General features: G+C 39.8%; 1 protein-coding gene and 2 long non-coding RNA genes across 8 annotated transcripts; 1 reads left to right on the forward strand and 2 right to left on the reverse strand.

Moving 5' to 3' along the window:
• Positions 1-17,585: 17,585 nt before the first annotated feature.
• Positions 17,586-114,850, forward strand: LOC101162182 (chloride channel protein 2). Of its 3 annotated transcripts, XM_023961537.1 has the most exons (25): positions 17,586-17,698; positions 26,472-26,619; positions 49,937-50,068; positions 51,551-51,679; positions 52,439-52,572; positions 53,057-53,134; positions 57,482-57,560; positions 57,913-58,038; positions 58,367-58,451; positions 60,234-60,335; positions 60,727-60,811; positions 63,339-63,494; positions 68,861-68,930; positions 75,396-75,506; positions 77,929-78,142; positions 87,205-87,338; positions 90,929-91,119; positions 91,820-91,931; positions 92,879-92,949; positions 93,346-93,420; positions 94,852-94,881; positions 107,386-107,424; positions 109,019-109,123; positions 111,801-111,887; positions 113,703-114,850. In XM_023961537.1, the coding sequence occupies exons 1-25, from the start codon at positions 17,648-17,650 to the stop codon at positions 113,895-113,897; spliced, it is 2,739 nt and encodes a 912-aa protein (XP_023817305.1). In that variant the 5' UTR covers positions 17,586-17,647; the 3' UTR covers positions 113,898-114,850. The 3 variants fall into 3 exon arrangements, with proteins under 3 accessions (XP_023817305.1, XP_023817306.1, XP_023817307.1); XM_023961538.1 differs by lacking the exon at positions 94,852-94,881; XM_023961539.1 differs by lacking the exons at positions 93,346-93,420; positions 94,852-94,881.
• A 348-nt stretch (positions 114,851-115,198) lies between these two features.
• Positions 115,199-117,238, reverse strand: LOC110014005. 4 transcript variants are annotated; one of them, XR_002874435.1, is made up of 4 exons: positions 117,025-117,238; positions 116,044-116,118; positions 115,675-115,728; positions 115,199-115,597 (listed from the first exon to the last, which is right to left on the reverse strand). It is a non-coding gene; the product is annotated as an uncharacterized LOC110014005 (long non-coding RNA). The 4 variants fall into 4 exon arrangements; XR_002874436.1 differs by having other exon boundaries at positions 117,016-117,238; XR_002874437.1 differs by having other exon boundaries at positions 117,035-117,140.
• Positions 117,239-124,724: 7,486 nt separating this feature from the next.
• LOC110014006 lies at positions 124,725-126,744 on the reverse strand. Its single transcript, XR_002874440.1, has 3 exons — positions 126,614-126,744; positions 126,290-126,358; positions 124,725-124,816 (listed from the first exon to the last, which is right to left on the reverse strand). It is a non-coding gene; the product is annotated as an uncharacterized LOC110014006 (long non-coding RNA).
• Between the last annotated feature and the right edge of the window lie 4,795 nt (positions 126,745-131,539).

Here is a 131,539-nt window from a genome sequence, read left to right on the forward strand (position 1 = left end):
AACGGTCAGGAACTGGAGCACGGATGAGCCAACTGGAGTCTGGAAGCACTCCCACTCCCCAGGAGGGGAGAGGAAAAGAGGGACAATACATGAATCGCACTGCACCAAACAGAGGCATGGAGAACTAAATGATAAATTATGATCAAGAATAGAGGAGAGGAAGGGTAGAAGTAAAAAAGGAAAGAGGACAGAACCCCAGTGCACCATAGTTACCCCAGCTTCAACTTCTAGCAGCCTTTTAAAAGAAATAGTTATTATTAAGTTTAATTTAAACAAACTAACATTAAGTTAAATAATCTCTGAATACTAGCTAGTCTGACAATAAGCCTGTCCAAAGAGTACTATGTAGTCCCCCTTGATTTTAAAAGCAATTTGGATACCATGCTCACTACTTTTTTCCCCCATTTAAACAGCAAATATGACGTCAGCGAAAAGTAACATTTAATAGCATTTTAAAACGATTATTTATAAATCCATTGTGTTCTGAAGATGAAAATTTTAATGGTTGGTTATTAAAAATGACATGTAAACACTTTTTTTGTTGCTAAAATTGTCCAAACGCAGACCATTGTGGTCTACATTTACCAATCCAGTGAGCATCGTTACACAATGGTTCTTCGCAGAGACTTCTGGGAAATTTCTAGGGCACTCGATTTTGGATTTTGATTGATTTGATTTATTTAAGTGTCATGCACTAATGTGCCCAGCCCACACGGGCTCATATGACACTGAAAAAACAAAATACACAATACATAAAGATACATCCCCATCACAAAAAAAAAAAAGAATCCAATAACCAATAACCCCCCTAATCAGAGTCTAACATAATAAATAGTGTCCATTCTTATTGTCCATGCCTTTGACACAAAATTTGACAAACAAAAGATTTCATTTTCAAAGAGCCAACGTAAAATTTTGTTTTCAGATAACCAAAACAAATCAGGACATTTCTTTTCTATAACGTCATACATACAAAGTCTCTGTTTCTCATACAAAGGACAATAAAACAAAAAATGAAATTCATCCTCCACCACTTGCAGCTCACAGACCTCACAGTCTTTCCTCCTCAGGAATGCCTTTAAAACGCCCTACTTCCACCTGTAGGGGGAGCACTCCTGCTCTCAGTTGAGCACATAAGGATCTTTGTCCTCTTTTTAAGTTATATATAACATATGGCTCAGCAGAAAATGTGTCCTTAATTTGCAAATAAGTTCGTAATTTTGGTTTTTGAAGCAGTTTCATTTTCCAGTCTTTTTCATAATAACCAACTAAAGTTTCCTTAACATTATCTCTCTTACGTTTCAAACAATTAAAAAATAATGATTGTAGATTTACAGAGGACAGAATGTTAAATACATCATTACACCAGGGATAAATATGAGCTCTATCCCAATCAAATATTTTACGTGCAAATCTCTCTGCAGGTAAAGTCACCAGCCGGTTCCATAATCTGAGAACTTCTGCTCTTTGTTTGATCACACAAGGTTCCCACCCCATGTCCCCCTCAATGGCGGCTTTAGTGGTGAACCTGTGTACACCCAGAAAATATCTCATTGCCCTGTATTGAACCTTATCACACTCAGGAGTGTCTTCATAACCCCAGACTCCTGCAGAATAAAATAACACAGATCCCACCATGGCATCCTACAATTTACTAAACGTGTCAAAACTCAACTCAGGACAGACCTTCATCTTATTTATCACTGCGCCAAGTGCCCTCCCAGCAGAATCTGATAACAACTGCTTCCCTTCTGAGAACATCATATTTTTATGAAAAACAAAACCAAGATATTTATAGGTATCAGTAAACATGAGAGTAGTTTTACTAAAATAAAACAGAAAATGACTTTGAGGTACTAAAGGCTTTCTAAAATGAACGATATGTGTTTTATCACTTTTGATAGTGAGTCTCCATTTGTTACACCAGTCATTCATTGTATTTAACATTCCTTGTAATTTTATTTCCTCATCCGCTATCAAAATAATATCATCAGCATAAAGTAATATGCTCAAGTTCCAATTATTGATATCAAGACCCAAGTTAGTTTTCTTAATTTCTTGAGCTAAATCATTGACGTAGATAGAAAAAAGAGTTGGTGAAAGAACATCTCCTTGTTTAATTCGAAATGGTGTGGAAAACCATCCTGTTTTTAGGTCATTCACCTGTACACAGGCTAATGGAGCCTTATATAGAGCTTTAATTGCTTTATAAAATTGACCATTAATACCATACATAAGTAATTTATATTCAAGAAGATCTCTGTCTATCGAGTCAAATGCTTTTTTTAAATCCACAAAACAAACAAAGGTACTTTTACTTTCTTGCAGTCTAGCTCTCACCACCGAGGACAGAACATAAATATTGTCAATACATGCTCTATTTCTCCTGAATCCATTCTGCTCCTCTACAAGGACTTTGTTTGTTTCTAGGTATTCAGATAACCGATTATTTAGAATACTAGAAAACACTTTATACACGGTACTCAGAAGGCTAATGCCTCTATAATTCAGAGGGACTCTTGGGTCTGCTTGAGGGGATTTTGGAATCAGCTTGATGATCGATTTATACCAAATAGATGGTATAAAGCCATTCTTAAAACAGAATCTAAAGAGACAATGTAAAGTAGTTAACAATTTGGGACACTTAAGAACCACGTTTGATAGTTCATCCACACCAGCAGCTTTATGAAGTTTAGTTTTCTCAATGACTTTTAGAACTTCCTCAATTGTAATATCTTGATTTATTTTGTCAGAGTAGTTCAGAGAAATTTTAAAACTATTGTCTTCAAGCAGTGTTTTGGATTTGCACATATTCAGAAAAAACTGGTCATCAAACAAGTGGGAACTACTATTACAGGTAAACAAGTTCTTATAATCTGACTCCCACTTGTTTAACACTTGCTCTGTTAGAAAAACAGATTCTCCAGAGTCTGTTAGAATCTCATGTGGAACCGTTCTTCTACTTTTAGGTCCAAGTTTATTTATTTCCCTCCAAAATAACTGTGATTTATTATTTTGCAAATGCAGTTGTAGTTGAAGAGCTTTACCCCTCCTGAAACGTCTTTTAAATAATTTTAACTTCTTATCAAAATGACTCTGACAGTTTTTAAACACAGAAAGAAGCTCTCTTTTCAGAACCATTTCTTTGCATTTTAAATACTTTTTCTCTGATAAACACAGTTTTTCCCATAGACTCTGCAGTTCATTGTTCCTGTAAGGTTGATTTCTTTTACATATTCCTTTATTGCTTTTATATTTCTGTTTTGGTCTATTTTTATCCAATTCTTTATACAAAACATTACAAAACCAGCCATAGCAATGGTTCAGATTTTCCTGTGTTTGTCTACCTTCCCTCAGCTGAAGACCAATTTCACATAGAGACAACAGACTTCTGACTCCAGAAAGTGAACACGCAGTTCTCTGATTGGCTTTTTATTTTGTAAACCAACTTGCATATTATTTGAAAAATTTGTTTCAATAGTTTTAAGACGCAAATAGAGCACTGAATGATCAGGGAGTTTACTTCTGTCATCAATGAGGTTCATCAGATCAGACTCGTTGCTTTTTATCAGCTCCAGAGGGGTGAGAACTTTAAATTCAACACACTCGCTTAAACCAGTGTGCGGAGTGACAATGTAATCCACCACAGCTTTACCCTTAAAAGACACAGAGGTGAAGCAATCATTCTCTGGATTTACCCTCCTATTCAAAAGACAACATTTGGAATTGTATATTCGGACAGCACTACAAAATGGCAAACGTACTATATAGTGCTATATGTAGTGAGTAGAGAAGGAATTCAGACATACCCTTGAGATATTTTTCTTATTTTCATAGAAACAATGATTAAAAAAAAGGCCCCCTAATTTTTTCTATTTTCCCCTTACAGCTTAACGCGGAACAGTGAGCCTTCAAACTGAGACAGAAACACAGCGGAGGCGGCCGTCGTGCAGAGACGGCTCTCGGTGCGGGAGTGAACCTCCCGGTACCGGGAGAATCTTTGAATGATCTCAAACCCAAATGTCGAGACAGGATTTCCAATTTTTTTGTATTCAATTCAATTCAATTCAATTTTATTTGTATAGCCCAAAATCACAACAACAGTCGTCTCGATGGGCTTCGAAGTAAAACATGAAATCAAAAGGATCACGAATACAAAGAGTTCAATAGAAAAATACTAAAATGAACTAACAAACTGACTAAGCTATACTGGCATCCCTGCCCTTAGACCCCCCTTCGCGGTAAGGAAAAACTCCCAAAAAAACCGGATTCCGGAAAAAACGAAGAAACCTCAGGGGTGCCCACATGAAGGAGGGATCCTCCCCCAGGACGGACAGGCGATTTACCAGAAATCTTAGAGAAGAATTAACTTATCTAAATCTACAACTACATATATAAAAGTCCAGCAGACGAGCTTCATCCAGCCGTGGTTGTGGGGACAGTCAAAGGCGCGAGTCGAGCCGGAGACAGGATCCACAGCCAGGTGTAGGAGCAGGAGCAGAGACGAGGTACTCGGTCAGGTACAGAGCAGAGACGAGCCAGAGATGAGCCAGAGGCAGGATCCACAGCCAGGTGTAGGAGCAGGAGCAAAGGCGAGGTAAACGGTCAGGAACTGGAGCACGGATGAGCCAACTGGAGTCTGGAAGCACTCCCACTCCCCAGGAGGGGAGAGGAAAAGAGGGACAATACATGAATCGCACTGCACCAAACAGAGGCATGGAAAACTAAATGATAAATTATGATCAAGAATAGAGGAGAGGAAGGGTAGAAGTAAAAAAGGAAAGAGGACAGAACCCCAGTGCACCATAGTTACCCCAGCTTCAACTTCTAGCAGCCTTTTAAAAGAAATAGTTATTATTAAGTTTAATTTAAACAAACTAACATTAAGTTAAATAATCTCTGAATACTAGCTAGTCTGACAATAAGCCTGTCCAAAGAGGAATGTTTTCAGTCTAGCTTTGAATGTAGAAACTGAGTCGGCCTCTCTTACATGAGCTGGGAGTTTATTCCATAAGACAGGGGCTTGGTGGCTAAACGCTCTACCTCCAACCGTACTTTTACTAATTCTAGGAACCACAAGCAGTCCTGCATTTTGCGAGCGAAGTGTTCTGATTGGTTGGTAAGGGACTATGAGGTCCTTAATATAGGACGGGGCCATTCCATGTAAGGCCTTATAGGTTAACAGGAGGATCTTGAACTTAATTCTAGAATCAACTGGGAGCCAATGGAGCGAAACTAACACAGGAGTGATGTGATCTCTTCTGCTGGTTCCAGCTAACAATCTAGCAGCTGCGTTCTGAACAAGCTGGAGACTTCTTAAGGAACTCTTAGGACACGCTGCTAACAAGGAGTTACAGTAATCCAGCCTCGACGTAACAAATGCATGGATGAGTTTTTCAGCATCACTCTTAGAAAGTATATTTCTGATCTTAGCAATATTTCGCAGGTGAAAAAAGGCAGTTCTACATGCCTGAGATATGTGAGCCTTAAATGATAAATCCTGGTCAAGTAAAACCCCAAGGTTTCTAACTGTGGAATTGGGGGCTATACTTATACCATCCAGGGAGACTATCTGAGCAGACAGAGCATCTCTGAGGTTTTTAGGACCAAGTATAATGACCTCAGTTTTTTCTGGGTTCAAGAGGAGGTAATTAATTGTCATCCAGGTCTTGATGTCACTGATGCAGGCGTTCTGTTTCTCTATCTGGTCATTCTGGTCAGGCTTCATGGATAAATACAACTGCGTATCGTCGGCATAACAATGAAAATTAATGCTGTGTTTCCTGATTATGTTTCCTAGGGGTAACATATAAAGCGTAAACAGGATCGGTCCCAAGACTGAGCCCTGTGGGACTCCATAGTTGACTCGAGTGCACTGAGAGGAATGGCCATTTACATTAACGAACTGATACCTATCAGACAGATAGGATTTAAACCACTGGAGAGCAGATCCTCTGATCCCTATGTCCTGCTCTAATCTATGGAGTAAAATACCGTGGTCGATAGTGTCAAAGGCAGCACTGAGGTCCAACAGGACCAGAATAGAAAGTAGTCCCTTTTCTGAGGCCAATAACAAGTCATTAGAGACTTTAACTAGTGCAGTTTCCGTACTGTGGTGAGGTCTAAACCCCGACTGAAAGTCTTCAAAGTGGCTGTTGTCCTGTAGGTGGCAGTAAAGCTGCTTAACTACAACTCTTTCTAGGATTTTAGAAATAAAGGGCAGGTTTGATATCGGTCTATAGTTGGCCAAGATGCTAGGATCCAAACTGGGCTTTTTCAGAAGAGGTTTAACAACTGCATATTTAAAAGACTGTGGCACGTAACCCGTTTCCAGAGAGGTATTTATCATTGTTAATATGGGATCATTAATTAGGGGAAAAGTTTCTTTAAAAAGTCTAGTGGGAATTGGGTCTAACAGACACGTTGAGGATTTGGAGGACGTAATAATTGATGTTATTTCCGCTTGATCCACAGCAGTGAAGCAGTCTAATGTTACAGAGGTTTCTATGGATGCCTCCATTTCTATCGCTTCAGCCTGTTCTGGGCTGATAATAGGAATAACTTGATTTAACTTATGTCTAATATTTGAGATTTTACTATCGAAAAATGTAAGAAAATCATCAGAGCTGAGAGAAACAGGAACATGTGGTTCTACTGAGCTCTGACTGCGAGTTAATTTAGCTATAGTGCTAAAAAGAAATCTTGGATTGTTTCCATTCTCTGATATTAAGGTTGAATAGTACTGGCTTCTAGCTCTACGCAGAGCTTTTTTATAATTTAATAGGCTATGTTTCCAGATATCCAGAGACTGCTCTGAACCGGAGCGGCGCCATTCTCTTTCCAACTTACGGGTTTCTCGTTTAAGAGAACGAGTTTCAGCGTTAAACCACGGTGCTACTCGGTTTTGTCTGACGAACTTAGGTTTCAAGGGGGCAACAACATCGAGTGTACTCCTGAGGGCTTGTAAGGCATCATTAACAAAGTGGTCATTTATACTAGGACTGATACTATGGGAGCTGGTCTCAGAGTATTTTCTCAGAATATCACTAAGTACTGGCTGAACTGTGTGTTTAAACTCAGACACAGAACGGTCAGTTAAGGTTCTTCTAAGTTGTTTCTTATTCACTGGGGCAGAAGGATGTTCCAGTGTAAACTGGAAGGTAATCAGAAAGTGATCAGAAATGATGGGGTTAAGAGGAAGGACACTCAGCTGGCTGATCTCTATCCCATGGGTTAGAACAAGGTCCAGGGTGTGCTTATGACAGTGAGTGGGTTCATTCACACTTTGGGTGAAACCAACATCATCTAATAAAGCTGCAAAAGCCTTTCCTAGGCAGTCACTGGGGTCATCAACATGAATATTAAAATCCCCTAATATTATAATTTGATCAGAATCTAAGACAATAGTCGATAGGAAGTCGGAAAACTCAGTTAAAAATTCTGAATATGGGCCGGGGGGGCGATAAATAATTATGAGTAAAACAGGTTTTCGAGTTTTCCTGTTTGGGTGACTTAAAGACAATATGATGCTTTCAAATGAATTATAAGCATTTTTAACTTTAGGGCTGAGAAGTGAGCTAGACTGTGATATTACTGCCAAACCACCTCCTTTCCCTGAAATCCTGGATTTCTGATAGTTAGCATAAGTGGGGGGGGGTTGCTTCATTCAATCTAACATAGTCATCCTGATGGAGCCAAGTTTCTGTTAAGGCTAAAAGACTAAGATTGTTATCAGTAATTAACTCGTTGACTAAGAGGGACTTGGAGGAAATGGATCTAATGTTTAATAAACCGCATTTAATGTCATAATTCTGCTTGTGAGAACTGCTGTCTGTCACTTTAAGGTTTCTATGACGCGCTCCTTTCATTTGTCTTTCAGCACATAAGCTAAAGCTCGGATCTGCTTGACTTTCCCTGCATGGGTTTTGCACCGGCACTAACCCTAAGGGAGGCTCAGAGGAGCGTTTTACACTGCTGCTCTGCGCCCGGGTTTCGTCTCTGGATTGTCAGGTTAACAGACTAAGCCTAGCAGAAATGTTTCTAGAAAGAAGAGCGGCACCGTCCCGGGTGGGATGGACGCCGTCTCTCCGCATGAGACCGGGCTTCCCCCAAAACGCGCTCCAGTTATCCACAAAACCAACGCCGTTTTCTGGGCACCATCTAGAAAGCCAGCGGTTAAATGATGAAAAGCGGCTGTACATTTCATCATTGACTAAGTTCGGCAGGGGACCAGAGAAAATTACAGTGTCGGACATCGTCTTAGCCAGTTTACACACCGAAGTTACGTTTAACTTAACCACCTCTGACTGTCTCCGTCGGGCATCATTACCGCCTGCGTGAATCACGACTCGACGGAACCTGGACTTACTCTGAGCTAACATCCTAAGGTTCCCCTCGATGTCACCAACTCTGGCCCCCGGATAACACCTGACTGTAGCCGCTGGGAGCTCCACGTTTCTAACTTCAGAAGAGCCTATAACCAGAGTTGAGTGTTCAGCGGGTGTGTCGCTGAGGGGGGAGAACCTATTACTAACGTGGAGTCTCGGGTGCTCTAAGTTTTTGCGTTTAGCACTATGTTTCTTCCCAACCGGTACAAACCCCTGACTGTCTCCCGGCTGTTGGGAGGGCGCTGGGGTGCTAGCTAAGTTAGCCCTGGTAGCGCGGCCCGCGCTACGAGTAACGACCTGGCTAGCCGGCTTAGCTTCCACTGTGCGGAGCCGCGCTTCTAACTGCTCCAGCCTGGCCTCCAAGTCTAACACAAGACTACACTTAACACACCTACCGCTATCTTCACTAAAGGAGGCAGGATCATCACTAAACATATGGCACATGGGGCAGGAGAGAGGAGGAGAGGCGGAAGGAGTGGTGGTGGCCATACTAGGTTCTAAGCTAAGGCTAGCGGTGTTTAAGTAAAGAGAAGTGGTTTATTTAGCAAAATGAGAAAAGTGAACAGAAAGCGGTTTAACAGTGGTGAATTAGCTAATAAAAGGTACTAGATGTGAATATTAACCCAGATAACCCTTAGAGTAAGCAATAGTAGTAAGGCTAATGCCAAACAAGAGGACAGCAGTTACACAACTAGCACTGGGAATAGCTCACCCGGAAATGACGTCAGCTTGTAGAACCCTTCATAATAAATAATTATCATAATAAATAAACCTGATCTCTCAACATTATCTGTGTCTTCAAGATAAAACCTCAATTCTTGTTTCCGTATTTTCCATCCATCCATTTTCTTAACCGTTTTATTCCCTTTCGGGGTCACGGGAGCTTATCCCGGCCACTCACTCTCACCACTCACACCTATGGACAATTTAGAGTTACCAATCAACCTATGTCGCATGTTTTTGGATGGTGGGAGGAAGCTGGAGATCCCGGAGAAAACCCACGCATGCACGGGGAGAACATGCAAACTCCACACAGAAAGGTCCCCCATTGATGTTGTGTTTTTCATGTCCCCCAGCCGGGACTTGAACCGGGGGCCTTCTTGCTGTGAGGCAAGAGCGCTAACCACTGCGCCACCGTGCAGCCATGTTTTAGTTTCCGTATTTTGTTAAATAAATTCCTCCAAAAGGTGCGATTTATCTATGATTTTTTATTCTGTATTATGCAACTTATATTCCAACTTGTATTGCGGAGCGACTTACGGTCCAAAAAATATGGTAGTTAGTTAGCAAGCTAAAACTTTCTCAGAGGTTACCAGTGTATGATTCCTCTTTCTCTACAGGAGGTTTGGGATAAAACTTGTTTTGAATCCAAATCCCTCCATCTGAGGAACAGGATCTGAAAGGATGTGGTTTCTCAGGTTTTGCTCACACACTGACATTCAAAAATATTATTATCTCAGACACATTTGACGTATTGCAAGAAGACTTGACCCTCTGCAGAGGCTCCACATGAAGAAGAGGAAGTTTTCCTGTAAGGATTGGATCTTTTCCAATTGGAAAGGGTCAGACCTGGGTTTTCACTGCATCCAAACCATCAAATATCTATACACCAGGTAAGCTAAGGAGTCGTTTTGCTGAATGATTGTTGTAACGAGAGCTCGCTGGTCACATGAAGTCTCCATGATCACAGCATTGGGCTGTGTGGTGGCTCAGTGCCTCACACCTTCACATCACAGCAAGAAGGCCCTGGTTTGAATCCCAGCTGGGACCCAACTGTGTGGAGTTTGCATGTGCAAGTGGGGGTTTTCTCTGGGCACCCTAGCTTCTTCCCATTGTCCAAAAACATGCTTCATAGGTTAGTTGGTTAGTCTAAAGTGTCCCTAGGTGGACAGTAATTACTATGAGTAATTGTGTGCCCTGCGACAGACTGGCCATCAATCCAGGGTGTACTCTGCTTTTGCCCAACAGCAGCCAGGACAGGCTCCAGCAACCCCTTGACCCAAAAGGGATATAGTGGGTTAGGAACATGGATGGATCGATGGATCACAGCACTGCTTTTGTTGTGCTGAGGCAGCCAGTGGAGGGCAACAGGATACATGTAAGGTAGCAAAAACACCAGAAGGAAAAGAAAACAGGAAGAAGCAACATTGACAGACTGTAGCAGGGACATGTTAAAGTAAAAGACACAATAAATTAAGATAGTTCAGAAATCACACTAAAGTCTGTGCTGACTTTTAGGTCTCAAAAAGGAAGGAGTCACTTTAACCATACTAAGAGACTCACCTCTACAAACTAATGTATTGACTTTGTTTGCTTGCATGTTGTAATATTACATGCAATGAAGGAAAAGCCCCTAGAAACTCTGAGGCCATAACAGGACTCTCTGATATTTATGCATTTTATTTATGCATTATGCATTCTTCACCCAGAAATGAAAGGGTTCTTCTGTATTTTGCACCTTCTGTTTTCATGGCCAGATGTAACTGTTTCCATCTTTTCTGCAAATGAAATGCACCTTCATGAAACCAAACGGTGGATGTCTGTCAGTCATTCAAATTGGTGGTATTTTCAGAAACACATTCTGACTTTAAAAAGTATTTTAAAAGTATTTTTGACTACAGGCGTGACTTCAGACAGGTGGAAATTGTGAATGTGAGGGTTTTTTCCAGGTCCTCTGCAAACTTCAGTTCAAAAGCATGAAAGTTTGATTGAAGGATTAGTAAACTGAGTGAGGAGAGGTGTGGCGCCTAGTGAGCTTTGGATTGAGACATTCAGATTTTGAATGAACTCCAGAGATATGATCATGAGAACAGAAAGTCTGTTTGCAGCAGAAATCCATGCATCTTCAGAAGGATTTTAAAAATGCAGGAACTACCAACAACAGAATGTCTTCTGTTTTAACCACAATGAAACAGAAACAAACCACTATGTCCAGTGTTGTTAAAGTTAAAACCCATTGGCTGTCGAACAACTAGGTGTGTGAAATTTGGTCTCCACATTTGACCCATCCCCTGGGAGAGCCATTAGCTTTACGGCCTCTCTCCCCAATCCAACCCCTTAATGTTGAGTGTCAAACAGGGACACATTAGACCCCATTTTTAGAGTCTTTGGTATGACTCAACCCTGACTTTGAACTCATGCCCTTCCAGTCTCAGGGCAGACATTTTACCACAAGGCCAATGAGCTTGTGCTGGAATGTGAACAGATGCTACTACAAGCTGTTTGTAGACTTATCTGTTCAAATCCCTGCTGGTTTGTCTGACCAACTGTGTAATCACGGACCGATGATGAGAAGCTGTGCTATAAAACAATTGTCAAGTTCTGTCCAGTTAGTAATAATTCATGCGAAAGCATCATGAGATGTTATAGATCATATCTTGTGAATGAGCGTCTCAATACTCGATTTGAAGGCTAAAGAAACATGGATAAGTGTTAATCTGATATCTGGACTACATGCCGCTATTTCTGTCTCACAGCAGTCCTGGACTCGTCTTCTTTTTTACTGTGCCTTTGAGTGGAAATTTTACACCCGCCACACTCAAAAACTAAAATTCACCAAATGTTTGCAAACACCTTGTACCTGCTGAAAAGGAATTTTTGACGTAATGAATGACATACCTACAAATGAGAACAAATAAATCACCAGCCGGTTCCATAATCTGAGAACTTCTGCTCTTTGTTTGATCACACAAGGTTCCCACCCCATGTCCTCCTCAATGGCGGCTTTAGTGGTGAACCTGTGTACACCCAGAAAATATCTCATTGCCCTGTATTGAACCTTATCACACTCAGGAGTGTCTTCATAACCCCATAAAAATAACACAGATCCCACCATGGCATCCTACAATTTACCAAACGTGTCAAAACTCAACTCAGGACAGACCTTCATCTTATTTATCACTGCACCAAGCGCCCTCCCAGCAGAATCTGATAACAGCTGCCCTTCTGAGAACATCATATTTTTATGAAAAACAAAACCAAGATATTTATAGGTATCAGTAAACATGAGAGTAGTTTTACCAAAATAAAACAGAAAATGACTTTGAGGTACTAAAGGCTTTCTAAAATGAACGATATGTGTTTTATCACTTTTGATAGTGAGTCTCCATTTGTTACACCAGTCATTCATTGTATTTAACATTCCTTGTAATTTTATTTCCTCATCCGCTATCAAAATAATATCATCAGCATAAAGTAATATGCTCAAGTTCCAATTATTGATATCAAGACCCAAGTTAGTTTTCTTAATTTCTTGAGCTAAATCATTGACGTAGATAGAAAAAAGAGTTGGTGAAAGAACATCTCCTTGTTTAACTCGAAATGGTGTGGAAAACCATCCTGTTTTTAGGTCATTCACCTGTACACAGGCTAATGGAGCCTTATACAGAGCTTTAATTGCTTTATAAAATTGACCATTAATACCATACATAAGTAATTTATATTCAAGAAGATCTCTGTCTATCGAGTCAAATGCTTTTTTTAAATCCACAAAACAAACAAAGGTACTTTTACTTTCTTGCAGTCTAGCTCTCACCACCGAGGACAGAACATAAATATTGTCAATACATGCTCTATTTCTCCTGAATCCATTCTGCTCCTCTACAAGGACTTTGTTTGTTTCTAGGTATTCAGATAACCGATTATTTAGAATACTAGAAAACACTTTATACACGGTACTCAGAAGGCTAATGCCTCTATAATTCAGAGGGACTCTTGGGTCTGCTTGAGGGGATTTTGGAATCGGCAGGATGATCGATTTCTTCTTGTAGGTAATGAATGACCTACCTACAAATGAAAACAAATAAATAAAGGGACATCACTGCGAGAGAAACCGTCAAAGAATGAACCTCTTGTTGGGCTAATAAAAAGTGTCAGGGATATCCAAAAGAAGCTTTGAAATTATTATGGGCTGGCAGGACCTATGGCTTGTCAGCCATTTTGTGGGATAATGTGTAATTTTTCTTTTCATACAAAATGGTAAAAGAAAACTTTTGTTCGAGCAATCATCACAGAATGTCCCACACACCACAATCAAAGTTTTGATAAGCCTTGACCTCTGGAAGAGGCTGCCATCTTGAATTTAAAAAACAAACCTTTACAACCTTCTACAAAGTTAAACTCCTCTTAGTTGTTTGAACTATTGTCTTCTGACTCCTGAAGCATCACTGAGAAGCTACTTCTGAAAAAATGTTGGAACTAGAAGTTTGCAGATTTTTAACGACTAGTTTTAGATTTTGAATTTTACGAATGTGGAGTTTCTGTGTTGCTTCCACATTTTTTGCCAGAATATAGCGAAAATTGAACATGTGAATCGTTGGCTCAAGTTGAATGAAACAATATGACACAGGATATGAACATATTAGGAATGTGGGCGTGGTTAACAAAGAACTTCTGCTGCCAATTGAAATCTGGGATCTTTTATCGATTCTTCTAAAAATCACACAGACCTGTTCATCACCCTCAGATGACCAAATCATTATATGGTTGCTATGGTGTTAAAAATGTTGTTGTTTTTTTATGAATGTGTCACATGCAGCTCTGACAAGGCTGGCAGGATCAGAAGGCTAAAGTAAGGGGCATGTAGGAGACGGTAAGGGTCGGTCAAAGAGGGGCTGCAAGGGTGGGGAGGTGTAGCGACTGCAGGCCACACAAGTACGCTCGCGGCTTTGATTATGTATTACTCTGCATTCTCAATCTCCTCATCTGCCAAGTCTTTTCACCAACACAAACAGACATCTTATGATCTCAGTTGAAATTCTGTGTTGAAGCTATGGGACGGATAACACAGGAAGTCCCTCTATTGTCCACACACAGTCAGCCTTTTTTCTTAAAGCCTTCATCACCCCGATTTGGGTTAGTCAAGGAAAACTGAGTTGTTGCTGCTGATTGGTCTTTCTGTTTGTCTCACACCTCTAGTCCCTTTCCACAGGAAGTCAGAAGTTTCTCAGAATCCTGGTTGGAAACAGCAGTGCTGCATGCAAGAGGCAGGTTTAGCCACCCTGTCACTGACAGCACTGAGCTGTTTGGTTCTACTCTCATTTCCTTAGCATCAACTTTCAATCTCAAACGCTACATCAGGTTTTACAAGTGAAGTATCTGCAAATATTTAAACTACAACCTGACACTATTTGGAATTGAAACCACAAAAACATTCAGGCAGTTCCACAATAATGATTAACCCCCTCTGTACCCCCACCCAAAACACGGGCTTTGTTTCAGTGTAGACACGAGTCTGTTTTTATAGAGCTGCGCCTCAGGTTGAAGTCTCCACTGACAGCTATAATTAAGTTCCAGGTATTTGTCTCACATCACAGCAAAAGAACATCAAACACGTGACTTTCTCTGTATTACGTTCCTAAAGACGAATCATTGTAATTCAGCTTTAGAAGGAGAAATCCTCCGTGTAATAATTACCCAGCGTGTAACATCTGGTTAACTTAGAAAATCAAGTTTGACCTCCATTCAGATTCATGATCAAGATGTGTTTGATTTTAACCTGTTTATCTTTCACATGCTTTCTGTACTCTTTTTTTTTGGGGGGGGGTGTCTTGCCAAAAATGATAAAAGCACAAAACTCTTCGCCATCATTTATTGATTAAACCAGATTATTAATCAGATTTGGATAAACCCTTCTGAGCGCGGCTCCACAAACGCTCCGACTCCCTAAGGAATGAGGCCTTGTGACTTCTGTGCAAATCCATCCAGCAGATCATTAGAGTCAGCGGGTGACTTCTTTGGGACAATAGATGTTTTATGCATAAAGCTATGAAAATAAATCTGGCTAAAGTCACATTTGCGAAAAGTGAAAATTGATGGTTTCTTAAGAAACTTGTGTTTTCCTGCAGGTGCAGATGGTAAAAAAAAGTATTTTCGGGACATGGAGGCATCTGAGAGAGCTTTTAAAGCTCCAAATGCGATAAATAAATAAGACTCAGAATAAAGATGAAGGATTCAGGATCCTGGCCATGAGTAAAATTGAGAGAAAACAACAGAAATTGTATTTCTTTATTTTTTCTGGGTATATTCAGACTCCCAGGAACAAATAAGATGGAACGTTTTGGACAGATGGTGAGAACACAGCTGGTATTTATAGACTGATGCAGAGTTTTCTGACATTACCAGAGGAAAGTTTTCAAAACCTCTTCCACTCAAACATAAGACTGCATGCACAGCCAGAGGCTGCAGGGTGACGGACTGCAGAGCTTGTTTAAAGATCATCTTCAGTGTGTTACTATCTGCAATTCTAATCGAAATGCTAAACTTCCAGTTTTTTGGTTTGGGGGTCCATAATAAACTAAGTGTCATCAACTTGGTAGAATTGTGTAAATATAAATGTCTAATTTCCAATGCAGACTTTTTCCTGCTCTTTTCTTAGCAGAATTCTGCAGCAACTTGACTTAAATTTGTGTGCTAACACTAATGTATTCAGTTTGTTGTGTTCATTTAATTCTTCACAGGTCATCTTGTTTTACATTTTTTAAATAGACGAAAGGAACGACTTATAAAATAAAGTTAAAGAAACTTTTTGTTCCCTACCATCCCTTTCTTTAGGTTCTGCTCAGATATATTTTTATACACAATGTCAAAGAGAAACTGAAGGTCAAATGGATCAGGTTACTGATTGCATGGCAGTTTAATTGAAGATTAGAAGAAATTGTGTCATAATTAAAGCTTGTGTACTACTTTTGGCACGAAGCATTGAGGTGTAGCAGACAGTTCACTCTTTTTCCCAGAATAAAATCAACCATATTGATATAAACACCTGTTAGTTCTATTATTTTTTCATATGTTGCTTTTGAAATATTTTTTTTCCTGCATGACCTAAATTCCCCCTTAGATGAGCAGACTGCAGGACTGAACTGAAAAAAAGTAAATAAGGAACCAATGTTTGAAGAAACAATCAAGTTTTACTGAAAGCCCTAAGAACCAATGTTGTAATTTATATAGACCATGTACATGTTGTTTAGGAAGTACACTACCTGAATACTTCTTCCGACTAAATTGGAACATTTCAGGTTTACATTTTACAATATATGGATTCTACATAAAAAAGTAAGCTTCCAAGACTACTGCCTCACTTTATAGACTGAGTTTACTTGTAGTAAATAGACTACTTCTTGCTAAGGGAATACTATTTTAAAACTTCCATGAGTAAAAATAGACCTGACATTGAAAGAACTTTCCATCATTTTTGTAAAGTGAAGAGAAGAGGAGCCTCAAGTCATTGTCAAATAAAAGGTTCTTCAAAATTATTCAAGTAGAAGTAAAAATATTCATCCAAACTAAAAAATGCCCGAGCAGCGTGATAGTGAAATAAATTACTAGTATCATGAAACAGTTTAGCTTAAAAGTTCTTAGATTACAAATGTGGAATGAAAGTATTTCTGACTAGTACTGAGCAAAGGTTTAACCACTTTTTACTGACAGCTTTTCTGAGGAAGCTCAGTGACACTAAAAGGGTTTTTTAAGGAAGTCTTGTGCTCCATGAATCCCAGTCACAAAAGATTTCCTTCCAAACCTGATCACATTTGCTTCTGTTTCAGGTAATTGATCTCTGTCTTTAAAGTTCCACACTGGTCATCTTTTGTTCTATTTTCAAAGCATTCTCAGTGGTGTTTTTTCGATTCAGTTTCATTTAAATAGTCCCAATATTAAAACAATAATTGTCTCAATGGGCTTCATACCAGTAATTGTATAGTGAAGATTAAATCATAGAGAACATAAGGTCACAAATTTCAATTGAGAATGTCTAAACTAACTAGACAAAGCTAAACTGGGCATCCCTGCCCTTAGACCCTCTTTTTGGTAAAAAATAAAACACTCCTAAAAAGAGATTCTGATTATGATAGTTAAAATAATGTCATGTTTGGGAAATGTTTGTCATGTTTCTACCTCACTAATATGCGTTTTTTCGACTGCCCCTGTTTCACGACAATTTGAAGAAAGAAAAATAGTAAGAAGTGCAAGTTTGAGATTAATTTTCTTTATATATGTCCTCAATCGTGAGAAAATTGCTACAAGTATATGTTAAAAACACCCAAAACGCAATTGTCATCGGAGTGGAAGTCCTGAGAAGAAGCAGAACTGGATGGGAACCTGAAGTTCCTGCACTGATGGGAGGGTCCATCCACGCAACGCGCCGCCAAGTCCCGCCTCGCTCCCGCCGTGTCTTTCTGGGACATGAAGGCTATAAAATGACGGCTGTGTGTATCAGCGCGGCCACAGTTCCCGGTTCCAGCCCGCCGCTCTAGCCGACAGCCATGGCCAGGGAGGGCGCGGAGCAGCCCGCGCTGCAGTATGAACAAACTCTGGTGAGTCCCGCACACTTGTTGCTGAGATTCCATCTGAACTTTGCGGGACTTTCTCTGATCTGCGTGGAGCAGACTCAGAAGGCGTCTCGTCCTCGCGCCGGTGTGTGTACCGGATGTTCTCGGGTTGCCGGATGTTCTCGGGGTCCTTTGGGGTCCTTCGACCAATGATGACGTCACACTATTTGATTGGCTGTAAGTTGCCACGACCAATGAGTTAACGTCGCTAAGTTTTTTTAAAAAACTTTATTGACAATTGTGGTATCATACATTAACAAAGACAGTATCATTAACAACGAACAATAACAATGTAATCGATATTGCCTCGAAGATCAGTCACCATTGCCAAACATAACATATTAACATAGAAAGTAAAGAATAGAGGGGAAAAAAGAAACCATGAACATAACACACAAATTAATAAAAACATAAATAAAATAAAGGAACATAGAAAATAGTCTAATACTAGTAAGGGGTACTCGTGAAGTTTGTATTTCTGAACAAAACTAAACAATTTCAAGCCATTCTTCTTTTTTCATATAATGAAGTGATTGAAAGTAAAAACAGAGCTCTTTATTAAATGTTATAAAAAGTGGTTTGGTCTTCAAAATTTTATTTTTGTGCATATAAAACTTTCCTTGCAATATCAGGATATTAAGAACTGTATTTTCTGGTCTATATGATACCACACCGAATAGAACATTTTTTGAGTGTAAATGAAATGGCATTGCAATTTTGGAAGAATACCAGAAGCAGAACTCATCCCAGATTTTTTTTTTATAATTCCACAATTAAAGAATTTGCACTGCAGTTGTAACTTGACCTCACCAAGATGGCGGTGCTCTTCTCCCACGAAGAACCACGTGATGTCTCCTCCAGTTTATTTTTTTTTAATTGAACTTTAAACATACACATAATAACCACACACAAAAAAGAGAGAGAAAAAGAAAAGAAAAAATAAATAAATAAAACAAAATATATAGAATTGTAGTTTACAATACTAGGGATTGTGATACAGCATGTGATCTTCAATGAAAATACACAGTTTTATTGCATTTTTGTTTTTCATCAATGTCAGAGATTTAAAATATAAACTGATTTCTTTAAGAAATGTATTGAATAATGGTTTGGTTTTTAAGAATCTGCACTTGTAAATAAAAAATTTACCAGATATTAACAAGGTATTGAATGTCAAATCAAATAGATTATCACCGGAAACTACTCCAAATAATATAATGTGCTTTTGTAATTGAATAGAAATAGGAAAGGGAAACTTTGAAGAGCACCAAAAAAAAAAAAAAAAAGAAATCCTCCCAAAAACTGTAAACATACATACATTCAAAAAACAAATGATCAAGTGTTTCAATATTTATATCACAAAAAGAACAGTTATTTTCTGGAAAACCAAAACGGATGTGTAACAGTTCTTTGCACGGATAGACTGCATTTATTATTTTAAAATGGATTCCTTTGTATTTTGGGAAAATTGGATATTTAATGAACTGAGACCTGAACTTGCTTATTTCCTCTCTTGTGACATAAAATGATTTTTGTCAAATGTTGGAAACAGTTCTCTAACAAAAAAAAAGATCGTATAAATGAGTTTGGAAGTTTTGAATTAACCGGTCGACCATCAAACAACAGAGATGGAAGCTGAACTTGAACATTTTGAACCAAACTGGAGGACATTTGGATCAAAGTCTGAGGGATTGCTTTGATCACATTGTTATATTGTTTTCTATCATTTAATTTAAATTTAATGGAAAAAGTTTCAAAAGAGATAATGTTTCCATTGTCATTCATAATATGTAGTAATGACCAAATGCCGTTATCAATCCAATTTTTGTAAAATAAAGATTTGTTTCTACATAAAACATACCGACAGTTCCATATGGGAGTATTGTGTGGACTAAAGTTATGTTTGTTTATGAGTTTCCAGTACAGTAACACCTGCTGATGAGAAGTAGAAAGTTTAATAGGAAGTTTTCTGTAATCAAAGTCACATTTTAGAAGCAAATCAATGCCCCCTAGATGAGAGAAAATGTTTGAAGGAATATGAAACCAAATATTTCTTTCATTTTGCAGAAAAGACCTAAGCCAATTTATTTTAATCATACCATCCAAACTTTCAAAGTCAATGGCTTTAAGTCCACCTGCACTGTAATCCTGAATTATTGTTCCTTTTTTAATATAATGGGTTTTGTTTTTTCAGATGAAGTTGAAATTGGCCTGGTTTATTGCTTTCCTTGCAGATTTAGGAATTGGGAGTGAATATGCTGGATAAATGAATCTGGATAAACATTCTAATTTAGTTAAAAACACTCTGCCCAGAATAGAAATGTCTCGCTGTGACCACATGTTTAAATTGGCTTTACATTTTTCTAAAGTTTTCCATAAGTTTATTTCCTCCATTGTTTTACTGTCTTTGGTGATATGAACACCAAGATATTTCACACCAGTCCTAACAGCTGTGTTATGAAGAACTGACTGATCAGCATGGTCAACTGGCAATAATTCACATTTGCTGAGATTTAGTTTTAACCCAGATGCTTTAGAGAAGAAATCCACGGTCTGAATGATCTCTGGTATTTGATGACTGTCCTTCATGAATATAGCAGTGTCGTCTGCCAGCTGAGTGATGGCTAACTGTTCTCCCAGAACATTGAGTTTACCGAAACCAGAGTTTTTAATAAGTATTGATAACATTTCTGTTGCTGTTATAAAAAGTAACGGTGAAATTGGACAACCTTGTTTAATTCCTTTGTTAATTAAAAACCTGGGAGAAATGCCATTTGGTAAAATAACTACACTGTTTGTATCATTATAGATTGTTTGAACAAAACTTATGAAATTAGGTCCAAATCCAAATATTTCTAAAGTCTGAAACATAAATTTCTGTTCAACCGTGTCAAAGGCTTTGAAGAAATCCAAAAATAAAATGAAGCCATCATCTTCAATTAACTGATTATAGTCAATCAGATCAAGAACTAACCGGATATTATTGTGAATTGAACGTCCTTTTAAGAATCCTGATTGTGTGTCCGAGATGATCCGATTCAGTCCTGTTTTTAATCTAGATGCATAAATGTTGGTTAAAATTTTATAATCACTATTAAGGAGGGATATTGGCCTCAAATTATCAATTAGTCTGGCGTCTTTCCCAGGTTTAGGAATCAGGGTGATGACGCCCTGCTTCATGGTAGTTGGAAGGATGTTCAACTCAGAAATTTCCTTTATGACCAACAGAAACTGCTCCTTCAAGTGTTCCCAGAAATGTCTGTAAAAGTTAATAGTAAGCCCATCAGATCCTGGAGATTTATCTAAAGCTAAACTTCTCATGGCTTTTTCTGCTTCTTCCATAGTGATTTCTGCTTCACAAACTTGTTTAAAGTTTTTATCTACTTTAGGAGCCAAATCCTTGATGTGATTAAAGAAGCGATCAGCATCCTGAGATGAATAAGAGGAAGAGTACAACCCGCTGTAAAACTGGAAAATTTCTCTCCTAATTTCCTCCATATTTGTACTTTCCCTGCCATTAATTACTAATTTGTTAACAGCATTTTTCTCTTGTCGCCTTTTTTCTAGTCTACAGAAGTAAGCCGAACTTTTCTCTCCCTCTTCAACCCATTTAGCTCTGGATCTAATGAAAGCACCTTTGGCTTTAGAGACGTACATGTTATCCAGCAAGGTTTGCAATAATGAGAGTCTCTGTTTCTCACCTTCACTCAATAGAGATTTACAACAAATAGAGTTAATTTCTCTAATAATTTCCATTTCTTTTTGTTAACCATCTCTACTCAATCTTTTGCTGGGAGTTATGGAAATCTGTCTTGCTTTGAATTTTAAAAATTCCCATTTCTCCCTCTGAGTGGTAAACTGTCTGTCTTTAGTTATCTTTTGGATTTCATTTATAATCGCTTGAGAATAAACTTCAGTCTCCAATAGAGTTGAACTTCCAGTAACCTTTGTTTTTAGGATTATTGCGAGGTTGAATAATAAGTTTAATCATAGAATGATCTGTTAATGGTGCAGCAGAAATATTGGCTATTTATGTAAAATTCTGTTGATTTTCACTTGTTAACCAAAATTCCAACCTAGATTTAGCAGATCCGTCCGGTTTAAACCAGGTGAACGCTCGAACATCAGGATTATCACGGCGCCAGACATCAGAAACATTTAAATCTCTACATAAATGAAGAAGAACTGGATTATAATGATGATTTTGAAATGCTGAGGGAAATCTGTCAAGGTATTCATCTTCCACCATATTAAAATCACCTCCAATGATTAAATTACTGCTAGGATATATTTGGTTTAGCTCTTTAACAGAATTTGTAAAATCTGAAAACATGATTTTGTTTTGCGCTGCAGAGTTATATACATATACATTTCCCAGAATAACAAATTTATCATCTTTCATAAAAACACAAATCAACCAGTTACCAGAACCATCTCTTTTTGTAACTAAAAGCTTGCCAGAAAAACTATTCAGTAATATAGCGCCCCCTGCTGACCGATTGGTGCCATGAGAGAAAAGGATTTTATCTCCCTACTGATTGGCCAAAAACTTTTCATCAGTCTCGTTGGAGTGAGTTTCTTGTAGACAACAACATTGAACTTTTTGGTTTTTGCAAAAAATAAAAAAAGTGATTTTCTTTCAACAGAATCCCTAATACCCCTAGTATTTAGCGAAATGAAAGACCACACAGAAGTTAAAGACATAAAATAAAACACAGAATGATGTAAAAAACAAAAAAAGAGAAAATTTAAGATAAAAGAAGCTGGTGTCTTAAATTAAGGGTTAGCTGCGCCCTAACTATTTACTAAATATGAAACTGAGAATTTTACCATTATATGATGATTTTCATGAAAATGTTTCACTGGAAAACAATATAAATTGTTATAACAAATTATATAACCATATTAATTAAAACCTTTCGCATCTTAGAAAAAATACTTTTAAGAAAAAGGTAAAATGTAAAAATAAAGGATAAAATACTTAACTTAGATTTACTCTATTATGTAAACAAAATGACTTAAATGTTAAAACTTAGAATAACTAGAATAAAAAACAATTTAAACAAAATGATATGAACTCTTTAATGCAAAATAGGTAGGTCACCTCCTTGTTAATATTTCACTCCATAGTGACTCTAGTCCCGTTGATGTATCCCACATGGCCCCTGTAATAGACGTTCTTCCCTTCTGCTCGGGCCCGCTCCATCATAGGCCAGACGGCCGCTCGAGCTTCTCGGTCTGCTTTACTGAAGTCCTCCTTGAAGCGGATCCCCAGGTCTTTGCAAGTCTGGCAGTTCTTGGTGATAAAGTCAGCGTTGACACATCAGTGGATGTTCAGTCTCTTATCAGCTGTGTGTCTCAGCTGTCAGATTGTCCACATTTCAAGCTGCTTTTACTTTAAACATCTGTTTGATAAACGGAAACTTGTTTTTATCAGGAATACCTGGACTGCAGTCATTCACACCAAGGCTGAGTCAGATCCTTTCACCTTGAGTGCCCCCTGGTTCTGGTGAGGCATCAGGTGTTTGGTAGAGAAAATCTAAAGCTTCCTAAAACTCCACTTCCTGTTTGCTAACAATGCATGGAAATTGCAAATGTTTTGTCAATGTTTTGGTCACTCTGGTCATTCTGAAGGCTTGCATATAGAGTCACACAACTATGCACACTCAGTCCTGCTAATTAACATTCATTGTGGTTGGAAGCCACATGAAGACCAAACTCTAAACTAACAAGCAGGTTTAAATCTGGAGCATTCTTGCATTGTGAGGTATCACAACAAGCTGCACCACCACATATATTCATGTACCCCATCTGTGGTGTACCGCTCTCTAAAACTGTTAAAATAATGTGTACATCTGATATTTAGTCTCATCTGAACTTCAGGTTTTTCATAGACTTATATTAACTGGACCGATGGGCCGAATCCGAATTTTTCCCCTACCCCTACAGCTTCTCCCTACCCCTCCAATTGTAGGGGCATTTGGAGGGGTAGGATTGTCCAAAATCGTTTTTTTCCAAGGGCTAACCATGTTAGCGGGGGTTCAGCGCTGTGCCGCAGAGAAGCGCTTTTCTTCACGTGGTTGTGCTCTGAAGCACAGAAGTTTACATTGAAATGTAAGCACTGATTTTTGTTTTGCATGACCTTTTTAAAGTTATAAAACCAATGTTGTCTATTTTCCAAGATTAAGCAGCTCCACTACTGATGACATCATCGAGTAGTAGTGATGCCTATTTTAAAAGACACTGTTTTTCCATAACTCTTCGTTTGCTTAATGTAGGGGTGGGGAGAAGAATTAGGGTAAAGGAAGAATTCTCATTCTGCCATGATCTCTGACGGCACAGGTGGGATTATAGTGGACGAAGATGAACCAATAAATTCCATGGCCACAATAAATAGAACTGTACCAACCAAGAAACTAGGTTTTAAATATATTTATTTCTGGTTTAAAGTTGTTCTTTTCAACAGTTGGAATTGATGCAAGTTCCTTTAGTCTTTTTTTTAATTTTTTTTATACACTGTATTTATCCCACGAAGGGAAATTCTTCCTCCGCATTTGACCCATCCCTTTGGGGAGTGATGAGCTGCAGCCGAAAGCGCGCGGGAGGCGGTAGCGTTAAGGGCCTTGCCTAAGGACCTTCACTGGGTGATGTTAATTGCTCGGCCATTGATATGGTGGTTGCCCCCAGTACTATTGCTCACTCCTCTCTGGGAATCGAACCCTGGTTTCCTTCATGGTAGCTTCCCACCTTACCAACCGAGCTACCCAGCCGCCATTCTGAAGCCAGCCTGCTGTGGTCATTTGAAAAACTGCATCATTTAGTAGTTTTAATTTGTTTTACATTTGGAACCAGACATTTGGTCTTTGCTTTATGTTACTTGTTGATTAAAGCTGCAATACCCGTAATCTATTAAAATTAGACTTTTGCCAAATATAAGGTTTCTGTAGATCAAGTCCATTTTAAGCCAAGGTCATCAAGTTTAAGGTTAAACATACTTTAGTCCGTTCTACAAAAAACAGCACAATGCTAGGATGAAAAATGTTTTAAATTTCATATCATGAACTTTTCTTTTGAATAATCTGAAAATATTGTTAATAAATATCCTTATATTTGTGTTTTTTTCCCCCAGCTAAAGAACTTTTAATTAAAGACTAAATAATTATAATGTCTCTTTTTATCTGGCATTTTGCCGATTGAATGTGGCAGCTCTACTCTTAGTCTGATAAATGAAAACATGAAAACAAACAACACCAGGTATCAGACTGGGAACAATGAAACTCTTCAGGAGATGACGAGTTGTAGCTTTTTAGGCAAATCTGACCACCATTTAATTACAAAGACAGATGTAAGGATGTTAAAAAAAAACAATTTCTCAACAAAATAAACTCTGCCTGCTTGGTAAAGTGTGACCCAATGGTGATGAAACCAAGGTGTATTATTCTGCAGAAAACTTTAAAATTCTGTCTCACCTGGAGACACAGGATCAAAAGTTTCATTGGTTGCGACCCAACAAGTTGTAATCTCTTGTGAGTTAATTCGTGTCTTCACCAATTGTTAGTCGCACTTTTAATTGCCAAATTAAATAAAATTGTCTTTTCAATAATGAAACATTAAATGTAATGAAATTATAAAAAAATAAGATCTGTTTTGGGTCGTGTTTGTTTATTTTGGTTCATGTATTATTAAATGAGTTTCAGATGCTAGAAAAAAATATTTTCTGCAACAAAAATGGCTTGGCGGACTATAGTAATTTGGTTTTGATACTAGTAATTCAGCACGAGATTAGTCGGATTACTATTTATTTAAGTTTTAAAGAAATGCAATAAAGTCAGAATTTAAAACAAAAATGAATCTTCATTTTAAGATGAGTTAGGTTATCTCTGTTCATTTTGACCAACAAATAAACAGCTATTTGCTTTTTTCTGTTTAATCCTTAAACTTGCTGCTGTTACACAGGTTTTCTTCAGGTTCAGGATTATCAGCATAGCTTGTGTGATAAGGTCTCAGCCCCCCACAGATGTGCTCATATAACATAAGGAGAATTTTGTCCATCAGTGTTGAGCTCCACAGGGTTTGAAGGTGGAATATTTTTGTTTTGCTGAAGATGTATGGTTTAGAACAATGTTGTTGTGAAGGATTGATTAGATGTCAGTTGCGCTGTCATGGTACCTGGGATTGAATGTAGTTTTTACCAGCTTTCTTTTAGTGTTTGGTATAATTTCATAAATGTTTGATGTCCATTTACTTTTGGGATGTTTAAATGTATAGATTTCTATATTAGGTGTCTCTTTGTGTACGTGCGCGTTGAATTGTTGTCAGGTTTTTTGGAAAGCTTGAATTGTTGTGATGACCAGCTAAAAATACTGAGATGTTAAGCTGGTTGCTCAACAAAACTTCCTGTCAGTCATTCTGCTGACTCTGCATTATCTAAAGGGTTCCTTTAGAAATGGATGGTAGCTTTGTTGAGTGTCAACTTTGTACTGTTCTGTGAAGGTGTAGCAGAGGTCTGGAAAACACTAAGGGCTTCATTTACCTCCTGAAGGGGACCGGTGGTGCACCGACAACACCGTGGGTCTCAGCAGGCGCACTGTGTGCGATTATTGTCCTTAAAACACAAACTCATTGACCTCCCTCTCTTTCTGGATTATTTTCACTCTGAAAAGATGGAAAGGTGAAGCCACGAACAAAAGCTTCGCTATGAGCTGCTGCATTTCTCCAAATGTCAAATCTAAATTTGGGTTTTTCTCTTTATTTTCAGATGTATGGGCGTTACACCCAGGACCTCGGTGTGCACGCCAAAGAAGAAGCTGCTCGGCTAAGGGAGAGCGGCCAGAGACGATCCCTCAGTGACCGCAGCAGAAGTCTCGACCTGCTTGAGTTCAAGGGACGCTGTGCAAAGTGTCAGAGTAAGTGTGGAAGCCAACAGCTGCTTTCAAACCTTTGCTTTGGGTGGAATTCAGGATTATTGTTAGTGAGGTTTATTTTGTTTTCAAGTAGCAAATAGAACACAAATCAAGTTGACGTCAGTTATTCAAATACCTGTCCACATGTTCCAAACGAACACCCTTGTTTCGTCATTAGACATGATCAAAGCTGTCATTTGAAATGAGAAAAGGCACCAAATGAACTGTGGTTTCCTGAAAATAACATTTTAATTATGCATCAATCCTTCTCCGATGTTAATGTCTGCCAGTCTATAGCTTTAAATGAAGCTAGCATCGATTTTTATAAGTTTTCTCACACTTTTGCTTGTTTTATGTACCTGGTTTGGACATGTGAGTTTTCGATAATGAGGTCTGTGCTGTTGATGAGTGTGCTGCCATTCATTGAACTTCATGTTTTACTTAATACAAACTGTGAGTCAATTTGAAACGACAGACCTTAGAAAAAGCTTCTGGAAAGAGTCTTCAAACAACCAGGAAGCTCTTAGATCTCCAGTGTCACAGCAGTTGTAATAATATAAGAGTTTTCCACTAATGTTGAGACTTTTTTAAAGGTTGTTTTCTTGATTAGATTAGTGAAAGTCTGAGAAGAAGAGTACAATCAAACATTTCTTCAGATATTCTGATACTCGTATCATAGAAACATCATCTGCACCTTGACAAAGACAATCACTTCAGCACAGCCTTTATATGAACATCATTGACTTTTCAGTTGGGTCACCCAGGTGAGGGTTTCTGGAAATCAAAGATCCAAAACTCCCTATGACCCTGGGTTCTTCTCTGAGAATGGATCAAAGCTGCATCTTGAAGGACCTCTCTCTGAAATCTGGATCTCCAGCGGCCCTGTTCTCCCAGTCAGGGAGTTATTGCAGTAACTGTCCTCTTCTAAAACCTGTGGACAGCATGTGTAGATCCAAAGCCCTTCAGTACACATTTCCTTTGTCCTCCTGTAAAGTCATTCATGGTTTGTAAGACAATAAATACGACTGTATACCAGACAGCAGGAACAGACGGTCTGTAAATACAGGTGAAGAAATTAACCTTCATCTATTCTTTGTAATAAATTAGGTGACGGATGCACACACACAAATATACACACACACGCACACACATGGGTGCAGTCAGTCCAAACGTTTTAATGCAGAAAAAAGATAATTTTTTATGAATATCATTTTAAATTCATTTTTTTTCATTTGAAAGTGTTCAAAATTTGTTCAAAATGAATCTATAAAGACTTTTAAAATGTATGACATAAACAGAGAAAAACATTAATGTCAAATGTAGAAAATGAGTGACTGACTCTTGGATCTTTAGAGCTTTTTAAAAATCATATGAATAAATAAAGAACACAGAGTTTTACATCTTGTAAACTACATTCAGTCTCATGAGAGTCCTGACAAAGTAGAAAATAAATGAAATCCTGTTACTATTTGTTCTAGTAATAGTACTAGAACTCCTTATCCTTTCATTGTTGTCATCATTCCAACATTTTTATCATAAACTCTTTTTCTAGTGGAACATGCTGTGGCATTCATAATAAGTTTGCCTGTTTTATTGTTCTCTTCATCTATGCAGAAGTGTAAAATATAATCTAACAAAGCAAACATCAGTCGTCCATTCGGAGCTGTGGAATCAGTTGCTCCTCTGTGTTGGACATTTCTGTGGATGAGCAGGAGGCTGAAGTTTTACAGACTTCCTCCAAACTTCCCTCTGCTCTTTTTAGAAAAAGGTTTGTGTTTTTGGATAAGGATCCCATTGAGCTAATTCTGTTATTAATATGATTCTGAGCCAGAACTGTTGTTCAAAAACAAACAAGACTCACTCAAATACCTTAAAAACCACAGGAACAAAAAAATACCCAAAACCAACTGACAAAAACTTGACATTATTTTAAAACAGGGGTGTCCAAAGTATTTTTGGTGAGGGCCAAATACGGAAAAATGAGCAAAGGTCCGGGCCGCACACAAGAGGGGACATATTGACAAATGATTACTGTGTATTTTTAACTCACCTATAATGTGAAGAACATTGCTCTCAGTGGGAGCAGTGATGCTGATCTGTGCCACATAAAACAAGCGCACGTCAAAATGGAACATTCACTCAGACAATGAAACCTCATTCCAACCAGGCAGTTCAGAACGGGTTTATTGAATAATAATAATGGATTTGATTTATCTGCGCTTTTCCAGACGCTCAAAGTGCTTACATTGTGTCCATTATTCATTCACACTTGGTGATGGTAAACTACGGTTGTAGCCATAGCTGGCCTGGGGTAGACTGACAGAGGCGTGGCTGCCATTTTGCGCCTACCTGGTCTGACCATCACCGGGATCATTCATACACACGCACACGCCAGGGGAGCCACAATGGAGGCAATGAGGGTGAAGTGTCTTGCCCAAGGACACAACGACAGTTGGCTGGTGGGAGCGGGGATCGAACCGCCGACCCTTGGATCATTGGACGCCCCTTCTCAACTGCCTGAGCCACTGCAACCCCTAGCTTGAGCAGCTGAAGCCAGCAGATCTTTACACACATAGCTGTTAGTGTGGTTGACTGGCAGAGTGCACGATTTTGTAGATTATAAAGAGTCGACTGTTTTAGTAGTCGACTCTACTAAAAAAAGGGCTTATCGGTGACCAACGAGGACAATTTTAACATTAAACGCACACAATTTAAAAAGCTTCATTTTACAATTACACTCTGTGACAAAATATGCAGCTATGAACAAAAAAAAATTCCAAAAACAAAACAACAAGTTCTTTTTTACATAAAGGAAATACTTTTTCACAGTTCAGAATGCATTTATTAATGCTCCGTCCTCTGAACACAGAACATATCGACCCCCCCCCCCCCCACACACACACACACACCTCCGCTCTATGGAAGCGATTCTGTAGCATAAATAAAAAGCAAAGTCAAAACCAGAAATGCTTTTTCATTTTCAAAATGAAGCTGCATTTTTTGACTCAAAAATAAAATGAAAAAGCAATCCACCAAAATGCTTTTTCATTTCCTTCCTCAACACAGCTTATTCTGTCACTTAATTAAAATTAAAATGGTATTTAACATTTCATTTTCAAGACGTTCCCTGGTAAATGTGTAGCATAATTCATTTAGAAATGTTTAATTTGACATTTAAAATGGATTAATAGAAATGCTTTTTAATTTTCAAAATGTAGCTGCATTTTTTGACTCAAAATTAAAAAGAAAAAGCAATACTTCAAAATGCTTTTTCTTTTCCTTCCTCAACACAGCTTATTCTGTCACTTAATTAAAATGATAAAGAAAATGGTATTTGACATTTCATTTAAAAAAAAAAGAAAAAAGAAAAAAGCAGGCTGCACGGTGGCACAGTGGTTAGCGCTCTTGCCTCACAGCAAGAAGGCCCCTGGTTCAAGTCCCAGCTGGGGGACATGAAAAACACACTTTTCTGTGTGGAGTTTGCATGTTCTCCCCGTGCATGCGTTCCTCCCACCGTCCAAAAACATGCTTCATAGGTTGATTGGCAACTCTAAATTGTCCATAGGTGTGAGTGTGATTGTCCATAGGTGTGAGAGTGAATGGATGTGTGATTGAGGATATTCTACCCTGCGACAGACTGGGGACCAGTCCAGGGCATCCCTTGCCTACGCCCAAGTGGCCGGGATAGGCTCCGGCAACCCCGTGACCCCGAAAGGGAAAAAACGGTAAAGATGAATGAATGAATGAATGAATGATTTTAAAAAAGGTCCACGGTAAATGTGTAGCAAAATTCATTTAGAAATGTCTAATTTGACAATTAAAATGGATTAACAGAAATGCTTTTTAATTTTCAAAATGTAGCTGCATCAAATGCCTCAAAATTCAAATGAAAAAGCAATATTTCAAAATGCTTCTTCTGTGAAGGTTCTCCTTGATCTGTTTCAAGGAAGATTTAAAGTCCAGTTGTCATGCATCAACTTCAAGACAATGTACAAATAAAATGCAATAAAATTGATGAATAAATACAAGGCAGGTCGCTGCAGAGTTAACAAAGGCCGCATTTACACTGCAGGTCTTGAAGCTCATATCCGATTTTCTGACTCTATCCGATTTTCTTGATGACCCGCTTACATCATCTTTTAAAAGTGACCCGTATCTGATTTTTGCATTTACACTATACAATGCTGAAACTATCAAACGTAGACGTTCTGAGGACTACGTAGCAGTATTTCCGCATTCCGCGGACCTCTTCCGGACTTTTGTGATTGCGGTTGTCATGGAGGCAAAGCTGCGACGGAATGAGGCGTTGCCTTGGGCGCTCCAGAGGGGATGCACGGGAGAGGAAAAAGGAGGGCTGCTCGGCTCTCTCTGAGTTTTGAATGAGGAAGTGTTTGCAGACGTGCTGTACTAACAATTTGATCCAAGTGTTGAACCTTTCCTGCGCGATGACTTCTCTTTTCCGACCGTAGTCAGAAACACACGGGAGATTTCCTCTTGGTTCACTTTTCCGTTCTGAACCCTCAGCCTGCAGAGTGGGTTAAGTCAGAAAGGGCTAACCCTAACTTTTGGGCAAGACACCTTATTTTTAATTACGGTGTCCGACAGTCCCCCGCTCCGCGCTCACACCCCCCCTGTCTCCTTACACACACACACACGCAAGCACGCTCACACACACGGTCCCCATCATACACGCCCCCCAAAGAAATAGACAGCTTCTAGTCTGTTCTAGCAACGGTGTCCCGCTTCATTAGTTACCGTTTGCGTCCGGACCGGACATGACAGCAGTTTCCGACTACGGGCTGAAGCCTGAGGCTGAAAGGTAACACGCTGACAGCAACATCAGCGCACAAAAGCACCTTAATAAGTCATGTGATCTCAGTTGATGGTCTCCTGAATTGACGTCACTGACGGACGACTCGCATTTACTGGGGAATAACCGATTTGTCTGCTTACATGGCACACGCAAATGCACGTATCCGATTCTTTTCCGATTTATTTCCACATATGAGAGAGGCGTGTATCCGATCTGAGAAAAACGGAATCCATGCTTACACATTCACCGATCATATCCAATCTGTGCCAGATGAGAGGAAAAAATCGGAATTGGGTCACTTGTACCATGCAGTTTAAAGGCGGCCTAAAGGCTTGTCTGAATCAAAGGAATCGGGAACGCGGAGGGTCAAAAGAATTCCAGAGTCTGTGGGCTGCTGCTTTGTACAGGTCTCCACCAGGTTTAAACCGGGCTCTTTGGATGTTAAAGAAGTTCTGGCCCAAGGACTGTAGGGAGTGTCTACAGTAGGGAGTCTGCAAGAAATCTATTTGGAGACCGGTTTTTATTTAAAGTTCTATAAGTTCAAACTAAAATCTTAAAATCAATTCTAAATTTAGGGTGCATGGTGGGGCAGTGGTTAGCACCTTGCCTCGCAGCAAGAAGGCCCTCGGTTCAAGGCCCTGAAACAGAACATTGATGGGGACCTTTCTGTGTAGAGTTTGCATGTTCTCCCCGTGCATGCATTTGTTTTCTCAGGGCACTTCGGCTTCCTCCTAGATGTGAATGTGAGTGTGATTTGTGGCCCTGGAACAGACTGGCGATCTGTCCAGGAGGTCCCCTGCCCTCGCCCATGAGTGGCTGGGATAGGCTCCGGCAGCCCCATGAACCCGGGACAAAATGGGTTTAAAAAATGAATGAATAAATTCTAAATTTTACTAGTAGCAAATGTAAAGACAAGAGAATCAGTGCGTTCTTCTGGTAAATTCTACTAAAAACCTTTCTGCTTTGTTCTGGACAAACTGGAGTTGAGTGTCTGTAGATCTAAAGAAGAGGAGATAAAAGCATGGATGACCATCTCCAGGTAAGACTTTGGTAGCATAACTATCAGTTTAGAAATGATGATAGATCGCTGTCCCTGTCAACAGATCGCTGTTGATGGCAGCTTGGTCACGTCAAACCGAAACTTAACTCAGCAGAGATAGGAAAAAAGTGAGATGACACACAACGCATGCGAATTTCTTTTTGGCGATGTCAGTGGCAGTCATATCACGCTAAGTCGCGCTCAAAGTAGTCAGCAAAATCAAAGATAGGACAAAAGCGAGATTTGACACAACGCACTCAAAAAATGTGTTTTGCAAACGCAAAAAACGTTACAAAAGAACAACAAAACTACAAAAGAAGTGCAGCGATGCAGAAATCCTGAGCCCAACCCACTTTCAATCCCATCACCTCTGAAATTGCAGACTTTAATCATTTAAGGCTGGACCACCTCTGCCCCTCTGGATGTACTCCGCATCCATCACTCCCTTTTTAGACCTGCTCCGTTTTGCAGCAGAAACGGGTCATTGCTGTTTTCAGGGTCAGAGTTTTGGTCTAATCACACCCTTGCTTCTTGTTCCACTAACCTGCTCTGAAAGAGCTTTTGTTTTCCTGTTTCCTTCAGAAGATTCTGAAATGTAAACCTCGCTGTTGACAATGTTCTGTTTTGAGAAGAAAGGAAGTAGAAGCATTTCGAGCAGCACAAATCTGAAATAAAACTCTAAAAATTATAATGTCTTAGTTTATGACAATGAAAATCTTAAACTTGCAATAATAAATTACCACATTTGACCGAATGAAGCTTCAGATGCCTACAGAACGAAGAAGGCAGAAGCAAAAATGAAAATACACTGAGTAATTAAATATATATATATGTGAAGCCATCTGAATGTTGGTGTTCATACATTTATGTTCCAGGGTGAGAAGAGAACATTTAAGGTAATGAAAGTAAAGAAACCTCAGTGAGACCAACTCTGAAGAAAATTAATCTAAAAGCAAAAAAAAGAATTGTACTGTGTTGAAGAACAGCAGTAAAATAAGGGAATAATGATGAAAAGGAGAAAAAAGAATCACTCTTTTAGAATGTCAGTCCATGCAGGCCAGCAGGGGGCAGCATTGAACTTTGATGTGGAGAATTGGAACAGAAACTAAAATTGAAAAGTTCTGACTGTGAGTGCAATCCTGTCTTAGTTTTCTTTTCTTTTTTTGTTTTGATGTTTAAAAAAAAAAAAAAAAACAAGGATAGTTTTTTACACCTTTGATGTCATTGTCTGTAACATCTTGAGTTGAGGGGGGGGGGGCACTCTCCATCATGCGCCAATTTAGTCAAACTTTATCCACAGAAGTACGGACAAACAAAGCTTCTTATTTTCCTTTTGTTTTGGAAGAACAACAAGCATTTTGAAGCAGAGGAGGACACTTCTCTGTCCTGCTCTGCTGCGCTTTATGGCGGCTGCGATCTTTACAGATGATGATGCCCCACCGACTCTGTCATGTGCAAGATGAAACACACACACACACACACATCGCTATGCTAACAGCTGCTTATGACATAATAAAACGACCTCTTTCTTTTTCCCTCCTGTCAGTCCACCTGCTCAGTTTGGATGTTTAATTGGTCCTGAGGCAACACATGTGCAAACACACATTTATTTCAACAGGTGTGATGTCAGCAGGAGCACAGCGTGGCGCCACAGGTTGCCATGGTGACTGGCAGGCACCTAGCGACCAGCAGTTTTCCATCTTTTCTACTGTCTTTTGCGGCATCGTCTCAGCTTTTCGTCTGCCATCAGTCCCATCACGTCTGTCTTTCTCCTCTTCTTCCTCCCGGCTGTAAATCAGTCATTTCTTCTGATCTTTGTTCAACAAGATGGAGGGAAAATTTCGGTCCTGATTCGGACTAAATGAGACACGTAAAGTTTGGATATTATAAACCGGGAGTTTATATGAACACTACATATTTTAATTTTTTCACTTTTTTCTCCTTTTCTTTAAAATGTTTTCTTTGAGCATCATCACATTCACAAAGAGCGCAGCTAAAGACATTGGATAATGTTGTCCAGCGGAAACAGACTGTTTATGATTCTGCAGGAAATGCATTTATCTGTATTTATCAATTGGTACAGTGACATTCATTCATTCATTGATTTTGTTATCTCAGGATGGACAGGTTGAGTCAAGATGGCTCCTGCAGAACGGCTAACCAGGAGCGGCACGACTGACGTAATGTTTAATATTCACGTGGCTCCCCAGCAGGGTTGGTTTTGGGGGAACAGCTGCAGCAGGTACCATGCCAAGAGAGGAGCTTTGATTTCATTAAAAGGAGGAGAAACAAAAAAAACGTTAAATTTATCGTCACTGGAGCTGTAAAGACTTTGTTAAACCTCATCTGCAATGTCAATAAATATGCTGAATCTCTGTCTGTCTGCTTCACAACCACTGCAGTTACACTCTTGTGCTGTGTAACGTCAAGGCAAACACAACTTTTATATAAGCAGTGTAAATGAAAAGTAAAGAAATGAACTGGACAGAAGTTGATCAGAACTACGAGCTTAAAACAAAGAAATAAAAAATAAGCCAACAGAAACATTTTGACTGTTTTGGACTGGGAAATCAAATATTGTTTTTACTTGGTTGAATTTTAAGCAGAAAATAGATTTTTTTAATTGCTCTGTTGTCTAAAAATAGGTTAAAAGTTTCATATTTTCAGAGAGAAATTTCTCAAAAAGATGCTGAACATCTTTATTTTTTTAATGCAGGCATCTCCCTTTACCAAGTCACCAGGGGAGTTCATGGCTCTTTGTAACATCAAATCAAATTTGGATGAAGCTCCCTTTCAACTTAGCATTTTAAATGAGTTCACTTAAATTGTTAAATGAGGCTCATTTTCATTGTCTCTGAAAAGTACAGGTGAGTCAGCAGGCCTCCTGGCATCACAGAGGCTTTTAGGCAGACACGTGCTCTGCGTCTCTGCTGAAGTTTAAATCAACAATTAATAAGCAGTGGGTTTCAAACGGGCAACCTGAACTAAGAGGACACAATTGCTTGTGACACAATCAGGACGCACTCCTCGGAGTTTCATTTTACTAAACATGAGGCTGTTACCAAAGCCAATCAGGGAAAAAACTGTTGTTGATTCAAACTTTATTCACATTTGTCCTTCCGGGTGGATGTGAGCTGTCTGTGAGTGAAAAATGGTCATACCTGTACAGGAGCATGTAGGTGGCCCGCAGGAAATGTGGTAAAATGGCGTATGCTTATATAGCGCTTTTCTACCTACAAGGCCCAAAGCGCTTTACAGTCACAGTCCCATTCACCCAGTCGCACACACATTCACACACTGGTGGCAGCTCCGCTGCCGAACACAGGCGCCCCCCTACCACCAGAGGCAAGGTGGGGTTCAGTGTCTTCCCCAAGGACGCATCGTTCATGGGCGTGCAAGGCGGGAATTGAACCTGCAATCATACGATCATGGGTCGACCGCCCTACCGCTGGGCGTGGTGCAAGGTTGTTGAGCGCTTGGTGAGCATGTCGAGAGATGCAGGAATGTTGGAAGATTTTTCTGATTTAAGTGCGCTCCTTGCGTGCAGCCTGACTGTTAGAAATAAGGATGGAGTGTAGTTTGTGTGGACTTTCTACAGACACCCAATCCGTGAAGCATTAGCGTGCAGCCAATAAGGTACCAGTACTCGCACCTTAATAATGACCAGTACGTCAGTAGTGTGAACAATTTCTATTATTCTTACAAATACTTCATGAAACACTTCCTTGAATTTTAAGTTGTCTGTTAAAGTTCCACTCCGAGAATATTTTGATCATTTTTTAAAGTGCCCCAATGTTTTTTTAAATTATGATTATGCAACAAAAAAAAAAAAAACTGTCATTTTCTAGGACATGGTTTTGGTGAAGCATACAGTAGTTCATTAGAAACTCTCCTCTGAGTTGTGGGCGGGACTGTTGGCAGGGAGTAAGCTAGCACTGGTTTCCCAGCATCCCTTTATTTACACTCTTCCACTAGCTTACAGCCCCTCACATCCCCAAGCCAACACTAGTGATGCAACCACAATGGCGAGCAAAGATCAGGTGAGGAAAACAAAGACGTACTGTGACAATGTCACATTATGCTGATGTGTGCAAAACATAGTAAAGAAAATTATTTTGACATGGTACCGTCAGGAATTTATGTTTTGTATATAAAAAAATTTATATATGTATTCCTGCTGTGGGGACAAGGGATGCCTGTTTTTTTTTTAATGTAAATTACTCTGTAAACAGAAAAGAATCAAAACTAAATAATTGGTGAACTTCGTGAAAAAACTATATAAGGGGGTGATGACGAGACAGCGGGGCCAGCTGACTTCCTCGTAAACGCCGGTGAGGGGTGTGGTGCGAGGATTCCGCCTGTCACCTGCAGGCCGCGAATGACAGCTCCACAGGTGGATGTTGGGAGTCAATTCTCTGACTTTTTCGGACGCTGGAAGCTTTAACGGAAAAAGAAAGAAACCCACCGGAGCCGGATCGTTGGATTAACGGAGGAAGCTTTACCGGGAGGCGCGATTCCCACAGCAGATGTGCTTCGTGATCGGGAGCAGGAGAGTTTGCTGCGAGAGGCCACGTCAGTGATCCCGGAGTAACGCTGGTGAGATCGAACCGTATTTTTTTAGTTACTGGTATACCAGAAAATAGCGATCGCTTTAGGGCTATTTTTTTTCTTTCTTTATTGACTCTCCTCATTTTTTGGAATTATTGACTTTCCGGAAGAAATGAACTCTATGAATGACTAAGGCTGAGCACGCCTAATCACCTGAATGTTTGTTTTTGAATGGAACAATGATCATATTGGTTGAACTGACTATACCTTAATTTTGGCTGTTGATTTATGCACGGGTTGTGTCTGAAATTTTCTGTTATCTGCAAATTATTTCTACGCATTAAGACGCTCTTTTGTGTTTGACCCCTTTTCGTGTATTTATTTTTTTAGTAACAGGACTAGCTATCCTAGTGAATTGTTACAGTACATTTGTCTGCAAGTGGAAGCATCAGAGTGGAGCAGAGCTTGTGGCTCGCCCAGCAGATTTTCTACGTCACAACAGTCTTTATTCAATGATTTTAATAAAAAAATACTCATTTTCACAATACACAGTTTTCTTTATATATGTTTTTTATCATTGGAAAAATGTCCCAAGAACATGTTAACAACACCAATTACAAAATGTTCATCTGAGTGGGCCTTTAAATTATTTTTTTATCTCCTCTACAACCTCTTCTTAGATCAATGATCAAAACAAATTCTGTTCTTGTTTTTCTCTAAACATTTTTTGCTAAAAATGTTAACAGTTTTCTTTATGGGTCAACAGAAGAGCCAGTTTTCACTTGTGTTCCTGATGCCGTCTGCTCCGCTTCTTCTTTTACTTCATTAAAAATGAAGACCTTTGATAGTTTTTGCTCCACAGTGACCACTCTTTTATCAAAATGCACAACCATTTCTGACTGGGGAAAAAGGTGCACTTTAAAGTTTCATTTTATTCTTCTTCATGCACCTGCTGGAGTTAATGCTCATAAATGTGAGTTTTGGAAGAAAAAGAGCTGCACAGACGTTTGAAACATTTTAAGAGGTTTCACTAAATGATCGAGAAAACAAGAAAACTGGTTGAAGGTGAAGCTAAAATTGATCCATGAAAATATTCGTGTGTGTAATTCCTTTCCTTTTTTTAGCCATCGAAGTGTCTTTGTAGCAAAATATTCAATACTTGTTTAAAGGGTTTCTTTTCGCAAAAAATCCATAATCTAAGAAGTGCAGCATTTAGCATATGCAAGTGTGGATTCTGTATAAACATAAAGGAACTGCATAAAGGAATGCAGGTTCTGCATAAACGAGTGCAGATTATGTGTAAAAAAGTGAGAATTATGCGTAAACGAGTGTTAGGTTTTGCCTACAGGAGTGCAGGTTCTGCATAAACGAGTGCAGATTCTTTGTAAGTGATTGTTTAGTGCAGGGGTCGGCAACCCATCGTTTCGGAGCCACATGTGGCTCTTTCATCCATCTGTTGTGGCTCCCTGTGACTTTGGAAAATAATGAGTATTTTATAATAATTAAATTTAATTTTAGTTTGTTCATTTTTCATGGCATTTCAAAGGCGCTGCTGGCTCCGCACGAAGCGCGAGCCACGTAAAAAACAGCTTCGTAATGAGCTCGTATTTATCGGGCGAGACCTGCAGAGCTGATAGCAGGGAGAGGCACGCGTATGGCAGGCCATTTTAACATTAAAAGGCTAAGTTTGACTATCCGGAATGAACATTGTAGATATCAGCAACGTATTTCTCACTAGTCGTAATTACATTTTGGATAGTTGGAATTGTAATTCAAGATATCTGCAACTGAATTGTAGATATCTGTAATTGTAAATCCCATACAAATGAATGGTGAAAGTGATGTCATTTGTCCTAGGAATAATATCTTTGAGGATATCTAAAATTACGATTACGGATAGGAAGAATGTAGTTGCGGATATCTGAAATGTTCTTTTTGACTAGGCAAAACTCAAATAAAGATATCTGCAACACACGTCCAGTCTAGCCTTTTAATGTTAAAATGGCCTGCCATACACGCGGGGCGGCTTCAATAAACACTCCGATCTTCTGCCGGGAACTTGACGTACCGTGGGGCAGAGACCAACTCGCTGATGACAGACTGAGAGTTCGCGCCAGTGTTGCCAGATAGAGTCACAGTTTTCCAGCCCAAAAGTCATCTGAAAACCGCCAGACCCAGCCAAAAACCGCCCAGCACAAGTTTTGATTATGTTTTTTTCCCGTACTGGACTGATAAAATAAAAAAAATTCCTAAATAAAAGATAGTTCAGACTAATAATAAAATGTGTACAATATTGAATATTTCTTCAGCGGAGCGCCTTCTTCCATTCATTTGCTTAACCCGCTCTATCCCCGCTATAACCTGCGTCCGGCTCTTTCATCCTTGTGCTGCGCAGGAGCGACCCGACTACTACCGTATTTTGCGCTCTCTGTGTAGGACACACCGGGAGCGCGGGGGAAACAAATCTCAGCTGCAGAGGATGTGAACAGGTGAACAGGTAGAGAGGAAAAGCAGGTAAAGAGGCGGAGGAGGGGCTTTGGCTTCAAACTCTGTCAGAGAGATGAAAACACGGGCGTCAGATTGAGACGCAGCTTTCACTGCGGGAGTTGAAGCAGAGACTTTCTCTGTGATGATTTTATGAACTCAAACAGAGACTTTCCCTGGGATGATTTTATGAACTCAAACATGGAAACATGATTACCAAGTAGAACTCTTCAAAATAATAATCCTGATCTCTCCACATTCTCCGTGTCTACCATGCATTGATAAACACATCGCTCCATGCAGCGATCAGACCAGAACCAGTAGCTCCTCCCAACGCGGCCGCAGTATCATCTTTTAAAGAACACAATGTGCATTTGCAGCGACGTATGCTTCAGACGATGTCCGATTGGCCAATCTACATGTCAATCAAGTCCCGTACTTCTCAGTGAGGATTTTGATTGGCTGGTGGATTTTAAAGAAGTACTTTTTTTTTTAAATCTTTTCTGGCCCGCGATCTACACTCATGTCATTGAAGGTCGACCGGTAGATCGCGATCGACGTAATGAGCACCTTTGAATAATATATACATGCATAATATATATAATGATGTCAAAACGGGTTGTGGCTCCGGGTGCTTTCTTTTTTATTAGGGGCGGTCCCAAATGGCTCTTAGAGTAAAAAAGGTTGCCGACCCCTGGTTCAGTGAGTAGGTGCTGCTAGATGTGGATGGGAATGCTGTGATCTTGGTGACAGCGGAGTTTTAAGTGTAAACCGGCACAGGGGTATGTCTGCAGAGGACTGCAGAACAGGAGTGCTGACTCTGCAACTGCAGAGCCCCATTTTTGTGTGTGCATGTGTGTGAGTCCTTCCGTTTGTTGGTGGGCGGGGCCACACAGCAGAAAGCCATTGCCAAAAAGCAGAGAACACAAATGAAGGTGTAGAGTAAAAATAAAAGAATATTTAGTGCTGGAGAAGTGGCAAGTTCAGAAAAGAGAGATTAGAACAAAGGTCTGGAGACGGATGGATGAAGGAAGTTTATAAAATCTGACAGACAAATAGCAATTTGGAACGAGAGGGAAGGAAGGGAATCAGTGGGAGGAGGGCAGTACTTTAGTATCAGCACAAACACACTCACACCGTCCTGTGCAGATCTGCTGCTGCGATCATCAGTGCTGCGTTTGGCTCCATCTCTTGCAGCCTCTTCCCTTCATCCCAAACACAGCGCTGATGCAGATGTTTCCACATCCGTCTTTCAACTTTGGAACTGGACAGAAATGCTGGCTGAAGTGGATTCCAGTCACACGACTTAAAAACTGTAAACTGAAATTAGGTCAGCTGAAGCCACGGCTAAAAAATTTTTTAACTAAAGTTTAACTAAAACTTTGGTCCCGTTTGCTGCAAACGAGCTCCAGTGCGATTGCTTCACCATTCTGCTCCATCTGAAGTTAGAGAATGAATGTGCTCAGGAGGATGTCCTGGTGTTTGTGTGTCTGAGCACAGTTCCAAATGTTGATGATCTGTCTTTATTCAGCTGGCACCCTAATCAGAACAAGACTAATAGCTTTTGAATTTTTTTGGTTTGTTCAGATCCAGCAAACTAAAAATTAATGTAAGAGCACATTTTTAATTTGTTCAATTTTTATTTTTTATTTTTAATAAGGCGCACTAAAATTTCAATTATTTGAAAAACCAAGTTGTTTAATATCTATCAGCTTTGTGACAACATGGACATTTTTTTAAATGTAATAATTTTGAAGAAATGTTGTGACTTAACTCAGAGCCATAGAACTGCGTGTAAGCTTAGTTTAGAAAAACATTTGACATGAAATAGCATTTTAACATTTTAAAAGCTTTGAAGACATTTGGCTGACAGTAAAAGATCTTTTAATTGCTGTGGCTACCGGGCATTTTTGATCTTCACTTTGTGTCTTAGTATTGATTCCTGCAGAAATCAGGAGGTCAGGGTGATGCTGGCTGACTCAGTAGGTTCCACAGGCCGTCAGAAGACGGAAGAATGCAGTGACTTCATGGAAAGAGCCAGAGATGGGGATAGAATCATTTGGCCTGAGACCTTAATGCATCCATTAAGATGTGTGTTAGAGCCATGGTATCGATCTTCTGAGTGTGTGAGGCTGAAGATGAAAAATGTTACTGATCTGCGACTCTGAAGTTACAGGAAAGAGTTCAGAAGTTGAAATGCAGTCGAAATAGACATTTAAAAGTTCAAACCGAACAGCCTGATCAGAACTTCTGCAACAAAGCGACTCACAGTTGACCCACACGGCCTTAAGAAAGATGGGATATTTTTGTTTGGCTTTCAGAAACCTGATGAAAGAGTTCATTCAGTGAGACTTGATCTGATCTGTTATTGCTCACCACAAAGAGATGGCTGTTCTGTAAGTTTTTGATCTGAGGAACAGAGGCCACACTGTCAGGTGTTTCCTTTTTGTGCATTTTTTTTTAGTGCTGCTGATCTGGATGTTTGTACACAACTGCTTCAGGATTTTTATTTGCTTGTGAAAAAAATGCTTGTCTTGATTCTGAAATATGTTTCAGAACAGTTTCAGGCCTTTCATCCATCCATTTACATGAGAAACAACGATCCATAAACGCTCATGGTTCTGAAGAATCATATCAATTTCATTAAAAGGAAAACAATCGAATAGAAGTGGAGAAGTGACATAGTTTAAAACTATTTGTACAGCTGATTTAAGCTTTAGTTTTTGCCAAAGTTGTTCTGAATTGTGAGGTTATTCAGCCTTACCTACAGGGATCCAGATTACATCCTGCAGATTACACACAAAACACAACAGAATAAAATTGATTTGAAGAGATCGACTCTGAATCTTTAGTAAAAGGTTTTAAGGAATTACATATTTACAAAGAGCATTAAATGAATAAAACTCCAAACTACGGATGATTAGATTTGGTGACAGTGGATACGAGCTTTCTGGGGGGGGGGGGGGGGGGGGGAAACGGTCAAACTTGTACCCAGGTGGCCTGCACGAAATATCAAGGTCGTAAACCGCTCAATGAACCCGTAGAGAAAAAATAATAATGCACTTTTTCTGCTGTGGGCGACTGGTCATACTGAGCGATTGGCTGAAAAAACAATGGACGTCTCATGCCCTCCCTTCTCCTTTTCCCAAATAGGAAGTACCATTGCTTTACAGATACGGACGCCGCCATGTTGAAACCAGTCGACAGTGATCTATGGCAACCACATAAATCCGATGACTCAAACCCACTCGGACCAACGACTGTTGAATGGTTTCAACATGGTGGCGTCCATATCTGAAAGCAATGTTTTAGGGATTTTGCCTAATTTCGCAAGAGCCGGAGGTAAGGCATTTTCATGGTGACGTCACACCTCGATTCGTCCATTGTTATTGCAGTCTATGTAGCGAACATTTATGGAAAATCTAAGGGTAAGTAAAGGTGACAGAAGTGAAACGCAGACGTGTCATACAGATTTCTTCAACCTCTCCAAATTTTGCAGACTGAGGAAGGAGCAAGGTGTGTAGTTTGTGTAGACATCCTAGGAACAACTTGTGTAGCATATACAATGGTATGAGAAATTTTGGGCACCCCTGATATTTTCAAGAATTTTCTTCATAAATCATTGGTTGTTCGGATCATCAATTTCAGTTAAATTTATCATATAGCAGATTCACAGTTTCTTTAAATCTAATAAACTTCTTTCACTTCTCAAATATCACTGTGTACATCGCACCTCACTAAGGAGTGTAGCGTAAGGACGCCGTATAGCATCACTCATACTTCATAAGTGTGTGCAACTTCCATTAGCCTGACGAATACTTCATGATACACTTACCACACGTACGAAGATGGTACGTTCCATGGTCATGTCCCTAAAGGTTGATGTTCAAGCCTCAAGGGAACTGTGAGACACACCTGCACTCGCCTTAAGATGCAGCTGCTCCTTTTTACAACCCTCCACGGGCCCTGACAACCCAAAAAACAACAGTGCCCTTATGGATCAACGCCCCCATACGGGTGCATATGACAAAGGCTTTAAGTATGTCTGCAGGAATTCCAACTTAGAGCAGGGACATCATTGTTTCATCATTTGTTTTAAATATTCAACATGTTCTAACATTAATGTGTCATGTGGGTTTGACTTGTTGACTAAAGAAATGTCTCCAGAGCTTGTCTCTGTTTGGGGGTGCTGTTCTTCTGTTTGTGAGTGCAGATGTTACCCTTTATGAGGCAGACATTGGCTGCCACCACAGGATTCCTGTTGCAACAGTCGCTTCCCGATGAGTGACTGTCTGCTTGTCTGCTCACTGGGGACCCGAGGAGCGACTGTTGTTCATTAACATAGGGAACAGATCTAGTTGAAGGAGGAAGAAGAGATAAATGATCATTAAGGAGCAAGAAGGAGGCGTAACGGAGTTAAGTGCTCACAGCAAACATTTACAGATGTATGGTTTTTATTTCTCGAACATTTCTTTTCTGTCTTAAGGGAGTCGTTTGTATCCGGCCCGCGGATGGTTCAATCAGGCCCAGTCATGAATAGTAAAAATTATAAGGATGTGTTAAAAAGCATGTTTCTAGTCCATTCCTGTGGCGAGTTATGATTTTCTAAAGAAATAATGCACAATTCTGCCACTAGGGAGAGCAAAGGAAAAACAGAACAGGTGAAACAGCACATTTATGCATGTTCCAAAAGCGAAACCTAACAGCTCTGCCTCTGGGTAAGATGCAGTTTGGTTCCCCACGAGTCTCACCACTGTTGCTTGGTTGAAGTGGTGGGCTGAGCTTTCCAGGAAAAATTGTTCACAGAGCTAAATGTAAAACCTGCATGCTTGGTATGTTATCAACAGGTCGCAGTGCTCAAGGAATATAACATTCAGCACCACTATGAGACTCACCATTAAGAAAAGTTTCACCATTTGCAGTTAAGAAAACAGAAGATTTATTGTATTTTTGACTGAAAATACAATAAATGACTGGATTCCTTCATATGCCTGCCCATGTTTGCTCAGAGATGTTGGATCTGGAGTCGTAATTCTTGACAGACTCATGTTGGCAAAGGTCGACTGCTTTTTGGGAACAAGACTACTGCAGCCTTCAGCATTTTTCAATAAGTTCACCATCAGAAAATGGATTGGATGTTTGCTCCAACTTGTCTGCAATAAGGTAGCTAGGTGTCACTGCTCCATCACTGACGTCACGGCTGCAGTAAATCCAGATGGTTGTTTATCGGTCCAGCTATTAGTTGCTAAATATTTTTTTTATTAACTGCAATGGTGAAACTTTTCTTTGTGGAGAGTCTCATAGTGGTGCTAAATGTTATATTCTTGGAGAACCTGTTGATGACATACCAAGCATGGAGGTTTGCATTCAGCTCTGTGAACAAATAAAACGCTTTCCATTTTTCCTGGAAAGCTCAGGACTTCACTTCAACCTTTTTTTTCTTTTTGACAACATTTTGGTCATTATTGTGTCACTACTGATCATCCTTCAGTGGTGAGGTTCACAAGGAACCAAACTACTGCCTACCCAGACACTGAGCTGTTAGGTTTCGTTTTTGGCATATGCAGAGTTATGTTGTTTCAACTGTTAAGCTTTTCCTTTGCTCCCCCTGGTGGCGGGATTGCACATTTCGGTTATTTCTTTAAAAAAATCATAACTCGCCACAGGAATGGACTAGAAACTTGCTTTCTTTTTTAAACATCCTTATGATTTTTACTCATCATGTGTGGGCCGGACTAAACCACCTGTTTGACACCCCTGATCTAAACCATTTCAGATGGTGAAGCTATGGAAAAATGCTGAAGGTTGCAGATGAAGACATATGCCCCAAAAAGTAGTCGACCTTTGCCAACATGAGTCTGTCAAGGATTACAATTACAGGTACAATATCTCTGAGGAGACTTGTGCGGCAAATGAAGGAATCCAGTCATTTATTGTATTTTCGGTCGCTGTTGATGAAAGCACCGACATCACAGATATATACAGCTGTGCATATTTATTAGAGGTGTTGAGGAGAGGTTATTATTACTACTATTCCCCGAACCAAAATGAGTTCGACACCCCTGGTTTACAGGAAGTTTTAGGTTGCAGTTTAGAAATAACTCCACCACCCCCTCTGAGATGCTGCTGGGGGCTTTAAATGTGTTACATCTAAAATGCTAAGTTCCCCCCCCCCCATTCCAGACAATGTATAGATATTTAGGCTGGAGTGTTTATTTTTCATAATCCTAGTTGTTGCAGCAGAATATCAGAGTTTTTACAACATGAAAGCAAAAAGGGAAGACCATACAGGTTTTTTTGATGCTGCTCTCTTTCAATTATGTTTTTTTTGAGTTAAAGCAGTTTTTTTACTTCATATTTTTCCCTTTTATTTATTTTTTTAGTAAATAAAGATGAGTTTGATAACTCTAAAGAAACGTCACTATTGTTGTTAGTCGTTGATCAGGAATACATTCAGTCTTTTTGTTGGTCGCCAGTGAAAACATCAAGTTTTATGTATCACAGTTAAAAAAAAAAGAAAAATTAATTATTTTAATATTTTAACACAGAAACTTTCTGGTAAAATAACATTTCCTTTATTACATAAACCTGCAGTTCAACCGTTTACAGAAAATGGTAAAATTACTGAACGTGGACAAAGGTTCATTTCCTGATGGGTCACTGAAAGAACTCCTGACGGTTGGAACAGATCCCTTCAAACTTTAGCGACCAGCTTTACAAAATGTTGTGGTTTTTTAAAATGGATGAAAAAACTCTAGTTTAACCAGTAAAACTGTTTGGAAAGATTACATATGTTAAATTTCCTCTTCCTTCTTTTCTCAGTAAAGACCCATCATATTTAGATTATTTCAGTAATGCTGTAATCTTTTATACTTTTTAGTTTTTATTTTCCCTTCCCCTAAAATTCTGGACAATGATCAGGCTATGAATGTCTTCTTCCAGACATTTTTCTTATATTTTGACTTTACTGCAGGAACCTCCATCCAGCCATGAGCTGAGGTGATGTACCTCAACACCTGACCACTGTGTAAGTCCCTATAGCAGAAATCCTAAATGCTAAAAGATCTTAATGCAGAGCATCAGTTTCCTTCACCATCCTCCTCTATGTTAGAAGACATTCAATGGTCATCTTTATTGTAATGTTACTAAGCTGGTGGTCCTAGTCACAGTGAAGCCTTTCTAATTGAATGTGTCCCCTCTGCATTAAACTGCATAATGAATGTAGAGGTGCACACACACACACACACCTTACAGAGCAGGTCCTCACCTCACCATGACGGTACAAAGCTGATGTAATAAAGGTGGGCTCCTCTCCCCTTCACGCCCTGACGTGGCTGCAACCTTGAGTAGGGCATTTAAATAATTGGGTTTCATGTAGTGACGGTTGGAGGTAAATGTGGAGGGTCACTATAACCTCAAAGGGTGACAAAGAAAATGTGTATTTTGCTTGAATTTCACGATGAAGCTCTTTGTGTAGATGGTGTTTGGCCTTAAAGTTTTGTTTATGTATCTCGTCCAAAACCTTTTGCCTTTGTAACATGCATCCGTATGGGGGGTGTGACCCGTCTAGGGCCTGCAGATTTTGGGTTGCCCGGCTCTTGGAGGGTCAAAGAGAGGCGTGGCCGCATCTTAACCCTAATGTAATGACAGACTACTGTACCTTTTCCGTCGTTTATTCAATTTGCGAAATATTCCACCAGATTGTAAATGAGCTTTACGGGGTTATAAAACACTACTGCACAGTAGTAAAGTGCTTACAATCAAAGTAAATCAGCTAATGCTGATGTTTAAGAAAGTGGCTTTTCATATCAGCATTGGGCCATTATGAAAAGCTGCTTTTCTCCATGTTAAAATCAGCTGATTCACGGTGATCCTTTAAACAGCCGAAGATTTATAGAATGTCACTGAGAACGTGTTATTTAGGTGAAGTTGGTGACATCTCTGGTGGTAACAGGTTAGGGGGAGCGCAGTTGTGTCTTTCAGTTCCCTCGAGGCTTGTACGATCGCCTCAAGGGCGTCATGAAAATGAAACAAATCATCGTTGTACATGTGGCAAATGTATTTTTAAGACTGATGGAAGTTGCATGTATGTCATTTACCGATGAGGCTGTCGAACATTGTCGTAATAACACACTTTGGTCGTTAACAAAAGGTGAGTACTTGTCCCACGCAAATTATGAATGCACAGGGCCTGCACATGATACGCAAGTGCCTGTTAGACATTCACACAAACTATACTGTTTAATTTTCTCATTTCTAGCAGTAGGCTGCACACAAGGAGCACACAATTGTCATGTGAACAGCACTAACAGACTCCTTGTAGAGTCTGCAGGATTTGGGGGGATTAAAAACAGAAAAATCTGTATAACACTCCTGTGTCTCACCTACTTCTCCCCGCACTTACCATTGCGTGTTGCATAAGATTTCACTACAACCTGTCGCCTGCTGGGTTCACTGTGCGGTCTAGGATGTTGATATTTTGCACGGACCACATAAATGTTTTCCCAGATTTTACCAGCAGACTGCCTCTATCCACCTGTAAGGCCAGTTAGGACTAAGACCCTTGTTACATCTGAATTGTAGCAGCAACAAAGCCTCCTTTACACATGGGTCACATTCGTATCGTCGTACACATTTTCTGCAGTGTTCCTTCAGTGTGGAGGAACACGGTCAACGTTGAAGACATGCTGTAGCCCTCATTATGCTCTGCTTAAACCGAAATCTACTTAAACACACGCATGCTCACCCTCACACTCTAATTGTCAGACCAAGGAGCTAGATGCCGCATGTCTCCAAGGCAACCTAAATTAGTCTCAGCAGGTGTGTGGACATCATGGCTTTGGGTGAGAAGAGGGGCAGAAAGCAGGCATAAACAGATGAGCTGGAGAAAAGTGGGATGCAATGAAAGTTGTGATGGAAAGGAGGAGTGGAGGGGTGCAAATAAGGCCTGTGAGGCAGAGGGGGAGATTAGAGGTGAAGTCAGAGGTTGAATGTGATTAGAGAGGGAGACTGAGGCTGGGGGGAGGAGGGGGGTGAAAGGGTGAGTCAGACGGCAACAACAGTGACTAGGAACTTCGCATGCTGCTTATTGTATGCCAGGTAGAATAAAGGCTGCAACCATTCTGCTGTTAAGCAATACCAGCACAGAACCAGTTACACCTTCAGAGAGACAAGATTACACTTTCTCACACACACACACACGCACACATGCACATGAAATCATTCATTCACAGTGACTTGATGACAGAAGGGTCCAACAACACAGACGGCCCGTGGGTGAGATGACGCACAGAGTCTCAGAAATGCGCGTGCACCTGCTCACATAACAGAACACAGATCTAAAAATACACTCAGAGAAAGAAGCCAGTTCTTGTTACAAGTGTCTGGACGAAAGAAGGAAAATAGTACTTTGTCTGTGTGTGTGTGTGTGCGTGGGTGTGTATGCACACGTTGCATTTGGTGTGGCAGCTCCTGTAGGTGTTGCTTGCAGAACGTGAAAATTCATTTGCATTCTTGTTTATCTGACAACCTCTCCTGCTGTCCACGTCTTCTGTCACCTAAAGTGAGATGTTTCTGCAGTTTTGATAGGAGTGCTGTGGCAGTTTGTATTTTTCATGCATTTAGCAAATCTAACAAATGTTACTTTTAATCCATATTAGAAATATTTCTAAGGATTGTAAGGTTCTCTGGTCCTGCCTAAAATGCATGCAAAGAAGACAAATGAAAGGAGGTGGTGATGGTGATTTAAAGACTATATCAGAACAAACCTAGAGAGTTTCAGTTTAGGGGTGCTTTTATTCCCATGTTCATCTTGTTGAGGTTATTTAAGAAAAAAAGGCTCTTTTTGTGTTGGAAGATATCATTTCTTCTGATGATGGACATCCCTATGTGCTTCATATATGCTGGGTATCATCAGTGTGAAGGGCAGCAGCGTGTATTATTTCATATCAGAGGAGAAGGAAAATGTTTGCATACGGTAAACTTTAAGCATTTAACCCCTTCAGTCCATGTCACCAATTTGCAATATACCAGTTAATCAGGTCTCCATTTAATTCAGCATCACTGTGGACAGAAAAAACACAGAGGAATATTTCTTTTTAAATTGTCGGAAATAAATGCAGGCATGAAGGGGTTAAAAAGGTTTTTGTATCACAGCTACAGCTGGTCAGTTTATGGACAATAATGGTGCTTGGTTAGTGATGTTCATTGTTGTTGGAATTAGTAAAACATTAACCTTCAAAAAAGATTTAACTAATTGTAACTTCATTTAACCCTTTCTCTTACAGCTGTGTTTGTCAAAAGTCATCTGTCACATTTATCTGTTTGGTCAAAACCCAACAAGAACTGAACTCATTGTCATTTCTCAGTGGTTCATAGACTGGATGGCATAGATAGAACGTCTGTCAAACTAACATGTCTCCTTGTCATCCATGCAGTCTGCACAGTCCGCTGTCAGAAGTTCCTGATCTCCCGCGTCGGGGAGGACTGGATCTTTCTCAGCCTGTTGGGACTCGTCACGGCCCTGCTCAGTTGGGGAATGGATTACTGCATCGCCATCTGCGAGGACGGTAGGGTGCAAATTTCTGCATGTGCTGCTAAAAGCCACAGAAAAGTTGAAGAAAAGAAAATTAACTGAAGGACATGAAAGACCTTATCTTAAACTAAACTGAAGTGTTTCTCATTTGTTAGTTTATTTCCTCAGCCTAGAAGAAAGACTGACTTCTACATGTGTGTCCGTGAAGCCTTAGTCACATGCACTCATATGGGGGGGTTGTGCCGTTTGGGTCAACTCCCCATACGAGGGCTGTTCAGGCCTATGGAGGGTCGTAGAGAGGAGCGGCTGAATCTTAAGGGGAGCACAGCTGTGTTTTGCAATTCCCTTAAGACTGTATTGATACCTTAAGGGACGTCATGAAAATGGAACATACCATTGTCATGTTTGTTAAGTGTGTAGTGAAGTAAGGTTTGTAAGGCTAATGGAAGTTGCATACATTTATGATGTACAGGTGATGTTGTTGTACAGTCCCTTACGCCATGTTCTAGTCATTGTCAAGCTGCGACTACTGATCCCCTAGGCCTTAGTCCCAACTGCCCTTATAGGTAAAAATGGTCAAACTTGTATGCCCACACAAAATAGATCGTTGACTACTCGGTGAACCCATAGAGAGAAAATGCTCATACATATTTTTTTTTTCTGTGGGATTGCTGCGGGTTGTAGTGAACACTTATACTAAACGTAAGCAAAAGTAAGGGTGAAATATGTTAGACACAGGCTTGTCGTAGAGATTTTTTTATGTTTTCAGCCCCCCCCTGTGAACTGCACAAGCAGCCTGTTAGTGTTGTTCACATAAGTGCGAAATTAGGAAATTAGTCGGTCAGTGTAAAGTTTGTGTGGGCGTCCTGTGGGCTCACTTATGTATCACCTGCACAACCTGTGTGTGAAGCATTTTCACGCAGCAAGTAGACAGTACTGACCCTTTAGTAAAGACTATAGTGTAGTCAGTAGGACGATGACAATAAACCCCTTCCAACATAAGTACTTGCAGTTCCCATTAGCATTAGAAATACTTCACGATAGACTTCCCATATGCACAACAATGGTTTGTTCCATTTTCATGATGTCCCTTGAGGTGGCTGTACCTTGAGGTCTATGATCTTTAAATTCAGTCAGTCTGCCCCAGGGCAGCTGTGGATAGATTAGTGGTTACCATCACCAAGTATGAATGACGAGTGCATGAACAATGGACAAATTGTAAGCGCTTTGAGCACCAAGAAAAAACACAGATAAATCCTAATCCATTGTTATTATTATTATTTCCTACAGGCCACCTGTGTGCCCCGTACAGATTTGACAAATTATCACACAAATGGTTTTGACAAACCGTATCCACCACATGGATACCCAACAAGAACTGAACTCATTCCCACAGACAGCCCCTATCCAGTCCTGAGCTTTCATCAGTCATTTCTGACATTCATGCACAGTCACTCTTCACCTACAGACCTCAGATTGTGGCTTATACGTTTCCTCTTGCTGTGTGTGTTCACAGCACATAAGTGGATGTATGGTGGTCTGGACAGCAACGTGTTACTTCAGTATCTGGCCTGGGTCACGTATTCCGTGGTCCTCATCACCTTCTCTGCTGGTTTTACACAGATTCTGGCACCACAGGCTGCTGGTAAGAGCTTAACTTTTATTTCAGATGTGTCTCCTGTCAGTCGTTCTTTTTGACTTTTGGAAAATTGAAACCACACATAACTTTGTTAGTTTTCTTTGCAGCTTCTTAGTTTTCACTCTCTAGCACTTAACACCTCCAGGTTCATGTTGCAAGTCTGCAGTAATCTCACTACACTTGTGTGTAATTTCTACTTACTGTAGCAGCACCCAATGTGTCACTCTGCTCCATCTCACAAGACTTCTTCAGTGTAAAGTTAGAAAAGAGGAATTCTTTCTCCATCTTATGCATGTTCGAGCAAATCCAGACATTCAGCTGCTTTTCTGTCTGAATTCAGTGCCGTACAGGTACTTCATCTTGCAGGTAAAGGCGACAACCTAAGAAAGACTAAAGAGATCAACCTTCTCCTGACAATCTGACTATTTTTTAGCTTCTCCTTCAAAGTCTGTCATTTTTCATGCAGTAAACTTTATTTTACATTTCTTCTAATTTCAAGATTGATAGTAAGCCTATAGTTAAGCAAAGCTAAGATGAGTCATGGCTTCCAGAGCTTTCTATCTTCACATAACAGGAAAAACCAAACCTCCTCAGAGCGTGGAGTCAGTCACACGTTCTTATCGTTCTGGCTTCTGCACCACTTGTCTTCAATCATGAATTTAAATGGGTATTTTAGATTTTTGCCAGAGCAGTTCTTTTCCCTTGTAGTGAAGCCATTATCGGTCATTAATCTACCCCCCCCCCCCCCCCCAACTCCTCCTGCAGGTTCAGGTGTTCCTGAAATGAAGACAATCCTGAGAGGAGTGGTATTGAAGGAATACCTGACCTTCAAGACATTTGTGGTTAAAGTTATCAGCCTCACCTTCGCGTTAGGTAGCGGAATGCCCTTGGGCAAGGAGGTAACACTCACACACTCACACCATCAACCAACTCAGCTCCACTATGCTGGTGGTTAAATGCCCAGTTAAAATCTGCATGTTTACTGCTTTAACAAGATATTTCTAGATTTCAAGTGAAACTCGTTTACTAATAACAATCCTAACTTTGTAGTTTAGGGAGTCAGACGGATGTCTTCTACTTTACCAGGCAGATTTGGATCAGATAATGTAAAGTAGTTTGTGTGTGCAGACTGTGCTGCAGCGTTTCTGCTCCCAATTCATGCCAGAGCTTTAACTTCCTCTCGCTGGTGCATCATCCTGTTAATGCTTCCTCTATAATCCTATTGGTTCCACTTTGAACTGCTTCCTCTGAATTTAAATATTTTTTGCAGACTTTTTTCCTGTTGTTTTTTCTTCAGAAGATTGTCTATGTGACTAAATAAGCAGCAGACTAACTGCTGCTCGATCTGAAGCTTCTGCTTCATGCGGTTCTGTTTCTTCTCAGAGTCCCTTTGTGCACATCGCCGGTTTGTGTGCAGCTCTGCTCTGCAAGTTCATGTCTTTATTTGGAGGAATATATGAGGTGGGTCCTTGTCACTGCAGCATATTTCTGCCCACAATTCATCTCTTTATTATTCATCAATTTCTTCATATCTTTGGCGATGCTGGTGTGGATATTCCATTGTGATTTACTCGAAGTTTGGCCTTGCAGGATGTTCACACCAAGTTTTGTTGGTCAAGTTAAGTGATAAAAATCCCGAAGATTTTTATTTTTTATCAGTTCTTCTTTTTTTTTATTTCAGCTTGATCTAAAAAGAGAAATTACACATTTTTTAATGTCAGCCTAGCTTGAAATGGTGACAGAAAATCACAACTCTAACACAAGTGTAACAAAATACAAGATAAAGCAAATTCCAAAGTCTAACATGACTAAATGCCATTAGTATGCTAAAAGCCTAAATGTTAACTCTGCTTTTGGCATTTATTGCACACAAATGAAATACTGCAGCTTAATGTCAGTTTCCAACATTAAGATTTTGCTTTGGCAATATCTAACTGAATATTGTCTTTGGAAAATTATACGTTCAGAATTTTGGTTATTATCTATTTGTTTAGCTCAATGTAAATTAAGCAGGATTTGATTTTAGTCAATTAAACCATAGTAGCTGTTAAAATGTCAAAGACAAAAACATGAAGTGCTAAATCTAAAAAGAAAAGTCTCTCTTAGGAAATATTGAGTATTCTTTTTTTAGATTACTAAAAACAAAAGTACTTTTTTTTATTGTTTGGTAAAAACAAAATTTCAAAATTGCCCTTTGGTCAGGACATCATTCACACCAAAATTTACTGTGATAAAACTTAAGAGCAAAAGATAGATTCAAAATGTGCATCATTCAGACATTGAAAACAACAAATTCTCACATGCACAAACACACACATGCATACACTTGTGCAGAAAACCACGCACTAACTTCTCTTTGTCACTGACATGCTGTTCTCAGGACATCAGTCTAGGTGGAATGAAGGTGGGTACATCATATGGAAGCGATTATGTAGCATAAATAAAAAGCAAAGTCAAAACCAGAAATGCTTTTTCATTTTCAAAATGAAGCTGCATTTTTTGACTAAAAAATAAAATGAAAAAGCAATCCACCAAAATGCTTTTTCATTTCCTTTCTCAACACAGCTTATTCTGTCAATTAAAATTAAAATGAAAATGGTATTTGAAATTTCATTTTCAAGACGTTCTTTGGTAAATGTGTAGCATAATTCATTTAGAAATGTCAAATTTGACAATTAAAATGGATTAACAGAAATGCTTTTTAATTTTCAAAATGAAGCTGCATTTTTTGACTCAAAATTAAAAAGAAAAAGCAATACTTCAAAATGCTTTTTCATTTCCTTCCTCAACCCAGCTTTTTCTGTCAATTAAAATGATAAATAAAATTGTATTGACATTTCATATTCAAAAAGGTCCATGGTAAATGTGTACCAAAATTCATTTAGAAATGTCTAATTTGACATTTAAAATGGATTAACAGAAATGCTTTTTCATTTTCAAAATGTAACTGCATTTTTTGACTCAAAATTAAAAAGAAAAAGCAATATTTCAAAATCCTTTTTCATTTTATACTTAAAACCGCTTATTCTGTGTCATAATTAAAATGAAAATGCAAAGAGGGGATTGCATTTGCATTTTAACATCCACCCTGCGCACCTTGTCGCAATATTCATTTCGAAAAAGCATTAGCAGAGGGGAGGCGGGGCGATGACGTCACTGCTTTCTCTGCGTGTCCGACCGCTGAGCGACACACACGCACCAGGAGCATGTGTTAGTGGCAGAGAAGACGGCTTTGAGTTGGTTGTGAACTTCTGATGAGTTTCCACAGCTTCTCAGCACTACATAGCTGCATGTCCGCCTTCTGCGGTCCTCCTCCTGACGCACCGCGGACAAGCTTTGTTCTTCGGACCGCCAGCTGCCTTCACATAGCGGAGCGCGAAGCTCCGATGATCGAAGGCGGAAATGCTGCTGCGATCTGAGAAACCATCATATGAATTTGTGTTTCCAGGAGTGTCCAGAACAAAATAAAGACTGATGTAATTCCCACATATTTACAAATTTATCTGCAGCTTCGCGCGGAATTTGCTGTTTGATGACAGCTGGAACCGCGGTCAAGTGAGCCGACATCTGCGGAAGTGCGGTCACGCCAGCTGTCACTGACTTTTAGAATGCGCGTTTACATCATAGTTTACGGTACACACACCCAGTGAGCTGGAAAGAAGGCATAAAGCGCTGATATCACCCATGTCACTGTTATACCCATTATAGAAATGACATGTACTGCACTCTGAAATAAATGAGTTATTGCATGCCCTGTATCGTTATTTGATGTACAAATGTATTCATTTGGATTGCATGTCTGTTTATTCCATAATAAACTACCAGAAATAACGTGTTTTGTCTGAAATATAATCAATCAGACAGATTCTAAAAGTGAGATTCAACACCCACAAGAATGTTTTGTGGGTTGTTGAGCATGACATGGAATGGAATCAAGCAGAAATGAAGAAACTCAAAGTAAAATCACATCTGGTCCTGTCAACTCTTTCTAAAGTTGCTACATTTAAGGTGACGCAAAACTTTCACTGGATTATTGTTGGTAATGATGTTCTCTAACATCACAGCAAGTTTGATGAAAAATGACTGCAGAATATTAGAGAAATTAAAGTTATAGTTCTCCTAAGCATCCTGCCTTTATAGTTAAACTAAAACATTTGAACCATCCAAAATACTCCTTCATCAAAAGGTGACGCAAAATTTTCACTGGAATATTGTTGGTATTGATGTTCATGACCATCACAGCAAGTTTGAAGAAATTTGACTGTAGAAAAATACAGATATTGACATTGTATACCAATTCTGGCCTCCTCATTTATAGTCAGAATAGAACATGTGAACCATCCAAAATACTCCTTTATCAAAGGTGACGCAAAACTTTCACTGGAATATGGCAGTAATGATGTTCACTAACATCACAGCAGGTTTGAAGAAAAATTATTGCAAAAAAATACCCTGTATTTACCTAATATGGAGGTTAATAAACATGTTATACTCCGAATGAGGAGGCCAGAATTGGTATACAATGTCAATATCTGTATTTTTCTACAGTGTGTGGGAATTACATCAGTCTTTATTTTGTTCTGGACACTCCTGGAAACACAAATTCATATGATGGTTTCTCAGATCGCAGCAGCATTTCCGCCTTCGATCATCGGAGCTTCGCGCTCCGCTATGTGAAGGCAGCTGGCGGTCCGAAGAACAAAGCTTGTCCGCGGTGCGTCAGGAGGAGGACCGCAGAAGGCGGACATGCAGCTATGTAGTGCTGAGAAGCTGTGGAAACTCATCAGAAGTTCACAACCAACTCAAAGCCGTCTTCTCTGCCACTAACACATGCTCCTGGTGCGTGTGTGTCGCTCAGCGGTCGGACACGCAGAGAAAGCAGTGACGTCATCGCCCCGCCTCCCCTCTGCTAATGCTTTTTCGAAATGAATATTGCGACAAGGTGCGCAGGGTGGATGTTAAAATGCAAATGCAATCCCCTCTTTGCATTTTCATTTTAATTATGACACAGAATAAGCGGTTTTAAGTATAAAATGAAAAATCATTTTGAAATATTGCTTTTTCTTTTTAATTTTGAGTCAAAAAATGCAGCTACATTTTGAAAATGAAAAAGCATTTCTGTTAATCCATTTTAATTGTCAAATTAGACATTTCTAAATGAATTATGCTACACATTTACCATGGACCTTTTTGAAAATGAAATGTCAAATACCATTTTCATTTTAATTTTAATTAAGTGACAGAATAAGCTGTGTTGAGGAAGGAAATGAAAAAGCATTTTGGTGGATTGCTTTTTCATTTTATTTTTTAGTAAAAAATGCTTTTTCATTTTCAAAATGAAAAAGCATTTCTGGTTTTGACTTTGCTTTTTATTTAAGCTACATAATCGCTTCCATAACATCAAGGAATGTTTAGCATTTATCATTAAGGCTACACAAACACATTTTTAAATGATCAGTTTTTTTCAGTTTTGCATGGAGATTATTTTGTCTTTTGTGTTTTTCTTTCTTTCTTTTTTTTTTGACGGGTTTTGAATGTTTGTCAGGTTTTTTAGTGACTGACATAGAACTCAGGAGGAAGCTCATCGACTGGATCAGAATGGTTCAGTCTACTGCGTAAACCAGACATCAGTAAACGGGTCGTAATAAACCGGCATGAATTAAAAGGCTGCGTCTGCGCTGGATCCTTGTTACGTGCTAATACCTCAACATGTCCCATGTTTATGGAATACAAATGCGATTGAATTCGATGGAGAATTGCACCGCCTCGTTTTGGGTTTAGGCCGTTGATCACATGTTTGGGTTTCAGAACGAGTCCAGGAACATGGAGATGCTGGCAGCTGCCTGCGCTGTGGGAGTGAGCTGCTGTTTTGCCTCTCCGATCGGAGGCAAGTCTCCACAAAAAGAAACTCAAATCAAATCTGTTACTTTCTGTGAAATTCATACAATGTAGCTTCATGATTTACAACATCTGGCCATGGAACTAATGAAGCTTTTCATCAAAGGTTTATATTGGACAAGTTAGTGAAGCTAACATCTCTCCCCCCTTTGTAATCTACAATAAATCGTCTTGTATTCTGGGACAAATGTCTCTACATTTACTTCCACTGTGTTTGATCAGATCATTTCCTGCTCACTCTGACTTTAAAAAAGCTGTTTGAAAGCAACTTTCACCCTCAGCTGACAGGGAAAATGCTGGTAACTGATTTATTTACGCCTATTTATTAATTTGTGTTTTAGGTGTTCTGTTCAGCATTGAAGTAACCTCCACATTCTTTGCTGTGAGGAACTACTGGAGAGGGTTTTTTGCAGCCACGTGCAGCGCGTTCTTCTTTAGACTGCTGCCTGTTTGGAACAATGATGAAGGTGAAGGATACATGTTCCCAGCTCTGTGTGCTTTTGTTCTTCATCCAAGTGAGCCATAACATTGTGATGACCCACCTTAACATGGCACCATTGGTGTTCCACCACTGATGACCTCAGATCTCTTCAGACAGTCTCTGCAGTTCAGTTTTTTTAAACTTTAAATCTGTATTTTCATGTTGGGGAAAAAACATGTTGTTTTTTTTTTTTCTCAAAGAGCCACAACTTTAGCTTCAGATCCCATCTGTCACTTTCTAGAACCTTTCAGGAAAAAAGAAATGAGAATTTTTTTTGGGAATTAAAGTTGTGTCTTCTTGTTCTGTTTCTGCAGAGACCATCACAGCGCTGTATAAAACTCACTTCCGCTTAGACTTTCCCTTTGACCTCCGGGAGCTTCCTGCTTTCGCCGTCATTGGGTAAGTTCTCCTCTAACTTGGAGAAACATCTAACCGTTCATGGGTTCAATTTTAATGTTACCACCAGAGATTTCTAAGACCCAAAAGTTGTCAAACATGTTAAATCCACAGCTTTCAAGCATTTTATGAACTTCTCGTCCTTTTTTTCCTTCAATCTTTCTCATTCAGATGAAAGCAGCTTAGGCCTGTCTTCAGGCTCCGCTGTTTTCTGACTCCTTTTAAACTTTTCTCGGTGGGTGCTCATGGGTCTCATCGGGGGCTGCTGCAGATCAGCTTCCATTTTCTTTGCCAAAAGCTGTCGAGCATCAGAGCTTTGTTGGTGTCTCAGTCAGCTTGTGCTGCTGCTGCTGCTGCTGACAGGATGTCATGGCGTAATTTCACAATGTCCCACTTACTGCTTATTGCGCCTTAAGGCGGAGCGCATGCACAAATGCAATCTCATGCTGGACAGTAATGATTCACAGATGAGGCCACGGTGGATCACATCGCACAGTTTCTCACCGATCCACACCTTCCAGCTCGTTTGCTCTTCTTCCTTTTAAGGCTTCAAGCTTAAACCTGAGAATCAAACACTGCATTATTTAAAGCAGCAAAGCACAGATGCAATTAGTACAAAATAAGTTTAGGTTATTTTTCCCTATTTAGGTTATATTTTCTAGTATACTCATTTGTATGATCAGATTTGATCAAAAAGTGTTTGCCTTTTATGTATAAAAGATTATGTAACAATCACAAAAAGTTATATATTTAAGATTACTTTATTTCTTTATCAAAAATATTCTTTATCAACTCTGAAAATAACCCTATTTAAACCAGCAAAAGAAAAAGTTCTGGATTTTAGCAGGATTTTTACATACTTTAAAGTTTTGGAGTATTTGTGTCTTTGATGGAGGCTTCAGCTCGCTGACATGCAGCAGTCGTATTCTTCTCCTTGTTGAGCATAAAAGACTTGATATCAGTAATGTGTCCTTTTTTTCAATTTCAGTCTATTTTTGTGATGTTTCAGCTTCAGAAATGCTTCTGACATGAATGCATGTCGTCTGACATGTGCCGTTTTCCTGGTTACAAAGTCCACCTCATAAAAAAAAAAAAAAAAAACGAAATCCCGTTTTTTAGATGTAATTTAAATATTTCTATCTGAAGGAACATTTTCATTAAATGCAGTAAAGCCGACACCAAGTGTTTTCTTCACGCTGCAGCAGGGGGCAAAGACTCCGCCCTCCTCCTGCTCATTATTTATTCAGAGGTATTTGATGAAATGAATAATGCAGGAAGTTCATATTAAAAGCATTAGGTTGTCTCGTCGTTTTTCTGTAAAACTTCTCTATTTCTCTCTTCACTGTCATTGAAGACGACTTCCTTTGAGCATTTCAAATAATATTTTTTATTGTCCTGTATAGACCTGAGAGTTTTCTGCTCTCCCAGTCTTTCCTCAACTCTTTGCTTAGGTTTTCCCATTTTTCATATTATTCCTCTTTTCCATTTTATTATTTTGCTCTTTTATTATAAATGTCTTCTCAGTTCCATCTCTCTTGTCTTTCACTCATCTGCTCCTTGCTGTGAACATTTTATGACTTAATATATCATATTGCTGGTATCTCTGACATCCAGTACATTAGAGCATCATTACATTTACATAATTTTTTTACTGGCTAAATGTATGGAGAAAGCCTTTAGAGGGAGTTTAGCACTGAAATGAGTGGAGATTATCATATTTATTGCACCCAGTTTATTTCAAATGTATGTAAAGTCTTGTTTTAAGTCTTTTCTGTTTCTTCACAGGATTGCCAGTGGTTTCGGGGGGGCTTTGTTTGTTTACCTGAACCGGCTGATTGTACAGTTCATCCGCACACAGAAGACCATCAATCGTTTCCTCATGAAGAAGTAGGTAAACCAGGAGGAAGGTGGTGTCGGTGTGTTTTTTAAAGGGTCATTCTGTTCAAATGTGCCCCCCAGCTGTGCCAATGGTATTCATCCTCATTCAGCTGTGCATGCACAGGTAGAAAATGGATTCATTGACCAACGCAGCTTCAGCTCTGCTCTACCGTTCTGTTTGTCAGTTTGTGTGTTTTGCATCGGAACTGTTTTGCCATGAAGACAAGTATTTTATTGTAATTTGACAGCAATGCACATTTCCTATTTAGGACTGCGTGTTCAATTGTGCTTTCCCCCCACATCACAGTAAAAGAAGTTAATGACTGAACCTCACAAATGGAAAAAAATCCCCTTTTTGTCTGTATTTCTCTTCTTCATGTTTGTTTCTCCTTGCTTTCAGGCGTCTGCTATATCCAGTTCTGGTCACTGTAATCATCTCAACTCTAACGTTTCCTCCTGGCTTTGGACAGTTTATGGCTGGACAGGTACAACATGAAAAATAATCAATGCTGGATAAAAAATGTCCAAAGAGGTGGCAGGAAGTACAGTGAAAATCCCTTGAGAGCTTTCAGAAAAGAGGATTCTGTAAATATGGTGGAGATGGTGGAGGAACGGCTGACGGACTTTTTCATGTTCTTTACCAAATCAGCTCGAATACCTGCACAGATGTTCTCCTAAATGAAGGCAGGCTCTGTCTGTGGTACTTTTCACATTTTCCCTGTGCTTTGACCTCTGAACACACATTCTTCTTCTTTGTTTTAGTAAAATGTTCTTATTTTCTGTCCAGTTGCCAACCGGCGTCTTAGTTTCTCTCCTCTTAGCTCAAAAAGCTCATAGGATTGCCACAAGAAATCTCAGCGGCTTCTCTTTAAAAATACACACAGCAGGTGTGCAGCATGCATAAGACAGGCTGCCCGTGGCAGTGAACGCTCTGATATAAATATTTGATTGTGTCCAGCTGCACAGCACAGACCAGCAGCAAGACATCGGCAGAGTTGCTGCTCAACACAAAAGTGTTTGGGACAGAAAGTGAGACTCGCACGTAGGAAAGCATTTCTTTGATAAGAGATTTTTTCCAAAATTTCAACTAAAATGTTGGAATTCCAAAATTACTTCCTAACAAAAACTTTACACCTCTAATCATGAAAACAGGTTGTTAGTTCTCTCTGATCCAAATCCTTCTTTTCATGACTTGTATTTGTTTTTAAAATCAGGGTTGTTTCATGTTTCCAGTCAGGTTTAGGAAAAGCATATGCAGTGTAGTATGAGGCTCTGCAGGGATACACGAATGCAAGGCCTGACATTTCTGCTTACACGTGGTCAGATATTCAAATAAAAACCTTCTACAAGAGAGCAAGAGAAGTTCCTTATAATAAACTTGAAATGTAACCAATTTAAGTTGTATATTACAAACCAACATATTACATTGAGGGATTATCAGTGTAATCCCAGATTGTGCAATTTAAGGTCGATTTTGGAGATGAATTAATTCGGCTATTATTAGTTTTTTATTTATTTATTGAGTCTTCTGTTCCACATGTCAACCCTGCAGCCTGCTATGAGGGATCAGCTCCTCTCCTCTGACTCATATACTGTATTTGTGTAATTATAAACATGTTTCATTATGAAATGAGAGCTTCAACAGTCTGTCCATCACAAACGCCTCCACCATCATCACTCATACATGCAGATTGCTGTTCAGCTTTGGCTCCTAATAAGAGGATGATTCAGGCTTTTAAGGCTCTGCCCACACCGGACCAATTCTTTCTCTTTTCAATGCCTCTTCCACACTCATCACATCATCATCACATCATCATCAGCATCAGTCCTGAAGTGAGACGCAGTTTTCCCTCAGAACTTGCTGCCTGACTGTATCAGAGAACTGGACTAATGTAATGTCACCTTTAGAAAATACCGTAGTTTACTTCTGGCTCCAACCAAATAAGGTCAATTTGGTCACCATTCTTCTCACCACACAGATGCTCCTATGTTGGAACCAGACATCATCAGTAAGCAGTGATCGGTCCGAGTCTGCCTGAGTCAAAGTTTCTATGGCAACCGTCTATCACCAATCACAGTGAGCTTGTTGGAAGGCCACACCCCTTCCAGTTAAAAGCGGGTCACATTTTTTTGTGTTTTAAATGTTGGACGTGGGGGCCAGCAGGCTCCAGCTACTTTTTTTCTGATTGGTCAGTTTGTAAATTGAATCACATGAACTACAGAAAAAAATATAATGAAGAAAATTGAATTATCACGAACATGTTAAAAAGCAGAGCAGAGGAAAGCAAGAATGTTATTCTGAGAATGACTAATACCTGTTTTTTTTTCTCAATAGAAATCAATGGGATTTAAGCTCTTTGGAGCCAGCGAGTACTTTTTCTTTGGAATACCGGGGGGGGGGGGGTCACTCAGTCCAGTTCTCTCTTATAGTCAATGGTGGTAAGTAGTTGTGTGTAGGCTGCAGCAGTTACTGTAATTAGAAATTGAAAAAGGATTTTTCACAGAAAAATTACTTAGACATACTTGTTTTGGATACTTTACATCTGTCAGAGTAGCACCGATTGAATGAATGATTTCTTTCAAGTTATTTTAAAACCGGAAAATAAAAAGGAAAAATTAATTTGCTTGAATATATCACATCTATTTGGGATTATAATTCATGAATGTATTAGAAATTAAATAAAAAGTGATAATTCTTACTAGAAATAAGTACTTCTAATCATAAATGGACATATTTGCACTCATACAAACAGCACACACACACAACACATAGAATCCATAAAATATTACGGTTGTCAAATGGAGTTTAAATTGCTTAAAAAGGCATAAAAACTAAAAAAACGATACCCTGGTTAACACGAGTAACTATGAAGACCCCGTATCATGCACAAACCTCCAACATGTGATAAAGACCGAGGGAGACGTTTATATGCAAAAGATTATGTTTAAGCTCAAGTGAAGCACAACTACTACAGTTTTCATGTGATCATCTCGCTGTACTTTGGTTTGTAGCTAACGCAAAAGGAGTCTCTGGTGACTCTGCTGGACAACCGAACATGGGCCAAACAAGGCATAGCAGAGGAGTTTGACTACATCGGACACTCCCAAGCCTGGATACACCCGCAGGTGAACGTCTTCGTCACCTTGGTCCTGTTCATCGTCATGAAGGTAAGAACAAGGATCCAATAGAAAAACGACAACATTTTTCTCTCTTTATATAACCATCTGCCTGTTACTCCACTGGTTCTTACCATGTCTTAGCTTCTGTGTTTTTAAATATAATTTAACTGTTAAGACAATAATGTGTTGAAATCCCAGCACTATTATGTGAGGGGAAATGAAGTGAATTGCACATCTACAGTTAATGTTTCCGCTGTGCTGTGATTATTTCACCTTGATATCTGCAATATAGTGTGGTTTATAGATTAATCACTGCAGTATTTTCAGTGCAGGATTTTTGTAGCTGTAATGAAAAAGCTAAGGTCTGTGCTGCCTGCAGAAAAATAATACAGAAAATCCAATTTCTATAGTATCACCACTTTGTGTGACTTGGTGGAAACACTTCACACTTTGGTGTTATTGACTCATTATTTGTGGATTCTGTCTGTTGTAGAAATGTTGTAGAAAATTGAACTTTTGATCCTCGACCCATGAATCTCAATTTTTTTAAATTTAACATCTTGAGCATTAATGAATTAAAAAAGTATGTTGTAAAGTATGTAAATAAGCATTAAAACAAGTGATTTTAGACCGAGCTATGCACTTTTGAAATATGCTGCTAAATTCTTCAAATTAAAGAAAAAAACAGATTTTATGAAGTCAAAAAAATTGTAATCGGCTGCATTTGCATCCCGCTTTAAACATTTTACAATAAAACCACGGAAGCGCATAAAAAAACCAGTCACAACTGAAAGAAAAATGTACATATTAAGTGTTCTGGAAAATGTGCAGAAAAACAAACGATCTTCCTTTGCTGAAAAGGTTTTGAGTTGAGTCACTGCTATTGTTTCTTTAGCCACAAAAGAAGATGACACACTCAGCCTTTTGACTCTAAATGCCTTTTACTGCATGTCAAAAGCATGTCAGAAGACACAAATTATTGTGTCTTCAGAAGACACAAATTATTGTGTCTTCAGAAGACACAAATTATTGTGTCTTCAGAAGACACAAATTATTGTGTCTTCAGAAGACACAAATTATTGTGTCTTCTGAAGACACAAATTATTGTGTCTTCTGAAGACACAAATTGTGTCTTCTGCCTAACACTTTTCAACGCCCTACGATTTTATTCACATTTAGTGAGGACTGCCGTCAATTGTTGTCTCTGCAATTATATATTTGAACTTTTATTTTAATCTTAATTTAGTAATTTTATTTCAAACCATCTGTGACATTTGGCTGGGACATGCATAACCTTAAATGTACATGAATGTTTTAAAAAAATACATTTCTTTTTATAAGATCTTAATAAGGAGTAGGGGTATGGATGTCTATTAATGAAGTTGTTTTTGATTAAAAACTTACTGTTTATTGCAATCAGAATTTCAGAAAGAAAGCAGGCTTGGAATTATAGGGATAGTGGTCTTTGATATTGTTTCCTGCTGTTTTTCATTGGAAAGCCCTCTTTTAACCCAGGTGGAAAGTCATTTTAAATAAACAGTATATACTTCTTAAGTCACCTGGGAACAAACGAGCTTTGTTAAATTTTCTGTCAAATGACTTACTCAAACACTTGGTTCATCGCACATCATTCGCACATCATTCGGGTCGTGCCAACAGCACTGCTGCTCATAAACTCTTTTTACCGTCAATGTCCAGACACAGCAACACTTACACGAATACATGAGGGGAGGTGTGTTTACTGCATCTGTTGGCTCCACAGTCCTGTAAAGCTTGTGCTCTCCGCCCCACTGTCCTGTCTGGGGGTCCAGAGGCCGGTTTACCCCTGCAGCTGGGCCAGATGCCAGCAGCAGAGCGATCACAAGAGCCATATTTTGGGGCCAAATAGACTCATGGACTGTCCAACTGGTCCGCTGTGAGAACACTCTTAAGCCCGGGTACCTGCTGATGCACAGGGAGGTTGTGTTCTATATATAGACCATTCAGTTAATTTGTGGAACTTTGGTTCTTGTAAATGCCATGTACCATTGTTAGGGGTCTGTCAGAAAGAAAGTCTTTAATCCAATGGTTTTACTTGATGGTTGAAACTCAGAGGTTTTGCAGCCTAGCTGCTAAAGAAAATGACATTGATTGTGCAGCTGCATGCAGTGGAAAATCTAAAACTGACTGGGTTGATTCGGAGAAATTCTGGGGAAAAAAGTTGCCTTCCAGTGTGAAAAACCCAATGACATCTAGTCAGGGTGTCGGAGTGTGATGTCGGGTTGTAGATTTGGGAGCAAATCAAAAGGAAGCAATGAGGGTGTTTGAGGGAGATTTAGCTGAAAGGGTTTTAAAAAAGTACTTGTGTCTCTATCTGTGTTGTATGAAAAGTTCTTAAATAGGATTTTGAAGGTTTTATTTCATTTTATGTCACAATTCTTCCTCTTTTTTTAATCACCTAATTTCCAAATCTGCGCACACAGAAATTAATTACAAAGACACACAAACCTGGAAGCTAATTTGCATGCTTATTAGTTAAATGCTATTTTTAGTGATGTGTTATCATACGCAGGTGTGTGTGTGTGTGTGTGTGTGTTTGTGTGTTTGTGTGTGAGATGACAGCCACGTGACCCTGATCACATTCAGTTGTCTCTCTGTGTCTGCCACAGACTGACTGGAAGTTGGAGGCTCTGTAATTGATGTGGGAATAAAACTATGACCCCTGAGGATCCTAAAGGCCCCCGGGGCAATACACCGTCCTCTGAAAGTGACACACATAAGCCGAGGGCTCCCAGCTGGCTGACAAATCAGAGTATAAATGTCTTGGCTAGTGCGTCATTACCTATACCCTTGGTACTGGTCCTTCACGTCTCTCTGCCTCGGATGCACCTGTTGAACTCGATGCACTCCAACACAGCAGCTGCTCCATTACACTGCTGCTCGAAGCTGATGATATACCAGTGTTTTGATTCAAACCGTCAGGTGATAGTTCCATATTTAGTTCATAACTGAAGCTTTAGTGGTGGAGCTGCAAATGCTAACAGGAGGACATGAATATTGAAGTTATGTAGAAGTCATTGGCGGATTGTCTCAGACACACAATGGAGAGATGCGCAAAAAACACAAGTTACACGTTTCGTGATCATCTCAATGGTCACATTAATTTTCACATAAATAGCAAAAACCACAAAAATGAAAAAAAGAAGTCCAGTTAGCTGCGAAGATGGTCTGAGTAACTCATAACTTAAGTTGAAATAATGAAATTTGGGTTTTCTTTGTTTGAAAAAGGTTTTGACTTTTCAGAGTTCAGTTATGTGAATTTAAAGTATAGCTGCAAATTTGATTTGTGTTTCAATGAAAAACAATCTTTTTAGACCAATAAAATATAATTTAGTGAAGCTTCTTCTTGCCAGAGGATTAAATGATCTGTCTATCTGGTTCAGCTTTAAAATTCCTGCACAGTAACTGCTAACAGTGTGGAGTGTTTTAGTTCTGTGAACAACCCATTAATGGGTGGTGATGGGCTGTGAAGTGACCACCCATGTCCCTCTGTGAGCAGGTGACTATTTCACAGCTATTTCTGCTAAATCCTTTGACCTTTGGCTTCTTGTTGCTGCAGATCTGAAAGCTAAATCCTGAACTTCTGTGACAGGCAGTTATGCTGACTGACTGGCCTAAAGAATTGAGTGTAATAATAATATTAAGTTTCCAGTTTTCATTGTTGTTGAATGAAGACCTTTAGTAAGCAGATTCAACATTTTTTATTTGTTTTTATTTTAAATTTATTCATTTCTAGCAGTTTTCTTAAATGAGTTTAAGTCAACAAAAAACTGAGAAGTTAACTTTTTCTGCAACTTTGACTCTCGTTTGGTTGTTTTATTATTGTGTTTTAGTTAGGCTCAAATTGCTATTGTATTTTTTTTATGTCACTAATCTCAGGTGATTTTTGTTTTTTAAATACAGTTTCCACGTTTAGTGAAAGTGTTTTACTCTTACACAGATTAACGGCATTTTTAAACTGTTTTTCATTATTTTCTCTTAGTTTGGGCCGCAGGCGTCCAGATACTCACCTGTACTTAGGTATTATTTCTGTTCAGCATCATCAATATTCATATTCATTTTCCAAATCGGATTTGGGCCTGTGAGCTAATTACCTTGTTCGTCTAGAATAGTAAAGGCCTGAAGCAACAGTGAAATTTATAATTAAAGCCATCATGAAAATTCATGTGTCTAATATGGTATTTAAAAAAAATAAAAGTAGCTTTATGTGGTTGAAAGAGCTTCATGTAATCATTTCTGTTTATGCCTGAAATCTCCCTGCCATAGGTATGGTTCTTTGTTCAGATTGGCTAATATATTGAGAGAATGGAGATGAAGGTCAGAGTGCAGTCTTTGTTCTGATTGGATAGTTCAACAAGTTTAATGGAGGGAAAATACGGTAAACAAGTTTATAGTCACCTGTGGTCACCTGTGCCTCCTCCACCTTTACTTTACTGCTCGAGCAGGTGGAGCAGAGGAAGCTGCTGAAGCTCCACCTTCTTCCAAAGGTGCAAATGTGTTAGAAGCTTCTGTTATAAAACAAAATATTCAGACAAATTTTAGCTGTTATTTCTGTTTACCTTCCAAAAAGTGAGTGAAAACAGAGAGGTAATGTAAACCAAGGCCTTCCTGTCCATCATAGAAGTTTAGTTTCTAAGGTTGAGGTGAAGTAACTTTTGAGTATTACATTCTGAAGCAAAAATTCTGAAGCAAAAAGAAAAAAAGCTTAGAATCTGTTATTTACATAAGAATAAAAAGCCGATTGTGTGAAAGAAACAATAGGTGTCATTGTAGGACGTGTGTTCTCAAGTTTGTTATGAACCTTCATAGTTTTTTATTGTTTTTTTGTACTTTTTCTCTGTGTTGATGATGATTATGATAAATTAAAAATAATTATTTCATTTGTATTTTATATATGAGCCAAGAAGCAATTGGTCAACTTTCCAGACGATTGTTTCATTTCAAACGTCAATGCAGTTTTTTTTAAACCTTGACAGCTTTTCCAAAGCTCCCACTTGTTGTTTTTGATGAACACACTCACACAAACACGCATTAGTGTGTACTCATTGACTGTGACTTACAGAAATTGTCAGACCTGGTATTTTCTCTTTGTTACCTAATTAAACTTCCTGTCACCTCGTCTGACAGTGTTGGCCAATCAGCGGCGCTCACTTATTACCTGGGCTTTATTTCAGGCTCTTTGTGGAATAAATAGCCAATGTGACAGTTCAATCTAACCCCAGCGGTGAGCTTTGCATGACCGCCCCCTCACTGCTGCCGGAGGATTTCATTCAGCTATCATCTGGGGGCACGCAGGATGGTTCTTGGAGGTTTATTGAAATGCCAGGCTGTTCTTTGGTTTATTATCTTCTGCCTTTCCTGTTTCTCCCTTACAGTTCTGGATGTCAGCCCTGGCCACCACCATGCCAGTGCCCTGTGGAGCGTTCCTGCCTACCTTTGTCATAGGTAAAAAGCAAATGATGAGAGTATTAAAGGAGAGAGTCTGCGTCTTCTCCTGGGAGCGGCCAGATTGAAATGTGTTATTTGAAGAAGAAAAGACACCCACTCAGTGTCAGCAGGGGGGTGAGGAGGCAAAACAGCAATTCTCTAATGAGACAAAGTTCATGCTTTGCTTTTCAGGCAAAGGCCTGTTAGTGTGCATGATTAGACAAAAGTCCAAACAGAGACCAATTTAAAGGCAATAACATGTTTGTGTTTATGAAAATAATTTCCGGTCAAAACACAGCAGAAATCTTTGATACAAAACTAATTTACACTATTAAACAACAAACTAGCCTGCCAGAGTAGTTGCCATAGAAACGGTGTGTCAGACCAATTCGAACGAATCACTGCTTACCAACGACATCTGGTACCAACATGGAGGTGTCCATATAGCAAAAAAGTGGCGACTAAATTGACTTAATCTGGTTGGAGCCAGAAGTAAACAATTTTCTTTTAGTGATGCCACACTCACTCACTGCAGTTCCTTTAAGTCAGTGTTTCCCAAACTGGGGGGCAGGGGGGGCGCGGTGGAGTTTTTTTTCCATACTTTATTGACAAACGACATAATACAATAACAATGTGAATGTCTCATGGGGAATTGAAATGTGTACATATTGCAGAAAAATATAAGAAATAAAACAAAAAGTATATAAATATATACACATACATATACAACATAAGACAAAAATAATTATTACTCCAAAAATCTTTGGGGTTTAATAAATTTTAAATCTTTCAAAAATTAATTTAGTTGGAATTGCTTTTTGGTTTTGCAGACGTTTGATAATGGTACATTACTGATTGATTTCACTCAAAAACTGCTGGAAATTAGGTTTGGAGTTTGACCATTTGGCTTTACGGATATGGAATTTTGCCAATAATAAAAACAATTGTGTAATGAAGATACAATCTTTGTGTACTTTGGCATTAAGGTAACCCAGAATAATGTCTTTATCTAAAAATGTAACAGTTTGTGTAGTTATATTTCCAATATAGTTTCCCACTTCAATCCAAAACATATTAGTATGTCTGCAGTCCACAAACAGATGATAAATAGTTTCCTCCTGAGTTCCACAGAATGAACAAAACAGGTCCATGTCCACAACAAATCTACTCAAATCTTTTTTGGTAGGATATATCCAATTCAATATTTTGAAGGACACCTCTTTTATTTTGTTATTTAGACAGTATTTATTGCTAATAGTCCAAGCATAGGTCCATTTTATGTCCACAAATTTGTCCCAATAAAACCTCCCAGTAGGTAAGGTTGTGGTATGTAAAGGATTTATTTGTTTATTGGAAACTGAATTAACACAAATATCCAGATTGTCCAAAAAAATTGTCTGGGTTCTTAATTGACTTGTGTTATAAATCCCTTTAAACAGTTGAAGTAGACTGGTTGGAACGGCATCTAACACTATTGCATATTCTCTGGGTGGAACAGGAATACCGAATCTTAAAAGAAATTCTTCATACGTCAGAAGATGTCCATGAGAATTGAAAAGTTGTCTGATTAAAACAATTTCATTATCTTACCATCTAGGAAAAAAGTGATTTATTCTTGTATTGTACATTACTGTTATTCCAAATACAACAACTTGTTGGAGAAAAATTATGTTTATAAAGGAGTTTCCAGGCCAGCAGGGCTTCTTTTTAAAAGTTTGAAAGTTTTGTGGGTAATTTTTCTATTTTGTAATTACATTTTAGCAAGAATTGAATGCCTCCCATTGTGTCAAATATATATTTGGAAAATGAATTCCAGATATTGTCTTCCCTTTTCAATAAATTACTTAACCACTTTATTTTAAAAGAGTTGTTTAAAGTTTCAATGGTTAATGTCACGTACGGGGAGGCTTGAGAACAGGTAGGACCCAGACGCAGAGGCAGGAGGCAAACGGTTTCAGGGCAAGAGGGTTTATTGCAAACAAAAGGCACTGCCGAGCATGATAACAAAAACAAAACTAGACTTACTGTGGCGTGGCGTGGCGTGGCGTGGCGTGAAACATGGAAACATCCAAGAACTAAATGACGCTATGACATGAAGACGTTAATGGACCAGCACAAGAGGAAGGGAGAGACGAGACTTAAATACAGACAGGGCAAACAAGACACAGGTGAACATGATCAGGACAGATAGGGACAAGGAAGTAAAACTCAGGAACATGACCAAACAGAACACCTTTCAAAATAAAACAGGAAACAGAACTAAACATGACAGAACAAGAATTAAATCAAAAACCAAGACAAAAGAAACCCAAACCATGACAGTTAATAAATCCATGCCCCCATGTTTTCTGGTGTTACACAAAACATTTTTCCTTAAGTAATGACATTTTTTCCTCCAAATAAAATCAAATAATGTTTTGTTTAATAGGTTAAAGATGCGTTTTGGCATTTCTAAAGACAGAGACACATAGACAGATCTAGAGATTCCTTCAGCTTTAGATAACAGAATTCTACCGTTCAGAGAAAGATTTCTCATTAACCACATGTTATAAGGCGCGGTGGAGTTTAGAAACAAAGGATTTGTATGTTTGTGTCAGTGTGGGGGGGCTCGAAAATATTCTAATCTTCAGAAAGGGGGGCCCTGCAGAAAAAGTTTGGGAACCACTGCTTTAAGTCAATGGGTGAGAGGGATCTACAGACTTTACATCAACTCCACATAAATGTATGTGTGGACCCGAGGGAATTTATTTTCCTATTGGCAGATGCACACAAAAGAAGGCAGGAGACGGAGGTACAAAAATTAAAATGATTTTATTACAAAACGTTAAAACCAATTAAAAATGGACCCGTTAAAAGACATGCACAACAAATTCAGTATGCTGAGGACCAGAAGACTTAAGGGAGGTGTGCAAACAGGAAGTGGGCGGTTCCAATGGCCAAATGCAAGTAAAGGTTTCTTTGCTTTTTATAGCGCCCCATGAGGCCACTGCTAGTAATCATCCTCCCCACTGCACCTGAGCCAATTAATCCTGCCACAATCTTCCCCCACAAAATGCATCGTCGACCCGACGATGATTCACCAAAGTAAACTACAGCCATGGTCTAAAAGCAACAGCAGATGATATGCTTACTGAGGAGCAGCTTTGCTCCTCCCCTACGGCCCGAGGAAGCCGGTGGGGGTTGGAGTGTTGTCCAGCAGTGGGCCGTGACGTCCGTCGCACTGGTACGCTACTCCTATCCCGGTCAGCTTGTAAGGTGACTCCGAAAGCAGAGGGTACAGCAGCTGCCGCGGCATCAGCCTCAGAGGATACTGGCGCCACCTGTCCAAGATGCAGTTCAGGTTGGTTGTCCTCTACCGCCTCACTAGTGCGGTCCTCCCTTAGAACAAACCAGTCCCCGTTCTCTATTGGGTCCTCTTGGGAGAAAGAAGAACTTTGTGGGGGTTGGCTCGGAGGGCAACCAGCCAACTCTTTGTGTGGTCCTCGCCTGACCACGGCCTTCAGTAAGGACCGATGGACTTGTCGGGGTCTACAGGGTTCATCCCTGGGGGAAATGGTGTACACTGAGCCCCCCTCTCTGGGTGCCTTTAATACTCTGTGCACCCTGTGATCCCACAAATCCCTGATTTTCTGTCGTCCCCTAAACCCCAGGTCACGCACTAAGACCAACTGCCCCTCACTCAAAGGAGGGTCCCTTACCCCTTCATCATGACCTCTCTTCCTGCGATCAGCAGCTGCAAGCAGCTTCTCTCTGGTACCCTCAATAGCCAGTTTTAGCCGAGCTTTGTGTTCCTGGACCCACTCCTGCACAGTGCCCTCCACTGGCTCCTGCACTCTTCCTAACAGGAAGTCCACCGGAAGCTTTAGCTCCTGTCCAAACATCAGAAAGTAGGGTGACTCGCCCGTTGACTGATGGGGAGTCGTGTTAGAGGAGTACACAAGCTGGGGTAGGCACATGTTTCAGTCTCTCTTCCGGGACACTAGTAGAGTTCTTAGCAGGTTGTGTAGGGTTCTGTTGAAGCGTTCACACTGCCCGTTACCTGTTGGGTGGTAAGGTGTGGTGCGAGATTTCTCTACTGCATAGAGGTCACAGAGTTGATGGATTAGGGCGCTCTCAAAGCTCCGCCCTTGGTCAGAATGTATTCGGGCTGGCACGCCAAATTTGGAGAACCATTCTGTGACCAACACCTGGGCCACTGTTGCGGCGCGCTGATCCCGAGTGGCAACCGCCATGGTGTATTTACTAAAAATGTCAGTCATTACCAGAACATTCTCTATGCCACTAGCCGTAGGCTCCAGCACTGAAAAGTCCATGGCCAAAATCTCATTGGGCCTGGAGGCCAGCAGATGACCCATGGGGGCGCGGGCTGCCGGACGAGTCACCTTAGCCACCTGACACCGCTCACACTGACTGCACCAGTCGGCCACTGCCGATGACATCCCAGGCCAATAACAGCGTTGGCGCAGCAAGTCCAGGGTCCTGTCTACCCCCTGGTGACCATGCTGTTGATGGACTGCTGTCAACACTTCCTCCCTGAGCGAGGCAGGAAGCAGGATATCTAGTACTGACTCCCCACCATCATCCCGAAAGATCCGCCTGTACAGAACCCCACCCTACTCAACCAGCCGTCTCCACTGTCGGAGCAATGCCAGTGTGGGCGGAGACAACTGCTTACGCTCCTCCGGGTTTGGACGAGTCTGCCGTTCCCAGAAAGGCAGAAATTGCTTCAGAACGGGATCAGCCCGTTGGAGTGAAGCCATGTCTGAGGGGCTGTGATGGGGCAAGGCAACCGTAGTGGCTTGGGTCACACTGACATTCTCTGTCTGTTACACCTGCTGCAACGACTGGGGCAAGCTGCTGCCTGCAAGACCATCCTTCCAGGCCTGCATGTCTTGGAAGTGCTGCCTAGACAAAGCGTCCGCGTTTCTGTTGCTGCTCCCTGAAGGTACCTAATTTCAAGGTCAAACGCTGCCAGCTGAGCTGCCCACCGTTGCTCCATGGCACCAAGCTTAGCAGTGGACAGATAACTGAGGGGATTGTTGTCGGTGTAAACCACGCATTTCTGTCCCAGAAGGTACTCCCTGAATTTCTCAGCCACAGCCCATTTCACCCCCAGAAACTCTAACCTCATGGAGCTGTAATTGGATGGGTTCCTCTCAGTAGGCCGCAAGCCTCGGCTAGCATAGGCTATTGGCCTGACCCTTCCCTCTTATTCTTGTGAAAGAACAGCTCCGAGGCCTCCGTTACTAGCATCAACCTCGAGGACGAAGGGCCGAGAAAAGTCTGCATAGGCCAGCACTGGTGTTGTTGTCAGCTTAGTTTTTAAAGCCTCAAAGCTGCGCTGACACTCCTCCGTCCAGCGGTCACCTTCACCACGGGCTGACCTCTTACGGACCCTGGCACCCTCCAGCTCTGCAACCAACCGGTGCAGGGGTGCAGCTAACTTGGCAAATCCCACTACAAAACGTCTATAATAGCTGGCAAAGCCAATAAACGCCGTAGCTGGAACACTGTGGTAGGGGGTGGCCAGTTAGCCACTGCTGCCACCTTGCCCGGGTCTGTAGAGACTCCCTGGTCTGAAATCACATGCCCCAGGTAATTCACCTGACACTGAAAAAAGGCACATTTGGTGAGCTTAACCTTAAGCCCCTCCTGCTGCAGTCTCTCAAGCACAAGCTCTAAGCGCTCCAGAAGCTGTTCGACTGTAGAGGAAAAGACCACGATGTCATCAAGGTATAAAAGCAAGGACTGACCTTGTTGCTCACCAAACATTCGCTGCATCAGCCTCTGAAATGTACGGGGGGCGTTGCAGAGGCCGAAAGGCATGCGATTCCACTCAAAAAGGCCAAACGGTGTGCAGAACGCGGTCTGCAGATGCTGATGCTGAGGACCAGAAGACTTAAGGGAGGTGTGCAAACAGGAAGTGGGCGGTTCCAATGGCCAAATGCTGCCCATGGCCAAGTGAAGGTTTCTTTGCTTTTTATAGCGCCCCATGAGGCCACTGCTAGTAATCATCCTCCCCACTGCACCTGAGCCAATTAATCCTGTCACATATGCAAGAAAGAGGGAAACATAGTAAAGGATTTTGGGGAACATTTAATGTTGTTTTTACCAAAACTGCTTTTAGCTAAAGCAACATTATCCTAAAATATCCCAAAGATGGCTGAAATAAAAAAAACATAAACATGTGTTTCATATTATGAGCCTATGTGACTTTTATGTTGCTTTAGGTTGTTTATCCTGTAAACAGCAATCAATCTGAGATTAAGCCATGCATATTTAGTGTTGTCCTGCCTACTTTTGCGATGCACCACAAATGGAAAGCTTGCTGTGCATCACAGGTTTAAACAAGTCACCTAATGTTCATAATTTTGTTAGCGGACAAAACAAACAAAAAGAGTCACACTGTTGTTCTGTTCCGGTCCAAAACATGACAGAATTTGTTCTTTTTTTTTTTTCCTTTTTCTTTTCCGTGGACTTCAGGAGCAGCCTTTGGTCGCCTTGTTGGAGAAAGCATGGCAGCTTGGTTCCCAGATGGTATCAGCACAGATGGCACCATTTACCCCATAGTGCCTGGAAGCTATGCTGTCGTGGGTATGTTAAGGTGGATCCTGTCCTTTTAACACTCAGGGTGACATTTCATAAAGTCCTGCTTCTGTTATTAAAGCACTTTTAAGGTACAAAATTTGCTCTCACTAACTTTACAAAACATTAGGTATAAAAATTGTTATTTTTTACATGTGTAGGTGCGCCAGCAGGAAACCAAATGGGAGCGTAAGAGTCTCTGAAACTCAACAATCATTTATTGCACAACCTAAAAAAATGTCTTCATCAGCTTCAGGTCAATTAGGTCACGTTTTATCAATAATATCTTTCATAGAAGAAAATATTTTGGAACTGACGAAAAAAAAATTAAGAAAACGAGTTGGAGTTTGAACTTGTCAAACACAGATTGTTACAGCAATCTAAATGATCATCAAAAGCCTGAGGAGCTTTTTTCATCAGAAGATGTTTTTCTGCTTCTACTTGCAACTTTGAACATTTCTTTTTCCCAAAAGCTATGCATCTTTTTTTTTTTTATTCTCCTAGATTTTAATCAAAGACCCAAACAGTCTGATTTGCCTGCAGCATCATCTATAAATGAAACTGTTTTAGGTCCTACATTTACATTCTCCTTTTTTTTTTATAAGTTTAAAAGACAATTTTTTTTCCCTCAAACTGAATCTTGTGCTGTAGTTTTTTTTTTCCTGTTTACTCTAAACTTAAACCTAAATAAAACGTTTGAAGCGTCCAGAAGAACTTCCATGAAGATTCGGTCCAGTACTCATTAAACACATTCGACTGGATTCTTTCTAAAGATGAAATGGAGATGTAGAGTTTCTCTGAGGCTGCGAAGCCTCTGTTGCTTTTGCTGCCGGCAGTTTCGGTGGTTGTTGGTGTGCAGCTGATGACTCAGCCCGACACAGTGCTGACACTCTGATGAAATTCCCTCATCTCGCAGTAGAGCTTGCTGCAAGTGCTGAACCGGGCAGTAGAAGCAGGAGCATTAGTCAGAGGGACAGAGGCAGACGTACATGACTTGATTGAGTTTCAAGAAAAGAGTGAATCGAACTCAGTGTGACCCTCAGTCTCCATCTTTACCTTTTGGTCTTCTCTCTTGGACCTTATTTAGTCTTCATCTGGTTTTCTGAAGGAGACTCATCCGTTAGCTTTGAGTAAAGGCTCACCTTGTTCCTGATGCTTTCCGCACAAAATCATGTTTGTTTTGGACTAATAGGGAAAGCTTTATATACAATAAAGCTTTTTTTTTTCAGTTTTCCTTATGTGACCAGATAATTGTCTTCTGTTTGCATGAGAAATAATGATGAGGGAATAACTTATTCTTTTCTCTCATTTGTTCAGATTTGACGAGAGTTTGACAGAAGAAATATTAGATGTAATAAAAAACTGACAGCAGCAGAGTGACGGATTTCATAAGTGGAAGTCTGATTATGGATTTTTCCTATCTTAAACAAAAACAGAGCAGATTTGCAGGCACTTCTGCTCAGATTCATCTCCTCTACTGCTGGTTTGTGTTTATAGAAATTTTATTGAGCTGTAAAAACTGATTTTTTTTAATTTTATTTAATTTTTTTATTTTTTATATTTTTTAACTGTTATTGAACTTGGAAAATAATCCAATTGAAATCCAGTTATCTCTTTTTCAAGGGAGTCCTTGTCAAAAGGCAAAAGTTACTCACACCCATAAACGTTTCATGGAATTAAAATGTTATAAAATTATAATACAATTAAATAAAACAAATCAATGATTTCAAACCAGGTACAGGTCACTGATTTCATTTCCAGATCTTTCATAATTACATAAAACTGTGGCAAAGTTAGACTTTGAAATTTAAATTGCTTTTTTTGCAGAAAGTTCCAGTCAATAAGTACCTTATACTGAAAGCCAATCGTTCCTTTTTCTGTTCGAAAACTCAGGCAGACAGCGAGGAGACACCCTAAAATTGAAGCGCATTATGTCCATCAGATCTGCCCTGCAGAGCCAAACTCAAATGCAAGGGAGTCCCTTTTATATTAATATTATTACTTGACATCCTTTATCATTTGTGGAGTTGCTGTACAATGATTAGTATAAAAATTTTTTTTGTATGGTGGACAATCTGAAACCTTTGATTTTTTGTTTTTCTTTTTTACAGTTTTCTGAATCTTTTCAACAAAATGGCTGAAATGTTTGTCAGATTTGCAGACACTGTTGCTCTGTACCAACCCTTCACCTTTTTCTACCTAAATATAGCCCCCTGATATTAGCACTGGGGGTTTTTAATCCCACATGGTATTAAAAACAGCTTTAATTGTATCATCATGGTAGAGGCTGAACTGCAGTGTTTGAAGTTAAAAGTAATAAGTCATAAAAATTTGAGTTCTTAAAAAGCATCCTTGAACTGTAACATTCTGTAAGAATACTGTTTTGAAAAGCGGCTTCTGCCCTCTCTGGCCTTGTGTCCTCCACCCACAGGTGCAGCAGCCTTGTCAGGAGCAGTCAGTCACACAGTCTCCACCGCCGTCATCGTGATTGAGCTGACTGGCCAGATCTCCCACATCCTGCCAGTGATGATCGCTGTGATTCTGGCAAACGCTGTGGCCCAGTCCCTGCAGCCCTCCCTCTACGACTCCATCATCAGGATCAAGAAGCTGCCCTACCTCCCCGAGCTGGGCTGGGGTCACCACGAGTACGTACCCATGAGTCTGCTCAGACGCCAGAACACACGTGTCAGCGCCATGTCAGCACCGTGGTAACAGGGCTGATAATGCCACCTCAACAAGAGAACCATATGTAGAAAGAATGAAACCTTTTTTTTATATTTCTTCAGGAAATTCTGAAGAGAAAAATGCGTTTCTGTTTTACCATCTAAGATGTTTGTCTCCAATGTTTCGTGAAAAAATGGCATCTGAACAAGGAAAGAAAGGAAAAAACAAAATTGACAGCAATAGAACAAAACATTTTTTTTGTGTTTTCGTATAAAATGTCAAATCGTTGTTATTTATACGTCGCCTTAAAATGAACCCAGTCAAACAAGGCGCCATGCATTTAAACAGCAATAAAGGTTAAAAATTTTCAAAAGTGAAGTAGTAAAATATTCAAATATATAGCCTAGTAAAATAATGAGAGATAAAAAGCCAAATAAAATACAGCAGCAGTCTCTGCTCTGCTGCTGTCAAAAACCTGTCTGTAATAATAAACTTTAAGGCGTTTTTAAAGTGGTAACGGCTTAAGAACACAGATTGAAAACGCTTGTTCCTGTATGAGTTTCCTTTTGAACTTTAGGACCTCCAGGAGACCTGAGGCACTGGAAAGAAGCTAAGAGAGGAATTAGAGGAACAGCAGTGTTCAGTAAAATTATTTAAAGTAAGGTAACGTTTTAATCCTAAGATTCCTTAATAATTTAGTTATAAGACATTTAGGCCAAATCTGAATTTTTCCTCTACCCATAGGGCTTCTCTATACCCCCACATTTGGCCCTCCGAACGGAGGAAAAATCGTCCTCAAATATGGACGACACTATGACGATGACATCATGAATATTTGCTGATAATTAGATTAGCACATAGCTGCAAGTGCTCATAAATACATAAAAGCATCTGTTTTATAACTTTAAAAAGTCATGAAAAAACAAAAAGTCAATACTTAAATTTAAAGGTTACCGTAACTTCTATGCTAACTGTGCTGTGTTAACTGGTTAGGTCCTAAATCCCCACTGCTTCCCCTTAAAAAAAAACACAAGTTCAGACACCACTACAGCTCCAAATGTATTGCTCCAAACAATTGGAGCAATACAGTGAAGACAGAGGGGTCAGATTTGGCCTTAAATGTATAAAAAATGTGTTAATGACTCTTTATAGGACATTTATAAGACAAGTTGGCTTTGTAGATTTCTTATTATAAGAGTTAATATGCTGCTTATAAAAACCTTACCAAAGATTTAAAACAAAAGAATCCTGGAGTGAACTCTAAAGCTACATTTACACCGCCCTCAGCAACGTGCATGAAAGTTACTACTTTTATTGAAAAGTCTATGTAAACACATTTAAATGTATGTTTCGGGCACGCGCATTCAATGCTCTCGCGTTCACTTATTGCTACACATGTTTTTTTGACCTTACTCAGGGTTCTACATACAAAATGCGCGGCAATTGAACATGAATGTTGAACCAAATCAAATTTTGACCAATCAGTGACTTGGATTTGGTGGTGAGGTAATGATTGCGTCTCTTCTTAATGGAAGTAGCAACCATTTGAAAATTGATCCTGGAGGAGAAATTAATAATTGCGGTTTTTGCCCGGCATGAATAATGACACCAAGTCTTTCATATATAGGAATAGAACTGTAAAAGAAACCTGCAGCAAGATTTGCACCGCTTCAACATTTTGCACCAAGCTTCCTCCAACTGTAGATGGCGAACATGCGCTTGCAAATGGTAGAAAAAGTAAAAGAAGCCCCTCCCTGTTTGTTCAGTGTGAACACCATGGGAAAAAGACTCATTCAAGTACTTGAGTTTGCGGAGAGGTGGGCAATGAGGGCCGCATTCCTGCATGTTTTCTAACAAACCTGCTCTGGCATGTTCTGATTGGAAGATGCTGCTTTCCTTTCAAGTGAGAAGTTGGATTTTTTTATATAATAATGACGTCTATGATCCGGCAGCTGGAATTCATCCACTGCAGCAATGGCGACATTTGCTGTGACATTAGTGCTTCAGTCGCTTTTGCTCACATAGCAGAACTGTCGCCACTGAAGGGATGACCTGTTGGCCCCCTCACACTCCCTGACATGCAGTCATGATGTTCTCAGCAGAACACAAAGCCTACCAGGGCTGCTTGTTGAGACACTTTTCTTTGAGTTTGGTAAAACTAGGAACTCTGCTCTAACTAGTAAAGGAAGCTGTTGAGAAAGTTTTTACTGCAGTGGCTGTTGACACTCATGACTTCTTCACCTCAGTTTAGTGAAGGATTCTGCATCGCCAAACAAATGTTAGTAGTATTTGTGACTTTCCAAGTTGATGCGGAGGTTTGAGCTGGAAAACAGAGTTATCAGACAGACCTGTCAAAAACTTTAGAAAACTATTTTTCCAAAGTTTACATAAGTTTATTTTCTGTTCCTGGTACAAACAGCAGAGCTGACAGCTCATTCAGAGCAGGCTGATACCCTACAGCTACATTATACCATTAAAACCCAGTGAATCTGCTCTGCTTTATTTCCTCTGCTGAGAAAAGAATGAGGCCAAATAGATTTTCAGAGCAGATGTTTTGTCTCATATCCAGTTCAACTATAGACTGCAATTAAGAGCAATTAGCATTAACACAGATTTTGAAACATCTTTTACTAATCAGTTTCTGAATTAAGTAAGCAGTTTTCTTGCTTTATCAGCATTTTGCTGCAGTCCTGATGGTAATCCTCTGCCATAACAACCATCGTCTAGGGCAGGGGTGGCGAACAAGTTTGACACCAAGAGCCGAATTTTTTCACTGTGAGAGTCAAAGAGCCACACCACACACTGACCTGCCAAGACGCACACACAAACACGCAATTATTTTCCATAACACACTCCTCTCCCTACAACAGAACAGCAAGTATTGTACTTGTGTTTAATTCAAGGAAAGTGTCCACCCTCAATACACACTTCCCATGAGTCTTAGGGGCTGAAGGCGGGGCTAACCTCCAGGCCAGTTGTAGCCTCTCTGAGCAGTTCCTTTACGTGAGTGTCGGTCAGAACGGACCGATGCTTTGATTTCACGTGTTTCAAGGTAATAAACAGGGACTCACAGACATAATGAAGAGAACATCACAGCAGCTTGAGAGCAGCTCTTTTACACACTGGTATTTTTCCGTTCTCCAAAACGTAACAGAGCCTTCTTTCAAAGAGATTTCAGCTCAATCATCTCCGATTCTCTCGCTGCCTCATCAGTGACAAGTGGGGATCTCAGGCAGTCAGTCTCTGCATTAAAGGATCCATGAGAAAAGTGATCTGCGGTCGTTTCTGCTGCAGGTCCTCAAACCGCAAAGTAAAGTTTCCATCCAGCAAGCAGCGTCACGTTCTGCTTTATTCATTTGGATTGCAGCCTTCTGCTGTGAGCTCCACAAAGAAGGAAAGTGGAATGATGGCCGTATTGAACATGCACTTTGAAAAACTTTAACTTGTTAATAAAGGAGACAATTTGTGTCAGATCAGAAAGAGTTTTTAACTTTCTCAGGGATACGTTTTGTTCTTTCTGCCATGAACTATTTTACTGCGTCCAAAAGCTCGTAATGATAAACATCGTGACTTGCCATTCTGTTCGGCAAAAAAGTAAGAATCTTCCCGTTCTTCCAGAAACGTCATGTGTTTATCTTTATACTCTGAATTTCACCATTTTGACCATGAGGGTAACAGCCTGCATGCACATCAAGTCTTTATCTATGTGTTCCTGCATTGGGCGTAACCTGCGCAAATGATTGGCGGTCACTTATCTGTCGGGAGCAGCATCAAACACACACACTGCCAAATTACTTTTATTATTAATTATTTTTGATACCCTTTGATGGTTTGAGTGTGGTTTAAGAGGGAAAAAATTATGAAATGAGGCACAGTATATAGAAAATATGATGAGACGCAACGAGCCGCATGCTCATTGGCCAAGAGCGCATGTGTTCGCCACCCCTGGTCTAGGGTTGACTTTGGTTAATTTCCACAAATAGTTCTATGAACCAGTTCTAAATGAATCTCCTCACAGCTCTGCTGTGCTTCTAGGATTCTGCACATTACATTGGAAAACTCACCGCAGTCTAATTCAAATTCAAATTCATTTTATTTATAAAGCACCTTTCATGTCAAACAGACAGCTCAAGGTGCTTTCCATAAAAAACAAACACGAATACAATGAAACCAATCCCTACACATGTAATAAAATAATTACCGTAAATAAGCCCCTCATAATACAATACACAAAAAACAAGCACAAATAAAAGAGAAATGACAGAGCTAAAGAAAAGAGAACCCAAAAGGCGCTGTCCGCCCTGTCCTCCTGTTGCCCGGGGTGTCAGCATCTAAGCAGCACAAGCACAACTCATCCCCAGCACCTCCCGCCCCAGAGACCCCCAACCCCCAGGTCCAGTACGCCCAACATGGGCACACCAGGCCCGGCACCCCGGAGAACCCGGAACAAGATATGCCAGAGGACAAGCGTGTCCAAATCTCTGGGAGCCCGAACACTAACCACCCCAGCCAAGGGTGAGAAAACACTCGTAAACCATCTAAGATGTAAAAGTAATAAAATAAGAAAGTAAAAATATAAAAACAGGTAAAATATGAAAATATGAATCAAAATAAGATAAGATGAATTAGTGCATCTAAAAGTCTGGAATATAAATTAGAGCAAGTTAAGACATAAAAGGACTAAAAGGTATTAAACAAATAAATATGTGATAAAATAACATATAAAATATAAGAGTAAAATATCCCACATATGAGATCTAATTAAAAGTAGAGTTAAATAGATGAGTCTTTAGGTTTTTTTTAAAATTCTCAACAGTGGATGAGGCCCTCACATCCTCAGGCAGGCTGTTCCACAGAAGAGGTCGATAGTGTCTGAACGAGGCTTCGCCGTGGGTTTTTGTCTTGACCCTAGGGACCCTCAGCTGGCCCGCACCTGAGGATCTAAGGGCTCTGGGAGGTTCATAAACTAAAAGCAAGTCTGATATAAAAGAAGGACCAAGGCCATGGACACTCTTAAAAACTATTAAAAGAATCTTAAAATCAATCCTGAAGCTGACTGGGAGCCAGTGCAGAGATTTTAAGATTGGTGTAATGTGCTCCCTCTTCCTGGTTCTCGTTAAAAGGCGTGCAGCAGAGTTCTGGACTAGCTGCACACGATTGAGTGTGGTTTTCTTTACACCAGAAAGGAGGGCATTACAGTAATCTAATCTTGATGTAATAAAAGCATGAATTAAGATTTCAGCACTGGCGAGATATTGCACGGGCGAGTTAATGCCGCGTCTCCTGATGACATCACCAAGTGAAAGCATGTAAAGATTAAAAAGTGTGGGACCCAGGATGGAGCCTTGAAGCACCCCACATGTCAGTTTTATGCCTTCCGGATGAGAAATCATTTAAATTAACACTAAAATCTCTGTTTGTGATGTAGGATGTCAACCAATTAAAAGCTGTCCCGGTAATTCCAACCATGTCGTGAAGTCTGTTTACAAGGATAGAGTGGTCAACTGTGTCAAAGGTTGCACTCAGGTCTAAGACTAAAACAGATATTTTCTGTTACAGATATTTTCTTCATGTCAGTATTGGACCTGAGAATTTAAGACCCTGACGAGTGCTAACTCTGTTGAGTGATGAGATCTAAAACCAGACTCAAACTTTTCTAAAATGTTTTTTTTTTATTAATAAAAACATTCAGTTGAGTAAAAACAAGCTTTTCTAAAATTTTACTTAAAAATTACAGGTTGGATACCGGACGGTTGGGGTTTAGATCGGATACATCTAAACCCCTCTTCTTCAGAATGGGTCTCACTATAGCAGTCTTTAGGGTTGCAGGGAAGACTCTGGTCTGAAGAGAGCAGTTCAAGATATTTAGTAATTCCTCCTCACATAATGTGAAAACTGACTTAAAAAGTGAGGTGGGAATGGGATCAAGAGAACAAGTTTTTGTTTTCATTTGGGACATCACTTGTCTGAGTGCTGCAGCATCAATCAATCAAGACAAAACTGTCGAGCGTTCTCTCACTGATAAGAGGACATGCATTAGAAAGATTAACACGGGGTTGTTGATTCCTCCCCTTTAGGATAGATGATCTAATGTCATTTATCTAAAGGCCTGTTCACACCGGGACGAATTTCGCCGGCGATTTTCGCCGACGTTTAACGCCTCGTGACTAAACAAAGGGCACCAATGAGAGTGTGCACACCGACGCGAAAAAACGCCACGCGTTAAAGCGTCAAAAAAAAAACGCCTCGGGTTCGTTTTTTTTTTTCAACGCGTCGCGTCGAAATCTACTCGACCAATGAGAATGGCGCTTTTGCTCACGTGTCTGGAGCTTCTGAAGTTACAGTAAAACACAACTTGGGGGCGCTCAAACACAAAACTTCCTTGCTGAGCACACATACCAGCGAAGAAGATAGACGCCAAGTAGCGTCTACACAGCCGCGAAGCAATAATGACGGACATTCTAAAACATCCCCGAACCAAGCACCAGTTGGAGCTACTGGTGCTTGAAATATTCATGTTTTCTTTGTTTGATTCTGACAAGCGTGTAAATACTTGCTCTCTTCTTCTGAGTGAAAAGCGACTTTAAGAAGCGTAAAGTTGCGCAGCGCCACCTTGTGTACAGGAGTATTTCTGTTTTACATTAAGCGCCATCTAATGTCAGGGAATGAAATTGCATGTTTGCTCGGCTCATCGTCAGCGAAAATCGCCTGGGTGTGAACACAAAAAACGTGGCGAAAAACGCTGGCGAATAACGCCTGGCGAATATTCGTCCCGGTGTGTACGGGCCTTTAGCGATAAAGTGGGCTGCAAACTCCTCACAGGTTTTACTGCCAAAGGTGGACGGTGGGCCAGAGGTTGGATTGATTATTTTATCAATTGTGGCAAAGAGGATTTTTGGCCTTGACTGATTTTCTGCTATGAACTTTAAAAAGTAGTCTTGCCTTGCATTTTTAATAGAGTTATTGTAATGCATTAGTGTTTTAAAAATTTGGTGATGTATTGTGAGTTTTGTTTTTCGCCAATGTCGTTCTGCCCTTCTTGTCATTCTTTTAAGTTTCTTAATATCTTCTGTTCTCCAAGGAGGTGGAGCTTTCTCTTTAACAGTTTGTAGTTTAAATGGGACGACTTTTTCCAGAATTTCGGTGAGATCATTACTGAAATGCTGTATTGATAAGTCCATAGATGGATATGAAAGAGTTGGTTGCTGATTTTCCAAGTGTGAGGTAAAGTTTGCAGCCACTTCAGTGTGTTGACAGCGCCTTCTAATGGTTCTCTCAGGGGGCTTCTCAAGTATGCAGTCGTGTACTTTAAAAAACACATAAGAATGATCAGAAATGCCCACTTCTACAACAGAAGTCACTGAGGCTTTCAGGTCATAAGTAATAATGAGATCCAGAGTGTGAGCTCTGTTGTGGGCGGGCACATTCACATGTTGATAACAGAGTTTGCATTTTCCATATGGAGCACATTTATCACTGTAAAACTGAAGCTGCGTTTCAATTTTTGTGTCCAAAAAATATACTTTCATAGAATAGTGCAAAGGGCTGTGGCTGCACACAATCCGGCTGCTTGAGTCCAGGAGGACTGTAACATCAGCAGAGGATTCTTTTACTGAGATGGCTTGATTCTAGAAAAAAGAGAGAGAGATTAAATGTGAACAAGTGGACATGAAAATTAACTATGTTTTTGGTTTGTAATATTCTAAAATTGTGAAATAAAAAAATAAATCAGGACAGGTTGTTAATAATTTTAAGGGAAAGGGAAAGGAAAAAAAACAACAAAGAAAAAAAAAAAAAAATAATAATAATTTTAAGGGAAGATAAAGACTGCATTTCTGCACATATCTCTCTGTGGGTGTGTGCGTGTCTGTCTGTGTGTGTTCATTTGTGTGTGTCTATCTGTGCGCATATGTTCGTGTGCGCATGTGTGTGTCTGGGTGTGTGTGCATGTGTATGTGTGCGTCTGTCTAGTATCTCCAGATGGAGAAAACCCCTCCCAATCGAGGTTGAAACCCCGTCTTTTAGGATGGAAAGGATCCATCTCTCACCCACACAACCATCCAGCCCTGCCCCCCACCCACACACACAGGAAGTCTTGTGTAGCACCTGAAGTGAATGCACTCTCACAAATCTACTTGCCTTCATGGGTGGATTTTCTGATCTTTTCTGACCGGACGTTTCCTCTGCAGGCAGACTTCCTCTCTGTGGTCATGACCAAATAAGGACTTCCCACTTCCTCTTCCCCACTCTGGGAGCAGAGCTAATCCATCTTAAGTATTAGAGATACATTTACAGAAAAGTGTGGAGAGGATTTCATAACACTCTCATTACAGCTCTATTTCCTCTCTACATTTGTGCTCCTCTCCTCATCATGGTCACATGGAAGGCTCTTTTACTGGTTCAACCGCCGCACAGCAGCATCCTGTGAAAACTGGAATATTTTGGAAGGAAACAGATTTCAGTCGGACCCGTTTCTGTGAGCTATGCTGAAAAAACAAGGTTTACAGTAATGAGGCCTGATGCCTCACCAGATGTTTTCCAAGCTGTTGTGGAGGAGGTGGGTTCAATCAGGAAGAAACTGTTTAGATTTCATCTACTGCCTTTGATGCAGTTGCTGCGGTCCGTTCAGACTTACAAAATTCTGTTCTGTTGTGGAGCGAAGCGTATTGCTGAGGCCAGAGCTGCAATGTTCCTGTACAAGCCAAAAGCCCGGGCATGTCGTCAGTTCACTGACGTAGGGATGACGCTGCATTTTGTTGGTCAGCTAAACGGATGTCTTGTCACAATGAAAAAGAGAAATAACCAGACAGCGACAGCTCAAAGACGTGGACTCTATATGTTTTACAGGACAATGTCCTCTAATATTCAAATGCTGAAAATACCAAGGAGGTCATTTTCAAAGTTATGCACATACTTCTACACATGTTTTTATAGTTATGCTTTATTATAATAACCATAATTCTGATGAGTCATTTCTGTTGGATGGGTTTCTCTTTTATCTACCAGCTCTGGTCAGACCTTTCTTCCCCTTGTCTTGTCTCAGGAAGTATAACATACGTGTGGAGGACATCATGGTCCGGGATGTGCGATACATCACCTTGAACTGCACTTATCGAGACCTTCACAACGTGCTGCTGTCAGGAAACCTCAAGACCCTGGCTCTAGTGGAAACTGCAGGTGAATCATGCAAACAGAGTTGTAAAACATGGAACAAACTGTGTGGACAAACACACTGAATCCCATCATGCTTTGTATCGTAGAAACCTCTCTGTACGGAGGCTTATTCTAGGCATGAATGCTCAACAGCGAGTTTGAGCATTTTATAGTGAATCTTCTCAGTCTCATGCACCCGTACGGTGGTTGACCTGTACCATTGTTGTGCGCATTGTGAATGTATGATGAAGTTTTCAAAAGCATAATTGAAATTACTTGCATTACTTGACATACAGTGTCCTTACGCCACACTCTAGTCGTTAGTAGTAGAAGTGACTGTTGGATGTTCGCCCAAACTACACTCTGATTGTTTAATTTTCTCATTTTCTAACAGTCAGGCTGCACACAAGATGTGCACATTTATTGCGTGAACAGCTCTAAGGGGATCCTTTTGCAGTCCACAGGATTTCGGGGGGTTAAAAAAAAGAATAAAATCTGTACGACACACCTGCGTCTTACCAAGTCCACCCTTACTTACCCTTACATTTTGTGTAAATGTTCACTACAACCCGTTTCCCAGACCATGCCTGCAGAAAAAAAGTGTGCATGAACATTTTCTCTCTAGGGGTACACTGAACGGTCTACAACCTTGATATTGCGTGCAGATCACCTCTGTGGTGATTATGGGCTTTCTGCGGGACCTTGTTTTTTTATATTTTATTTATTTATTTTCTTAATAAAAACACGTTTATCATGTCAAGTTCAGATTCAAAAATGTTTTTTTTAAGAATGAAGTAACAGACATTACTTATTACTAGAGTTCTATGAGTTCTACCTTTTCTGGGAGTAAAAGCATAATTCACAACTTTATCAATGTGTTTTTCTGAGATAGTTGATGATGCTAAATGCAATGCTTGCAATTCTAGCCGCATTAGCACAGATAGTATAGTTAGGGTTGTTAACAAATTTTATCTTTAGCAATATGTTTCTCTACGATAGTTGATGATTCTGAAGGCCATAGTAGCACTTTTAGCTACTGTTCCCTTTTTTAGCACAATAGACATTTTTTAGACAAAGTGAATTTTGACTGTAAGGGGTGTGAACTGGCTGCTCAGCCAGTGAGGGTGGGTAGATGCGGCTGGGTAGCTCGGTTGGTAGGGTGGGAAGCTACCATGCAGGAAACCAGAGTTCGATTCCCGGAGGGGAATGAGCAATGGTACTGGGGGCAATTACCACATCAATGGCAAGCAGTTAACATCACCCAGTGAGGGTCCTTAGGCAAGACCCTAAGGCTACGTTAACACTGCAGGCTGAAATGACCCAATTCCGATCATTTCATGACAGTCTGAATGACACAGATCCGATCTTTTCAATTGCGACCCAGGCCCCGTGGGTTTGCCGTCCTGATTCCGAATTTTAGCCGTTCTTTTCAATTGCGACCGCCGTCTGACCGGCCAGGCGACTTGATTCCGAACCGTACGTCATCGACACGCAACAAACGTCATCATTTTGCGTTGAAGTAGGCGGGAACGAGAACGTAAACATCAACCATGGTGGAGGATGCTGCTGAGAGACCAGTCAGTGGAAGGGAAGGGAGGTCACTGATTGGATTAATATTTGGGGTGATCGCTCTTTTCAGGCCAAACTGCAGGGCTCTTATCGCAACTGGGCGGTTTTTGAAAAAAATTCCAGATAAATGGCAGAGGGTGGTGTTGAACCTTTCCCGCGATAACTTTTTTTTCTTTCTTCCCTTTCCGACCGTGCTCAGAAGCGCGGGGGACCTGAGGCGATCCTCCTCCTCCTCCCTGTTCTGATCCTTAGATTCTCCAGAACGGGTTAATAAAGAGTCCATAGCATTTATTCTGAGGGAAACCTTCTTTTATTACCGTCATCCTTCCTCCGTAACACACAACATGAATGCGCGCCCACACTTCCCCCCCCCCCTATTCTCTAGCGCTTGCACACACACACACGCGGGCGCGCTGCCCCAACACGTGCACATTTCCTTTCCACAACAGTGGTTACAGACGATCTCGAGTCCATTACCTTCTTAAAATGAGAAGATTGTAATTGAGCTGCTCCTTCGTGAAAATAAATTTAATATTACAAAAAGAGCCCCGCTTTTGACAACACTGTTGTTGACATCCATTGTTAACGTTTGCTCCGCAAACAACAAGTGACGTCGTTCACCGTTGAGTATTCTTCTGGCTTCTGCGCATGCGGGTCTCGTTTGGGTCGTGTCACGGTCACACTGGAGATCACAAAAGTTCGGATTTACTTGGAAATGTGAACGGTCTAGCAAACAAATCAGATTTTTTCAAAAAATCCGAATTGAGCATTAAGCCCTGCAGTGTGAACGTAGCCTAAGACCCCAAGACCCTTAACGCTACTGCCTCCCGAGCGCGGTTTCGGCTGCAGCTCACCGCTCCCCAATGGGATGGGTCAAATGCGGAGAAAGAATTTCCCTTCGTGGGATAACATACAGTGTATAAAAAAAAAAAAAGGGGGGTCGCGAGGGCGAGTAGTGCCTACAGGCCATACATTGCTCTTATCTTTATTTATGTTTGGAATTATGTCAGACAACTGGGTTATAATTCTTCATTATTACAGAGTTGAAACCCTCAATCAAGAGTCTGAAATCTGATCTGAAATCAGATCAAAAGTCTGAAATGTGATCTGTGATCAGGAGGAGGGTGGACTCTGTGGGATCTGTGCTGCAGAAGAGGATGAGGGCCTTAACTCAAAGCATCCTGGACAACCCAGACATCCCTTGCACAACACGATGTCTGGTCAGAGGAGCACATGGAGCAATAGGCTCCTTTCACTGCGCTGCAGGACAGAACGCTTTAAGAACTCATTTGTCCCTTCAGCTATTAGACTGTTTAATGAACCTGCCTGATATGAACTGATATTTTATTTTGTGAACTGTCATTTTACTGTTTTTATTGTGTGTGGTTGCATGTTTTGCTACCGGACACCTATCTATCTGTCTATCTGTCCATCCGTCCATCCTTCACTCCAAACAATAATAAAGTAAATTAGTCGGCTCATGTCGCAGCTTTTTTGTTTGATTTTATTTGACAAAGCGTCTCTTCCGGTTAGTAACGAGCACAGATTCTTCCGACCTTGGCGCTGTACTCATTAGATGTATTGATTGATTGACTGACGAGGCTGCCTGGATGAAGCTTGATCATGGCGCTGGTCACCTCACTGAAGAACAAATTCTCTGTTCCCACGTTCTTTACGCCTGCAATATGCAGGAACAATTAGCCGTGGCAGTTCTCCAAATACCAGATCAGCATGTGCTGTCACAAAGGCAATCACTTAAACAAACAAGCAAGCTTCAACATGCAGACACACAAATACAGATTCACACACAGTCGTATTAGTAATTATACATTTACTGTTGCATGTTATGCAACTGAGCCATACTCTCTGCAGTGTGTGTGTTTGGGATCCCCTGCAGTGCTCACATTCTTCACACCTTAACATGATTTTTGTTTCTTGTACTCCATTCGTTTCGCTCCAATTTTCTACTACAAATGTTCCTCCCTCTCTGCCCCTCCATTTTCCTATTTGACCTCTTCATCTCACACCTGTCTCATATCTCCCAGAGTCGATGATCCTGCTGGGCTCCATTGAGCATGCTCAGCTCCAGTCGCTGCTTTCCCAGCAGCTCGGTCGCTCCAGACGCCTGGAATACATCAGGGAACAAGCTGCTGCTGAGAAAAAGCGCCTGTCTATGGTGTCGAACACGGGCAGTGAGGAGGACTGCCACCGGGTCAGTCAGGAGGTCCGCTTCCAGGTGAGAGCCCATGCTCTGGAGGAAACACCTGACCCAATTTAGTTCTGATACCTGTGCAGGTAAACACAGACAAATAGTGGTCAGAGCAGCATGAAAGATTAGGGGGGAGAATATTTACACTTTGAGAGTGAAGAATCGAACCGTTAACTCTTTTCTACTGCCAAACTCTCTTCTGGGATGTTTTCCTTCTGCAGAAGATGCTCGTGAGGATCATTCAGAAGAGGCAGAATCTGTTGTGAAAGCATCTATAATGACAGACGTTCTGGTTTCCGTGTGCCTAAGGCAGCCAGGTTTCATGTAGATGTCAAAGAGAATTCCAGCTCAAGCTATTGATCCATCCTTCTTTCTTAAATTCTCTGTCATCCGTTTGGCGTGACGGGCGGAGCAAAATGCCCCGAGGCGCAGAAAAGGAAGGAAGAAGAGTGTTTGTGTCTGAAACTCATTTGATCTGAAATCTCCTCTGTTTTTTCTCTGACTTCACACCTTCAGTTGCTTCTTGCAATATTTAAAGGTTTGTGAGGTGACACAGTTTGTGCCCGTGTAATGATGAGAGTGGAAACCTCCCTCTAGATGGAGATCAATTGCATTAGAATGGAAAATTTATGATGGTCAACTCAAATCTTCAACTCTATTATGTCGTAAAAAAATGCATGTCCCTGTGTTTCAGAAACTTTTCCAGACGTTTTTTTGTTTTTTGCAGATTTCTACAGAGGAGTCTTCCTTCAGTCCGACTCGTCCATCACCTCTGAAGCCCCTGAAGCCCGCTCTGAAGAGATCCAGCGTGGCTGAGAGACCCACCGAACTCCCCACTAGTAAGACACACACATTCACAGACAACAGCACACTGAGGATGAGCCCTTCCAAATACATCTTAATCCTTGTGCTATGACCCCACCCTTACATTGACGTGTTCTCCCTACCATGACAAAGGTGGATAAAGGTGAAGAGGATTTCATGTATCCATGGACACCAGTGAGGTTCACAAATCATTGAAGAAAAAAGGTTCAGCGCACTGTCTAGTGGGTCTTGATGACCCAACTCCCAATGTAAAAGTGCCTAGGATAGCGCAAGGGAGTTTACTATTCAAATCTGCTGAGAATTATTGTTGTGATTATTCCACATGTGAATTGGAATTTTGCACTAATATCTCTTTGATGAAAATACGTGTGACATACATGTGGTATGCTAAACTAAGCTTTATGGTCAAATACGTCACATTTTAGCCACATCATTGTCTTTCTTTTTTATGTTTGCTTTAAATGTTGTTCCTTTTGAAACCAATCTTAACAGCTTTATCAGGTCAATGCTGCTCTATTCCTAATTGGTTTTGTGAGACAAAAATGAACTGATGTCTAAATATGCAGTATTTGTTAGCATATTCATCAGTACATTGGGACAATAACTGATCTAATTTAGTAGTGTGAGAGAAATAAAAATGTAATCATGTTTACACACGACTAAAATTGCAAAAATGGCAAAACACATAGTAACCCTTGTGCTATCCTGGGCACTTTAACATTGGGAGTTGGGTCATCTAGGACCCCCTAGACAGTGCACTCAACCTTTTTTTCTTCAATGATTTGTGATCTTCACTAGTGTCCATGGATTAAATGAAATCCTCTTCACCTTTATCCACCTTTGTCATGGTAGGGAGAACACGTCAATGTAAGGGTGGGGTCACAGGATAGCACAAGGGTTAAAGTACGACTTGAGCTGCAGAGTCAGGAGGGAATTTGACACATATTTGTGTCTCCTTCAGGCCCACATGAAAACTCTGGTATCGCGGTGAAGAACCTTTTCTGTGGCGTTCCAGACCCAGAAGCCCTGGAGGTAAGAGCGCCACGTCCTGAATGCATCCAGCGCTGGCACACGCACTGTGACTCACACTCACACGTACTGAGCGCCCACACAACCCTATGCTATCTCTCACATGCAGTCCTTCACGCTCTGCAGTACAGAGCCTCCCACTCAGGCAGGCACACATGCTCCAGCTGCCTCACTGTCCGACCTCCTCCATTTGGTCTCAGCTTTTCATGGTGGAGTACTTCAAACTGACCCCCCCCCCCCCCCCCCATGCACTCATCCACCAATAGTTTGATTCAATGACACACAGCTTTGTCTTTTTAAGGTGGAGCTTTAAGGTGTTTTTGCTGTGAATCTTGTGTTCTGCGGCACAGTGGAGGTTGGGTTTGTTAACATTGTGTGCTTGTCTGGTCACCTGTGAAGAAAAACAACAATGAGGAGAGCCCCTCGTCTCCTGAGCACAGGAGGCCGTCCAAACGAGTCCGGATTTCCATCGTGGTAAGAGATCCAGGCGAGCCGAACGCCTGGAAATGGCTCTGCTGCAGGTTTATCCACCAATCAGTCGGCTGTCAGGTTACAGTCATTTCAAAGCTAATCCCAAACGCCGATGGACTGAGATTAGGCTCAGCCGAAGCCTGTCTGGGCCATCGTGCAGAGAAGAACAAATTCTGTGTTCTTTTCATTCCATGACCGCTGACATCTCACCGTTTCTGGTTCCTCACATCATGAGGAGTAACCTGTGTCTACGAGTCTGATTATACAGAACACCTGACTACCAAAGAGCCACTGGAGGCAGAAGCCTGTGCTGAAAAAGGCTCATGCTATGAAGGTTAAGAAAGTCACTGCCAGAAGACAGGCTCTGCAGTTCCTTGATTTAGAACTTCTTTAAAACTCAATTTTCTTTTGAGTTTTTCTATGTTGAAAGATGTTTTTCTGCAAATTCTGCAAAAAACAAACCAAAAAAAACATTTGGATTATTGTACCACTAATTTGCCATATTTAAAAGACATTCCAGGCTTGAATGAGTTTCATAGTCAAATAGCTGCCTGTGTATGTTAGAGAATTATTAATAAACCACCAATTAGTACAAATTTATTTTTTATATCAGTTAATGTTTGCATTTTTTTTAAAAACTTCTAGAATATGTGAAACCCAGAAGAGTTGGAATTAAATTTACGCTGTAGAACTTAAAATCATGCAGAGCTTTTCTTCTGGCTTTCACACATGTGGAAAAAGTTTTGAAGAGCTTTGTAGATACCCACTCTAGCTTCTTAGGTTCCAAATACATTTCAAAAAATAAAACTTTTATGTAAGCAGAAAAATAAAATTGCAAAAAAGAATTATTATTTAGGCTTTTTTGTTGTAATACAGGCTAACAGTGGTTTTACGGTGGTCAAGTGTTTTGCTGGATCATTGTAGAATCAAGCATGCCGTTCCGTTCATCACCAGCTGAGTCACCTGAGGCGTCCAATTAGTGTCTGCCTCCCAGAGCAGGCCCCGCCCTGTTCCTGGAGTGACCCAGCGATCCCATTTCATCTGTCTTAAACTGATTTAAACATGGGAAGACACTCTGAGTGGGAAATGTTCGTTTGGGGATTTCTGTCGGGTTTTGTGGCTGTTGAACTGCATCATTTAGGAGACAGATGCATGATGCATGAGAAGGACTGCCCAAACCGAAACCTGGATGTTTCTACCTGTCCTTTTACATACCAATGCATGATTTTGTTTAAAAAAATAATAATTCAGAAGTGAAATCACTGTGCCAAATCTGCCATCCTTGTATGGAAACATAAAACCAACTATTTCTACTAATCAAAAACCTTTGAGTATCACGTAAACGTGGATTTGCTCAGAATACATTCATCCAATTGGAAACATCAATGATTGAATACAATTTTTTACTCTTTACATTAAATGTCATTTACTTAGCAGGAGCCAGGCCTAAAGAGTTTCCCTTTGGTGAGCATCTTTATTTCTCCAAAAGTTTGGATCAGTGTTTAGAGGCAAACACACAACAGTTGTTTATTTTTAGTGTATCCTGACACATGTTTTGTCATATTTTAAATTGTTTTGACATTTGGTGATTTATTAGCTAAGCTCAGTTAGTTTGGGGATATTTTCTGGATAAGTGATGGCCTGGTCCCAGCAGGATATGCCCCCCTGGACCTCATCAGGGAGGCATCCAGGAGGCCACCTCAGCAGGCCTCTGTAAACTGTTAGTCAAAATTTAAAGTCCCACTCTGATCCTCTTTTGATTTATTTTCAAAGTTTTCTCAGGGGACTTTTAATTATAGTAATGTAGTTTTTAGCCAACATTCAAAAATGTGTGTCATTTTCTAGGACATAGTTTCTGCAGAGCAGCAGTAGTTCATTCAGAAAAATTAATCTTCCCATTACTGTTGCCGAGAGCTCAGAGCAGGGGCTTGTAGCCCGTGCGGCATATTTTCTACTTTTTCAAACTTGATTTTTTGTGTAATCCTCCTGATTCACAACAATCTGAATAAAGAAAAGGTCAGAAATGCAATGTCAAGCTTAATATCCTTTATATATTGTCCATCATCAGAAACGACTTTGAGAGCATGTTAAAATCCAAAAATATTATTTTCACCGGGTCTTTAAACAGCTTTTACACTAAATGGACTTTTTGGAAAAGCTTGTAAAAACCAGCAGAGTTGAACCAAAGACAGTCATTACCCCTATTTAGGCGATTCACTTCACAACAGATATTTTTTTAAAGAGTCAGCAGGAAATTTTTGAATTAGTTGTATCATGACTGAAGGTTCAGGTCTCTAGCATTTGTCTTCTTTTATACTTTAAATCACATTTGTGTATTCTTCATATCGGATGGTATTTGACGGTAGCAGATCCATCAGTACGAGTTGGTATCGTCTCTACAATTAATCCTGGAGTTTTAGCTGTTGCTTAATGAAAGAACAAACCTGTGGAAAAAGGACTTTCACTGATTCTTTGACTTTTAAGCAGAAATACATTTTTGAAATACATTCAAAGACTTTAAAAATGTATTCTTTTGTCATCTGCATCACTTGATTTTATTAGAAGATCTCAGGCAATCCTTCCTTCAGATTTTCATTTATTGTTCTGATAATATAACTACATCAAAGCTGTAATGTGGACTGGAGGCAATGAAAGTCCTCCATTACTCTAGCCTTTTCAGTCCATTCCTTCAGTTGTTTGGCCGTCATGTCATTTTTCTTGTGTTTCCTCAGGGTTTGTGTGGAAACACGCAGCTCCAAGGTGATGAATTACATGGTTTTAGTGTCAAATTTATGGAAAAGAAAACAAAAAATCCAAAAGCAGACAATATTGCATTCTTTAATCGTGAACTGTGTCCCGCAAAACTAATATCCAGCTGTGCTTGGAAATTATATCTTTAAGCAATAAATTACCACAAAAAATGTCCAAAAATCCAACAGCGAGGGTTTTTAATAAACTGTGGGGCAGAGAAAATGGAATTTAGTTTAAGTTGAGAGGAAAACACAAAGTTTGTGATCTGATTAGGGGGTGAGGAAAGCCTAGAGAAGGGGTCGGGAACCTTTTTGCCCAAGAGAGCCATAAACGGCACATATTTTTAAATGTAATTTCGAAAGAGCCATACAATAATGTAGTCTCCCTTTCCCACACTGAGGCACTGAGACTTAACCTCTTTTAAGGTTCTTTATTCTGGTGACTGCAGACAGCAACAAACGCCGTACAATTAATTCAGCAACTCCTTATTCTCTTCAGCGAGATGAGAGCGCTTCTCCCAACTTTATATTCCCCTGCTCCCGCTCCAGCCCTCCCATTTCCCTTATTTGGCCCAAAGCTGAACCCCATTGGTCCAGATTACCTAACAACAGGCTGAGCGACAGAACTGAGGGCCAATCAGATCTCTGCTTGATGCGTTCAATGAACTCCACAACTTTTAACGCGGCCCAACAGCCACCCAGTCCAAGTCAGTAAGCAACGATATGTTTAAAACTAAATAAACAAGTGAATGTGTGCATTTGATGTAATTTCAACATTTTTAAAGTACAATAAGTCTGTGGATTCTTTTTTAATAATATTGTTATGCTGTTGCTGATAAATGAGGCGTTGAGACTTTAAACCTGATCGTAGGTTGGTCTGAATGTTCTGTAGATGTGAGAAAGACGGCTCACATGCAGACGCGGAGCCAAACACACACACCCACGCTGCAGTGAGTGACGGGTAGCGGGTTTTACGTTATTACAATCCCTGCGCGATTCACCTGCTACCTGTGCCCACAACTCCACCCCCACCCCCACCTCACCCTCTGCTTTCTTCCTCTAACATCCCGTCCCCGCAACTGCGCGCTCTTTCTCAGAGACGGGAGCACGCAGTTTTAGGCACGGCAATTCACAGGTTTCCGGGTGGTACAAACTCTGTGAAATAATAGATAATAGTAAACTGATAGTTTTTTCTCCAAGCACCGCTACTACTGTGCGCCTCTGGCATCGCATCGCGCCCGAGAAGGACTGGTCTAATGAAAAAAAGAAAAAAAAAAGTATAATTAAAGATTTGTCTGCGAGCCCCATGTGACCATCAAAAGAGCCATATATGGCTCGCGAGCCATAGGTTCCCGACCCCTGGCCTAGAGGCTTCGCAGTGACAATCACTGTGCATCAATAGACCACAAAAGCATTTACATGGAGCAGCAACTTCACCTTCGAGTCAATGACAAAAGGCAGTTGTTTGTTGTAATGAAAGCGATTCATCAAACAAAATGCGTTTGTGTCACTCATCACTGTGGGAGGGCCGGATGTCTGGATGATCTAACAAAGGTCTCTGCTGCAGCACAGAGTCTGTCTGAGAAGGTGAACATGAATGAACCAGCCTATTGCAGAAACAGAAGGTCACCGGTCCTGAGGAGGTTTATGTCCAACAAATCCACATGTGATGTTAAACCAGCAGACACTACAAGCTGGATTTCAACTCAGTTTTTAAGAGTTTTTCAGATGTTGCTTTATTTTTGTGATTCACGAGACAAATGTGTGGCTTTTTGAACTGGATCAGACAGTTGTTGTTGTTTTTTTTATCTGATGCATCAAGTGTTCAAAGAAAGTTTTCTGGCTTGTAGGGCCTCCTTAAGGAACGCCGTGAAAAAAGAATGTACCACTGTTATGTGTGTGGTAAATGTATCATAAAATATACATGTTGCGATAAACTTCACTGAGCGGTCTATGACCTTTATGGTTCGTGTGGATAACCTGGGTGCCCCGTACAGGTTTGACCATTATCCACCCATAAGGGCAGTTGCGACTAAGGCATAGTACAGTATCAGATAAAATTCAATTAATTCGATTTCAACGTGTCAAAAACATTGTTTTAATTTGAAAAAAACAACAACATTTGACTGCATTATCACAGTTTTTTGGTGATCTATTATTTTTGAAGCAAAACCCAAGTTTTGCTTCAAAAAAATTGGAGGTCCGCCCTTCAACTCTCCTGGGCTCACCCTGTTTATTGACGGAGAGTGCTTGGTGTTGTCATAGCAGCAGGTTGGACAGACTTTTATCAGCCTCAAAGGTTTCCACTAAGTAGAAGGACTTAATACAATCAGTATCTAACAGCAGGAGCAGCTTTGAGGTGATGCAGAGGAAGTTGGTGTTCGAGAGAGAGCCCCATAAAAGCAGAGGACCCTGCCCCAACACCGTCATGACGTGGCAGTGATTTAAGGTGGTAATACAGCTTCAATTGTGTGGTGAGACCGATAGAACCTGTCCAATAAATTTGTGGATGTGTTAAAGAGGCCAAAAGGCATGTTAGTTATTACTGCCCTGCAATGAGCTAATAGGCAATAAAGAGTGTTGCAGACATATAATCATGTCCATGTGCAGTAATCTAAGCCTGTGGGTTTTTCCTCTTGTCATCAGGAGTTACGAAAGTTTAAAAGCTTACGAGGCTGAAAGCTTTGCTGCTCCTTGCATGACCTTAAACCTAGAAAAACATGGACCTCAGATCACTATATTAACCAATAAATTCAGCTGACTTTGTTTCTATTCATATCTGAGGTCATTTAACAAGAATAAATGGAAGAAATGTGTATCTTCCTTATTTCATTTCTCTCTATTTTATTGTTTTAATTAGTTTTTTGTCTTTTTGAAGATGTTTCGGGGACCTGTTTGTGTCTCTAACATCAGACCACACCAGCCAATTCCTTCCTTTGTCTAATACAGACTGAAATATTGATGCAGAGTAAATGACACCAGTAATCTGTTGCACAGAATAGATGCTGCCCTGCCACTCCTCGCCATTTTTTCTCATTATTTTTCCAGCGGCCTTGGCTCTACCTCCTTTTATTATTGATGACTTGAGTGTTTTGCACTGTTTTGCTTAGGAGGGTTTTCTTTCATTTGTCATTATGCATTTATGTGTTGGTCAGAAGTTGCGTCCTCGTTTGTTTTTGTCACGTTAAGGCTGTTGCGTGTGCGTTTGTGTGTCTCACAACTACAGACCTGAAGGTGTGCTAATGACTGTATTTCTTGGTTAAAAAAATTACTTTGCTAAAAAATTAAAGCTTCTACAGTTGAGTAGTTTTTAATCCTAAACTTGTTTTTAATATAATAAAGTCTGAACTTGAAAGTGTTGTCGTTTGATTTGACGATCCACAAAGAACTTCAGCGTAAACCTATGTAAAGGTATTTACTGGTGCCTTGTCTACTGTTTTCAGACTTCCTCTTCCTTGTTTTATTTTGGTTTTGAAGATAGAAATGAGCACCTTTTGTGAGATAAATGGGAACAAAAACAACCTTATCATCCATTGAGACAACATCTACAGGTTGAGCGATGTGAGTTGACGTGAACAGACTGCTCAAGTTCCCAGAACATCTTTCATGCATTGTTCAGGCCGGACAGCACGTCTTTCTTAGAATGAAGTCTGCTTTGAGCTAATGGTCATTAGGAGGAACTCTGAGAAGAGGCAGTGAACACGTAAGTCTGGGAGCAGATCAGAAAACATCCAATTAATAGTGTTTGATGAAGTCTTTGCAGTTTACAACATTTCAGATTTCCTAGAAGATCATAGATTCTTTAGAGACCTTTGCTGGTCAAAATTGTATTCTGTCTGACTGATGGGAATTTAAAAACAAAAACTCAGTAAGCCTATAATTTATTAAGATAGCATAACCCATTGATGGGATCAAAGGCAGAAAACAACCAGAATGCAGAATGTTGCGTCTTTCTGAATCATTCAGAAAAAGAAAATACAGGAATGATCCTTGAGGAGGAGGGGATGCTCCTAATCGGTCTGAGGATTTTTAAATCACACCACCTTTCTCAGACTCTTCAGATGGCAGAAAAATGTTTTACGAGTTGGTTTGAGGACAGAGATTGAAAAAATGTTATAAACTGTTGTGTTCTTCTGTAGTACTTTGTGTACGGATTAATCCACAGACAAAAATATGATATAATCTGGCTTGTTTATAAATCAACCAGAGCATAGTCAACGGCATCCACCATATTGACACTCCGCACACCTACTGTACATACTGTAGATGCATCACGTGACCACATCACCTGAACCAAGCAATGACAGGTAAACAAAATGTAATATTCTATCTAAATGTTGTAAACTGTAAAGAGGAAAGTTTTTTATTTCTTGACCACTATACAAGCCAAAACTACCAAATCCACCAAAATATCCCAAAGTCAAACATGCAGCTTTCCATACGGTACATTTTGGAATTGATCAGAGCATTGATCACATCAATGATCCTTAGGTCAAATGCATCAGGACCTTGATCACACTTTAATGAAATGTGAGAGGATTCAGACAAAAAACATACGAGCAATCAAAACAAGATATGAATTTATGGCTTCTCTGTTTAGAGGAGGTTTAGAATCTTTACCATTTGTTTTTCAGAGACTCGTTTTTTCTAATGTGAAGTCTTCATCTTAATGTCTGAAACCTATTTTTTATTTTCCATGATTAAATGAAAAAAGGTTCTGCCCCAGTTTTCTGAATAATTGTGCATCAGCCTGAACATAAAGTCTGGAAGCTGAACTCACACAGCAGCTGCACTGGATCAGCAGATAGCAGCTTATTAAACTACCTCTGACCCCCTGTAGCAGTACACAAATGACCAACCAGAGTCATTACAGCGACACATCAGTGTGTGCTTATACACACATACGCACATGCAGCCGGGACTCCGCCTGCCTCACTGAGAGGAACGTTTTATAATCTTGCTGATTTCTCCCACTTTGCTCCTTCATAAGTTTCTGATTTGAGGAGAACCAGAGATGGATCCAATTGTTCTGCATTGATGTTACAGGGTGGTGATGGAAAAAGAGACCATGAAATTGTTGTAGAAAAGTGGCCAGTAGCTGTAAAGGAGAAGAAAAACTTAAATATCAAAAATACATTGAATGCATTGACTTGGGCAAAGATTAAAAGAAAAATTCATGTTTGGTTTTTATCTACCTGAACTCACCTTCCTGTTCCTCACTTCTGTTTGTCAGACAGATTGGTTGGATTTCCCTCTTCCCTGGTGTGCCTGCACTATGAAGGACTGTGTACATTGTAGTGAACACAAAACTGACTCGAAAATCCCAGACATTTTTTTTTTTTTTTTTTTTTTGCAGAAACAGCATTCTCAGTTGGCTGGGGGATTTTTTCTAATGATTATCCTTCATGACTGAACGGGAACTTTCTTTGGGTTTAGGATCAAGCTACTGGAGTTTTTAAAAAGCTGTGGAAATAAATCTAGGATTTATCCCATTTCTAAAATCTGTTCTTTTTGTAGCTGTTAGATAATAATTAATACAGTTTTTCAGTCACTGTTGGTGTCGACTGTCTTTGCTGTTTGAGTGAAAATACTGTAGATGACAGTAGAAGAGGGAGAATAAGGGAAGGATGTCAACTGAACACACACCATCATCCAACACACTCACAGACTCCATCATATAAACACAAATAGGGTAACTCCATCTCCCAGACCCACTTCATCAAACACACTCACTCCATCATGCACACTATCACACAAAGCACTCTACATCACAAAAAACAAACACTTTTTATCACACAGACACACACTGTACATCTCACAAACACACTTCATCTCGTACATACACTCCATTACACACACACAGTCACTCCACAACACAAAACACACACTCCAGCACACACGCTCCATCGCAAAAACATACTCTTTCCATCTCACAAATACACACAATCACTTACACATAAACACACAGGACAGCTAATATTTTTGAAAGCATCTCTTGTGCATTTACAGTTTCATCTCTGTGTTTGGCAAAAATAACACATTTTTTTCCTCTTTTTCCTCTTCGCTGTATGTTTTACCATTGTTTTCATTCATTAAAAGCAGTTATAGCAGGTAAATATCGCCACTGCATCACTGAAATGTTCACTTGAGTGTTAGTATGGAGCATTTATCAGTCAAACAGTGATGGAAAGTCTGGTTTGTGTCCATCGTTCAACTCTCTTTAGTTTATTAAACTGCCGGCACGTCTGGCCTCTGCCTGCATAATGATCCTGTAGGGCCCCTCTCTGCCCCCCACAGCAACAGTTGCTAGGGTTACCTGTGACCATTGGGCCGCTCCCGTTCGAGAACCACTCTACGAAGGGAACATGCTATCTAGTGTATCTGCTATGTGTTTACTCAGAACCATTGACCGTTCGAGAGCCGCTCCACGAAGGGAACATGCTATCTAGTGGATCTGCTATGTGTTTACCCGGCATCATTGACCGTTAGGCCGCTCCCGTTCGAGAAACCACTCTTCGAAGGCAACATGCTATCTAGTGGATCTGCTATGTGTTTACCCAGCACCATTGACCGTTGGGCCGCTCCCGTTCACCAGGGGAACATACAATCTAAAGAGAGAAGGAAGAATTAAGGGGAGCCAACAATATTACACAACCTGATTCAATTTTAACACCAATGCAGTTAATACTCATTCGCGGCTTCCACCTGACTTAACATATTCATCATTCAAACCAGACTTATTTTTCTTTGAGCCGCTAATATTTCATCAGAATTTAATCTAACATAACTCTGAAAAGCGGAGGAGGACCACCTTCCCATTGCTTTTAGCTGAGATGATGGCACATGAAGAGCAGCAGTTGTAGCGGCACCTATTCTCAGGGAGTGCAGGGTGTAAAGGTCTGACGGAAGACCGCAGTAGTAGACGTCTTTGAAGCACCAGATCAAGGAATGCAGGGGTGACATCATTCGCCGGAAACGGAGAGCAGACAGGGAAGTAGGGGTTCGCAGGCTCAGGATGCAATGTATAGATAAAGACAAAGCATAATTAGTCTTGGCAAAGAATATAGAAATAACCCAGAAACCGCTCAGTTTTAAATTCTTGATATAAATGGAATAACAGTGCTTTTAAAGAACAATTCTAAGAAGTGAAATTTGTCGGCTGCGGGAAGGGTCGGGCATACGGCGCTGGGGGTCGGCCGGCTGGGGGGGGTTACTGCGTGGCGGCGGGGGGGTGGGGAGGGTAACCAGATGATTGTGAGTATGTGTGCGTGAGTGCATGGGTAGGACGGACCTGGGGGCTGGCTCGCTGGGACCCTCTGGGGCTTTCCCTCCCCATCACAGAGAGGGGAGGGCACTGAGAGGGTTGGGGAGGGGGGCTCAGATATTATGGCGGGGGGGGGGGTTTGTAGTGTGTAGGGTTGTAGGGTTTTGGGGGGTGGCTGTGGGTGCGTGGCGATCCCTGGGATGCTTAGGTCACGTGCCTGGGCTGGCTTGCGGAGACGGGGGAGCGGTCGGGTGGTGGACGGCTCATGGGTTCCGGGGGCCCTGGCTTCGTCCCTGGCCCTTGTCTCGGTGTCCGGCGCCGGTGGCCCCCACGGCTGCCACCTGGTACAGCTAAGCGCTCCTGTCTTGTGGCCTGGGGGCCGAACACTTGGTTCGCCCCCTGTAGGGGGGCCCTCTCTGTGCCTGGCCGGTGGGGTGGGCGGTCCCCTCCTCCCGGGCTGCCTGGGTCCGGATGCTCGGGGGGCTCCTGGCCTGGGGGGCTCTCCTGGTCTGGCTGGGTAAGATCTGGTTCCCCTTATGAACACACGGTTCACGTCTGCAGCATGCATGTATCTCCACCCCCACGTGCACACTGCCACACTGCTCCTTGTCTGCTTCATCCCTCCTACTTACCCACAGTGTATTGATGGACAGATTTTTTTTTTCGCTCATCTTAGTGTCAGATTTTCACTTTTGATGTAACATTTGTCTTTCCGGCAGATCTGGTATAATTGTTACAGCTTAAAATAATAACTTATTCAAATCAGTGCTTGTATCCCCCACCTTTTCACCTCTTCCTTTTACTCTCTTCCACCCTCCCCTCACATTCTCCCCTCTCCCTCCCCATACACACTAAATGTAACAAATAAATAAAAACTAATACAACAAAAAGGGGTTTATACAAAGCTACACTCTTGTTTCTCGAAGCTATATAACCTCTTTTTGTGATAGTAAAACCTGTCCAACACAAAAAGCCTTCAGCTCTAATCTGTTGGACAGAACAAGTTAAAATAAAAACAATAAAAAATAAAAAAAAATAAGTGAAATTTAGTAGGTAATTAAGTAAAAGTCCCTTTATGGATTCATCGCACCATAAAACCGCCAGAATCACAAATTCCAGCAAAGAAATTGATAGAGAAATATAGAACCTGCACGAAATCTTAACACCAATTTTATGTACACTAATGTAAGAGAAGTAACCTTTAACAATTCCAGAGGGACGCACCTTCAGAAGGTCATCGAGGAGCAGGCGATGGAAGGGTAACCAAAGACCAAGAATATTTGTAGATGAGGAAGGTCAACATCCCACGTAGCAATGGATCGCAGCTCGGCCGGTTATATCAGTGGTCCTCAAAAAGGTGGACAACAAAGCGCAGACTATCGAAGTTTTAATTAGCCAAGGGCGACTGGATACTGCAAAAGAAGAACTTCAGATCCACAAGGGATCGTAGGTTTAAGTATTTTAGCTAGACTGAACCTTAGCATTTAGAGGCGGAGAATAACAAGCCTCTAAAGGAGATGCCTCTAGCCGAGTGTCATCTGCTTAAACAGGGCAGATAGAAGACTAATGGACACAAGATTTAACTCTTGAACTAAGCTTGAGAGAGTGTAAGTGATAATTTCTCCGGTCAGGGTTAAAATTGCTCATGGTGTTATTAAACACTACCTAGTCAACCGATGACACATAAGATTATCATTTCACATAGAAACAGCCTCAATATAATCTCCATGGCTGAATTCTCTCCCATAAATTGTACTATGCACAAAAAAAAAAAAAATCAATCAAATCTCATCTAACCACACGATCCCTTACAAACCATTAGAGCTGTGAATTCAGGCAGCCGGACAAACACAAACCACTCTTCATAAATCTTTCCCCCCAAAACCAGAAAGCACAGCATCAGAAGAACAAGTGGGGGGAGCCTGAAGACACGATAGTCATTACCATAACATAACCACTCCAAGCATAGAGAAGGAAAGATCAAACGCAAAACACGAAAATCCAGAGCTGGAACATGTGGCCCAGGATCGAGCCACCCAGAACAAGAACACAAGATGAACAGATTACCGTAGGACCAAAGCCACTGCAAATTTCAGGTGGCCCAATCATTGACAAATCATATTCAACCAAAGAATGAATAAACAATACACTGCACAAAGCTAGAGATGACATAATGGGGAGCGGCAAGCATCAATGAACCATCCAGATCCAAAGAAGGAAAATAAATTCGGATGGGTGGAGGACCATACAGTATAGACAACGTGGAAACCCAGATTCGAAAATAAAGTTTATCCACAGAGATTCAAAAGACCACGGATACAAAGGAAATTTGGCCACCGAGAAATCATCAATAACTCAAAAAAATGAAGGGGACCCATCGCCTATAAATATCCATTGCAGGGCTTCTGATAATAAAGTTGATATTATTAAGACTGCCATGACTGAAAGGTAAACCGACCAACAACTGAATGCCAAAGACGCCACTGAGAGGCATAGAGGCAGAACAGTGAGAACATCGGCGATAACAGTCATCCCCAGCCTTATATCGCATTCGGAGGAAAATTGTGGAGACAGCATGGGGAGCTGAAGAAAATGTATACTAATCCTGAAGGCGCATGGGGAACCAGGCCACCGATGTCCAGAAGATGAACTGCGAGGCGCTAACAGGTCCAGATCAAGTCACATCAACCTGAACACTTCCTAGGGGCCACCCACAGTGGCGGCTTTGAAAACGATGCCCCGGAAGAATCCATCACATAGCCCCCACAAACCTCCAAACCAAACCAGAGAGAGAACAACAAATTAACTGTCCAGCCGTGAAAACAAGGCCGCGACGAGACTGACACACTCACCAATGCGGCCGACACAAGTCCCTGAGGCCAGGGCAGGACCCACTGGGGTACACAGAGCGGGGAAAAACAGGCGGAGCATAACCAGACGCAGAACGTGCGGGGGCAACGAACGAGGATCGCCGAGTGAATAAAATGAGCCATAGACGCTGCATAAGAGAGACCAACCATAGGGAAAATGTCCACAGAGCAGAGACGGGTCCAAGAGAGATGAATTCACATTCTGACTAACCAGTAGCTACAACAATGAAGATAATAAACAGAAGAACCGCCATAATAATAAAGCGATCATCGAATTAAAGATAAGATTTACACTCAGCTCCCAAAGAACAAAACAGCAACAGAAAAAAAATGCTAAAAGCCACAACAAATTCAGCCAGCATGAGAAACCTGTCCAAACGAGGACCGCCAGGCTTCACAACCACAGAAAAGGCCCCACAACCCCTGAAACAATAACCGGACGACGCAGAACTACGCAGCAGAAAAGGAATCAGAAGTGCATCATAAAGGATCATGAGACAAAACTACAATTCCCAGGGTCCTTAGGGGCGTGACGTCACCGAAGTAAACAGGAAGCAAGAGCGAAGCCTTAGAAAAAGCAACATGGGAAAAGAACTGCATGCCGCTCACCGTAGAAATTCGGCTGACCACGGCAGACGAGAAGACCTGAACTGCTCCTGATCGGGGGCCACGGACATCCCGAACACCGCAGAAGCACACCCCCTGCAGATGCACGCGACCGCGGCGAAACGAACGCGCTGGGCGCCGTCAGCCGCCCGCTGATCGCCGCAAAAGGAGAGCAGAAACGGCGAAACGAAAACCCACATCAGAAAAATGGGGATCATCCATCCGAAGGACGGGGGGAACACAGCAAGACGCCGAAAGAGAAGGAGACCCGCGGGCTCGGAGACCGGCGAAGAATGAGCGCTGAAGGTAAGAGAGAATGAACAATTGTACACCTGACTTTAATAGGAGGCTGAGCAGGTGAGTTAATTAACAGACCCGCCCTAGGGGAGTAACCTATAATTCTGCAGAGTGTCTGCCCGAAATGCGACGAGTCGCTATTTCATCCACTAATCACTCTGCTGTTGCTTTTTGTCCTCAGGACGATGGAGACGTGGAGGACGACATGACTCTCAGGGAGGTGAGAACATGCAGCTGCAAACATGTTAAAGAGCTTTACACCTAATGTTCACAGCAGGCATTCTTTTTATTCACGGAGGTGCCAACCGTTTGAAAATTGATCATGAAGGAGAGATTAATAATTGCAATTTGTGCCCAGCTGGATTTTATATGATACCATCTCTTTCATATATTGGAGTAGAGCTGTGAAAGAAAAAGCCTGGAGCTAGGTTTAGAATATCTGCACCGCTTAGACATTTCACACCTTGCCTTTTCCAATGGTAGTGGAAATGTGCTAGTATTTAGTAGAAAAAGAAAAAAGTAGAAGAAGCCCCTCTCTGGTTGTACAGTGTAGACACCATGGGGCTATACTCGTGTCCAAGAAACTTGCGTTTAGTTCATTCTTGAACGTGCATCACATGCTTGTGACTAAACTGATGGGAGAGCTCTTGCTTTGAGCTGCTTGCTCTGTTGAGGTTCCTGTAAACAGGAAGTCTGTTCTCCAAATGAACAGTTTGCTTTAGAGAAGGTGAAGGGTCAACCATGACTTTGGTTAAAAGTAAAGAAAACTTCTAAAAAGACTAAACCTAAATGTTATTCAAGAGTGGATTCTTTTAAAGCCATAACCCATTTGATAGGTGCTTTTTCTGCTGATCTCATCCACTCACTTTAAATGATGTTCCTACTGTAAATCTTTGAGAAACATCATCAGAGGAGCAAAATTGTCGCTAATCTAACCAAACAGTGTTGTTGCTGAATTTTGTGATAGAAAAATTTAATCATTCATTGTAAAAAAAAAAAAAGTCTAATATGAATTCAATGAATGGTGTTGTTATTTTTTAACCTTTAACCTTCTTCCACACAAACATTTGAACTAACTGGTTACAGGTAGCAAGAAACAAGCCAGTTTAACAGATTTTGTTGATAAAGTACAGAAACTACACTACAAAAACAGGCCCCTTAGAAATAAGTGTGAAAAAATCTAACCTATTGGCAGATTTTTTTCTTATTTAAAGAAAATCTGCCAATAGGTTAGATTTTTTCACACTTATTGCATTAATGTGGTAAGAAAAATGGTCTTACCACGAATCCTTATTTTAAGAAAAAAATTCAAGACACTAAGACAAGTTTTCTAAAACTAAGATTATTTTTGCTTTTGAAAATCTTTCTTGATAAGAATAATTTTCTTGCAAGACATAAAAAAAAGATAATTTTTCTTGAAGCAATGTCTTTTTATTTTCTTAAGATTCGGTATTTGTAGTATATCAGTTTGTAGAATTAAACTCCTGTGATCCAGTGAGCCTTCAGGGATCCTTTGTCTTGTCTGAAGTCTCTGTTTGCTCCTTGTGACTTCTCTGTTTTCCAATATGCCATGTTGGGAGCTAATATTTTTGGGATATGACATTAATTATAATTCATCCATCAACAGTACCTCACATTTTCTCTTCGTCTGGGCTCTCCACCCCATGTTTTTTTTCAGTCTCATGTTTGTTTTAATCCCTAAAAGAGGCCCCCTCTTTTCTGATGATCATAGACTTTTTTCCATCTGAGCCATAATCTTTATTTACTGCAACAGAGATCCCTGAAACTGATGTGTTTTCTTTTTTAATTTTCAGATCACAGAGTGGGAAGAGAAGCAGCTTGATGAGCAGGTCAACTTCAACAACTGCAAGATTGACCCCGCCCCATTCCAGCTGGTGGAGCGCACGTCGCTGCATAAGGTTTGAAAACGGCTGCTGTTTTCCAAATGTGCAGATTCGGATGGCAAAGTAAAACCAGAACATTAAGGTTTCATTCCTGTTAAATCCAAACCCGGCCCTCAATAAGGAGGGCTCAAAAAAGGCTTAAGAGGAGGGACATCACCAGTTACTAAAAGTTATTCATGTAATCAAACACTGTTCAAGAGCAAAAACTTAAGAAACTTAAATTTCATTTATCTACTGTCTATCCATCCATCCATCACTGAGGTATAATGTGAATGGGTATTCAATCCATCGCAGTGACAAACTTAAAGGCAGAAAATGTTCCAGACAATGATAGCTCCTCAGAGTCACCAAGCATAATAACCAAGATTACGTGTTAAACTGAACGTTTAGAAAATGTAGTTCATAAAACATTAGAACTGAGGTTGGACTTTTTTCTTTTCAGAGAAACCTAAAATCAGATCAAATATAAAGTCATGGTTCCTTTTAATTACAGATGAAGCCATGAAAAGAAGACTGAGCATCTTCATCATAAAATCTGGTTAAAACACTTCCTTACATCAAATGAAGGCTTTTATGGCAACCCTGTTTGTCCCAGTGAACCTTCTTTGAAAAGAGTTTACTTTTGTCCTGCAGTCAATGGCAAAGGCTGGACTGTGTCCAAAGGTGATGGAAGTCAGGCTAAATAATATAAAACTTCTGTCTTTGAAAGGAGAAAATGTGATTACAGTGGAAAGGGGAGGTGTTGGTTGTTGGTTGTTGTTTTCACTGCAGCACATTTCCACCCTGGAGGGGGTTTGGTCTTGCAGGTCTGCATTGCTGAATTGAGCGCATGCACAGAGGAACTTTAGCTCGCCAGCGGCTGTGGCACCACCTAATGCGCTCCATTCATAATGCTCCCTTCTCTCTCCATCATGCTCTGAAGTCTGTGAAAACTCTTTAAACATTTAACAGTGGGACCTGCACCGTCTCACACCCCCTTCTACCGCCTGCAGCAGAATCATGCTGCTCTCCTTCAGCGAGGGGCTCTTCTGCCACCGTCTGTGTGGCTCACACAGGCAGGTTGCAGAGGAAGACTTTGTCTCTTGAGAAACAGCAGATGAAGAACCTTCATCTACTTGTTGTGTTCTTGGTGTTTGCTGCTCCAGAATTCCAGTTGCTTTTCTAAACAAGAACTGGGTTTCCCAATGATCCTTTTCTGCCGTGCATGAAGTTGGATTATTAAGCCTTACTCACCTGCATTCAGACAATGGGATGACCTGTGTGGGCGGAACAGAGTTTTGGGTTGTCCCAGTCCGTAGTGGGTCGTAGAGAGGAGCGGCTGCATCTTGGGGGGGTGCAGTTTTGTCTTGCAGTTCCTTTGAGACATGCACGACCACCTCAAGGGGCGTCATGAAAATTGAACCAATGTAGTCATTGTGGTAAGTGTATCATAAAGTATTGAGGATAATTTTTTTTAAGTGATTAAGTGAGGATAATGGAAGGTACGTGCACTTATGATATACAGGTAATGCTGTCATATGGTGCTCTTACACCACACTCTGGTCATTAATAGGGTGTGAGTACTGCTGCACGCACTAGGTGTGCATGTGATACGATAGGATGTCCATTGTTCACACGAACTACCGTCTGATTTTCCAGTTTCTTCTTTTATTACAGTCAGGCTGCATACAAAGAGCACACACTTATTAAGTGAACAGCACTAGCGGGCGCCTTGCACAGTCCAACACCTGGCCAAGGATTTGGGGCAGGTGTTGAAAAAAATGAAAATTTCACCCACTTCACCCTTACTTACCCTTACGTGTTGTATAAAAGTTCACTACAACTTGTTGCCTGCAAAATAACCATACGGTTGTTCCCCGTACAGGTTTGACCGTTTTTCACTGCAGACAGCTCGTATTCACTCGCAAGGACAGTTTGCTTAATGGAAGCAACTCCAGGCTTTAGTGGAAACCTGGTGATGAGTCAAACTACAGCTGCCTGTTGCCTAAAAGCATTCAAACTTGGCTGTGTGAATCAAGCTTTACTGTCCCAAATGGAGAAAATTTGCCAAACACAGAAAAGGATTGTAACTTGAACCCAGCTGGCACCAGCACTGAGCTGCTCTGCTCCATCCCCGCAGTTCACTGCAGTTATTGTTACTGTATTGGAACAACACATCTCTGATTTGACTGTTCACCTCCAATAAGATGGATTGGAATTTTTTGATTTGGATAAGAAAATGGGAACTGGATTCCAGGAAAAAGCTTCAGAGTGCTCGTAATCCCAGAATATTCAATAATACCCAAAATACACACCTCATTTTGAGCTGGGAGGAAGCTGGTCTGTTCAGAGAAAAGCTCCACACTCATGAAATCATGAGTGCTGCATTAATGCCTGCAAACCTTCCTCACTGTGTCAGGGAGGATTTTGACATTTACCAGTAGAAGAAGAAATGTTGAGCAGCCGAGTTACACTTCAACAAGAAAGTCAGAAAATTACTAAGTACAGAAGGAAAATCGCAGAAATTGATTTCCAATCAAGCTTCACATCTGATAAAACAACTTCAGGTTTAAGGCCAAGTCACCAGTCCAAAAGGCAAATGTTTAGTTGGTTGTTTGGAGAGTTGATGCTGCTGGCAGGAAATCAGCTTAGTCTATTTCTGCTCAGAAACATTCAGACTTTTTTTTTTCCTGAACACTTTGTTCTTTTGCAGACTCACACCATCTTCGCCCTGCTGGGCCTGGACCACGCATACGTCACCAGCATTGGGCGGCTCATCGGCGTCGTCTCTCTTAAAGAGGTGAGGGGCTTTTTATATGTGATAAGAAAAAAAAATATGTAGAAATTTCTAGATCATTTCATGTAGACTCTACCAATTAATGGTTAATGGCATGAGTTACTATGGCAACTTGACATATCCTGAAACATACCTCCATTTCTGGAACCGAAAGCTGAGGCTATCAACTTCCTTAGCCTCAAATTTACCGTGGGAGCTAGCATAACCTGCTTTCTGGAATACCCCCCAGGCCTACAGGGCCAGTGTCCTGCATGTTATCCAACTAATCTGTCAATGAAGCTTTTCATTGGCTAAACACACCTGATCCAGGTAATCAGCAGCAGATAAGGCAGGATTTCTTACAAATTTAGAGCTTGAGGACTGGAGTCAGACATCCTTGCGGGCTACAGTCACTCTTCTTTCAGGCAAGGCAAATTTCTTTGTACATTTTGTAAAGATAGACTATTCAAATTGTTTTACTTAAATTATTAAAACAAATATTTAAAAAATGGGAGTGATCATTTAAAATAAATGAGAAAAGATAGTTAACATGAAATTTAAAGTAAATAAACTTAGTGTTTCAGCTGATCTCAAGTCTTTCTGGAAGTCAGTGGTCCCCTACCCCCCAAGCTGTGGACCGGTACTGGTCTGTGGGACATTTGATACCGGGCCACACAACTTATATTTTTTTGAAGTATTTATAATCTGATTCTGAAGGAAGTTTTACTTTGGAAATCTACTAGATTCTCTCCACTACGTCCAATTCCTTCTTGAAGTATGTCAAGTCTCTCAGTCACGTGTTGACAAACAGCCGCATCTTTCTTAAAACGGCTTCAGTAAATGTTAAATTTGACCCTCCAACCTAACAAAAAAATCGAATGTAATTGGAAATTCATGAACAGAAGAAGAGCTTTTAACTTCAAAATAAAATAAATCTGCATTTAACAGACAAAAAACCAGGATAAAAATATGGATTTCTTGTGACAAATTGTTCCCAAACACCATAATACTATGACATATTAGTCTGCAACCAGTTGTCAAATGTTACGAGGATGCTGCTTATAAAGTTAGTTACATTGTGGTTTCACGTTTATTGTTACATTTAGAAAATACCAGTTTTAGTGACCACTTTTTTTTATTTATTCATTGCACTTTTAAAGTCAGTTGAGGCTAAAGTTGGCATCTGTTTTTTTTTTGTTGCTTCCACTTTGACGTTTATGGGTTAAAAGAAAATCTATATCATATTTAAATCTTTCCTGCATAAAACCTAGTGAGCAAATAAAGTTTAAAGATGCTGCAGATATTTTACAGAGGATGAAGATAGACGTTACCCTCAAAAGTAAAGAGAAACTGGAGGCCCTTTTCAGCCTCATACAGGCTGGCCCATGAAAACATTGTCTGACATTAAACTGGTCCGTGGCCTAAAAACGGTTGATGTGGAGTATAGAAGCTGAATGCAGCATCTCTATGTTTGGTTTGGACTTCAGGGACTGTGAAAAGACTGTATCCAGATGACCGTAGAGGTCTGGCTGGTAAATACTGGGTCAGTAGGTGAGGTTCTACATGATTAAACCAAAATAATAATAAATGAAAAACGTTTATTATTTAGTTTAACGTATATTTATATTAAAGGCTTTAAACTACTATTGTGTCTCCAGGTGAATCTATTGTGGCTAATTCTCTGCTTCTTACGCAGACCTGGTACCCTCAGCTGTCTGTATTTATTCAGGTTTTAATGTTTCTTGACCTGCTTTTATCCATTGCCGAGCAGAACAACTGATGAAGAGGGCAGACGTTGGTTGCGTTTAAACTCCTTTTTTTCCTTCGTCTCTCCTGCAGCTTCGTAAAGCCATTGAGGGGTCAGTGACGGTGAAAGGCGTGAAGGTGCGGCCCCCTCTGGCCAGTTTCAGAGACAGTGGCACCAGCAGCAGTGAGTCGGAGGCCACAGAGCTTCACAAGCTGTGGGATCGCAACAAGAACATGTCGTTACCACGAGAACAAACCCCATCAGAGTCCGCGGAGAAGTCACAGTGAGGGACGGTTGAATAGGAGCAGGTGGAGGACACAAAGGAGGTGGCCTTTCATCTCCAATGCCACACCACCAACCAAATCCTCAGGGCCAAGGATCAATATTTAGTGTGGAGATGATTTTCTCTCCTCGTCTGCTCCTCCTTCTGTGGTTCCATGTCTGGGAGTCCTGCACTGACCCAGCCTGACACTCCCCAGGATGAGAGGGCCCCGTTGTCCCCCCCCTGCTCTCCGTTTACCTTTGGGTCCAAAGCTGGGATTTAGAGGGAAATTTTAAAAAAGGATTTTATGTTTGTTTGTTTTCTTAGGGACGTGATCAAACTTTGGATTTGCAAAAATTACTTTTTGACTGAGTCTTCCACTTAAGCAATGAAATTCAGAGGTTTCGACAAGGAAGAACTCTGTAATTTATGAATGTGTGAGTGTGTATGTAGACAGGAGTGTGACGTCATAGGAGTTTGTCTCACTGGTTTTAGATTTCAGTTTTTTGTTTTTCTGCTTTGACAGATCAGGTGGTCGGGTTTGAATAAAAATCATTGTGGTTTGTCCAGCTGAAGAGCATTAAAGAGCCAGGAGGCTGAGCGATGTGCAGCCTCATCTTCAAATGCTCATCCTCTCTGTAAGTCTCTATGTTCAGGTTAAAGATTATATCTAACCTATGCAAGCAGACGTGTCTGTTGGCTCTAGCTTCCATTTCAAACCACTGTAGCCGCAGCCTTTTACACAAGGCAAATGCATGCAAACCGCCTGCAGTGATGCACTCCAAAAGAGGAGGTTTTCTCCTAAACATAGCCCTTAATCAGCAGTCCAGACAAGGTTGAGGCGGATGGGGGGCAGGAACACTGAAAAAAAAGATCTGTTGGATTGACATAAAAAAATCATGGACATGGGTTGCGCGCAAAAAAATCATGTTGGACCAATATAATTATTGCACATAATAAAATCATGTTCTACCATAATGAATGCTTCTTTGTTTCTGCACCTAATAATTTTACAGAAACACACAAGATTTTATTATGTCATTTACCATAATTTTTTCAAAAATTTAAAAAACAATAAAAATTTAGCAAAACTATTATTTTTTTTAAATTACCTACATAGTTCATTTTAATTTATAAATTATTTTAATAAAATTTATATTGAAAAATAAAATTGCAATTGCAGATTATTATTTAAAGCAAATACTTTCTTGTGCAGTATTACAGTCCAATGAACATATGACACTGAACACAAATTTCAGATTTAACTTTTTTATTATCTAAACTTGAAAAATATGTTTACAGTGTAGCAAAAAGTACAAATCAATATAAATTGGGCTTGCTATTTTTATTAAACAGAAGATAACAGAGCCAAAGCAAACAGCTGGAATCCCTTCTTAGGAAAAACTTTTTAAAGGTCATTTTTATTAAAAGAGTCTGCTCTTTAAGCCTGAAACCTTAGGCACAACTTTGCCCTACAACTCTATTACAGTTTTTCTTTGGATTAACTCAAAGGTGTTTCTGACATGAGGATGGTAATCAGATTTGTGCTGTAAATAAGGCCAAAAAAGCCTTGGCAACTGCCACTCTGACACTTGGTGGGTCGACCACCAAAGCCTGGGAGATGTGGACCATGAGAATGTCCTCTTCCTCGCCACTTTCCATTAGGAGGGAAATTCCCACCGTGGTGTCCTCGATTGCCTCCTGGATTGCTGCATGGTCTTCATTCTAAAGAACACAGAAAATATTTGTGTGCACAGTTTACATTTGAAGTTTAGTTAAAACGTCTAGATTACACAACTCACCTGTACTTTGAATAAACCCCTGCACCTGCTTATGTTGGCGAGAAGGTCAGCAGTCTGAAATACAAAGAGTCAACAAATTTTAAATTCACATGCAAACTTCAGAAAAATACAATTCTTACCCTTGGCTCATCAATAAATGTTATAGTTACTGGGTTAACAAAATCATTATATCCTTAGTGTCATGTTAACAGAGGTAGTGGGATAACTGATCAATCATCAATTTCATTATTTATTATGTATGTATCTTTCTGCATAAAAGTTGTGTGTAAAGAGTAGGGCTGGCAATCTTGATTACCTCACAATTCGATGACAATCCAGGAGACAATAATTCCAATAATATATGGTAAATGCATGGTGAAGGGGACCCACCTGACTCAGTGAAGACTGGAGCATGGACCCCAGCATGATCAGGGAGGAGCAGTTGGAAGTGTTGTGTGATGAGCTCTGTAAATTAATCAGGAAATAAATATAGTGACACTTCCACAGCTTTGTTGTATAATTTTACTAACTAAATATGCATTGGTTTGAAATCAATAGCTGCAAAAATATTCTTAAGAAATTAGACCAGAAAGAACATTTGACACCCCCCTCCCACCACAGGATTCAAACCACGCTTAATGAGAACCCGCGACTTTTGAGATGGAAACTGCAAAACTAAACTAGCAGATCGGGAGTAGCTAATCCCCCCACCCATAAAGGATTCCCATATTAATTTATCAAATAGGGGGAATCTGTGAAGTAGTATTACAGACATTAATATAACTAAGGCTGTAAACTTTTTACTACACATATACACTTGTTCCAAAAGGACATACATATTTTCACTCCATTTTAAACTCTCAAAGCTAAAGTCTCCATAGAAAAATATGTTCAGCATCATAGAATGAAAACAAAGCTCTGATTGAAACCAAAGATCTATGTAAACTGGACAAACCGAACGCATTCTGTGCACGAGACGCGCACGGAGAATGATTGACAGCTGACTGAGACCGAAGTGCGGTGCTGTTTGCTGGTCAAATAATGCCGTCCTTAAGCTAGCTCATGGTGGAACGGTATGGAAAAACGAAATAATGACAATAGTAATGATAGCTTCTCACATTTTCCTTCAATTTCGGTCTCAACGCAGAATTTAGCAAAGGGAAATCCACTTAGTGACGATGAATCCCCATGGCAAAGTTTTTCGCCTGTGGGAAAAAAAATAAACCGCGGTGCCCGCGAGCGCCCACTGCCCCTTTGTCAAAAGCGAATTCCTACGGCATAACTACTCGCCACTCTTCCCCGCACATCGTTTGAAATCACCGTGTTTACCGCTGAATCGGTCTTCGACGTGAAAGAATTTACCTCGCTCACCTCCCCCTACCTGCCGTCACTGCGGTCAAGCCAGCCGTCATTCGGAACTGCGGTGTCAAATGAGCCGCTCCTGAATTTTCACGGCTCTCGCATTCTCAGCTTTACGGTAACAGAGCAACAACGGCTAAAGTCCGGTTTTCAAAGGAATTTTAGAACAGTGAAAAGTCAAATGAATGTTTAGAGAAAAAATACACTAGCTACTCTTATCAAATAATAAAACAATTTTTTTTAATAAAAAGGCTAAGAATAAATTGAGTGTTATTAAGTATACTCCCAACCATATAGCCCATTCATTTATGTTAATAGTAAATATAATTTAAGTTTTCACATATGGACATGTTACGATGTAAAATATTTATCAGAATCAGCACAGACACTTTATAATATAAAAAAGGAGACTTGATCTAAAAATACTGTTTGAGATTTGTCACAACATAGCATTTTATGAGAGAGATGCAATGTTTGAGACACTGTAGTTTAAAATGTTGCCATAATCCAGGCCATCAGCTCCATTTATTCTCTTCAGGACTATGTTGACTACACATACTGATATTTTCAGACACTTTTAATGTAGAAATTTTGAGTTATTCATGTTTGAAATCCCAAATATTTTACATTTTGACAAAGTCCAATCGTCTTTCTCTGACAAAGATGCAATGTTTGAGACACTGTAGTTTAAAATGTTGCCATAATCCAGGCCATCAGATCCTCATATTCTCTTCAGGACTATGTTGACTACTGTAGAAAATGTATGTTTTAATATCTTATTCTTTATTATGTTACAGCTTTATCCTTAGTGTGAAGTGAACTTATTTTGAACTATCCAGATTTATGGTCGAGTGAAATTCCTTTTTGCTTTATGGTTGCAGCATCCTGTGAAGACATAGGATGTTCTTTGTGCAAACTTAGGTGTTTTTCTTAGGTGCCATAAACATGCCATGGGCGATATCTGTACCATCTGGGTTGAAGATTCTTCCCCTGGGAAAGTGCTAAGATTCGTGTTCTCATGTGGAGGTTGAAGCTGACCTTTGCTCTGGATACCGGTAAAAGGAACCTTGAGTTGTCCAGGAATGATTTACTCTGACCAGATGGGGACTCTCTTGATCATCGGACTGTGTGCGCCGGTGAAATGGGCCCCCGAGAGGCGGAGCGGATCCGAAGCTGGCAATCGTCAGCTATTGGCCAGAGGAAGCAGGCGGGCTATCAGCTGACGAATCAGAGCGACCAGGGGTGGAGGACCAGCGACCATGATCTTTCCGGAAGGCGGAGATTCAAACACATCTTAAAAAGACTGGTTTTAAAGTTTTCCATTGTTCTTAGGAAAATCTACGAGTAATTCGCATGTAACTTGTGCGTCAGTAGATCTTTACTTGAGAATCCAGATATATCTGCATTAATGTTTTAAACTGTGCTTTAGAACTATTGTCAGGGAAATAAACTCCGTGTATTTTTAAACCGGTTGAATCCTTGTTTGTTTTACCACTCTCGACTATCGAACACGCATGGATGGAAAGAACCCAAAAACGGACGATTCTCTTTCCTTCACTACACATACTAATATTTTCAGACACTTTTACTGTAGAAATTTAGAGTTATCCATGTTTGAAATCCCAAATATTTTGCATTTTGACAAAGTCCAATCGTCTTTTTCTGACAAAGATGCAATGTTTGAGACACTGTAGTTTAATATTTCGCCATAATCCAGGCCATCAGATCCTCATATTCTCTTCAGGACTATGTTGACTACACATACTAATATTCTCAGACACTTTTACTGTAGATATTCTGAGTTATCCATGTTTGAAATTCAAAATATTTAAAATTTTCACAAGTGCTGAGCGTCTTTTTGTGACAAAGATGCAATGTTTGAGACACTGTAGTTTAATATTTCACCATAATCCAGGCCATCAGCTCCTCATATTCTCTTCAAGACTATGTTGACTACACATACTAATATTTTCAGACACATTTACTGTAGATATTTAGAGTTATCCATGTTTGAAATCCAAAATATTTTAAAATTTCACAAGTGCTGAGCGTCTTTTTCTAACAAAGATGCAATGTTTGAGACACTGTAGTTTAATGTTTTGCCATAATCCAGGCCATCAGCTCCTTTTATTCTCTTCAGGACTATGTTGACTACACAAACTGATATTTCCAGACACTTTTACTGTAGAAACTTTGAGTTATTCATGTTTGAAATCCCAAATATTTTACATTTTGACCAAGTCCAATCGTCTTTTTCTGACAAAGATGCAATGTTTGAGACATTGTAGTTTAATATTTCGCCATAATCCAGGCCATCAGCTCCTTTTATTCTCTTCAGGACTATGTTGACTACACATACTAATATTTTCAGACACTTTTACTGTAGAAATTCTGAGTTATTCATGTTTGAAATCCCAGATATTTTACATTTTGACCAAGTCCAATCGTCTTTTTGTGACAAAGATGCAATGTTTGAGACACTGTAGTTTAATATTTCGCCATAATCCAGGCCATCAGCTACATTTATTCTCTTCAGGACTATGTTGACTACACATACTAATATTTTCAGACACTTACTGTAGAAATTTAGAGTTATCCATGTTTGAAATCCCAAATATTTTACATTTTGACCAAGTCCAATCGTCTTTTTCTGAAAAAGATGCAATGTTTGAGACACTGTAGTTTAATATTTCGCCATAATCCAGGCCATCAGCTACATTTATTCTCTTCAGGACTATGTTGACTACACATACTAATATTTTCAGACACTTTTACTGTAGAAATTCTGAGTTATCCATGTTTGAAATTCAAAATATTTTAAATTTTCACAAGTTCTGAGCGTCTTTTTCTGACAAAGATGCAATGTTTGAGACACTGTAGTTTATTATTTCGCCATAATCCAGTCCATCAGCTCCTTGTATTCTCTTCAGGACTATGTTGACTACAAATACTAATATTTTCAGACACTTTTACTGTAGAAATCCTGAGTTATCCATGTTTGAAATTTAAAATATTTTAAATTTTCACAAGTTCTGAGCGTCTTTTTCTGACAAAGATGCAATGTTTGAGACACTGTAGTTTAATATTTCACCATAATCCAGGCCATCGGCTCCTTTTATTCTGTTCAAGACTATGTTGACTACACAAACTGATATTTCCAGACACTTTTACTGTAGAAATTTTGAGTTATTCATGTTTGAAATCCCAAATATTTTACATTTTGACAAAGTCCAATCGTCTTTTTCTGACAAAGATGCAATGTTTGAGACACTGTAGTTTAATATTTCGCCATAATCCAGGCCATCAGCTCCTCTTATTCTCTTCAGGACCTTGTTGACTACACATAATAATATTTTCAGACACTTTTACTGTAGATATTCTGAGTTATCCATGTTTGAAATTCAAAATATTTTAAATTTTCACAAGTGCTGAGCGTCTTTTTGTGACAAAGATGCAATGTTTGAGACACTGTAGTTTATTATTTCGCCATAATCAAGTCCATCAGCTCCTTGTATTCTCTTCAGGACTATGTTGACTACAAATACTAATATTTTCAGACACTTTTACTGTAGAAATTTTGAGTTATCCATGTTTGAAATCCCAAATATTTTGCATTTTGACAATGTCCAATCGTCTTTTTCTGACAAAGATGCAATGTTTGAGACACTGTAGTTTAATATTTCGCCATAATCCAGGCCATCAGCTCCTCTTATTCTCTTCAGGACCTTGTTGACTACACATAATAATATTTTCAGACACTTTTACTGTAGATATTCTGAGTTATCCATGTTTGAAATTCAAAATATTTTAAATTTTCACAAGTGCTGAGCGTCTTTTTGTGACAAAGATGCAATGTTTGAGACACTGTAGTTTATTATTTCGCCATAATCAAGTCCATCAGCTCCTTGTATTCTCTTCAGGACTATGTTGACTACAAATACTAATATTTTCAGACACTTTTACTGTAGAAATTTTGAGTTATCCATGTTTGAAATCCCAAATATTTTGCATTTTGACAATGTCCAATCGTCTTTTTCTGACAAAGATGCAATGTTTGAGACACTGTAGTTTAATATTTTGCCATAATCCAGGCCATCAGCTCCTTGTATTCTCTTCAGGACTATGTTGACTACAGATACTAATATTTTCGGACACTTTTACTGTAGATATTTTGAGTTATCGTTGTTTGAAATCCAACATATTTTACATTTTCACAAGTGCTGAGCATCTTTTTCTGACAAAGATGCCATTTTTGGAACACTGTAATTCAGAATTTACCCATAATCCAGGACAACTACTACTTTAGTTCCCTTTAGGAACATGTATACTACCTAGTCTGTCATTGTCAGACACTTTTACTGTAGAAAATTGCAATTATTCATGTTTGAAAACACCAATACTTTATGTTATCAAAAGTGTAAATCGTCTTTTTTTGAGAGATGCCATGTTTGACACACTGTAATTCAGAATTTACCCATAATCCAGGACAACAACTACTTTAGTTCCCTTTAGGAACATGTCTACTACCTAATCAGTCATTTTCAGACACTTTTACTGTAGAAATTTGCAATTATTCATTTTTGAAAACAAAAAATATTTAATTTAACACATGTACAGATCTTTTTGTGATAGAGATGACATGTTTGAAATACTGTAACAAAGTTTTTTGTTATAATCCATGATAGTAACTACGTTATTTCCCTTCAGGACCATATTGGTTATAAAGACTTTAATTTTTAGTCACTGTTTTTTTAGAAAAGTGAAAATATGCAGTTATGGAAACACAAATATTTATATTTGACCTTTTAACGTATGTTTAGCACCCATTTACACTTCTTAAAGTGACAGTTGGAAAATATACCACCTCCTGGTTTAGATAAATCAAGTGGAATAAATATTGTACAGCTACATTAAATAATGAATTGATGAGGTATTTATTCAAATATTCTAAGCACATTTTAATACTAAAATTAAATGCTATAGACCACAACAAACAGAAATTCCAAACACAAATTGTTTTGAATCATCATTTCTTTAAGATGCATTTGTGTTCTTTCCAAAGGTATAATGTAATAGATTGTAAATCAAAGTAAGACACACAAATCAATGTAAAAGATTAACATTTTTAAATTAACTATAAACAAGAGTGGAATCACAAACAATTGTCAAGTCATACAATACCACAATAATAACATATTTACATTTTTTGGCATTCTACAGGCACAAACTGCAGTTCCAGTCTCCAATTTTTGCATTGTCTATCTGTGTTTCGTCCATTTGGAGACACTGCGCATGGAACCAACTAGAACAAGTGTCGCACTGTATCTGTGAAAGAGGGAAGAAAAATGTCATTGTCAAGACATATAGCTTATGTGATGTCAACAGTATTGTTTATGCTTTACAAACATTGAGGTGTCACAACTTGGGAGTATAAAGGTGGAGCAGAACCACCTTTAATTCCAAAAACAAAGGCGTTGATGATTAGTTGTCTTAGGAAAACCGTTTCCAGATCAAAATGTTATCATGTTTAAAATCGAAGACTATCAGAAGCTAAGGAACAAACAATGATCCCTAGCAGTCAAATATTAATGTAATGTATAGTTTATTTTTTACTATTTTAAAATAAAATATACCAAAATGGAAAACTAAATTATAACTAACCCAGTCAGTTAAGGTAGGTCCAGGTCCTCGTAGTTTCACCGATGCACACAATGCGCAACTGGTTTCTGTATTGAATACTTACATGACAAAGCAGGAAATAACATGAAAAATAAGAAACAATGTTACTAATATTATTGCTATAACCAATTCAACTGTATAAAATTCAAATGTATAAAACTTTTTTATTATTATTAGGGCTGTCAAAAATAGCGTGTTAAAGGCTTTAAATAGTTGTTTGGCGTTAATTATGTTAATTTTTTAACGCACTTTAACGCATGCGCAGTGTGACGAATTATTCAGGTCAGGAAAGTCAGGGAAGTGGTTGGGAACTAGAGGTTTCCTTGATGTTTTGTCAACGCAAGTTTGCGTTGCGTTCAATAGCGAAAATATAGAAGGAGCAGAACGGCCGCATCCCCGTCTGCGCGACCGCAGGCAGGTACCTCGACGTCCCAGACAGAGGACCCGTGCGCGTGGTCGACGCGGGGCGAGGTGTAGTTGCGGCGGCACCGGGGAGCCTTCTTTTGAAAAATGTGAGAATAAAGTGTAAACACTGTACTCTGGGAGAAGGACTGGATTTGCACTGCATAGCCTGCATTTACAATGTATATTTTTTGTCTTCAAGATGCAGAGATAATAACCTCTGCATCAATGTGAAGAAGACCAAAGAGATTATCGTGGACTTAAGACAGACACCACCCTCCTCCCTTTCACATCAGAGGGGCTCTGCAGTGGAGGTGGTTTCCAGCTTCAGGTATCTGGGCATGCACATCTCAAACTACCTTACCTGGAGAACCAACACTTCCTGCCTAGTCAAGAAGGCACCTCTATTTTCTGAGGAGGCTCAGATGCGCTGGGATGGGGACTGCTGTCCTGTCCTCTTTCATCACTGTGTGGCATGGCAGCCGCTCAGTGGCAGACAGGAAAATTCTGCAACGAGTAACTAAAGCTGCTGTGGGATGCAGCCTCCAGACCACTACTGAGATCTACAAACCAGATGCAAGAAACAATCCTCCTACATTCTAAAGAATCTCTCCCCTCACACCTCTGTTCCCTCAGGAAGGAGTCTGTGGAGCATAAAGAGCAGGACCGCCAGACTACGGAACATTTTCTTCTCAGAAGCAGTTAGACTGCTAAACTCCAGAAAATCATGGTAGCAACCCTTCGTCTGTCTCTCACACAGACATCCTGAAAATCTTGTGAAATATTCTCTTCTGTGCTGAATGTATGTGGAATAATTATAGGAATTGTGCTATAAGCCATGGAAATAGTAATATATCATATTGATATGTCTCTTACTTCGAGTCATAATTGCATTGCAAACGGCTGGCCCGGGACCAGTGACACAAATGTTTTTTTTTATCCCTGTAGTGAAATGACAATAAAGAATCCAGAATCCTGAATTATTCCTTTAACCTTTGTAAACTCTATTAACCAAAGCTTACAATTTTCAACCCTTTCATGTTTTAAAAAAATATTCTTGGTAAATCAGATAACAGAATATGGTATAAGGACAGAATATGGAAGAATAATTAACAGAATATGGTATAAGGACAAGACATGACTGTTATTATTCCACATATAATACCACTTAAAAATGTATCCACTTAAAAATGAACTCAGTTCTATTTTTTAACTTTATTGACCTTTATATTCATGCTAACACATCTTATCAAGTACTTTTTAGAGCCCAGTAATTTCACCTAAAGTCATGAATTTGTTGTAAAAATTGTGTTTAATATGTGATCAATCAAGTTTTTACTAACACAGTTACTTACTTTATTTGTCTTATTTCTATGAAACATGAATTTTTTTGTATTTATATGTGGTCTTCAAACTTGCCTTTAACTCTTGAGTGCTAATATTATTATATGATTTAGGTCAACTTTATAAGCTTTTTTTGGGGCTTGCTTTCTTAAAATCTCCTAAAATATTAGTTACTTTATTCAGTAAACATTGTCACCAACACATTTTTTTAATTGCAATTGAATGCTACAAGTGTTAATAATTTAAAGAGATAATAAAATGTTGGCATTTAGTTTCATGTTTACCTGAATCTTTTCGCTGCTTCTTCAGACTCAGTCTGCTCAGTGGAGCTGTGTGCAGGGTCAACCAAATAAACTGTGCTGTTATCTGCATTCAAATACTGTCAATTGAAAGAGAGATAATATATCATTACTGATCAAATTGTTCACAAAATTGTTTTCTTTCTTCCTATCTATCAAATCAAACACTTATAGCACTTTTCATATAGAATCTAACCCAAAGTGCTTAACACCAAAACAAAAACATAAAACAAGCATAACAATACAAAAATTAAAATAAAGTTCTACTTTCCCGTCCCCACCCATAACCCACACAGAACCCCTACTTCCATTTATGCCTTTCACTCCTGAAACGATAGAGATAAACATTTGGGGAAAATGTTATTCCTCCCTACATCCTTTTACCCATCCATGCATTGATGCCATATATTAATGTATGTGTTTTTATTTTGCATGTATGTTACTGGTGTGTTCAAAATAATTACACTTTTTATTTTTTTAATTTTAATTCTAAAAGTACTACTGTACTGTTACACTCAGTGTGACCTGTGTTGTTTATTGAGATTTACAGCCAGCTAAATTCTTTTAAGCAGTCCATCCTCCAAGGAACAGACAGGTGTGGGAGTTGAACCTGATTTCCTGTTGCTCACTACAGGCAGATGGAGAATAAGGACTGCGCAAAACTAAGGTTTTTCCGGTGAGCGGGATGACTTCACTTGTTTTTAAAGTTTGTGAAGAGAGTTTTTTGGTTGCCCTGTCATTTAATGGGTTCCACTGAGAATTATTTCCCAAGAGGGCACAAAACTATCTAATATGTTGTAATAAACTAGCAGTTAATCCAGTTATCCAAAAGATTTCTCTCAACAAACAACTTTGTTTCTCATCTGGATCAGTATGTTTTTGGGCTAAACAGGGTAGATAATTACTGACTGAAGAAACCAGATCAGTTTGACAAATGCCAACCTTTACTGTGATGAAAAATCACATACAGTGCTTAAATGCATTTAACTTCACCCACGTTGAGGCACGCCTCTGTCTACAGAATGCAGCCGGGTGCTTCTCCCCATAACAGACTCTGGTCTGCGTTCACATCTGCAGACACAACCCTTCCGCACATTCACGCTGCTTTCCTCCTTCCGCCCGCTCGCACATCCAGATGGTGCTAAAGGCTACACAACAATCTTAGAGCATTATAGTTATTTTACAAAACCACAGAGAGCCGCAGCACAGGGAGAAAAGAGCCGCTGGTTGCCGACCGCTGATCTAGCGGCATGGAAATACTGAATAAATGATCCAATACAGCTAATATTCCTTTTTCTTCCCTTAATGTTAAATAAACTGACACATTTAAAAACAAAACCCTTCCTGCTTCATTATGTATCAAATCTAAAATAGAAAAATAGAACATATTATGTACATTACATTGAATAGTAATAACAACTATTAAACCTTCCTAAAGATTATTTTCGCAAAACATTCTTTTTACAAACAACTGTGTACTGTGAACAAAACTCTATTACATAAGATTTGATAAGAGGACACATTTTGAATTTAGGATTGAAGGCAGTACTTACAAGAAACTTCCAGTGTACATTGTTTATGTTGACAAAGGACACAATGGCTCTATACTGGTCAAAATTGATCTAGAAAACAAAACCTGCAATTAGCAATGCAAAGAAAAATGTATTGAATAACTATTATGAATTTTATATACAGTACACATTTGGACACACCTTCTCATTCAAAGAGAATCTGTACTGTATATGTGTGTGTGTGTGTATAAAGAAATTGAATAGAATTATATGGATTTACTTTACTGACATTCTTTAGACTGTCAAAACATTGAATGTGTTAACTTGATGAAAATGTTGAATTCATTGTTATTTTCATAAGTTTACCTTTGACAAAATCTGTCTCCTGATCTCTTCTCTCTGGCCAAAGAGAATTACTCCAGCCACATAGTGACTTAGAATGTAGATGGTGTTCCCCAGATGTAACTGACTTGTAGTTACATGAAGGAGGCTCTCAATAACCTTCATAGATGACATGGAGACATATTAGTTACTTATAGTTACTTATAATGCCATAATCGCTTATTGCTTGGCTACACTGCAAGGTTTGGTGAACACTCAAGTTTTTCTAAGACACCACTCTACACGTTTAAATCTCTGAACGAGCAGTTCTTATTTACTTTCATTTTTTTATTTTTAAATATTTCTGTAACCCTTTAGAGTAAAAAATATTGTATTTGATGCCTACATGTCCACACCACCCCTATAATAATGAAAGTACAAAACAGGACTATACAAAGAATTGCCCAAAAATATACAGCACTAAATAACATACAGTTTACATCACCACGTGTATTAATATTGGAATTTAAAATGATTTAATAGTTATTATAGTGATGCACAATTAAGGTTTTTTTTCTTCAAACAGTATAATTAGCCATTCAAATGAATAAAAAAATGTTTAAGAGTGTTATACATGCCAGTATTGAATTTACTAACTGTAAATTCAATACTACACTTAGTGGCAGTAGTATATGTGTGCTTTTAAGCAATAGGGAAATAACAGTTTAAGTATTCCTATGCAAATAACACAAACATGCTTGTTTTTATATTGAGCTACATTTCATCGTTCATAAAAAACACTTACCTCGCCTACGAGCCATTCATGGGGTTTTAGAGTTCGCAACTCGCTGTGGTGTAATGTGAAGTTGTGTCCTCTGATTTGGGAGGGTATCACAGAAACAACCACTTCTGTATCACCTTTGTCCCATAGCTTGATGAGCTGTCAATAACAAAATAAAACAAAAAGTAATATATGTATAAAAAAACTAAATTCAGACAGCTGCTATAAAATATATGGAAACTTTTAAAATGCCTTGCCAGTTGCAGGTATTGTCAGAAGAGGGTTACAGTTACTTCATGTAATTTCATGATTAAATAATGGTACAGACAAAACACATGGAAAAATATATTTTGCAGCTGCAAGTTCTACAGACCTGGGTTGACATGCCCTCTGCACTCTCAGAGATGTTTGCAAGTGGATCCCCATGTTCCATGGAGTCCGCTGCTGACAGAGCCTGAGAAGTTGTATTGCCCAGTGGTTTCTTGACAGAAAAGTGAAAATATTATTATGACTTTTGTGTTATATAGCTCTATGCTACCAAAATTCTATGACTTCTATCCTAAATCAATTTAACAGGAAATTATTTTCAGAAAATTGTATTACCACAATTTCAATAACATAAGATAATAATAAGCAATTTATTATTACATTCGTCTTTGAAACTGCACAGTTCACAATAACTTCGGGATATTGTGAACGGACTCAATGGATGTCAAATGTGCGTGTTTGTTTCAATCAGTGTTTCTGAAGATAGGGTGGTTATAGTACAGTGGTGTCCCTTACTTTGTGTTTTTTACACAATGGTCTTCAGAAAAAATATCAAATATTCCTAACTTATTGTGGACAATGTTTAGTCAAACAAACATTACCTGTGAAGGACCTTTATGTTTATGAAGTTCTGGGTCTGAATCACCCTTGTCAGGCACTTTCCTGTCTGAAGACTTCACCACTAAGGAAAATCCATTATAATATATCTCTACAAAATAGTTACCTTTTTATTGTGTTTGAAAACAAAAGGCTTGGTCAGAGGCGAGACATAAATGCCGCGTTTCCTCTGCTTTTTTTGTTTCCACCGCTCAACATCAACTCTGTGTGTCTGTAGTCAAACAAGATGAGAACATTTTTAAAAATATAAATAAATTAATAGTTATGCACCAAAGGAACTTCATAGGACTATTTTAGGTAATGATTACATTGTAATAATTCATGACATTCCCACAGTAAGCTACTTTTCATAAAGACCATGTCACCAATAAAATTCTAGTTGCTTTGTTCGATTTTCAGAAATTGTCTTGATTAAAAGTGGGCCCATTTCACTGATCTTTAGCTTAAAGACATTACAAAATAATATTAAAAGTTGAGGGCCACTTGATAGCCATTTTTATCACGGTACTGTAGCCTTAAATTTTTTTTATTACACTATGACACTTTTAATTGTTTTACCTTTCGTTTCCTCTTCAAAGAGTCCGTGTATTCTCTTAGAAGTCCCTTTAATGTGATTTTGTAGTTGTGTACAAAGTCATCCAGCCTGGTCAGTTGCCTTCTTTGAAAGCGGATCTTTTTTAAGTCCCACTGGCTTTTTTCCATTATCCCCTGTGTTTTATTGTCTTTTGTATAATTCTGGGAAAAATAAATGTTATTTACTCACCATAAATTAATTCATTTTATAAATTAAATTTTGTTAATATATTTTAGGGGATGTTTTACTTGAGTGGATTTATAAGCAGCTCTTCTGTACTTCTTGGCTAACTGATTATATATTGGACCTTGCCCATGACGTCCCAGGTCACCTAAGAGACGATTAAACATGTCAGAACTACTTTTTGTACTGAAAGATAATTAAAAGCAATATATGGACATAATAAAAAATCGAAAATACTAACCCAAGAGTAAGCCACTCCAAAGAGCAACTTGAGGTAGAAAATACTTCAGTAATGTTGGGATGAAGGTTGGGCAGAAGTAAACATTGGTCTCGCCAACAGTATCTAGTTCTGCCCTCTCAAAGATGACCTCAAAATGGTGCTGGAATGGTGTTGGTCCCACGTCATTCTATTAAAAAAAAAGAAAGAAAATCTTTAGTCAACTCACTCTCTCTCCATTGTTTTAAATGATCCATTCAGAAATTACATACCATATAGTCTTCCTCTTCAATGGTTGATATGTCAACTGCACATTGTCCACTTCTCCTCAGGGCCATCTGTGGTGACTCAAAATGTTTCTCAACATTGGCACCACTATGCAAGCTTGAAAAGACGATTGCAGCGCTGTTTACAATGCCATCTAGTTCCTGAAGTGTTTTTGCCTGTGTCATGTGGCCAAACACATGCATGGCCAGATGATAATGTTCAGGGGCACTACAAAAAGAAAAAAGGTTTATTAATATCACATGGAGGACAAATTACGTTTGCATTCTAAAATCAGAAATAATGAACACCAAACACTCACTGCTTTCTGCAAAGATCTTTAGCATTTTTCATCACATGACTGAGGCAGCGGTGCAATATTGTCATGTCGAGCGCATCCTCCTTTGCCTGTCCAGTGACTACTGTGAAATATCTGGAAATCAGTTCCTGCAGACTCAAGCCACAGAAATTGTAGGACAGTGACTGCAGAAGAACAACAGACCCATCACAAATCAGCATCACTGGTCTTTTTCTGACTTGTCTCCCATGTCTTTTAATCAAGTCAGTGACCAGTGAGCCAAGAAAGTATGTCACGGATGAAGTTGTGTGGTCACTGGTAAGATATGTGGCCACTGGGACTGGGGAGGAACCTTTGTTTGGATGCCTTACAACAACCTCGTACACATAATAGGGTGACGTTTGGCCTTTTTCTTTGCTCACAATCGAACATGTTGCATCTAAATATACGATGTCTTCCTTGCATCGGAGGAAGAACAGGTTAAGAGTCTCTTCAGTCCATAACATTACACTTTTGGGGTGCAAAATTATTTTTTGAATTACGCCATCACCACAACTTTGCTCTTCAGTAAGCATTATTTGCAAGCTGTTCATTTCATTTTGGTGTCTTCGTGTTTTTTTTCTGCTGGCCCATGACAGAGTTCTCATAACACCAGTGGTAGGCACCTGATCCCTGCATCCAAATTCTACAACACTTTCCTCTAATTTTGACATTTTTTTTAAATGAACGCTTCGTGGCAGTTTGGTCCTTAGGACATCCGCCAAGGCCTCTCTCTCGTCACCACGCACAGGCCGTCTTCTGAGCTCTTCAGAGTGGTGACAGGCTTGTTTCCCCTTGAAGATGACTGAAGCTTTGAGGGATTGCTCGTCCTCAACTCTTACATCCACCTCAACAAGACAGTCATCAAAAGAACAATGTCCAGAGCAGGAAAAAAGTGGGCCTTTTCTTGTTGAACCAATGGTTTTGACATTATGGTGTTTAAAAGAAAAGCTGCAGTAGGGATAAATAGTGGCGATTCCTTTTGCTATGACTGTTGTCCAGTTAAGTGTTTTGAAACGTCGTTTTTGTTGTTTTTTTCGAAGATTGCTCCAGTCACTTTTTTCTATGAAAAAAAAACAAGGTTGCTGTGGCAATTTGTTGATAAAATATTTTGTTTCTTCCTGTGAAGTCGAAGAATTGTCTTCTCCAGTTGTTGACGAGAACTGGGAAGAAAAGCAGAAAATTATTGTACTGAATTATGTTTTATAATGTATTAAATCCATTTCAAATATAACAATAATACAATATGTCATAAAAGTTAAAATGCACGTAGAAACTCTTGAGTTGAATATAAACAGAACTATGGTTATCTAGTGGCCAAAGTAAAAGCAAATTGACAAAAAAAATAACATTAGCAACTGCTAAAGATAGTTTACTCGAAGGTCTTATTTGCATTAAATTCAATACAGCATTTCGTAAAATACATCATGTAGTTTAAGCTTCATAACAGCGCTTCCCTTTTTTTCCTTTGTAGTTAAAATGTTTTACCTCTTCTTTGTGTTCCTCAAGTAATATTGTTGGGGGACTTTGTATATGAGGTGACGGGGTGCTTTGACCTCTGGTTTCATTCTCTGACCTTGGGCCTTTCAAGTCATCTCCAATAATTTCACAAGCAGATGCCATGAAGAGGTCATCTGCTTCAGTTGGCACATGAACTCCAGGTGTAGAAAATACCTTTTTCTGGAGAGACGTTAAATTATAAGGACTCATAATTTTACAACTGCAGATTT

This window comes from Oryzias latipes, chromosome 13 (genome assembly GCF_002234675.1).
Source record: "Oryzias latipes chromosome 13, ASM223467v1".
Taxonomy (NCBI): domain Eukaryota; kingdom Metazoa; phylum Chordata; class Actinopteri; order Beloniformes; family Adrianichthyidae; genus Oryzias; species Oryzias latipes.

Excerpts from the sequence above, each read along its gene's own strand:
- LOC101162182 (XM_023961537.1), top strand. The coding sequence starts at position 17,648 with ATGGCCAGGGAGGGCGCGGAGCAGCCCGCGCTGCAGTATGAACAAACT. Across the intron at positions 50,069-51,550 it reads CATCGCCATCTGCGAGGACG|CACATAAGTGGATGTATGGT; the intron begins GTAGGGTGCAAA and ends GTGTGTTCACAG. Across the intron at positions 60,812-63,338 it reads GACAGTTTATGGCTGGACAG|CTAACGCAAAAGGAGTCTCT; the intron begins GTACAACATGAA and ends TTTGGTTTGTAG.